We start from the raw sequence: 143420 nt of genomic DNA, 5'->3' as shown, positions 1-143420 counted from the left end.
TTTATTTAATATTGACATTTTTTATATGTAATGGTATTTATGATTGCATTAATGTTATGTTTTATTTGTATGATTCTGTTATTATTTGGTAAGTTTTTGATGTATTTAGCTTATATGTACATTGCTCTGAGACTGCAGGTTGGGTGATTAATCAAAATTTACTAAGGTTTCCTTCCAGTGTGCTCTACAGGGAGAATGTTTAGTATATTTGGCCCAAAAAAAGGGGGGGACGGACCCTTTAGTACATCTGGCCCTAAGAAAATTAACACCTTTTGGCAAATTAAGTGCTTCAGTTAGCACCAATGCTCAACATTTTGTGCTGGCACTAAGGACTGATGCCCCAGGAGCTGCTAAGGGCTTGTAAAATAGATATGCATTGAATTTGTCAGGTTATTTAAAAAAAAACAAAAAAAAACTTCTACTCTCAATTTGGCTTCATGGAATATTGAGGCTTGCAGGATTCAGCACAGTGGTAATTTTCTACGAAAAAGAGGTACTGGGTCAGCCCAGCAGCAGCTTCCACATCCCACTCCAGCTGCCTCGGGGAAAAAGGAAGCAAGTTCAAAAAGGAACCAGGTCAATGGCCAGGTGTGACCTGGCAGAAGATCACCGCTGGGATTCAAGCATTCTGCAAAGAGCTCCTGGAGCATCTCTGTAGATTTTCAAAGCACAAAAGCCTATAGCACAGTAGTGGTTTCACTGGTTCTTAACATTGAGGCTCAGAAACTTGCATAGGGCTCTTCGGGGTTTTCAGTGCACTCACGAAAAAGTCGCAGAACATTGTAGAATCACCTAGAAGGAGGCACTAGTTACAAGTCACAGTTTAAAAGGCAATATCAGAAAGTGACTTTCATGCTTGGCTCACTGCTAATTTGCTAACAGCTCCTCCATTCTATCCCATACATCTCAAAAGATTTCTAATACGTAAAATACTTCTCTATAAAATCCACCAGTCATCAAAGACAAATCCACACTTAGTTTGTGTGCTGGATTTTTAGATTTATTCATCAGTCCAAAGCAATCAGATAATTGGACAAAAATATTCTGAATTTATTTTTTTTAATTTCTCTTTGATATTTGCACAATAAAAGACAACTATGTCAAAATTCATTCCTCCAGGCACTACCTTTCATTCTGCGAATACCAAAATAATAATTTAAAAAAAAAGAATTATGAATAGTTTTGTGTGGTCATTTGATTGGTTTGGACCGATGAATAAAACTTGAAATCCAGCACATGGATTTATGTATGATGGTCCTTTAATTCATATAATAATATTTTACATTAAAAAAACATTTTGAGATCTATGGGATAGAAGAGGGTCGTGTGCTGGTGAATATATCATTCTTCTCAGCTGTGTGGACTGCTCTTGGGAGTTCACTGCTAACGTTATCGGTTAGAGCAGGGTTCAAATCCCACCAGCACTGCTTGCAACCTGTGGCAAGTCACTTCTCCCTCCATTACGTCAGGTACAAACTCGGGGGCTAGGGAAATATTTGCAGTAGCTGATTGCAATCCGCTCTGAAGTGGTGGAAAGCAAATAAATAAATAAAATAACGTGAGCGAAGGGCGAAGGGATTGCTTCACTGGAGACTCACAACCGTGTCGTGTTAAATGCACCCAGACAAAGAGTCTTGGATTTAGCAGCAAAGAACTGGGACATAATGTAAACATTTTTTTTGTTTATGCTGCTAGAATCATAAATTCCGAAAGCTCTAAACTTTAATGAGCGAAAAACGCTAATGTAGCCGAATTAGAAAAAATTGAGAACGAAAAGCAACAATATAAGGAAACGAGCCAAAATCATCCAGGACGCAGGGCACGGTGCAGCTTGGCATTTCTTGTGGACGTTTTGATTCCGATTTTCATTCCTGGAAGCTCCTCCTATTTCGCCCTACTTATTTACCCCCACCCCCACCTTTTGGGAAGCTTAAATCCGAGGCGGGAGCTCTGCTGTGCAGATCCTGCGCGGAACCCCAGGAATACAGCACTGACGGCTGAAAAGTGGACTTCGGGGAGGAGAGCGTTGAAAATAAGGGTGGGGGAGGAGCATTAAGAAGTAGACGCCTTGTATTCATTTGTTTCAAATGAATACAATAAGCGAAAGAAGAAAAGAAGGTAACATCAGAAATATCAAAAGATGAACCAAGAATTAAGTCAAGAAGCAGGCAAGCGGATACTGTGAGCAATGCAGCTGCTGCTGTTATTGCTTGTACTGTACTGCTGCTGGTACATGTTTGCCTGTATTTATTGGCATTTATTATGCTAAAGAGCTAGGCGGCTAACAATGCTACGTGCATCCAGCCACTTCCCGGCAATGCACACGTCCGAGGCCCCTGACCCCCAGCGAGGACCGAGCTCCTCACCCCGCTCCCTCCACCTGGGGCTTTTCCGCACAGGCGCACGAGAGGCTCGCGGGTCTCCCGCGGGGACCACCACAGCTCCGCACCTTTCAAAAGCGGCGCAGTGCCCGAGCAATAACACAAAATACTACCGCCTGGAAGGCAATAGTGCCCGCGCTATAACCCTGAGACCCAGTCCGGGTTTACGCTATAGTCCACCGTGCTTGTTGGATGTGTTGGGAGGGGGGGGATCCTTTACATTTTTACTTTACTGGAAAATAAGTAGGAATTGGGGAAAGTTGTGTCAAAAACCCGGCATTTTTAAGGCTCTTTGAAGATCTCAAAGGTCAGCATTACCTCCTATGGTCTACTGGCTTTTTGTGCTTTTTCACATCAGACATCGGCTTCTGAACTTCACGTAGAGCCTGGCAAGTTCCAAAAATTCAAAGGAGCCCTGGTCTGTGGGAAACTACAGCAATACTGAATCCGATCTTTGTGGCAAACTGTGATCTCCCGCAATAAGATGCAGTCACTTCATCTAAGGGTTTATTTAAGTACAGGCTCTGTGCCCCGTTTAAAAAAAAAAAATCCTTTCAGTATACTTTAATAGCTTACAATAGGAAAATATCATATTAAGCTGCTGAATAGTGATTGATGTAGCTTATTATTATTATTATGTATTTAAGAATTAGGTGCCCTTCTGAAATAAAAGCAGAAATTAATGAATAATTCAAGTTTAACTAGAAACACACCAATGGGGAGGCATAATGGAGTGTAGCTCTTGGTTTCAATTTCTTAATCCTCTTTTTCTTTGCACTGATTGATTTCCTGTATTGTATAGTCTGTGTACAGCTAGATGGATAAATAAAGTCATAATAATCTTTCTTAAATACGCAGCTTACACACAGTAATATATTTCAATTTGGTCAAATAGTGAAAAAGCAAAATTCAATAGTACACTAAAGCAAAATACTTTATTGAATACGTTGTGGTGATAATAAAAACTGCTAATATAGGTTTTTCAAAAGTCAGTAATCTGCTCTCCAAAGAACCTTGAATTATGTACCGCAATAATAAAAATTATCCTATGACTTTAACAATCAGCAGACAGTAGTGGGAAGATTTTTTTTTGGAAGGTGAGTGGACACTTTCACACCCTTTACCTGTGCATCTTCGGCATGTGCGATCCAAAGTGTTACAGATTTCATCCCTAGATACTAACTTTTGAATTTTTACAAAAAAATAAAAAGTGAATGTTAATGTTTTCAGTCTGGCATTCACTGAAAAAGGACATATAACGTAAGATGAAACAGCTGTAGTGACAGCAGAAGAGACACTACAGAATATCAAGCTACAATATAAACACAAGACATATTTAATAATCCACATATGTAAAGCAGCTGGAATTCTGTCCCTTGAAATAGTTTTATAGGCGAAGAGGAGGGCTCCAAACAGAGTGATCACCCGTCATTATTTATCACAGTGAACTAATCTTGTTTCTATCATTTACGCGACATTTTATTTAAATTATCCGGTTGTTTTTTCATGACCAGACACCAACGATAGAAGAGCAGAAAACGGGTACTGTAGGAAATTAAAACGGTATTTCTTTTACCATAATACCTTTTGTTACCTTTCTGATTATGAAATCTGAAAGAACTTTTATAAAAACACATGAGAGCCGTCTATTATTTTAAAAAGAGCTCTTATTACTGCAAGCAGATACAAAAAGGACCAGTCTGGGAAGCATCCAAAAACCCTGAATGAGGACAGATTGAACCCGTGTGATGTAAGATTTGTTTTTTGGGTTTTTTTTCCTGTAAAAAGCTTGTTACAGCCAAGTTGAGCATCAAAGTTGCAAAACGTACATATATCTCTCTATTTAAAGGTAAAGAGGGCTTCGGAGACGGGCACTGGGAAGTAAGAAATAAGCGGCACCCCGAGCTGATAGAATCGACCTTGAACCTGTGAGTCCAGCATGAGAGAAGCATTAAAGGTTGGGCAGATGTTGGCGTTGGGGAACAGGGGGTCGGGGTTGCACTCCCTTGGCAAGCTCTCCAGAGCCCTTTTGGAGGCAGGGTGGCACAGACTTTCTGCAGGCGAATAATTCTCTTTGGCTGGTTTCGGGATGCTCTTGGTAGACAGGATGCTGTCTATGCTAAAACTCGTGGACTTGTCCGCGCTCCTGGGCGCCGGCTGCCTTCGCTCCTTGGGGCCGGGCTTGGTGCTCGCCGCGGAGCCGCTGTGCTCCGCCCCCGAGGTTCCCGAGGCGGGTGCAGGCTTCTGGCGGGCGCTTCCGTCGGCCGGGGCAGCTTTCGGGGGTCTCTCCCGCCCCCCTACCTTGGCAAGGAGCTTGGGGGGAAACAGGGGGAGGGAGATGTCTGCAGGGGGGGCGGCGGAGGAGCGCCCCGCGGGCTGGGGATGGTCCCCCCCTGGGTTAGCGGGGCGAGCAGGAAGGGGGGAGCCGGAGGGAGCGCATCTGGCCGGCCGCTCTTCCTCTTCCGATGACCCCAGCTCCTCCGCGGAGTCCCGGCCACCCTCCGCCTCCAGGCGGATTTCTGCAGGTGGGGGCCTGATCTCCGGGTGGCCAACTGCCCCCCTCCCCTCCTCCTCCTCCTCCTCCTGGCTTTTGGGTCTCTTCGCCTCCTTCTGCTCCCGGACTGCGGACGCCTTGGGCTTTCTCTTCCGGCGCCTGAAGTTCCCATTTTCAAACATGTCCGTGCACCTGGGGTGCAGGGTCCAGTAGCTGCCCTTGCCGGGCCTGCCCTTCTCCCGGGGCACCTTGACGAAGCAGTCGTTGAGGGAGAGGTTGTGGCGGATGGAGTTCTGCCAGCCCTGCCTGTTGTCGTGGTAGAAGGGGAAGCGCCCCATGATGAACTGGTAGATGCCGTTCAGGGTCACCTTCTGCTCGGCGGCCTCCTGGATGGCCATGGCGATCAGGGCGATGTAGCTGTAGGGCGGCTTTTGCGCCGGCTCCTGCCGCGACATCGCGCCGCCGGCCGCGAAGCCCAGCGCCGGCAGCGCCGCGCGCTCGGCCCCGTACAGGTAGACCAGGGGCGAGCCGCTCAAAGGGCTACCGAGCCGGGGCAGGTGGCCGCCGCCGCCGCTGTAGATGTGGCTCATGGCTTAAGCGTTTAGGCTCCTCGACCCTTTTCTTTCCTCTGAAAATGAGGACGGCACCGGGGGTCCTTCTAAGCCTGCACCCGGCAATCGGGAAGGAGCAGCTCGGATCCCACCGCCGCCTTCCCCAGCTTCTTCTCGCTCTGTCTCTTCTTCATAGCTCAAAAATGTTAAATAATTGTTGTAAGTTTGCTATTTTATGTTGACTTAGCGCTGGAAAATAAATTGTCTATGATAAACAGTCCTTGTGTTCTCAGCCCACCCACATTAATTAAAATTTCGCTGCAAAAAAAAAAAAAAAACAAAACTCCAGGCTTTCTCCACGTGTCTTTTTTTTTTTTTTTTGGTACCAGCCAATGGCTTTCTGGGCTCTTCCTTCATTTGTTTATAGAATTAAGTCTGTTGATAAGTCTGCCCACCCAAGTTGAATCAAGCTGTGTTTATTTGGAAAAATTTCCGGGCACCCAATACATAAACGCACTGATCCGATGTTTGAAATATCACGTCCACCCCTCGACGCTGGGAGCAGCGCACGAGAGGCAGGAGCAGCCTGCGAAGTGCTGCAGTTTAAACAGCAGCTTGGAGGGAGAGGAGAAAAAAAAAAACAAAAATCCGCCCGAAGCCTGCCCTACGGTGATTAATCGAGGAAAGCCCCGGGAGAACCCGGAATGCCAGGCCGGTTTCATTCTGATTTCCTCGCATCGTCCCGCGTTAGCTGAGCGAAAAGCACCCTGCAGCCGGACAGAAAACAGAAAACACGTCGAGCTTATCCGACATGATCTTTGCCGAGGATGTTGCATGAGGCCTCTGCCCCCCGGGGTGCATAGGTTGTACATTAGCATCTTTAGGGGATGCTGCTAGGAAATAAAAAGAAAAAAAAAAAGAGAGAGCGAGAGAAAGGTGCTTTGCAGAACAGAGGATCACTTGCACGCCTAATGCAGAGCTGGAATGAGGAAGTGGGGCAGCCTTGCGCGGGCAGCAGCTCCTTTCCATTCCCTGTGCACAGGGTAGGTTACAAGGGGGGGGGGGGGGGCGACAAAAAAAAAATCGAAGCAAGTCAATGAGGGCTTAGGATGCAAGCAAGCAAAGGCTATAAAAGGGGGACTTGGCAGGCCCTAGAAGGAGTTTTATTATTTGTGAATGCGAGCCTGTTGCTTTATATTATGTACTTTCCTGTTTATAACAAGGAGGGGGATTATAACAACTTTACAAGTGCACACAGCTGGCCGCTGATTACATTAAGCATTTGCGATGCCTTTTTTTGTGTAAACTTTCAGTTTTCCTCGCTGATGTAAGGGTTTTAATCAAAGGTAAGAGGATGATCCGGATTCGTTTCGGGTGCCCGCCGGAAAGGTGCAGCCCCACATACCGTACAGCCTTGCCTTCCCAAGCCGCCCGTTGTAACGCCCTCTCGCCATACGGCTGATTGATGCAAAAAGCCCAACAACTAAAGTCTCCAAATCTGAGGCCGCTCCATAATTGCCCCGCGTTATAGGAATGTTTAATTTGGATTTCAATTGCTCTCTATCCACGTTCTGCGAGGCAAGATCCTGTAACAAAAAGCGTCCCCGTTATTATTTCGGGTCTGCCTCTGAAACTGTTCTGAGCCCTAATGGGCTTGCGTGGCCTGTGGCCTGGTAGTCCAAACGCCTGGGGTGGCAGACGCAGAACACGAGGCCTGGCCATTTATTTCTCGGACCTGCTGCATCAGCTGTGGGGGGGGGGGGGGGGGGATAGGACAGGAAAGCCAGGGGTGCGAGGTGAGGCGACAGAGTAAATCACATGTACGCCACGGCAAAACAAAACCCACGCGTGACACACGTGGGACACGGAACTGGCAACCCAGCTCCGGCCTGCAAAAGGCTGCACATCGGCTCCAGGCCATCCGAAACCTGTGTGTGGCGTAGGGCAAAGGAAGCCCGAGGTGCCACATTTATTTTATTTTATTTATTTAACACTTTTTTATACCGACCTTCATAGTAATAACCATATCGGATCGGTTTACATAGAACAAGGGAATAACTGAAGCAATAACTGGAGAAATTAACAATAGAGGTGAATAAGGCAAAGTTACATTTAACAAGGAGTAAAAAACTTGGAAGCTTAAATAGCTGGAAGAAAGGTAAAGGTAGGAGGTAATTATAACATAATACAATAAAGAATATGTGTTAAAGCTTAAGGTGCTTTAACCTAGAAGTGCCAGGGGACATGGGACATGGGACCTGGCACAGCAGATAAATAAATACATAATACGCTGCAACCGGATTGAGGCATGTGGGGGTCAAACCATGGCAAATAAACACACACACACACTCACACACACACACACACACACACACACACACTCACACACACTCTCACACACACACACACACACACACACACACACTCACACACACTCTCACGCACACTCACACACACACACACACACTCACACACACACACACACTCACACACACACAAACCAGGGTGTAAGGCCGGGACCGATCGTCCAGACTTCCCCTTCCCACAGAAAGCGCAGCCTCTCCCGTGTGCCCCAGCTGTGACCCGCCAGCCCTTTGTCACTAAAGAATGAAGCCAGTGCCCACTGCCCAGTGCCCACTGTGCCCAGCAATCATTCCGGCTGCCGCGGAACTCCAGCCAAGGTCAAGCATGCGAGTCGTGGGAATCTCTGTTATCGCGGCGCCGACTCGCACAGGAGCAGAGCCGCGGCGACAGCAGCCACCGAGCTCGCCAGTGCAATCCCAAAAGATCTCATCTGTCTACGTCTTATCCCGTTGATCTTAATTGCTACGGAATCCTTAACAAAATGGTATTCTTTTTAGCTAGTGGCCATGTTAGTAGTAGGCAAGTCTCTTGAGAAGAGACACGGAGATAGGTTACCCATGCTTTTGCCATTTTTATGCTATGAATTCGATCTGTTTTCAGTTTAAAAAGATAAGCTATTCAATGTTTAAAAACGTCGCCAGAAAAAAAAAAATAACATTTATGCATCCATTATTTAGACGATGAACGGCTATACAGGAGCAAGTGACTTTACTAGCAAAAGTAAATCTTACATGCAGCCTGCCAAAATACGACTTGATCCCGTTTTAAAAAGAAAAAGCCTAAGCGGTATGTGTTGGCTAAACATTATTTCAGATAAAACTTCTTAGAGAAAAAAAAAAACATATTCTGTGCATCATTACCCCAGCACAGCTGCTTTCACTCGCTTGACACCTTACCGCCATCCGCATTAATATTTAGCAGAAACTGGACGGAGCATCACGGTTTAAGTTGTTTTTCTTTAAAAAAAAAATTCTCACAGGCTCTGGTGCTTCTCCTTGAGAAAATCTAAGCAAAAAAAATAATTATTAAAATAATAAATAGGACTCAGCAGTTCGGCGTGCTGGATATATTAGCTACTGGGTCTCAACGTTTATTGCGTTTTCCACGCTTGTACAAGGGGGGGGGGGGGACCGGTATAAGGGGGAGAGGGTGAAGTCTGCCCCTAAACGGCAGATGTAGTCCCTGGATGCGCCTATTCCTCTGATTTTAGTTAAGCGTATTATGCATTCCTGGGTCTGGCTTTGGCTGAGCCATTGTTTGTAACCTGATATTCTCTAATGCCTTTGCCTTGACCACACTCGGGCTGCTGCGGCCAGATTATTGGGAAGCCCGGATGCGCCTCGCGACGTTTTATTGCTCGCATTTTCTATTATTTTCACTGGCATGAATTGTTGTCCAAATGATAATTGGGAAGGATGACACTGCTGGTACAGAGCACGGGGGTCAACCAAGCCTTGCCACAAGGAGGGTTTTGCCACATGGGAAGGTGACTGCTGCCCTTACCCTAGGACAGGGGTCCTCCAGAGCCACACACAGGCCAGGTTTTCAGGAGGTCCACAATGAATATGCATGAGACGGATTTGCATACAATGGAGGCAGTGCAGGCAGAACTCTCTCATGCATAATTCGTTGTGGGTCTCCTGAAAACCCGGCCTGTTTTGCGGCTCTCCAGGACCGGAGCTGACCACCCTTGCTTTTGAAAATTTGCTTTGGTGAGGAGGGGTCGTGTGACTTGTAATTTATAGCCAATAATTGCTGTAAACCGAAATATTTCAAAGAAGTATGTAAATATGCAGCGGAACTTGATAGCATGGCAATTTAGTACAGGGAATTTAAGGGTCACTTGGGCCTTGCATAACAGTTGGGTTACGGACACTGTGTGCTGTGTTTGCAAGTAAAAATACATCCAGTTACTCTTGAATAGTTTAACAAATAAGGTCCCTATTAGGTAGGTCCAGACCACAGAAACATTGAGTGCTGGCTTTCACAATGAAGAGAATTTTTTTTTCTGGAAAAGAAAGAAGGGGGGAAAGCTATATTCCTCAGCTTAAACACTGTTTACTGATTTTAAACCCTGTTTTCCCCACTGAAAATAATATCTGTTCAAAACAGTGCTGCCTGCAAATTCACGCCTAGGGCGCAGAATGATTGGATGATTATCTCTGAAGGCGAAAGCCGTTTGCGCCTTCCCCGACCACTGCCCCCTTCTGTAAGCCTTGATTTCGTTAAAGTTCACGGCTCATTCACAGCTGAGCACACGGCATCCTAGTGCAGCTTAACATATAATTTGCACTTGGGTTCACCTTGGGCATCTCTCACTTGCACAAATTCACCGAAGCAGTGCAAATGTCACCAAGCTAGAGCTGCGCTACGACAGCGCGGCAGTGAGATCGATGTATACGGTATGTAAGAAAGCTAACGCAGCCTTGGGCCCTGCTGTTCTAACTGGTACCGGGGCAGATGGACTAAGCACTTTTCCCCTAGAGGGGAAGGCGACCTTTCGGTACCTCGGCCCTCGGACTCCGAAGATCCTCACCTGGATTGTGTCTGAACCCAGGGGGGGGGGGGGGGGGCAAAGTTCAGTCACCTTTTGCTGGGATTAAGGTCGCCTGCCAGCCGAAGGAGAGAGAGGTTTTAGGGGTGGCCTTTTTTCTTGCTCAGGTTTTACAACTCTGAAAATGAATTTACCTGCCGCGCAGACTTCTCGACAGCGAAAAAAAAAAATCCCATGGGAGCACAGATGCCAGGGAACTCGAAAAAAATAAATAAAAAGCAAATTCCTACAAGGCAGGGAAAGAAGCAGCGAACTGTCTTCCGGGATGGCTGAATCCAAAGCTTTTCTACAGTACAGATAATGAATCGGGCTAACCGGGTCTGTCAGACTGCACATTACTGCTTCCCAGACTCTCAGGCTTCCGTTACCGCGGGGTCCTCGCCGTCCTGAAATACAGCAACCATTGCATTAGGAAGATTGCGCTCTAGGAACGGTGCACTCTCGGGCCTGGGAACAGAAATGATCCCCATTGTTTTACAGCGAGTAGCTTATGGGGGCGGACGGTCCGTCCTAAAATGATTGTAAGAAGATGGAAGCTGGGCTCCCTCCTCAGGTGTGCACAGGGCTCACCCAATGGGCCGGACCTAGCAAGGGGTGGTCTCACCACTGACAAATTAGGACACTCCCGTGGACAATGAGCCAACTGATGAAAAAATAAGGTTACAAATAGGTTTCCAAGTAATAATAAGGGCTCTGTTTTTGCCTTCTTATACAGAATGATTTTCAGAGAAAGCTTTAACCGTAAAGCACAGAAGACGCGCAGAAAGGCACTCAAAATAAATGCATGGCAAAAATTCAAAGGAGGCAAACCAGCGGAACACTGCATCTAGCAGAAAGTATAAAGTACTTACGAAAATGTGTAACTTCCCGAAATGCCTATGTCAAGTGAAATGCTTTCCACTGACCATTGCTTGGAGCCCCGGGTGTTTAATCCGGATAAAAGGAAACTCGCAGGCAGGTTCACCCGGACCACGGAAAGCGAAGATGTACCCGTGATTTCAAGTGATCACGTGAACGTGCACAATAAGAAACTTAAGATTGTAAAAATGTGACCACGATCGGCTGAAATGATTAGGATCTGATCTCTTTCTCATTGCCGGGCTTTGTCAACAGCTGGGGGGGGGGGGGGCCTTCTTTGTTTATAACTTAAGTCACAAGCCCTCCTTATTACAAAGTATTTCCAACACACCTGCTCGCCCACCCTCACACTTCCCTAAAAAAAAAAAAAAAAAAAAAATGTGGTCAGAATTTTGCAGATCCGATGTTAAAAAAAAAAACCCCCACCTTTTTTTTTTCCCCGACAGAAATATTCACGTTCCCTTGCCGGAATGTGACCAAGAAAACTAACTCAGTCGGAGAGTTATCCGCACGTCCTAAACTCAGGGTGAACTGATCTTGCCCGATATTATTAATATTCTGCGCCTGCCCTGGCCAGAGCCTTCAAATGCGTGGCCAAGTGGCGGGCGCTGCCCGGGAAGCTGTGCCTGAGGCCCGCTCGGCCCATCCCTTCACCCCGAGAAGCAGAGGGGCCAGCACCGGGTACGGAGCCTGGCTTATCCCCCCCCAGAAATCAGAGGCGCGGGGCTCTGTCGGGTGACTGCGTCCCTGTGCACATGGGGATAAAGGAAGGCAGAGAAGCCATCCCCCAGCACCAACAGGGGGAACTGGAAGGGTTCCCTTTATCTTAAAACTGTATCTTTGCCAGGTCAGGAAGCCAAATTATTAGGCCTCTTTCAGATGCAAAACAAAGGCTTAGAGCGCTGTTGAGGAGTTAAAAAGAAAAGTCGGAATTCCTAGGAAACTGAATTGATTAATCAGTGCAGAGATATTATTCTTTTCAATACCTCAAAGTTGAGAATATATGTATGTGTGTGTGTGTGTTTATATTTGTGTGTATAGAGAGAGTGAGAGATGTCATAACTTCAGTTGTTCAACCTATTGAAAGAGCATAGCAAGTTGTTACGGTCATACATAAACTGTACTATTAAAATGGGCTATTTATTAAAAAAAAAACTAGTGCATCATCTTCCGTGCAATCTCCCATTCAAAGCTATGGATCACATCTTAGAAAATACGTGTGCGACTATTCAAATAAACAGACCCGCAAATAAATAAAAATGCTCACAACGCGGCAATTGTATGTTTCTTAAATCTTAACCGAGGTTTTAATTCTCTGTTAGATTCGCACCACAGGTCCAACTTCTTCTCGTTGGGTCCCACTTGTATTCTATAAGAAATTCGTATGCCACAGCCAAGAGCTATGATAAATATTAGGATCTCACCAGAACGCAAACCTCTCTGGGCTGACTTTTTTTTTTTTGTCATTTGCTTTAATTTCGGGACCAGTTTGCTGGCTATCTAAGTAAGACTTACATAACAAAAGCACACAGCCCTGTTTCTCACTTTGGGTTTTCAGAATGGGGCTTCCTCTGACATACACCTGGGTCCAGTTCCGGGACCGATTAGACAGGTTGGGAGCTAAGAGGCACCGCCGATGCTGAAGGCTGTCACAGTAATCAGGGCCCCAGAGTGACCAACCACTGTAAAACTGGCCAGAAATGCTAAGTACCAGAATTTAAATTTAAAAAAAAAAAAATTGAAGATTAAACATCGAAATACGTTCCACAGAAGCTAACAAAAGTCTGAATAGGTCAAGCTTTTAAGGTTTTTTGTGTTTTTTTTTTTAATGAAAAATAATTAGCCATTTCCCTGATGAATAACAGAATCCCAGAATACATTTAAATTATTGCATTTATACAGTACCTGGGAGGATGTCGTTTTAATCTGTTAGAATATTTACATCTCTAGCATTATTATTTTTATGCTTCTAAACTAGCCTTGTAATTGCTGGTTGCAGCTTAACATGGTTTTTCAAGGATAATCCATTCATTACTAGAAATAAAACCGATGATTTCAAACTAGAAACATCAGAAATGTAAAAATAAAACAAAATAGGCACACAACCGCAAAGTTTTAAGCAGGAAAAACAACATCAATTTATTTTAAAGTAAGTACAATTACGACCACATAGACAAACAAACGTGAAAATAAAATATTTGAATGGCCAGGGCCAAGTCTTTTGTACAAAACAACACACTTTCGTAAATAATAATTAAAAAAGTATTAAATACTTGGCTTTTATCCAGCAACAAAAATAAATTATTTCCTTGTTTTGTTAAAAAAAAAAAAAAATAAAAGGAAAAGAACGAAAGGAAGGAATAGACAGAAATTCTATTGCTTGATTGTACAAAACCAGAATCCGATCCGTTTTTATTTAATTTGGCAGTCAGAAATTGTTGGGCATCGTTTAAGACAATCCAGTGAACGTAACTTTAAATATTTTTTATATTAAACGGCTCTGAGAATTAGCCCGATGAGAATCCCACACATTGTACAGCAAAGTAAGAGAATTGAAAAGTTTACCCAAGGACATACACTTTAATAAATCGTCTAGGTCTGCATTACAGGACTGGTCCATAGCACTTAATCCCCCAGGCCCCTACAGGTTGCCACTTTACCGGACGCTCTGGACTTCCTTTTTCTAGTACAATTTACTTGTCTGGCGCTCAAGGAGCCGCACGCTTTATCATCTATTTGCAAGGTGCAAAACCTTCAGCCGTCCACTCCGCGTTGGCCGTGCAGTCCCACACGTTTTTTTATGGCCCTTTTTTTTTTTTTTACCAGGCAGCACAGTAAAGCGGGTCGCTAATCAATATTTAGCGCAGTCATAGGAATAGGGGCTAGTGTGGCGGTATATGGAGGGCGCAGATCGATAGGGGATCTGACAGCTGGCGGTGCCGCTCACCTGGTGCTCGCCGAGGCCTGCGCTCTCCATCCCCAGCCGGTGGGCGCCGAACATCTCCCGGACATTGGGGAAAGTCTGCTGCGGATGCTGCTGCTGCTGCTGCTGCTGGGAGGCAAACGTGTGGCCGGGCAGGTGGTTAAGGTCTGCGCTGTGATTCAGATACCAGGAGGCCGTTTGGCCCGCGATGGCGCCCTGCTGCTGCTGCTGCTGCTGGCCAGAGGTGAGCGGCCCCTCCTGCCCCGAGGCCAGGCTCAAGCCCCCCAGCGGGGAAGAGGCGCCCGTGTGCTGCTGCTGCTCCTCCTCCAGCGCGGCGGGCACGCACATGTGGCCCGGCCTGTCCCCCGCGTACAGGCTCAGGGCCCGCATGCTGCACTGGTAGGCGCCGCCGCCGGTGTCCAGGCTCTGCGCGCAGGCCTGGCCGTAGAGGGAGGAGGAGGAGGGCTGCGCGGCGGGGTAGCCCAGGGGCCGGGGGCCCAGCTCGGCCTGCGGGGAAGTCCGTAGGGTCATGATGGTCTCCACGCTGAAGCCCGGCAGGCCGTTGCCGGCGGGGGCCTGCGGCTGGTGCCGCTGCTCGGGCCCGGAGCTGTCGGAGGGGGTGGAGGCCGCGCTGCCGCCGCCGCCCCCCGGGCTGAGGGTCTCCACCTTGGTGATGACGGGCAGCTCGGGGGACTCGCTCTTGATGACGACCTGCTGCTGCTGCTGCTTCTTCTTCTCGGGGGCCGCCTCCTTGGGCGGCTGGGGGCCCTGGCCCTCGGGGGCCCGCGCCCTCTCCTCCTTCTCGCGGCCCGCGTCCCTCTTCTTGAAGCGGCGGCGGCGGCGCAGGAAGCTGCCGTTCTCGAACATGTTGTAGGAGTCCGGGTCCAGGCTCCAGTAGCTGCCCTTGCCGGGCTTCTTGTCGTCGCGGGCCACCTTGACGAAGCACTCGTTGAGGGAGAGGTTGTGGCGGATGGAGTTCTGCCAGCCCTGCCTGTTCTCCCGGTAGAAGGGGAAGCGCTCCATGATGAACTGGTAGATGCCGTTCAGGGTCACCTTCTTCTCCGGCGCGTTCTGGATGGCCATGGTGATGAGGGCGATGTAGCTGTAGGGCGGCTTGACCAGGTCCTTGGGGGCCGCCTGCTGCTGCTGCTGCTGGTGGTGGTGGTGGTGATGGTGGTGCTGCTGCTGGTGGTGGTGGTGGTGGTAGGGCCCGTAGGAGCGGGCCAGGCCGGCCGCCGTGTACTGCTCGTGGCCCGGGTAGACGCTCATGGGGGCCGGCATGCCTCCGTAGGCGCCGGCCGCCGCCGCCGCCCGGTAGTAGTTCTGCTCGCTGAGGTAGGGCACCACCCCCAGGGCGCTGGGATCGGGCACCGAGTAGCGCGCCTGCATGCTGCGGGGGGGAAGGAGGAGTAGGAGGAGGCGGCGGCTGGGGCGGTGCAGGGAGCCTGGGCTGCTGCTGCAGCCGCCGCCACCACCGCCGCCGCCGCCGATCTCCGGCCCCCTGACTTTGCCCCGGCTTCTTTCGCGGAGCCGGACTTTTTTTTACTGCGGGCGCGACACGCCCCGCCCCCGCCGGGGCTCCCGACCAATGGGCGGAGGGCGAGGGGGGGGGGGGAGGCGCGGGCCAATCAGGCGTGGGGACGGGCCGCGAAGCGGGCGGGCGCTAGGACCCCCCCGCCGCCTCACGTCCTCTCACCGCCCTGCAAAAGACGAAACTTCTTGTATCCCAAGTCTACAGAGGTGAGGGACCGAGACCTAAGAAGAAATTAAATAAAAATCTCGCATGAAGAATGTGGGGTTTTTTTCCCCCCTCCCTTCTTTTTTTGAGCCAAACGGTAATCTTAAGCTACAAGAGGTGTTACTTACATCAATAAACTTCTTGGCTCTTCCGTTCTTTGCTTCGCTGCGAATTCCTGTCACTGTATTTTCAGCCACCGGCTCTCAGACGTTCATTTAATTTCTTCTGGTAGCACAGCACAGCACCACAACCCTGGGAAACTGGCTTTTTGATAAATGTTAAATCAGTTGATTTTATAATATAAAGTAATCTATTTCTTTTTTAAATGATTTTATCCATCCCTAAATTACTTTAAATCGAAGTATTACTACAGCAAATGGTCACTGTTTGCTTGCTCTAAACATTAAGTTGGTCTTTTAGAACATTTGAAAACTTATCTCGAGGTTTGTACTCTCAAATGCAGAATTATAAAAAAAAAATGTACGCGTAATCACCAGAATTCCCTAAATAGAATGAATTATTATCCCTGGTCTTTAATTTCTTTTGGTAAATGTTTCTGGCTCCCTCATTGAGTTTGCGTCATTCTGAAGTTATGAATTCGGTCCACGGTTTGTGCTTTTCAGAAAATCCGGGCAAGGAAGGGGCTGTTTTGTTTTGTTTTTGCTTCCCTGTGAGCCATGCAGGTCTCCGCTTCTGAAATGCTACCATTAAAGCTAATCAGCTTCGGTTAATTAGTGAAGCATGCTGACGGACTGGGTGTGAACTCGCTTATTTAGAGAGCTGCTGTTAACTGCCCAGCCTTGATTTGGTAAATAGCTTTTGCCAGACCAAACAAACATTTTAGAGGACCAACAGCTCGGCTCCCAGAGAAAAGTGTTTCAAATACCCCCACGCACGCTGTGTGCTGTCTATTATTTTGCATTCAAATAATAATCGTCCTTTTGAGGAGATTCATGCAACGCTGCTTTTGAAAGGATGTCATAATTTTGGGGTTCTTTATTTAGCTATTTATTTATTTTTTCTTTACATTGAGCGATTATAGTTAAACTTATGCTTCAAATCAAGATCGAAGGAAATGTCTTTAATTTTTTTAGATCAAGTCTTTTTGATTTAATCCGGCACGGTCTGGGTCTGGATTGTACACTAAACCCTGCAAGCCCCCATTCAGGAACCTCAGAGGCTAGGAAAGGTTATTTGAGAGCTTGATCTTTTGCTGTTGGTTGCCAGTGCATGTAGCACAATAAGCACCGTCAGAAGGTGCCCTTTGATGCTTGCATGGAAAAATAAATCTATGTACAAGAGAGGAAATACTTGATAACTGACATTAAAAAAAAAAAAGGAGCATTTTAATGATAATACGGAATCAATCCAGAGAGCATTGTGAAGAATGCCATTTGTTTTCCCGGCTCATTCGGCCAGCAATCAAAAAATACTCTAGACACTGCTTTAAAATATTTACATGTCAAAATAAAGTTTTGATTATAATTCGCGATGCAATTTCAGCTATAGTGATTCGGTCTAGTTTTGCACTGTAGAACAAAAGTCAGACAATATTGCAAATAATGTGATTAATAAAAATGTGTTTTCCCCTCCCCTTTTGTTACCGTTCCATCTGTATACATTTTGTTAGAAAACATTTGGTTTCTTCTAATATGATTTTGTTGCTTTGCTGTTTAAAAAAAAAAACGATTAACGGCTGTGAAGTCTTCTTTCCTCATCGGCTAATGTACTCATCAAATATCTACCGAATGTTTCTTTTTAAAATCCGGACAAATATCTTCTTTTCAGTTCCGGTCTTGGGTTTTTTTGGGGGGTTGTTTTTTTTTAAGCTTTTGAGAAGTTTAACCGAAATAAATATTCCAATAAAGGAAATGGTTTTAATTACAAAAAAAAAAAAAGTTTATTCCATAAGGGAGAATAAAAACACTTCAGTAACAAAGAGAAAGAAAGAAAGAAAGAAAATGTTTTTGTTTTTTTCCACGGGAATGATCCTTTCCTTTTCTCCTGCGTTTAAATAATAAATTCTTACATCGACTCTTCCCATAAGCGCAACGTGTTTTGTTTTGTTTTGTGTTTTTTTTTTACGTTATTTACCGCGGTCTAAACATTTCTAATAATCTCTTTGTCCTTAGCTGCTCCAAAATAATCACCTTGAACCTTTTGTCTCATAAATTCCCTCTTGCAGAACTTGTCTTAAGCAGGAAGGTTAATTTCTCCTTGCTTTGGACATTCTTTCACGTTTCATTCCTGCATAATCTGGGAAATGCTGTAGCCACCGTCTTTATTCAAACTGTCCTACGCGAAGTTTACTTTCTCCTGTCCCCACAGCAAATAAAATCCAAGTCACCTGAGTTGTCCTCCTCTGTAGGGTAATGCCTGCTGACCTGAGGGGGTTTGCTGCCCTCTATAGGACCTAAAGCTGAATAGATCTATTTTAACCTGAAATTTCTCCGAGTAGTCCATAATAACAGGGAAGGTGCTGACACCTCGTGTGTTTCTGGTGTCTCACTGCCTTTCAAACAAAAAGAATTTTTTTTTTTCTGCTTAGGTCTCAAACCCCCCCCCCCCCCCCCCAAAAAAAAAACAACCCACCTAACCTAAAGCAAAAACTAGTAAGGAGCAAGCGTCATACAGAAACTCTGAAAGAAGATCATGGCAAAAAAAACAAACCCCTGTGGGTCACCAAAAACATGCCCGCACCCCCGCCACGACCCTATTCGTGCTCCCCCTCTAATCTCTCGGTCAGCCACATTCCTGCTGCCTTTGGGGGGGCCATCAAATAACCGATTTCCTTTTCGTACGGTGCCCCACCGTCTTAATGATCTTATCGGTCGATGGAACACAATAAATCAATGATTCTCTCATGGGACACAAACACGGCAAGTTTCTAACTCACTTCGGTGGGTAGCAATGCTCAGCCTCTGTAACAGCGCATGCGCCTGCTGGGAGACGTGGGCAAGCTCCTCAGTCCTGCATCTGGTCTGGCTGCTGGGAGACGTGGGCAAGCTCCTCAGTCCTGCATCTGGTCTGGCTGCTGGGAGAAGTGGGCAAGCTCCTCAGTCCTGTATCTGGTCTGCCTGCTGGGAGAAGTGGGCAAGCTCCTCAGTCCTGTATCTGGTCTGGCTGCTGGGAGAAGTGGGCAAGCTCCTCAGTCCTGTATCTGGTCTGCCTGCTGGGAGAAGTGGGCAAGCTCCTCAGTCCTGTATCTGGTCTGGCTGCTGGGAGAAGTGGGCAAGCTCCTCAGTCCTGTATCTGGTCTGCCTGCTGGGAGAAGTGGGCAAGCTCCTCAGTCCTGCATCTGGTCTGGCTGCTGGGAGAAGTGGGCAAGCTCCTCAGTCCTGCATCTGGTCTGCCTGCTGGGAGAAGTGGGCAAGCTCCTCAGTCCTGCATCTGGTCTGCCTGCTGGGAGAAGTGGGCAAGCTCCTCAGTCCTGTATCTGGTCTGGCTGCTGGGAGACGTGGGCAAGCTCCTCAGTCCTGCATCTGGTCTGCCTGCTGGGAGAAGTGGGCAAGCTCCTCAGTCCTGCATCTGGTCTGCCTGCTGGGAGAAGTGGGCAAGCTCCTCAGTCCTGTATCTGGTCTGGCTGCTGGGAGACGTGGGCAAGCTCCTCAGTCCTGCATCTGGTCTGGCTGCTGGGAGAAGTGGGCAAGCTCCTCAGTCCTGTATCTGGTCTGCCTGCTGGGAGAAGTGGGCAAGCTCCTCAGTCCTGTATCTGGTCTGGCTGCTGGGAGAAGTGGGCAAGCTCCTCAGTCCTGTATCTGGTCTGGCTGCTGGGAGAAGTGGGCAAGCTCCTCAGTCCTGTATCTGGTCTGGCTGCTGGGAGACGTGGGCAAGCTCCTCAGTCCTGTATCTGGTCTGCCTGCTGGGAGAAGTGGGCAAGCTCCTCAGTCCTGTATCTGGTCTGCCTGCTGGGAGAAGTGGGCAAGCTCCTCAGTCCTGTATCTGGTCTGGCTGCTGGGAGAAGTGGGCAAGCTCCTCAGTCCTGTATCTGGTCTGGCTGCTGGGAGAAGTGGGCAAGCTCCTCAGTCCTGCATCTGGTCTGGCTGCTGGGAGAAGTGGGCAAGCTCCTCAGTCCTGCATCTGGTCTGGCTGCTGGGAGAAGTGGGCAAGCTCCTCAGTCCTGCATCTGGTCTGGCTGCTGGGAGAAGTGGGCAAGCTCCTCAGTCCTGTATCTGGTCTGCCTGCTGGGAGAAGTGGGCAAGCTCCTCAGTCCTGTATCTGGTCTGCCTGCTGGGAGAAGTGGGCAAGCTCCTCAGTCCTGTATCTGGTCTGGCTGCTGGGAGAAGTGGGCAAGCTCCTCAGTCCTGTATCTGGTCTGGCTGCTGGGAGAAGTGGGCAAGCTCCTCAGTCCTGCATCTGGTCTGCCTGCTGGGAGAAGTGGGCAAGCTCCTCAGTCCTGCATCTGGTCTGGCTGCTGGGAGAAGTGGGCAAGCTCCTCAGTCCTGCATCTGGTCTGGCTGCTGGGAGAAGTGGGCAAGCTCCTCAGTCCTGCATCTGGTCTGCCTGCTGGGAGAAGTGGGCAAGCTCCTCAGTCCTGTATCTGGTCTGGCTGCTGGGAGAAGTGGGCAAGCTCCTCAGTCCTGTATCTGGTCTGCCTGCTGGGAGAAGTGGGCAAGCTCCTCAGTCCTGTATCTGGTCTGGCTGCTGGGAGAAGTGGGCAAGCTCCTCAGTCCTGTATCTGGTCTGCCTGCTGGGAGAAGTGGGCAAGCTCCTCAGTCCTGTATCTGGTCTGGCTGCTGGGAGAAGTGGGCAAGCTCCTCAGTCCTGTATCTGGTCTGCCTGCTGGGAGAAGTGGGCAAGCTCCTCAGTCCTGCATCTGGTCTGGCTGCTGGGAGAAGTGGGCAAGCTCCTCAGTCCTGTATCTGGTCTGCCTGCTGGGAGAAGTGGGCAAGCTCCTCAGTCCTGTATCTGGTCTGCCTGCTGGGAGAAGTGGGCAAGCTCCTCAGTCCTGTATCTGGTCTGCCTGCTGGGAGAAGTGGGCAAGCTCCTCAGTCCTGCATCTGGTCTGCCTGCTGGGAGAAGTGGGCAAGCTCCTCAGTCCTGTATCTGGTCTGCCTGCTGGGAGAAGTGGGCAAGCTCCTCAGTCCTGTATCTGGTCTGGCTGCTGGGAGAAGTGGGCAAGCTCCTCAGTCCTGTATCTGGTCTGGCTGCTGGGAGAAGTGGGCAAGCTCCTCAGTCCTGCATCTGGTCTGCCTGCTGGGAGAAGTGGGCAAGCTCCTCAGTCCTGTATCTGGTCTGCCTGCTGGGAGAAGTGGGCAAGCTCCTCAGTCCTGTATCTGGTCTGCCTGCTGGGAGAAGTGGGCAAGCTCCTCAGTCCTGCATCTGGTCTGGCTGCTGGGAGAAGTGGGCAAGCTCCTCAGTCCTGCATCTGGTCTGGCTGCTGGGAGAAGTGGGCAAGCTCCTCAGTCCTGTATCTGGTCTGGCTGCTGGGAGAAGTGGGCAAGCTCCTCAGTCCTGTATCTGGTCTGCCTGCTGGGAGAAGTGGGCAAGCTCCTCAGTCCTGTATCTGGTCTGGCTGCTGGGAGAAGTGGGCAAGCTCCTCAGTCCTGTATCTGGTCTGCCTGCTGGGAGAAGTGGGCAAGCTCCTCAGTCCTGTATCTGGTCTGGCTGCTGGGAGAAGTGGGCAAGCTCCTCAGTCCTGTATCTGGTCTGCCTGCTGGGAGACGTGGGCAAGCTCCTCAGTCCTGTATCTGGTCTGGCTGCTGGGAGAAGTGGGCAAGCTCCTCAGTCCTGTATCTGGTCTGCCTGCTGGGAGAAGTGGGCAAGCTCCTCAGTCCTGTATCTGGTCTGCCTGCTGGGAGAAGTGGGCAAGCTCCTCAGTCCTGTATCTGGTCTGCCTGCTGGGAGAAGTGGGCAAGCTCCTCAGTCCTGCATCTGGTCTGGCTGCTGGGAGAAGTGGGCAAGCTCCTCAGTCCTGTATCTGGTCTGCCTGCTGGGAGAAGTGGGCAAGCTCCTCAGTCCTGTATCTGGTCTGCCTGCTGGGAGAAGTGGGCAAGCTCCTCAGTCCTGTATCTGGTCTGGCTGCTGGGAGAAGTGGGCAAGCTCCTCAGTCCTGCATCTGGTCTGCCTGCTGGGAGAAGTGGGCAAGCTCCTCAGTCCTGTATCTGGTCTGCCTGCTGGGAGAAGTGGGCAAGCTCCTCAGTCCTGTATCTGGTCTGGCTGCTGGGAGAAGTGGGCAAGCTCCTCAGTCCTGTATCTGGTCTGGCTGCTGGGAGAAGTGGGCAAGCTCCTCAGTCCTGCATCTGGTCTGCCTGCTGGGAGAAGTGGGCAAGCTCCTCAGTCCTGTATCTGGTCTGCCTGCTGGGAGAAGTGGGCAAGCTCCTCAGTCCTGTATCTGGTCTGCCTGCTGGGAGAAGTGGGCAAGCTCCTCAGTCCTGCATCTGGTCTGGCTGCTGGGAGAAGTGGGCAAGCTCCTCAGTCCTGCATCTGGTCTGCCTGCTGGGAGAAGTGGGCAAGCTCCTCAGTCCTGCATCTGGTCTGCCTGCTGGGAGAAGTGGGCAAGCTCCTCAGTCCTGTATCTGGTCTGGCTGCTGGGAGACGTGGGCAAGCTCCTCAGTCCTGCATCTGGTCTGCCTGCTGGGAGAAGTGGGCAAGCTCCTCAGTCCTGCATCTGGTCTGCCTGCTGGGAGAAGTGGGCAAGCTCCTCAGTCCTGTATCTGGTCTGCCTGCTGGGAGAAGTGGGCAAGCTCCTCAGTCCTGTATCTGGTCTGCCTGCTGGGAGAAGTGGGCAAGCTCCTCAGTCCTGTATCTGGTCTGCCTGCTGGGAGAAGTGGGCAAGCTCCTCAGTCCTGTATCTGGTCTGGCTGCTGGGAGACGTGGGCAAGCTCCTCAGTCCTGTATCTGGTCTGGCTGCTGGGAGACGTGGGCAAGCTCCTCAGTCCTGTATCTGGTCTGGCTGCTGGGAGACGTGGGCAAGCTCCTCAGTCCTGCATCTGGTCTGGCTGCTGGGAGAAGTGGGCAAGCTCCTCAGTCCTGTATCTGGTCTGCCTGCTGGGAGAAGTGGGCAAGCTCCTCAGTCCTGTATCTGGTCTGGCTGCTGGGAGAAGTGGGCAAGCTCCTCAGTCCTGCATCTGGTCTGGCTGCTGGGAGAAGTGGGCAAGCTCCTCAGTCCTGCATCTGGTCTGCCTGCTGGGAGAAGTGGGCAAGCTCCTCAGTCCTGCATCTGGTCTGGCTGCTGGGAGAAGTGGGCAAGCTCCTCAGTCCTGCATCTGGTCTGGCTGCTGGGAGAAGTGGGCAAGCTCCTCAGTCCTGCATCTGGTCTGCCTGCTGGGAGAAGTGGGCAAGCTCCTCAGTCCTGTATCTGGTCTGCCTGCTGGGAGAAGTGGGCAAGCTCCTCAGTCCTGTATCTGGTCTGCCTGCTGGGAGAAGTGGGCAAGCTCCTCAGTCCTGTATCTGGTCTGCCTGCTGGGAGAAGTGGGCAAGCTCCTCAGTCCTGTATCTGGTCTGCCTGCTGGGAGAAGTGGGCAAGCTCCTCAGTCCTGTATCTGGTCTGCCTGCTGGGGAAAGGAAGGGCAATGCATACTTTCAGCCCCTGCAGAAAGGGACAGGCCTCCCCTCCCCCTTTTTTGAGGGGAACCTTACACTAGTGTAATAATAATAATAATAATAATAATAGATATTATTCAGTGCCGAAAATGTGATGAGCAGCAATGCTGCACTGGCCACAAGCGAGCCGGGAGTTAAAAGACAAGAATAAACCCCCACACAGCATCAGGAAGAAGAGCAAGGTAACACCTCCGGGGTGCAACACAGTTCCGGAGCAGAGCGCTGCTGCATCAGGGGCATTTGCAGTTAAAATGAGCAAACACTTCAGAAGTCACAGAAAAGGACAGTGGGCTTTTGGAGTCCTTATCAGACGCGATAATTTTACTGTCTTCGTAACACTCTGCAAACCCATCAGCCCCCACCACCACCACCACTTCACACAGCCATTATAATGCAATCTGTGATTAATTAGTACGTTCCAGCAAGGTTATCTTCTCCTCTGACCTGCTGGGTTTGTCTCCATTCCATGAAGCAGGGAGGGAGGGTCAACTCCCGAAAGCTGATCAAGAAATGTATTAAAGTTAGTCCAATAAAAAGGTATCGCCTTATATTATTTTTTTTTGTTTATTGACCTTTACTTAAATGGACTGACAGGACAACTACACGACTATCTTAATGTACAAATGGTTAGGACAAGCACATTTATTAACATTTATTTACAATACATGACCGGCCTATTGTTCCAGTCCATATCTCAAAAGAATGTATTTCTTACAATGTTAAAATGTAAAATAGTTTCAAAGAACGAGCCAATTGGGTCTCTCATGCCTTGTTTAGAATTATCCCCCCCCCCCCCCCCCCCCCCCGATCCTTAGAATAAATTCAAGGATCAATGTTGCCGATATTGTACCCGTTTCAGGGTTTTGTTTTGTTTGCTACTGAAATCATTTCTTTAATGTAGAGCTGCATTTGTACACATTTCTGGGACTTGCGCGGAGAAAAATGGAAAGCATCTTATTTTCGGCCCGACTCACTGGGAGACTGTCAATTTGTACTAAAACTTCAGATGTCCTTTTTATTAGGGGGATGTACCGGGAAGAAAGCTGAACTTAGCGCCTTTTGATTCTTTTTGAAATAAGCTCTACACACCATTCTGATGATGGGGAGCAAATGAACCTGGTTTTTAAATTACTATTGTTTCTTATTTTAAATTTTAGGCAGTGTTCTTACAATACATTTAAGATGCAGTCGATATAATGGCCGATGATGTTTTTTTTCTGAAAAGAACTGGGGGTTAGTGTCGCCTTTCTTTATTGCAATGCTGAGCCTAGCCGACTTTCTTGCAGAAAAATGTAATTCACGTATCTCTGCAAACACCCCGGAAGCTATTAAAACTGGCTGCTGAACTGCACCCACTGAATTGCTATGCGTACAGACGTCATTTTGCTATTGAACTGGCTCTGTATTTTCCATTAAAACAACAGCAACAAATGAGGCAGAAGGAAGCTAATTAGACGGAATATTGCATTAGCCAAGTGTTCATTTTTTGTATTTCACCCCAAACCATTTTTCACTCTTGCTGTTCCTTCTTTAGCATACAGAATTCTTTACATCCTTCAAAGCTTTTCATTTGCTTTTTCTTTCTTTCTGTCTGTCTTTTTTTTTAAGAAGCAAAATAGAAGAGATTTTTGTTTCTCCTAGTCTGTAAATTTATAGCCAGAGAATTTAGGGGTTAAAGTCAGTAGAAGGTAACACGCAGCTCTTTTGGTGAAAGGAATTTAATGCAGAATGCTTTAGTCTCCAACATCTTGTTCCTCACAGATTTCTACCAGTGCTGAAACACTGTTCCCTTTTATAGCACTAAAACAACCACATCTTAAAATTAATACAAGTTTGATAGAAATAGTTGGAAAACTACCACATGTTTTGCTAAAGTTCAAGTTTATTTATTAGGGTTTAAATTATACAAAACAGTTAAACATATAAGAGGACAATGTCCCATGGGAATAACAATAGAGGATGCCATTATACAAATAAGAAACCAATATATACGTCAGCGCGGTTTACTACAAAGCTATATCTCTGCAGGTCTCCACATTTTACCACATGTTAATAATTTAGTAATTCAATACAGTACTCAGAATTCATTTTTGGTCAAGAAAGCATGGCCAAAATTGGATGGAAAGTTCTGATCACGCTATAGGAAGCAAGGACTATTTGTTGTGAATGCAGAACAGGAATGGGATTCTGATGTGTACACACAGAGAGAGAGAGAGAAATAAAAGTGTCCTGCATAAACATTCTGTGCAATACATGCTGCCTTCATTACACCAAAAAAAACTTCAGCCGACAATGAGCACGAGCAACAGCAATCACATAGCTAAGTGAGACCATACATATTATTTCATTATTTATTACATTAAATTCTTACAGCAAATGTCCCATGCTTTATTTTCCTCTCAAATAACTATTCTAAAAGAAAATTGTACCTCTGGGTAACATGGGTACTTCAAAAGTAAACCCAGCATATAGTGAGACTCAACTGTCTCAATTGTCAGCTTTACTGCTAAGTAAAAGGAGGCGACTAATGTGCAGAACTGCAAAAAGCCTTAACCCCTATCTGTTTCTTCAGTCTTAAAATGGATGTTGGCAGTGCCCCTCTAAGCAGGTTGTCCTGTTTCAGGCTGAGCATGGATATGCCTTTCAAACATGCATGATCATCCTTTTCATTACGATCTCATTAGGAGTTGTCCTTGAAATGCATTGCATTATTTATAATTTCATTAATTGGGGCACGAAATGACATCAGCTTGTGAGTCTATCAAGAAGTTTACTGTATAAGTCATAATGGAAGGTGAGATACCATTTTATGTGGTGAATATAAATATAATGCAAAACACTGTAGAGAGAAAGACATGCTTATGCTTATACATTCAATTTACAGTTTTTAATACAGCATGATTACATTTACATGTTCAACATATTTATTAAACAATACGTAACCAAATCGTTAGATATCTCTAACATATGCTCTTATTTCGTATTAAAATCCATCCAGGCGAGATATGGATTTTAATACGGGTATTTTTTAATTGGAGTATTAAGGATAAGGGCATATGTTAGAGGGATCTAACGATTTGGTTATATATTGTTTAATAAATATGTTGTACATGTAAATTTAATCATGCTGTATTAAAAAATTGTAAATTGAATATATAAGCATTTCTTTCTCTCTACACTGTTTTGTAATATAAATGTTTGACAGAAGTCAGTTCTTTTCCTTCTTGTATATGCATGCTTTATAAATATAAATCAACATCAATTAATTCCGATCGACAGCTAAACAAACAGAAAACCTGAACCGACTATAATAGGAAGAGCGAGTAGGCTACTCTTTTGGAAATAGAAAATGGACAAATATCTCATCCAAAAAATGTATATATATATATATTTTTTTTTTTTAATTTTACTGTGAGTCAGGCAAGAGGTTGTGGTCCCCATATTAACAATGTTTAAAGTTTCACCGGTTTCCCTTTCCACATTTTGGAAGTCGCAAAGTTTCAGTTTTCTCATATTGGAAGTATTCCTTCTGTTGGAAGCTAAGTAATGTTAATTTAGGAGGATTCGCATGTGAACGTGCGTGCAGAAGATGTAAGTAATTTAATATCTTGCACGGGCTCCTGCTGCGGAGAGTTTCCCCGATTCGGGGGATTAAATGGAGGGGGCGGAGCCGGAGCGCGTGCTTAGGACGGCATGGGCGGGGCAGCCGAGCCCAGATGCCTCTCCGCGCAGCCGCACATTTTTGTCTCCTGCGCGCCGCCGTCTCGGAGCCTGGTCACGTGATCCCTCGGCCAGCGGCAGCGACGCCAGGCCGGATGCGCAGCCCCCGGATCCCGTGACACGGCCTCCCCGTCCCCAGTGTGTTCCCGCTGGGGCCAGGACCGCCATGGAGCCTGCGGTCAAACTGAGCGCCGGTAATTCCCCCTCCAAACCGCGAGCCCTCTGGGAATCCATTGCCGGAGGGGAACCCTGAGTAGAATGAGACTGGAAACAAAGTGGCGTTGGGCTGTGAAAGAGGGAGTCGCCTGTTTTCTGCGTCATCACCCTTTATACCTGCCTTTCTCTCCGCTTATGGCCGAGCTGGCTCCAAGGGCTGACAGAGATTTCCTACTTATACTGGCACTGATTCAGCAAAGTTCCCGAGCCACAGATATAGCCAAGTGTTGTCAGTTTCCAAGAAGCTACCAAAAATAGAATTTGTGCATTTCGGAATTCGTATAGTTTCCAGATACAAAGACTTGTTCATGGCAAAGATGTCTTCTGAGTCGCAAGACCATATTCCTAGTTTTATTTGCAATAATAAGATCTCCACGAACAAACTTGACACCCTGTATTTGTCTAAACATTGTAGTGGGGTGGCTTTATCTAATTTAAGATTGTTACCGGGCTGCTCGGCTGACTTGCCTGAGAGTTGGGTTGGGTTGGGTTTTGGCTCTCCCCCCTCCATGGCTTTTGCCAGAAGTGTACAAAGGGTGCTTCAGATCTCCTCTAATAAAGCCTGCCACATCTGCAGAAATATTTAAATGTTATCACATATTCCTGAAATATGGGGGTACAGTTCAAAAAGCATTAGTTACTGGGTGTCCAATCTAGAACTGAAGCTGGCCACCTGGGCTCGTGGGAAGCTGCCATATTTTCAGGGCACTAAGAAATTGGTAATGCACTTTATTCATGCAACAACATTTTTATTGCTCGGTTTTGGAAAACAGTACCCAACATTAGTGTTTGCAAACAACGGTTCCAGCACTTCTTGTTTAAGATTTAAGTTGCAGAGCAGCAGGGGTGTTCTGCTTCAGCCCTTCCCCTCTAGGGAGCCTGCAGGGAAGAGGAGGAGAGGGGATAAACTGGAGCAGACAAAGCAAGGAGCAGCCACTCTGCTCCCTAATTCATGTCCTCTCCTGTTCTACAGGGAACAGGAAGGGGAGGGGATGTTACTGAAACCACACCTCAGAGCAAAGAACAGATACATAGAGGGGTTGAATTAGCACAAGTTTGATACTTATGAGCAATAGTGCCAGTCACCAAGACGTCACCCCCTGGCCTTGATGATTGGCACTACAGCAGCAGTTTCAAACTTAAGCTAATTTAGCCCCTCTTTGCGACTGTTACTCAGGACTTAATTTCTGGTGGAACACCCCAGACTGGCATTCTGCCACCTTTTTTTCTGAAACCAAGGAAGTGTAGTAGAGCCAGCAGTGTAAATCAGTTCAACTCTCCTGCAGAAACAGAGCAGAACACAGAGAAATAAGAGTGAGGAGGGCAGTCTGTGAGTGAGGTGATTGGAGGGGGCAGGGAAAGAATGAATGAAGGGAAGGAAAAAGAGAGGATGTACAGTGGGAGGCAGAAAAGAGTGAGCGAGGAGAGCATGTAGTGCTGTTCCCTGACTCCCCACTGTCTGAGGACAGCGGGTGGTGCATACTAGTCTGCCCCAACCCCAAGGCAGAGGATAGTCACCTAATCTTGGCTCGAAGGCCTATGGCTACCTTACCAGCCAAGGAGCGTGGAGAGCTCAAAGACCACCAGGGAGGGGGATGAGATTTAGGGACTATGACCTCTGGGAGAAGATGAGGAACACTGAAGAAATCATGGGGGGGGGGGCTTGGGATGGAGAACCAAGATCAGAGCAGAAAGGAGGAGGAGGAGGGAGGGTAGAGAGAAAGAGCCCTCTTTCTTACCTCTGTGACCCTCCATCCACATCCACAGCCCTCAACAACTCCCAGTTATCCTTCGACCATCAGTGCTCATTAAGCTGAACACTGGAGGAGGCTGGGGGTGAAGGCTGGCTGGGATAAGTAAGCAGAAACATCTTTTTGCATCTATGTGTGTGCGAGCGTGCACTTAAGTTGCACCCAGCCCTGGCCCGCTACCACCTCCATTTTCTTCCCCCATGTTCCCTCCAGTTCCTTTTTGTCTCCAAATTAAGCCCTGTAAATGATCTTCATAGCATTGCCTCTGTACACTTATACAGGCACAGTCACCCTATAGATGTCAAAAATGAAATATGAATCTGAGTGTAATTGCATAACTTCAGCAGCATTACATTTTCTAGCAGTCGCATTCTGTCGCCTCCATACCACTGTATCCATGTACCTGGAGTGGGGCTCCTAGACACCAACTGGCTAGCGATGTATGCAATTCATGGACAGCAGATGCTCACTTGTGATTTTCCATCTCTTCCAAGGGCTCTCTAAGTGGGACATCCGTCAGAAAGTATGGGACTACATTGAAGACCACAACCTGGCAGACTTTCCAAGACCCGTGCATCACCGGATCCCGAATTTTAAGGTGCGTTCCTTAGAGGTGTTTTCTGTTTCCCTTCGGCTTACTGTCCTGTGTTTAGGATGCTGGGGAATGGATGGAGAGGAGAAGGAATGGGAGGAAGGATTTGTCCCAGTCAAAAACCTTTTGGGCGGGCAATTGGATTTTGGTGCAGCTGCTTACTGATTATTTCCACAGGTGTTACTACTGGTAATTCAGGAGTGTTTGAAAGAAAAGCACTGTATCAGAACATATGTGCCAATGGAAGCAGAGCTTTTCAAGCATGCTGTGGACTCATTAGCTTTCCTGTAACTGTGCCAAGCTCTGGAGCCGTGGTGATGTGCTGCTATCTTGTAATAACAGGGTGCCGCTCAGGCCGCAGGACAGCTACCGTGCTTGCAGGAGTTCAGAAACGCCAAGAGCATTAAAGTAAACCCAGACACCCCCCAGAAGACTGCCCGCTTTCTGACCCTAGAAGTAAGTGTGTGTTCTGCTGTTCCCTTAATCCAGGCTTCTTACCAGGCCTGTCGCTCCATTAAAGAACTTGATATCTTCAACAGAGCGAGTGACGTGAAGGTGGACCCTGACAAGCCACTTGAAGGAGTTCGGCTAGAAACGCTACAGGTAACCAGAGTGTCCTGGAATTTATAACTCTGTTAATCATAAAAGGAATGCAGTGCCCGACTCGGACCGAGTTTCGCCCATTAACATGGGCTGTTTCAGGGGCTGTATTAACAATAAAATCAATGAATAATGTTAAATATTAAATTATAAAAACATTTAAATTAAAGACACATAGATTATTGTACATATACATTAAAAGAAGTACACACATATATGCTTAATATATACAGCATAAAAAGACATATAAAAACCACACATAGTTGACAAATAATAGTATATATTATTGAAAGATAGGATTACCTATAGTGTCCCAACTGACTATGGAACAAATAGCAGCTCAAATTGTGATTATAGACCACAGATCACTCTCAGAGGGTTACGGTCCAACTTCGATTTTGTTCTGTTGGGATCATGCAAGCTATTAATTAGTGGTTCAAAGGAAAAAAATTATCTAAAATAATTTCTGTGAAAAAGAATATCAAATCCAATCATCTATGTGTCTTACCCGAGATTGTGCAATAGCTGTGAACACCAAGTAGTCCACACGTTGAAATTACACACTTGGTATCAGAAAGACCTCACATAATTAATATTTAAAACTCTTTCACATTATTTATTTATTTATTTAAATCTTTTCTATACCGTCATTAAGGTGGGTACCATCACAACGGTTTACAGTAAGGCACAAAAATAATGTTATTAAAATTTATCCGTTTTCACAGGTGCCAATAGGTTCGGTAACATAAGTTTTAATCAAAGCTAGATGTTAAATGAGTGTGATCACTATTCTGTCCAGGTCAAATCTATAGCAGTTTGAGTTCATGACTCATTCTATAAATGTAACTATCCTTTAGTGATGAATTCTATTAAAAAATGAACACCCTTATTGGTTCCTGTTTGTGTGGGTGTTTTTTCCCTTGCACTTCCCTGCTTTGAACCTTGCAAGTCCTTGGAATCTATTCTCCCTTCTCTTTTTGAAAGGCTTGTTTAAATAGCCAAGTTTTTAGATTTTTTCTGAATGTTTTGTTTTCTCGTTGTAGTCTTAAATCCAAGGGCATGGAGTTCCATAGTGTGGGTCCCGCTAAGGATAACGCTCTTTCTCTTACCTGGGTTAGTCTTGCTGTTTTGACTGATGGAATAGTTAGAAGTGCTTTGTTGGCTGATCTTAGATTTCTGTTGGGGATGTGCACACGAAGGGCAGTGTTGAGCCAGTCTGCGTTTTCGTTGTGTATTAATTTGTGTATGGTACATAGTGTTTTGTATTGTATTCTTTGTTCAATGGGAAGCCAGTGTAACTCAGCCAGTGTTTCCGTAATGTGGTCTCTCTTCCTTTTTCCAGTTAATATTCTTGCAGCCGTGTTCTGTAATATTTGTAGTGGTCTTATGGAGGTGTATGGTAAGCCTAGTAGAAGGGTATTGCAATAATCAGTGCTTGCAAATATTAGCGCTTGCAGTACTAATCGAAAGTTGGCGGTTGTTAGAAGTGTTTTAAATATTGTTCTTTGTAAAGGCCTCGCCTATATATTCCTTGTTTATAAGTTACTTGTAAACCGGCACGATGTGCAAACGGTTGCCGGTATATAAAATAAAATAAATAATAATAATAAATAATAATAATAAGTGGTTTAAGTTTTCTGAGGACCATGAGTTTGGCGTATCCTTCCTTTACTTTTATGGATATGTGTTGTTTTAAGCTTAGTTCTGTGTCGATTATTACTCCTAGATTTCGTACTTTCTCTGCAAGTATTATTTGTTTGTTGTTAATGAGTGTGATTGGGTTGTGTGAGATCTCCATGTTTTTTTTCCTTTCTAAATGAAGGAATTCTGTCTTCTCTATGTTAATTACTAGCTCCATTTGATTTAATAGTTGTTTGATAATGTCTAGATACATGTTTGCTATGTTTAATGTTTTCTCCATTGTATCGTCAATGGGTAATATAAATTGGATATCATCTGCGTATATGTAGTGAGTGATTCCCAGTCCAGCTAGTAGGTGGCATAATGGGAGCAGGTAAATGTTGAAAAGTGTAGCAGAGAGGGCGGATCCCTGTGGTACACCTGTTTGAAGGTCTATTTTTTCTGTCATAGAATCTTTGACTTGAACTTGAAAATATCTGTTGCTTAGGTATGATCTAAACCATCTGAGTGTTTTGTTGCCTAGTCCTATTTCTTCTAGTCTATTTAAAAGTATGTTATGATTAACAGTATCAAAAGCTGCTGAGAGGTCTAGCATCACTAGAATGTATTGTTTACCGTTATCGAATCCCCTCATGATGTTGTCTGTCAGCGCCAGTAGGAGTGTCTCTGTGCTATAATGTTTTCGAAATCCATGTTGTGAGGGATATAGGATGTTATTGTTATCTAGGTGTTCCGCTAGTTGCTTTTGTATAGTTTTTTCTATTAATTTTGCAATTAGGGGTAAGTTTGATACAGATCTGTAGTTGCACAGGTTAAGTGGGTCGCTGTTTTTCTTTTTTAAAATGGGTTTTACGATTGCTCCTTTCAGTGTATCTGGCATGGATCCTTCCTCTAAGGATAGATTAACAATCCTTGCCAGTGTCGGTGATACAGTGTTGGCCACTTTTTTATATCTGTGGTTGTTATTGTGTCACATGTATGTGGGGCGGGATTTAGTTTTTTTAGCAAAAATTCGATTTCCAATTCTGATACTTCATAGAATGTTGACCATTGTTTAATTTCTCTTTTTTTCATTTTAATTTCTTGTTTCGTTGTATTTGGGATTTTAGTTATTAGGTTCTTAATTTTGTCATTAAAAAAGGTTGCAATTTCATTGCATCTGTTTTCTGGAAGGTTTTGTGGGGATTCGGATTTGTCGTTCGTGAGGTTTTTTCTGACAAGAAACTAGTGCAGTGATGCTCAATGCACTTTTCATTGAGAGAAACGGCATTTTATCAGTAATCAAGAATTTACCAGTTAATATTAAAACTCAAACTTTTAAACGGTGTTTGATTGGGATAAAATCTATACACCCTTTAAAGTAGTCATTTTATTGTACTCCGTTTGGAACATAACATAGGCGCTGGAAGAATTGATCGAGAGGAGTTAAATTATAGATATACTTTATTATGCACTATAACAGGCACCTCCTCGTGAAACATAACAACTGCGGCGTGAATTGCTATGTTGCACTCTGTCTACCCTTGCAGAGTCTACTCTTGCAGTATCTATACGGCACTAAGAACTATATATTGAGTTTTAATATTAGCTGGTGTAATTAATAGCTTGCATGATCCCAAAAGAACAAAATCGAAGTTGGACCTTAACCCTCTGAGAGTGATCTGCTGTCCATAATCACAATTTGAGCTGCTATTTGTTCCATAGTCAGTTTGGACACTATAGGTAATCCTACGTTTCAATAACATATGCTATTATTTGTCAACTATGTGTGGTTTTATATGTTTTTATGTCTTTTTATGCTGTATATATTAAGCATATATGTGTGTATATGTAGTCTTTTATATATATATATATATATATATATATATATATATATATATATATGTACATTAATCTATGTTTCCCTGTACGTACCTGGATCAGTCCAGACAGTGGGTTGAGCCTCCTGTCCAGCAGATGGAGACAGAGAAAAACTGAAAGGGTATCCTATATCAGGAGAGAGCCTACCCTGCATCCCTTCAGTATTTCTCTGTCTCCAGCAGATGCAGGCAGCTGAACCTGCAGCTCCCTTCCTTTTCTCAATTTGTTTCTCCCTGTGAGATTTTTCCTTCTTCTTCTTCTTGATTTTTCCAGGATCAAGCAAGTATTACTTTAATTCTAGATTAAATAAATGATTAAATTCAAGACTTCTGTTTTCAGGGAGCCAGCTCTGTCTCCCCACTCTTATGGGATCCTAGGGGGGCTTGCCCCTTGTTTCTATAGCCTAGGACTCCCGTCCCAGTGACCTGCTTGGGGCGATACTGGTGGTCCAGTCACTCCCCCTCTTTGCCTATGCTGCCCTCGAGTAATTAGCAGGGAAGCTCAATTCCCCTGCAATCACTCAAGTTTTCTAAAAAATCAATAAATAAATACATATTGGAAGGCAAAGACAAGTGAAATCAGCCCTGCTAGTGCAGCAGGGTTCGTTCGCCTGCTCCCGCTGCTCGGGCAGAGCCCATCTCAGCTGATTCTCTCTCCTGCGGCGTTTCTTACCTCCCGTCATGCCGCGTTCAAATGGCTGCCTGGCCTGCGGGGAGCCTGCGATTTGGCTCTCCCGCGATGGGCTGTGCTCTGATTGTTTGCCCGGCGGGGAGGGTCCCTCCGTGGCAGCGGCGGCGAGTTCGGCAGCCCGGGGTCGACCTCACAAAAAACCGTGGGAACGGCGGACATTTTGGGGGCAGGCTTTTCTTCAGACTCCGGACTGCAGAGCTCAGGAGAGCCTGATTTAACCATTTCTCCGCCAGATTTAAGCCCAGTCAGAGCCCCGGAGGGGGATTTTGATACTACTCCCTCCCCCCCCCCTCCCTCTTTACCCGGGAAATCCAGGCCTTGTTTTTCCACAGAATTTGTGCTTTTAATGCACAAATCATATCTGGCTAACCTGCAGGAAGAGGATGACCCCTCTCCAGGTGTCGTCCCCCCCCCCCCCCCCCCCCCCCCCCGCAGCTAAAATCGCTCGGGTGCCTGCTCCGCAGGGCTCCGACAGGGTCAGGGTGGTACTGGGAGCCCCAGCCCCCCCCCCCCAACCAGCTGCGATCCCTGATTCTGATCCGGACTCTGACTTGCTCCCAGGTCCTCCACTCGAGGGTGATGACCCACGTGTTGTCCGTTTGTTCTAAAGGGAAGAGCTGGACCCGCTCATTCCCCTTATTTTGGACGAGCTGGGTATTGAAGTGCCACCTGGGGATTCTGCTACGCCCTCTTTATCAGCTAACGTGGACCCAGTCCTGGCAGGACTTAGGGCTCCTCCACGTACGTTCCCATTTCACCCTATGCACAGGAAGCTGCTCTCCGGGAATGGGAGTCTTCAGAGGCGGGGCTCCCCGTGGGTAGGGCGATGGACAAGCTCTGTCCCCTCCCTGATCAATGCCTAGTGATGCTTAAAGTTCCCAAGGTGGTCGCTTCCGTCTCCGCGGTCACCAAACACACCACCATCCCAGTGGTGGGAGCGACGGCACTGAAAGATATTCAAGACCGCAAACTCGAGCTTTATCTCAAATCGATCTTTGAAGTCTTGGCCTTAGGGGTCCAGGCGACAATCTGCAGCAGTCTCATGCAGCGGGCAAGCCTTAGGTGGGTTCAACAATTGCTCAGCACCCAGGACCTCCCGTCTGCAGAGGCGGAGCAGGCAGAATGACTGGAGGCAGCAGTGGTATATGGGGCTGATGCCCTATACGATTTGCTCTGAGTGCAGGCCAGGGCTATGGTTTCAATTGGTCTGCGGATTCCTCCTCTAAGTCGCAGTTGGGCACTCTTCCCTTCAAGGGCAAGTTGCTTTTTGGTGAGGACCTTGAACAACTTATCAAATCCTTAGGAGAGAACATGGTTCATAAGCTGCCGGAGGACCGCCTGAAACAGTCTAAGTCCTTTTTTCCTTCACGTTCTCGTTTTAGAGGCCAGTGCCGCTTTAATAGCAGAGCGCGGGGATCCTTTCCAAGGGTACCTCCTCCAGATCCCAGTCCTGGTCTCATTCCTTTCATGGCCGATGTCCCTTCCGGGAGGGAAACCCGCAACACTCGGCCGCTATGTCCTCATCCCAGTGAAATATGGCCGACCCATTCCTCCGTTCCCGACTTAGGTGGATGTCTGTCCCTGTTTCTCGAGGAATGGGTCAAAATCACAAAGGATACGCTTTAGAATTTGCTCGAGATCTCCCAGACCTCCATATAATCTCTCCCTGCGGAAAGCGGAAGCGTCCAGCAGTCTGCCAGACTCTTGTCAGTTACAAGAGCTCGGAGCCATAGTCCCTGTCCCGGTGGAGGAACAAGGATCCGGCCAGTATTCCATCTACTTCGTCATGCCCAAAAAGGTTATCTTGGATCTCAAGAGAGTCAACCGGGCCCTCAAGGTTCCCCATTTTCGAATGGAGACCCTGAGGGCGGTGATAGCGGCGGTTCACTCAGGCGAATATCTGACCTCCCTCGACTTAACGGAGGGTTACCTGCACATACCGATATGCCACGACCATCAGAAGTATCTCCGGTTCAACATTCTGGGGCAACACTTCCAGTTCCGGGCGTTCCCGTTCGGCATCACCACCGCGCCATGCACTTTTACCAAGGTCATGGTAGTGGTGGTGGTGGTGGCCGCTCTCCGCCGAGACGGAGTCCTAGTCCATCCTTACCTGGACGATTGGCTCATTTGGGCCAAGTCGGAGACTCTCTGCAGGTTAGTGGTCGACAGGGTCTTGGCTTTCCTAACCTCCCTTGAGTGGATAGTCAACTTTTCCAAGAGCAATCTCCAGCCCTCCTAGGTCCTGGAATTCCTGGGAGCACGCTTCGACACCCGGGTCGGCAAGGTGTTCCTGCCAGATGCTCGGACGCTCAAACTTATGGGTGAAGTGCTTAAAGGCCTACTCTTTGCGTTCACAGGCTACTTCTTGGGCGGAGAGTCAGTCAGTCTCTCCGCAGGAAATCTGCAGAGCAGCTACTTGGAAGTCTCTGCGTACTTTTGCTCGTCATTATCGCCCCGATGTGCAGGCGCCAGTTTTTGGCTCCTTCGGAAGGCAGGGGCTTGGAGCAGGACTGTCTCGATCCCACCCTGGTTAGGGAAGCTTTGGTACATCCCACTGTCTGGACTGATCCGGGTACATACAGGGAAAGGAAAATTGGTTCTTACCTGCTAATTTTCGTTCCTGTAGTACCACGGATCAGTCCAGACTCCCTCCCGAGCACTGTCTACTTCATCCGCTCAAAGTTCTTTTCACTTGTTTCTTTACAGTTTCTTGGATCTCTGCTTCCTCTCAGAACTTTAAGGCACCAGAAGCATCTACTAGATGAATATGGATATATATGTAAGAGCGGTTCTTTAGAGTTTTGAATTGTTCAAATTATCAGTTACTCGTTGCTTGCTTGTTCTTATGCTGATTATCTTTATATTTATCTGCTTTGATAATGTTTATACTGAAGGGATGCAAGGTAGGCTCTCTCCTGATATAGGATACCCTTTCAGTTTTTCTCTGTCTCCATCTGCTGGACAGGAGGCTCAACCCACTGTCTGGACTGATGCCTGGTACTACAGGAACGAAAATTAGCAGGTAAGAACCAATTTTCCTGTCTTTAAATGTTTTTATAATTTAATATTTAACATTATTCATTGATTTTATTGAAGCAGCCCATGTTGATGGGTGAAACTCAGCCCGAGTGGGGCACCACATTCCTTTTATGATTAATAAAAATTCTCCGTGATACCGATGTACCTTTGTTCTATTTATATCTCTGTGACATGCTTTCCAGTGGAATCAGAACATCCATGGGAGCCTCACCTCAGAGCACCCTGTACAGCTGTGATTAAATGCATTAGAACTACAAAGCCCAACAGTGCACTAGAACAGAAGTGATAAAGCAAAAGTAAAGTGGCCACTTATTATGTCTGGTATAAATATTAGTCCTGTGGGATTTCTGTGCCGGGGCCTGCTTTGTTTTCTGCTCATGGCGAAGAAGGCGCAGGCCCCAGTGTGTCATGAGCGGAGGCCATCCTGCTCGCAGCAAAGTTGGAATAGGCCCCAGTGAGAGTGAGTCTATGTGCGTGCGTGTGTAAGACTGCGAGCCTAGGGGGGTGAAAGAGAGCATGTGTGAGGTACTTCTTTGTGAGAGAGGGAGTCTGTGTGAAGGTGTTTGTATGTGTAAGAAAGAGAGCCTGTGTGGAAGGATATGTGTGTGTGTGTGTGTGTGTGTGAGTGAGAGGGGAGCCTATATGTAGGGGGGTGAGCGAGAGGGAGCCAGAATCCAGGGGTGTGTGAGAGAGAGAAACATAGGTAGCCTGTGTGAGGGTGTATGTGTGAGAGAGAAAGGGAGCCTGTGTTTGGAGGTGTGCACGAGAGAGAGAAGGAACCTGTATGGGGGAAAGGGGGGGGTGAGAGGGGAGAGGAGTCTGTATAATGGATGTGTGTGTGTGTGCGCGCATGCATGAGAGAGAGGGAGCCTGTATGAGGGGATGTGTGTGTGTGTGTGTGTGTGTGTGTGTGTGTGTGCAAGAAAGAGAGGGCGGAGCCTGAATGAGGGAGTGTGTATATGTGCAGTAGAGAAAGAGAGCCTGTGTGTGTGTAAGAGAGAGAGGGACAGAAAGCCTGTTTGAGGGGCAGAGTGGAGATAGAGTGGAAGGGATTGAGCCTAGAGGGGGAGGGGAGAGATAGTGATAGGTGGAGGACTTGGGGCCTGAGAGGGCAAAGTGAAAGGAGACTGGCCAGGGAAGTAGGGAGAGAGGGTGGAAGGGACACTCTTACAGTGAACTTTTAGGGAAATTATGCTCAAAATAGTTAAAAGTCTGCATCTTTAGGTAATAACTTTTTTCTGTATTACATTTTAAATTAATTACTTAAAGACTGTAATGTAAATTGTGTTATTTTGACCCAATATAAAGTGCAGAATTTTGCAGAATTTTACATTTTTTGTGCAGAATTTCCCCAGGAGTAAAATATGTACTTCATACTGTGACTCTGTGGTCCACAAGGGTATTTAATATCATAGTTTCAAATGTGTGTTCATTTTTTTTTTGCATTTTCCTACTTCTCTGACTACTGTTTCTTACACCTACAGGCAAGAAAAACACTATTAGTTCCAACACCACGTCTAAGGTCTGGTTTATTTAATAAAATTATACCACCGCCAGGAGCAACAAAAGACATTCTGAGAGTGTGTGCCACCTCTCGCGTAAGTGTGATACTCTGCTAATGAAAGAAAATAAGACTGTACTAAAGCAATAGTACTCCCTATGCCATGGTGGGTCGGACCAAGGTCCACCGAGCCTAGTATCCTGTCTCCGACAGTGAGTCAAGAGCCAAAACATAGACTGATTTCTTGTTAGTCACTTCCAGGGATAAGCGATGGCTTCTCCCAGGGCTTGCCCGTAAGCTAGGGGAAGCCGAAAGGTCGCCCGGGGCTCCGTGAGGAAAGGGGGCATCCCGGCACCATCAGCATCGCTTGTTGAGCTGGACTTGATCTGCCTTTACCCCCACCCCCTCCATGCACCTGAGACCCAGGCGGAGCGGTGCCAAAGGCTGGCTCCAAGCAGCGGAGGAAGCACCGCTTGTCCTGCTGGCTGAGGGTCGGCCCAGAGGAGCTGGAGACGTGGCCGCAGCGAGGGTCCAAAAAGATTGGAAATCGGGGGGCGAAGGGTGCACCTGCATTTTATTTGACTTTTCTTTTAATATCTGACATTTAGGGGGTGCATGGGGTGGCGGGAGGAAGAGACCTCCCTGGGCTGCTGTGGAGGGGGAGACTACATGGAGTTAGGGATAGAAGAGGATGCAGGTAAAAGGAAGACCCCGGGATGGGATAGGGAAGGGGAGAAGGAGAGGAGGGAGGGAGGAGAAATGAAGAAACATTTTGTTTGTGGCTCGTGTTCTGTTGCTGATGAGACCTAAGTTTGTGTGGATTGGAAAAGTGTTTCCCTGTAGTACAGATCCAACATGTCTGCTGGGGTGCTACCTGTTCAAAGTGAGACTCCAAACGCACCCTTTTAACAGCTTGCGTAAGGCAAGTCCAAGTGCTGGCCTGAAGTAAAACGAAATGCTCTACTGCTCGGGGAAAAATCCACCTTCAACAATTACTGTAACTGGGAATGCACGCGAGTAAAGAGAGCTGTCACGGTGCTGCCGGGATCTGGCTGCCTTCTACCCAGGATAAAAGCATGCTTACCACTGGGACTTTCCCTGGTGAATGTGCAATTTCCTTTGCCTTGTGAAAATATGGCCCCAGTATTAACAGCCTCAGCATGGCCTTGTCAGAACCGGACAGAAGCTGTCACGGCTTCACGCTGATTGTTCCAAGAAAAATGTAAAACGAATCAGAGAAATTTGGTTTGAAAGGTAAACCAAAACTTAGCTGTATTCTAGAATGAAATAAAAGGGAAGTTATGCTTTTAGGATTAATTGGATAGTTAGGATAGTTTTCAGTAAACTGAAAGCACATCACATACACTGGGCTTTGTACAGACTGTGCAATCATTCTTTGCAGATTAAAGCTGTAAGGTAATAAATTTACAGATGCACACAGGATTTACAGGGCACTTGAGTGCTGGTCTTGAAATGCTTCTCCCTTGTTCACTTTGGGCCAGATGTGCTAAGCATTTTTCCCACGGATGCAAAATACAGGAACCCCTTGAGTACATCAGGCCATTTGTGAGCTAATGACGTGTCGGGAACGCATTCTGCAGCCAGGGGCAGGGGGTGGAAAGGCTTCAGCTCCTGCTCAGTACTGCTCGGTATGGTGATACCTTGGGAGGAAGGTCCACAAAGCTGGTGTTTTGGCGCTCTCTAGTGTTAAGAAATGGCACACACATCTGCTTTGGTTCTGTCTCCTTTTGTGCTGCTAGGAAATATCTTTCCTGGATCAGACCTTAGTACTGTTAGTATAAATAAGTTTGCTGTGTACCGCTCAGACATATGCTGTGATGCCCACAATTGAACCTTGCCCACTTTGTAATGAGTATGCAGCTTCTCAGCACAGAGAGAGAGAAATGTCTTCACTCTATTGCCATATCAATGTCATTTTAGTGTAAAACAGGGCGGAAGCATGGGAAGAGGCAAACATGTTTTAGAGACATAGCTAAACACATTCAACAGCCTAAATTAGCAATAATAGACAGATGAAATCTAAAGTTCATTATAGCGCTCTGTTATGTCATGCAGCACCCCATATGCTATGTGCCTTCATGAGCAGGGCCTGTACTGGTGGACCTGCATATATCTCTATGCCCAGGGGGAACAAGCTGAGACAGTTCTGTTTTTACCTTGTTACATGCAGGGGAGGCACTGTTCCTGCTTTTCTTCAGGAAATCAGAATTCCCTGTACGTACCCGGATCAGTCCAGACTCCTGGGTTTCGCCTCCCCTCCAGCAGATGGAGACGGAGAAGTTTTACCCTGTTTCCCCGAAAATAAGACAGTGTCTTATATTAATTTTTGCTACCAAAGATGCACGAGGCCTTATTTTCAGGGGATGTCTAATACCGTTGAGCTGCTGGCTGCCCCTGCATCAGCCATGCCTCACCAGTGTGCTGTCAGAGAGAGGTAGGAGTGTGCAGCATTCATGGTAGTCAGCTTGGGCTGACTCTGCTGCTTTTGAACCTCTGCACACTGCTTGGAAGGGGTCCCCCGACTGGTACTGCCACCATCCCCAGATGTCAGTAATCTTGATGCCACTGTCACTGCTGCCGCGTGGCTATTGGGGAGGCGCCGATTGCTGCTACTGACACTGAAGCCCATTCTGCTGCCTCCTCTGTGCAGGCCCTGTGGGCTTCCACTTTCTCCATGCGGATCTCGTACATTGTGAGATCCGCATAGAGAAAGCGCTATTCTTGCACATTCCCAAAGATTACATGTGCCAATCACTAAAAAGTAATTTATTTTTTTTTTACCTTTGCTGGCTGATGTTAGTTTTCTAATCGGTTGGTCACAGGCTTTTTTTTTTTCCACCTTCCCTTTTTATTTTTTTGCCAATTTCTTTTATATTGTCCTTTTTTCTTCCGTATTTCTTTTCTCTCCATCTTCTTCCCTCAGACACAGTCAGGTTCTCATTCTCACATGCATTTCTCTCTCTCACACACACACAGGCTCTCACTCTCACATGCTCTCTCTCAAACAATCATTCATACACACAGTCTCTCACTGGCACATGCTGTCTGAATCTCACACACACAGGCTCTCTCTTACTCCCACATGCTGTCTTGCTCAAGCATAGGCTCTCACCGTCACACGCTGTCTCTCTCACACACACAGAGGCTCTCACATGCTGCCTCTGCAAACATTCAGATCCTCACTCCCACACACAGTCTCTCAACTCATCTCATACACGCACGCACGCACACACACTCTACAGACCCTCAGCCTCTCTCTCACCTCTGGGCCTCCTCTTCGCGGGTCGCCGCAGGATGGGCTCTGCAGTGGCCCTGAACTTCTCGGGCCGCGGCAGCCATGCTACCGGGCCTCTTCCTCTTCTTAGGCCGCTGCGACTTGGGATTCGCAGCAGCCCGCGGCGGCTCCTTCTCTTCTGCACGCGCTGATGCTCTTCCTCCTTCCTGCCCACGCGGCTCCGGCAATGTTTACTTCCGGGGCGCACAGGCAGGAAGGAGGAAGAGCATCAGCGCGTTTGAACGCGATCTTTTTCTTTGGGCAAGGAGGCTCAGCGACCGCATGAGCCTCCTTGCGCCCGGGGGCCCGGGATACCACTGCTCGCGTCTGCCCCTAATACCTTGGAAACTTTATTTAAAAAAAAAAAAATATGACGTCACAGGATTGACCGGCCCACCGGGGGAAGCCCGATCCCCCGATAGGTCAATCCGCCCCTGTTTACAAGGGACGGCTTACTTTCGGGGGAGGTCTTATATTTAGGAATTCGGCAAAATCTCTACTAGGTTTTATTTTTGGGGGATGTCTTATTTTCGGGGAAACACAGTAACGGACTCCGTCCTATACCCCTGAGGTACCACCTAGAGTCTGTCAGTATTTCTCTGTCTCCAGCAGATGGTGGAGGTGCAAAACCTTTAGATTGGGTTTGGTGTTAGGTTTTTAGTTTGTTGGTATTCGTTCCTTCAGGAATCTTAAAAAGACAAGGATTTAGTAAAAAAAACCAGAGAGAAGATATCTCTTTAAGCCTCCCAGGGGGTTGCTAGGTCCTGATGGGACCATCCCCCCTGGTAGCAGAGGCTATGGAGCAGAGGGCTGGGAGCCCTGTAACTGCTTGCGGCTGAGGGTGATACTGGAGAGCCCGGTTCACTCACCCTTGAAGGTCACAGGAAAAAACAAAAAGCTGAGGTGATTTATTTAATTTCTGAGCCGGCCTAGCAGTCTTGGCCCTCCTTCCTTCTGACGCCGTTTTTGCCGTCCTTTTCAGTTCCTATGAGCTCCCGGAGGTTTGTCTTGGTCGCGCTGGTTCTTTTTTCGGGCTCCGATCCTAATTTAGCTCGGGGATCATGCCCCATGGTACAGCCTGCAGGCCAGAGTTTGTACCGGGTGCTTGTCGGGAGGGGAAGGCTCTTCGGGGAAGCCGATTCCAGCGAAATCACATCGCAGCAGCTCTAGAGCACGCAAGGACCCTGGGAGGGCAGAATTGCTGCGGCAGCCTCAGGACCCTTTTCTCCTCAGCGCAGGTACTGAAGAATTACTGCGAACGTTCAGGGAGCAGGAGAAGGCCTGCCCTGGGAGCTCCCCACCACATCTTTTGCCGCATCCTGCTGCCCCTGGGGGGGACAACTTGCAGGCAGCTCAGATCTCTTCCTCAGAGGAGGAACAGGGGAAAGACTCGGATGAGTCTTCTTCTTTGTTCTCCTCTGGTTTTGTTACTGCATAAAACCTTCAAAGCACGGAAAGCAGCAAAGAGCCAGGGTACTGAGGTATCCCGTGAGGTCCCCTGCATCGCTGGGGCTAGGACAGGAGCCTCATCACTCTACAAGCATACCAAGTCACAGTGGCATAGAAGCCCCCAAGGCCAAACGCCCTCTCTGGTCCCTTTCCAGTCCGGTGGACAGTTCAGATATGGAAGGTGCGGATGAAGGGTCCCTAGTGAGGGACCGGATGCGGATCAGGATTACCAGCTCCAGCCGTCCAAGCCAGTGGGCGCGCCTCTAGTGGAGGGCAATGATCCCAAAGTGGTCCACCCATTCAGAAGGGATGAACTAGGTCCACTTATCCCAGCCATTCTGGAGGAGCTGGGCATTGAGGTTCCTCCAGAGGACTCACAGTTTGGGGCTATGGATCCGGTGATGGTGGGGCTCAGCTCAGGGGTCCAGCTCGATCCTTTCTGTTTCATATGTCAGTTATGGATCTTTTGTTTAAGGAGTGGGACACTCCGGACCTTGGTTTAAAGGTAAGCCGGGTTATGGACAAGTTATACCCGCTTCCGGAGGAAGCGCTGGACCTCCTTAAGGTCCCTGAGGTGGACGCCGTGGTCTCGGCAGTGACCAAGAAAACCACCATCCCAGTAACAGGAGCCACTGCCCTGAAGGATTTGCAGGATTGCAATTTGGAGTTGCAACTTAAAAAGATTTTTGAGGTTTCCGCCCTAGGGGTCCGGGCCGCTATGTGCAGCAGTTTCGTGCTACGAGCCAGTCTCTGCTGGGTGCAGGATTTGCAAGCAGCAGCATCCCTTTCTGCGAGTGAGGCGGTGCAAGCGGGGCGCCTGAGGAGGCAGTAGCTTACAGTGCTAACGCGCTTTATGATCTGTTACGGACTTCTGGCAGGATTGTGGTCTTGGCCGTGTTCACCCACAGGCTCCTCTGGCTTAGACAATGGGCTGCAGATGTTTCGTCTAAGGCTCAACTGGATTCCTTACCCTTCAAGGGTAAGCTGCTTTTCGGGCAACAATTGGAGGACATGATAAAATCTCTGGGGGAGAATAAAGTCCATAGGTTGCCGGAGGATAGGCCCAGGATGAGAGGATCCTTTCCTCAACGGGCAATGTTTCGGGGAAATCGCCAGTTTCGCTCTTCACGGTCCACCAGTTCAACCTTTCGACAGGGTCCCAGCCACCAGTCTTCTTGGAATCTGTCCTTTCGGGGGCGCCGGCCTGCCAGAGATGGAGCCCCACAATCTCATGGGGGTCCCAAGTCGGCGCAATGAAGCGAGGCCGGTCCACTCTTCTGTCCCAAGAATAGGGGGAAGGTTATCCCTTTTTCTAGAAGAGTGGGCCAACTTAACCTCAGATCAGTATGTCCTCAGTATGGTAGAACACTATTACGCGTTTGATTTTGCTTGGCCGATCCACAAGCGGTATCTGGTTTCCCCATGTGGGTACCACCAAAAGCGCCGGGGGATACAAGACACTCTGCGGCGGTTACAGGACCTAGGCGCCATAGTTCCGGTACTCGCAGGAGAGCTCAGGCGAGGGCGCTACTCCATCTACTTTGTGGTGTCCAAGAAGGAAGGCACCTTCTGTCCCATCCTAGACTTAGAGAGTCAATCAGACTCTAAAGGTGCCTCGTTTTCGGATGGAAACTCTTCGCTCGGTGATAGTGTCTGTACACAAAGGGGAATTTCTAGCGTCTCTGGATTTGACAGAAGCTTACTTGCACATTCCTATAGGCCCGGATCATCAGAAATATTTGTGGTTTGTGATCCTGGGGCATCATTTTCAATTTTGCGTTTTACCATTTGGTCTGGCGACGGTGCCCAGAGTCTTCACCAAGGTGATGGTGGTTGTGGCAGCGGCCTCGCGAAAGGAGGGGATTTGGCTGATTCGAGCAAAGTCAGAACACCTTTGCAGAACAGCGGTGCAGAGGGTGCTACAGATGTTGAGCGTGTTGGGTTGGGTGGTCAACCCCGACGAGAGTCACCTGGTTTCCTCCCAGTCCTTGGAGCTTTTGGTTGCTCGGTTCGACACGATCTTGGGAAAGGTTTTTCTTACAGAGGAAAGATTGTCCAAGCTTCTCACTCAGGTGGAGTCCTTGCGATCCATGCCTCTTCCCAGGGTCTGGGATTATTTGCAGGTCCTTGGTTCAATGGCTTCCACTCTCGAACTGGTGCCTTAGGCCTTTGCGCATATGCATCCTTTTCAGTCAGCCTTGTTCTCCTGGTGGAATCCACTCTCCGAACAGTTTCATCTTCTCCTCCCACTGATGGATTCGGCATGGTCCAGTCTTCTTTGGTGGCTGTGTCCAGACAATTTACGGCGGGGGGTGGATTTGGAAATTCCCTCCTGGATAGTGGTAACCACCGATGCTAGCCTCTCCGAGTGGGGATCGGTTTGTTAAGGAACGGCAGTGCAAGGCCAATGGACAAGAACGGAATCCTCCTGGTCGATCAATCGGTTGGAAACCAAAGCAGTTCGGTTGGTGCTGCAGGCCCTTCTTCCTTTAGTAGAGGGACGATCAATGAGGGTACTCTCCGACAATGCGACGACGGTGGCTTACATCAATCATTCAGGGGGGAACCGGGAGTCGTCCAGTGGCGACAGAAGCTCAGCTTTTAATCAACTGGGCAGAGCAACACCTCTACAAGATTGTGGCCTCTCACATTGCCAGGGTGGACAATGTGCAAGCTGATTTTCTCAGCCACCACTAATTGGACCCGGGGGAGTGGGAACTCTCCGAAGAGGCCTTTCGTCTTTTGTGCACACGCTGGACCATGCCCTCCATGGATCTCATGGTGACGTGCCGCAATGCCAAGACTCCTCGATTTTTCAGTCGGCGATGGGAAACAGGAGGAGAGGGGGTAGATGCTTTAGTCCTTCCCTGGCCAAAGGACGTTCTGTTGTATGTCTTTCTGCTGTGGCCTTTGGTCGGAAAAGTTCTGCGCCGCATTGAAGCTCATCCGGGCAAGGTGATACTTGTGGCACCGGAGTGGCCAAGGTGTCCGTGGTTTGCCGACATTCTGAATCTAGCAGTGGACGGTCCGCTGAGATTTCGGCCATCTCCGAATCTCCTGCAACAAGTCCCTGTTTGTTTCGGAGAGGTAGATTGCTTTTGTCTAGCGGCATAGCTTTTGAAAGGCAGTGATTAAGGAGTAAGGGTTAACCGAATGCGGTTATTGCCACGCTCTTACATTCCTGTAAAACCTCTACCTCCATGGCGTGCGTTAGAGTTTGGGGAGTGTTTGAATCCTGGTGTCTAGACCATGAAGTGCAGCCATCCAGGGCTTCAGTTCCGGATGTTCTGGATTTTTTACAGGCTGGATTAGCCAAGGGGCTGGCGTTTAATTCCCTACGAGTTCAGGTGGTGGCCCTTGGTTATTTTCGTGGAAAGGTGCAGGGTGTTGCGCTAACATCTCATCCGGATGTGGCTCGTTTTCTGAGAGGGGCTAAGCATTTGCATCCTCCTGTCCGGAACCCATGTCCTTCGTGGAAGCTCAAGCTGGTTCTCCGCACCCTTTGTAATGCTCCTTTTGAGCCATTGAAACGAGGGACCCTGAAGGATCTGACATTGAAGGTCGTTTTTCTTGTGGCTATCTCCTCAGCAAGGCGTGTTTCCGAGCTTCAGGCCTTATCTTGCAGGGAGCCCTTCTTAAGGATTTCTGAAGCAGGAGTCTCCTTAAGAGCAGTTCCCTCCTTTCTCCCGAAAGTGGTGTCCTCCTTTCATTTGAATCAGTCAGTGGAGCTCCCCTCTTTCGTGGGTCTGGATTCTTCTACTCCAGAGTCTAGGGATTTAAGGAATTGTACATACAGAGGGTGTTGTTGCGTTACTTGGAGGTCACGAACAGTTTCTGTCTCTCGGACCATCTGTTCGTTCTGAGGAGTGGACCCAGGAGGGATCATAAAGCTTCAAGGGCCACTATTGCACGCTGGCTAAAGGAAGCTATTGTTTTGGCTTACCTTGTTCAGGGCCGTCCGATTCCGGTTGGTCTTAAGGCTCATTCTACTCGATCGCAAGCAGCCTCGTGGGCGGAATGTCAACAGGTGTCGCCGCAGGAAATTTGTAGGGCGGCTACCTGGAAATCTACACACACTTTTGCCAGGCATTACCGTCTAGATGTCTGGGCCCCTGAGCCCGGTTCCTTCAGTGTACTCCGAGCGGGACTCTGTCCCACCCTGGTTAGGGAAGCTTTGGTACATCCCAGGAGTCTGGACTGATCCGGGTACATACAGGGAAAGGAAAATTGGTTCTTACCTGCTAATTTTCATTCCTGTAGTACCACGGCTCAGCCCAGAGCCCCGCCCATGGGAAAACGGAGAGTCCGCTGGGTCGGTAGTTAGTCATATTTCTGCAAGTTTACCGAGCCCCCCTTTTCAGGGTAAGAGTATGGGCATGGTTTTCTTCATTAAATTGCAAGTTTTTCATTACCTCTGCTCTTCGGGGGGAGGTTGTTTATGTGGAAGTTATGCTTTAATCTTTCTGCTTGGGTGCAGTGTAATACTGACAGACTCTAGGTGGCACCTCAGGGATATAGGACGGAGTCCGTTAAAACTTCTCTGTCTCCATCTGCTGGAGGGGAGGCAAAACCCAGGAGCCTGGACTGAACCGTGGTACTACAGGAACGAAAATTAGCAGGTAAGAACCAATTTTCCTTTACTTCTCCCTACTTGCAGTCGGGTAAAACCTGAACTGGTGCAACTTGTCCCCCGAGACTTGAGGCTTTATAGTTGTCCTGTGTATGGGAGGCTCCACCAGTCGATTCCTGTATTATTTCTGAAGCTTTGCACTGAGGCGCACTAGCTGGCTGCTAGTCGGAGTGAAAGCTGCATGGGCAAGGAATAGGAAAGGAAAACCCAGAAGGGTTCTGTGTACTTGCCAACAGGAAACAAAGACTCCATTCACTCAGCAGTGAAGGCAGAAAAGTACCACAGATATCCTGGCTTGACCTCATCAGCGCACGTTGCTGGAGGCATCAAACTCTTACTTTCCAACCTTAGTTTTGGGGGGGTGACACTTACATGAAAGTAGTACAGATTTATATAACACCAGATGTGTAAATTAATCTTTTTTTTTTTAACAGAAGGAAGTTCAGACTATAAATATGTTTGATTTCTAACATTTAAGGTCCTATTCAGTACAGGATCTCCCCACAGGCCTCTGTGTCCAAAGGTCTTTCCTGAATAGGGCTCTTTTAGCTTGTGTTCACAAGTACATTCTTCATTTCTGGAACAAGAGTTCCTGTCAGTAACTAAGCAGGCGGGGCATTTACTGCCAAACTGACACCTTTTCTTATTCACTCATTTTAAATCAGTAAACAAAAGCAAGTGACGTTCATACAGGTTAATGTGACATTTTTATTTCTCATGCAGAATGTCATGCCTATGCATCTGAAATCTTGTTTCTTATTCCAGGGTGTAAAAGAGCACAGTGTGCCCATAGGCCTGGACGCCAAAGTCCAAGTTGACCTGGTTGTTGTGGGGTCCGTCGCTGTTTCTGAAAAAGGTAGGATGCAGGTAGCAATAGGTGCTGTCACCGTAAGTTGTAAGGGTCGTAATTATGGCATCAGCAAGAAGATAGGATAAACTACCCCAGATTAAGAGGTAAGCAAGGAGGGTAGGAAACAGATTTAAGAAGTACTCCTTGGGCTTTTTGCATGCCTTTTTATTCTTACTGCTTTTTCCATACTTTTAATTACATGGATCACCAGATCTCATCAAATGAGAGACATTGCTCCATGTTGTGATCTGATCGAATTGAAAGAAGATAAGAGGGTCACCACCAGCTCTGTTCCTAAAGACTGTTCTAACGGAAAATCCTAAGGATCAGAACATGTCACGTAAAGTACCATGGGAGTCTGTGAGGCAGTGCCCCGGTGTTCCTCTGTTTACCTGTGCAGGACCAGGCTAGACGCCTGGTCCACCTTAAATGCCTCAAGGAGAGTATGCTGTATGGGTGGATCCTGTGGGGCAGGTGGAGCTCAGAGGGCGTAACCAGAGACTGGGGAATAAGAGTTGGGATCCAGGTGGGGATAACCAGACTGTAAGCAAGTTTAGGGGTGCAGAGACCCGTCTGCTACAGGAAACTTTCAGTTGCCTCCCACCTTACTTCACTATCCTAAGCTCAGGAAAAAGACGTGTTTTCCTCAGAAACACACTTTTATTTATCAGATTTGGTAGGAAATGGCATTTAGAAAGTAACAACAATTCCTGTCTCTAACCTTCTGGCCACTAAGCACCAGTGTTCCCTAATAAAGTTCTGTATCATGAGTGGTAACAGACATGCCATAAACCTTAGGCTGCTTAATATATTAATACTTATGGCTAATTTACTTATCCCTGGTCCCAACTTCAGGCGATACCCCTCTGTTCACCTCTGAAGCAGTCGCTGGCTGGAGGTCTGGTGAATGTGTTCAGGGAAAGACTTGCTTCCTGGATTTGGAACTGGCAGAGCTGGTGATGGTCCAGGAAGGAGACTGGCTTCTGGCTCTGGTACTTGCCGGGCTGTTTGGGGCTTGCTCTCACCCCTCACCATCTCACTCTTCGTGTCATTCTCCACAATTGAGCAGGGTGCCTCCTCTCTCCAGTCTCCTGCCCCTGTCTCTTGGCCATACCTAGTCTTCTCCCTCCTCAATAGCAAGGAATGCTTGTCTGCTTAGGGCTCCCCTTTTGCTCTTCTGGTTCCTTTTCTTTCAAGGGTCTCGCTCTGGTTTCAGGGTTGCTCTCAGGGTCTCGCTCTCAGGGTCTCGCTCTCAGGGTCTCGCTCCCAGGGTCTCTTCTCCAGGGGATCCTCCGCTCCCAGTCTCTTATTTTACCCCCTCCCCCATCCAGCTGATAAATATGCATAAGCTCATGCATAGTCACATGGTGGGTGGAGGGTCTTTACCGCATTGCAGGTCTTTTCCTCCCTACCCATTCCTTTGGGGGGAGAACAGCAACATCTGTATGCCAAGCTGTTATGCCAGATGGTTTTTCTGTGTCTCAGGCTGTCCCCCTTTTCTTCCAAGAATGGGGGTCTCTCTGACCTCTGGACTTGTTGGCCATCCAGGACTCCTGCTTAGGGGCTTAGCTGCTTTATTGGCCTTCTGTCTTCTTTTTTTGTATTTAAACAGGCACTTACAAACAGGCAGATCTAGATAACATATCCTTCAGTGTAAAGTTCTCATCAGAGCGAGGTCTCTTATTTTCCACTGAGACAGTGTCTTGGCTTGTCAGTAGCTGGTCTGCATATTTCTTGGCTATTATGATTCATATTCCGTGCTTTCAGTGGTAAAACATGGGCTATCTCCTTACAAGACCAGCCCCAGTTCTCCAGGAGGAAGGCAGCTCCTGTGTGTAACACTGTCCAAACACTGAGCTGAGACAAAGCAGCACAACTGTGAGTAGAGAGAGAGAGAGTATACTGTCTGAAGGTAAAGACAGTCTATAGCTGTGTATATGATTGAAGCTGTGAATAAAGTTCATGTTTTAAGAAAGGCTGGAGTCAGAATGAATTTCTACCTCCAGGCCTGTGGAAATCACCGCTTGTTCCCACAGAGTCATACTTTTATACAGAGCACGTGCGTTCTTGTGAAATAGGTCACATTGTTTGCCCTCTATGGCCTAACCAATTAGGAGAGTGGCCCACACCCACTGGTCCCTCGGCAGGATGGCCAGCATTACCTGTGGCATAAGTGCACAGTGAATAGACTTTACATCACCTTTCAGGTTCTTTCCTGCATATGATGATCCCTTCCAGCCAAAAACAAGCACAGAGTTTAATTTCACAGCAACATACTAAAAGTAAAATCAGTTGGTATAAATTTTCATATGTTCTTTTGGCTCTGATCTTCCAGAGAGGCTGCTTTGTGCAGTGTTTAAAAGTACATTTCTATTGTTACGAGGACAAAATTTGTGCTTTGGAGAGCCTGTTACACCCTGAAGGATTTGTCTTCCCCTGTGGCTTTCTATAAGTGAAGTTAAAGATTTCTCATGCATAGTTCGAGTTTGCAATAGAAATATTTCCTGTTTCTTTCTCTCTAACCTAGCTCTCATAGCATTGCCTTCCAGTCCAGCAACAGGGGCCAGAAGTAGTTCCTAATAGCTTCATATTGTGCCTGTGCACATGTAAATTAAATCTGAAGTTTAATGTCTAAACAGTCTTGCTTTTTGTGTTGGCTCCCGAGTAAAACCCAGGTATCGGATTGAGCAGCAGGAATAAGAATACCGTAGCACTGTCTCTGCAGACTATGAATTTGGCTTACCCACATGCAGTTTATTTTTATAGGGCTTTTCAGTGTGTTGGATCTTTGCCCTAAGTTGAAAGGATGAAAGAAGAAAAAGTCCAGGACACCTTGGTTTGCTGAGCTCCTAAGAGTACAGCTTGTCCGCTGGAACCGAACGCAGAGCAGCCTGCAGTTTCTCTAGCTGCACTGCAGGTTAAGGAACTAGTAGGAGAATGCTGTTCTCAGCATGGTGCAGAGTTCGTGTTTTAAATCTGCAGGCTGGAGAATTGGGAAGGGCGAAGGTTTTGCTGACATGGAATATGCGATGATGGCAACGATGGGAGCCGTCGGTGAGAACACTGTGGTGGTAACCATCGTCCACGACTGCCAGGTAAGGTATTGCTAATTAGAACAACAGCACAAAAAAAATATTGCAAGCCCCCCTCCTCTGAAGAAGAGACCCCCGTGATCTCAAAGGCTCATGAAACACCGTCTTTGGTAGATCCGATAAATGGTGTCACGGCCCAGAGTCGGGGAGAGAAGCTGGAGGGATGGAAGAGGAGAGGCTGAATGGGGGGAAAGAAGCCAGAAGGTGAGAGCGGTTGAAGGAGATGAAGGGGGGGGAGTTGAAGGAAAGAGGAGAGAAGCTGGAGGATGGGAACAATCTGGGCAGTGAAGAGAGGGGAAGAAGCTGAGAAGAAAGCCAAAAGGGAAAAAGAGCAGCTGGAAAGTGAGAAGAATATGGGGGAGAAGACCGAAAGGGGAAGATTAGCTGGAGGGAGGGAGGGAAGAATTTGGGAGGAAGAAGCTGAGAGAGGCTGAAAGTGGGTGAGAGCTGGAGGTAGGGGGTGAAGCCAACTAAACAACATAAGAGTAGAGCAAAATAGCAACAAAAGAATAGTTAAGGAAAAATAGCCTCTCTCGGTTTCTTTCTCCCCTCCAGCTGCTCTTCCCCTGGCGCCTAAAAAGTCTTGCCTGGCATTCAAGTCTTTGTAATACATTTTCATCCCGGCTGATGAGGAATTTGAAACAAGCAACAAGTAACCAGAAAATGATTATTTAGACACGAAAGCCCCCAACGTAAGATGACACTGAGAGGATTTCCCGTCCCATTTGTTTTAGGTGGTTGACGTACCAGAAGAGTTGGTGGCTGACCACGATCTGACTGTGGATTATATCCTAACCCCGACTAGAACCATTAAAACCGGCTGCAAGCGGACTAAGCCGCAGGGAATCATTTGGTCCAAGGTATGCCATTCCCATTCTGGTATCCGACGCTCTACATGGAGGTCTTGCTTTGAATTTTCCTTCCATGAAGGATGGACTTTATTGTACAATATTTTCTTAAGATCGCTGATGAGCCATATGTTTCTGGTCTGCTTAGAAGGATGAGCCCATTCTTGTACAGTTTACGTGAGATGCATCCAGCAGTCAGTGACAGTAGTGGGGGTGCCTTATTGGTAAAGGGATCTTGAAGAACCCCTTCCTGTATTTAAGGCTGCTGATGGCTTTTCCCAGTTTCTTGGGCTGACTGGGTGGCATGGGCTCTGCTCTTCCAGTCCCTTAGTCAGGGAGGGAGTCACAGACGTTGGCAGCTGGATTTAGGGCCTAGCATTGCAGGTTCCCAGAAGGAGCCCTGGTAGATGGCCCTGACCGGGGACTGTCACTGCAAGGGCCGGACTAACGTAAGGAGAACATGCAGCCTCGTGACGCAGATGCCAGCCCTGGTTCTGACTGAGCCGGAAGCCAAAAGGAGCAAGCGGGACGCTGCCAGTTCCACAAGAGTAAGCTCCATTTTGGTTTTGCTCAGCTGCTTGCTCCTGCTCTTCGTGGCCCTTCCACATCAGTTAGAACCTTGTTCAGCAAGGATTGTGGTGTGACAGCTTCCTTAACAGCTACTTGGGAGAAAGGTTCCCCCATTTATTTCCTCTGCCCAGCTATTGCAGTGGTGATCTGTGGCCGAGCGACAAGGATCACTGTTCCCTCCAGAATGCAGTAGATGGGCACCTTTGAGCGATGGCCGGGATCCCCTCCCAGTGTCCCCAATCCTTCACCAGTATTCTTTCCCAGGGCTGTCTGTGCTCCTAACGCATGTTAGCTGCCTTATCTTTTTTGGGGTTGTTTCATTAGAGATTTAGGGGATAATTTTGTTGTAGCCCACATAAAAAAAAAAAAAGGCGGCTCAAACACAATTACACCTGCCGAAATGTGCACAGAAACTTTTAGGGACATTTAGGCACGTACTATTGAAAATCCAAAAGTGTGCACTGAACCGCAAACCCTTCTCCACCCCCACCCCCACCCCCATGATTGTCTCCATTTAGTACAGGTAAACTTTATAAAACCCATTTCAACCGCACTGTTTTTACCCATGGAAATGCCTTTGCAAATTATCCTCTTCTAGGAGGCTGGCGAGATCAGGGTTAAGGAAGTCTTTCTTTCACTAAAGGAAGTACTGTCCCCCGCTCCCGTCCTAGGCAGCAGAGAGCCCTTGAGCCCCAGCTGGCTCCTCAGTCAACTCCAGGGACAGGGTTTTCACTGGGTCATAGGGAGCATATGCCAGTTGCCCATACCTGGGATGATGGACCCTCTTTGCAAACTAGTGGCCCAGTATAACCTCGGATTTCTGGGTTCTGTCCATCATCCGTCAGGGGTACCAATTGAACCTGCCGGGTATCCAGCCAAATTGCCCTCTGTGCCCTTTTTGGTGGCCGGTAGTGCATCAGGAGGTACTACTAGCAGAGCTCTCCTCCCTCTTAACAGCCAGAGTGGTCAAGCCTGTGCTACCAGGGCAAAAAGGGTGGGGATTCTACTCCAGGTACTTCCTGATTCCAAAGAGAACAGAAGGACTCTGTCCCATCCTAGATCTAAGTCCCTTGAACAAGTTTCTAAGAAAATAAAAGTTCAAGATGGGTTCCATGGGCACCTTGATTCTCCTTTTTGCAAAAAGGGGACTGGCTGTGCTTCCTCGACCCAAAGGATGCATACACTCATACTGAGATCTTCCCTGGTCAGGGGAAATCCATTTCTTTCACCTACAACTGAGGTCTATATATCACACCAATATAAATGAATGTTCATTCCCCCTCTTCCCTTTCTTCCTACCCTGTCCTTCCTGAATAGATTTCAGCCCCGAATAATTATATCCCAGCCTCTTCCATAACTGCCTATAGATAAGGGACTTATTTCCCATACTATGATGGTAACTTTAATATGAGGGCACGTGTACACATATGACAGCTTGCGTCCAGCAGCGCAGCTGTTTTATAGCATACGTGTGCATATGCATGCATGGATGGTATAAAATAGGCTGATTGCATGTACATGTGCGCCCAATTTTATATGGATATGCACGTGTACGCAAATGCCACCTCTACCGCGTAAGTGGTGGGACTTTTCTAGAAACGCATACCAACGCAATTACCAGTTTAACCACTTCGTTTCCAGTTTGTCCAGGTAAGGGATAGGACTTCCCAACCCACCCTTAGTTAAATAGCCTCTCTTTTACCCTGTTTAACTCCGATCCTTAAAACCCTGCTGACATGCCTATATTCTTTTGTTTTTTGGATTTATACGCCATGCATAGCAGAAGTAAAGTTATGCGGCAATGCGTATGAGTTCATAAATCCAGGAATGCTCATGCCCTGACCCTTTTGGGACTTTTTTGTGCACGTACCAGGAGACGAGCGCGTGATCTGCTGGCTTTTAAAATCCTCTCGATACCTGACATATTTGCATATTAGAATATTAGTGTACATACTGAAACTTTGCAGATATTGCCCTTTTTTTCCCCCATTTCTGTATCTGTTTAACAATTTACTTACCTGAGTTAGTAGTTCATTCTACTACTTGTGCATCCTGCAACAATTAAGAAATGTTTTTGATAGGAAGGATCTTCAAATCCTGATGCTTGCATATATCACTAGTTATATTGATTACTGTAATTCTTTATATCAAGGAGGTACTTTGTCTGCTCAAAAGACTTCAGCTTGTTTAAAATACATTCCTGAACATGTCCAGAGCAGTGAGTTATGCATTCCTACCAGCAGATGGAGTCAGAGAACAAAACCTTTGGGCACTGCTACATAACCTCGAGTGCCACCTGCAGTCCCTCAGTATTTCTCTGACTCCAGCAGATAGTAGAGATGCAAACCTGCAGTCTGTTGGTTTAAAAAAAAAAAACAAACAGTATTAGGGAAGGTTTTTCCTAGGTTAGGCTAGTTAGTAGTTAGCTGTATAGCTTCCTGAGGTGTTAGGCACCTTCGTGGGCCATCCCTCAGTTGAAGCCGGGCGTACGGGGGGTTGAACACCCCTGCCTGAGTCTCGCCCGCAATGGTCCAGTGGCTTTGATAGCCAGGGGCTCCTGATTCCCTCGACCACAGAGGAGGCTCCCCTCACTCCTTTCCTCAGGCCCCAGGAGCTCCTGTTTAAAGTTTCTTGAAAAAAAAAAATGAACGGATCCTTTTCAAGGTAGGAGGAGTTTGTTCTGGGGACGGGCCATGCTGTTTCGTCAGCAGGCCAGATGGAGTGGGGAGCTCGATCCTGCGGGTCTCGACGACGGCCCGGGGCTCCGGGTAGGTCGGCGGGGGGAAGCCTTTGAGCGCGTGCTAGGCCGCATTTTTTCACGCTGGCAGCTCTCCACAGAGCAGTTTTTGCGTCTGCAGGGAGTTTGCTATTTTTAGCTCCTCCAACCGCGCAAAGGTTTCCCGGCTTGATTTTTTTTTTCTTTTTTACTGACGACAGCGTGGCTGCTCGGTCCGGATTATGGCACCTCGACCCAAAATGGGGCCCTGCCGCGCGTGTGGCATGCCAGGGCAGGCTCTAGATGCTAGTTCCCTCTGTTCTGCCTGTTCAACAGGGCATGAGGGAACTTCCTCGGGGGAGACATCAGGCAGACAAGGGCTCCGTTCCTCCGTGCTGTGGTCCTCCTCAGCAGGGTAGGGTGGCTCGCGGTGGGCGTCGCAGGAGGAGGATGCCCCTCCCATTCTATCCCCAGTGGAGTAGATTTCCATCTTTGGGGATGACCCTGGGCTATAGGACCCTCCTGCTGAGGGAGGTGCCAATTCGGGGGAGTTCTGTCCTGAGTTTGTGCTGCTGCTGCACCAGGCGTTCCTGGCTAGGAAACAGGTGATCCTGAAGAGAGCAGCACGGCCGGATGTTTCGGTGGAGCCTCCACCGAAGCAGGTATCCATGGGGCCCCCGGATCTCCAACAACCTTCAGGGGCCCGACAGGGGGTCCGAGTCGAGGATAGGTTGCCAGTTCCGCTCAGAGATCCCTCGGGCTTCGGAGTAGATCAGGATCCGGGACTCACCCATGATCTGGGTGATGGGAACCAGGGCGACCCGGACCCAGATGACCTCCCACCTTCGGAGGGTGATGATCCCAGCGTGGTGCATTTATTTCAGCGGGAGGAGCTCTGGCCTCTCATTCCCCAGATCTTGGAAGTCCTGGGGATCAAGGTTTCTCAGGAAGAGACTGACAGCGAAGGAGTTAACCCCGGTCCTGGATGGGATTCGGGGACCGACGACGTCCTTCCCATTGCCTAAGAAGATCTGCAAGCTGGTGACCCAGGAGTGGGACTCGCCAGATGCTGGTTTGAAAGTGGGTAGAGCCATAGTGAAACTTTACCCCCTGTCGCAAAATGTTTTGGATCTTCTGAAGGTACCGAAGGTGGACGTGGCAGTCTCTGCCGTGACTAAGACGACCACCATTCCTGTGGCCAGGGCTGCTGCACTGAAGGACATACAGGACTGCAAGCTGGAGATACACCTTAAGCGAGTCTTTGAGGTCTCTGCGCTGAGTCTTAGGGCAGCGATTTGTGCCAGCCTCATGCAGAGAGCCTGTCTTTGTTGGGTCCAGGAGGCATCCGCAGCTCCGAGTGCCGAAGGCGGGGGGCCCTTGCAAGCCGCACGATTGGAGACAAGTGTTGCCTATGTCGTAGATGAGCTGTATGACTTGGTTCGGACCTCGGCGCGTAGACTCCTTTGGTTGCGGAATTGGTCAGCAGATTTGTCTTCCAAGTCTCAACTCTGTAACATCCCCTTTGAGGGCAAGTTTCTCTTCGGGAAGGATCTGGACCAATTGGTAAAATTACTGGGGGAGTCCAAAGGCAGCCGACTTCCGGAGGATAGGAAACCACCTGGGAAGGTTTTTCCCCCTCGAGCTCGTTTTTGGGATTCTTGCAGATTTTGCACTGGTAGGTCTTCAGCTCCTTTGGGACCCAGGCCGGTCTTGGGGCGTCAGCAGTTCTTTCGTGGAGGTCGGCGCCCAGGCAGAGTCCACGGGCCAGGGTGCTGGACATGGAAAACCCTCCCAATGAAGCCAGGGGTTCCCATTCCATCGTAGAAGCTGTCAGAGGCAGATTGTCGAGCTTCTACCCGGAGTAGGAAAAGATTACCTTGGACCAATGGGTCTTGGAAGTGGTCCAAGACGGTTACGTGCTCAAGTTTTCGCACCCGGTGCAGGAGGCTTTGTGGAGTCTCGCGATGCTTCGCGGGCCAAGCGCAAGACAGTACAGGGGACCCTACAATGCTTCTCGATCTCCGGGCCATTGTTCCAGTCCCCCTTGCGGAACAGGGCAAGAGACGATATTCGGTGTACTTTGTGGTTCCCAAGAAAGAGGGCACCTTTCGTCCTATTCTGGATTTGCAGAAGGTGAACTGGTGTCTGCGAGTCCCCAGTTTTCGCATGGAGACCTTGAAGACTGTGGTGGCCGCTGTACGCAAGGGGGAGTTTCTCGCGTCATTAGACCTCACCGAGGCGTATCTCCACATCCCGATTCACCAGGATCACCAACGGTTCCTCTGATTGAAAGTGCTGGGTCAACATTTCCAGTTTCAAGCTCTTCCTTTCGGCCTGGCGATGGCCCCACATACTTTCACCAAGGTTGTGGTGGTGTTCCTGCACAAGGAGGGAGTCCTAGTTCACCCATATCTGGACGACTGGCTGATTCAAGCGAAGTCACAGGAGGTCTGTGTAAGATCGGTCCAGTGGGTGATCCTCACCTTGCGGTTGCTCGGCTGGGTCATAAATGTCCAGAAAAGTCACTTGGAACCCACACAGTCGCTGGTTTACTTGGGAGCGCTCTTCGATACCTTCCAAGGCAAGTTTTCCCTGGCATCGGACTGTGTAACGAAGTTGCAAGATCAGGTCAAGGCCCTCCTTCAGAGGAAGACTCCGAGGGTTTGGCATCACTTACGTCCTGGGATCCATGGCCTCCACCTTGGATTTGGTCCCGTGGTCGTTCGCTTATTTGTGTCCGTTGCAACGTGCACTGTTATTGAGGTGGAGCCCGGTGTTGGAACAGTTCCATGTGCCATTGCCTCTACTTCCAGAGTCAGTCTGTCGTGGTGGCTTTTACGCAGCAACCTGGTACAGGGAGTAGATTTGGATCCGCCGAATTGGGTGGTTATCTCCACAGATGCCAGTCTGCCAGGCTGGGGAGCAGTTTGCCTAAACAAATCCGTTCAAGGTCTTTGGTCCCCAACAGAAAGCTCCTGGTCCATCAACCGCCTCGAGACGAGGACTGTCTGACTGGCCCTGCGAGCATTTCTGCCCCTGATCGAGAACAGAATGGTTCGAGTGTTCTCAGACAACGCAATGACGGCAACTTACATCAACCGGCAGGGCGGGACACGGAGTCTCGCGTTGGCACTGGAAACAAGGCTACTGTTCGCTTGGGCGGAGCACCATCTCAAAGGAATTGCCATGTTGCAGGAGTGGAAAATGTTCAGGCGGACTTCCTCAGCAAGCAACAGCTTGATCCGGGGGAGTGGGAGTTAGCTCTCGAAGCTTGGAACCTCATTTGTGCCAGGTTGGATCTGATGGCAACTCAGGCCAATGCGAAGACAGAACGCTTTTTCAGTTGTTGTCGAGAGATGAGCTCAGTAGGCTTAGACGCCCACGGGCATTCTTCTCTATGCCTTCCCCTCTGACCTCTCATCAGTTGGCTTCTCCGACGCATAGAGCGACATCCAGGTAGCGTAGTGCTGGTGGCTCCAGAGTGGCCGCGTCATCCATGGTTCGCAGACCTGGTGCAAATAGCACTGGAAGGTCCCCTGCAGCTGGCTCATCTCCTGCATCTACTCCATCAGGGGCCCATATTTTTGGATCGGGAGGATCACTTCTCTCTCACGGCTTGGCTTTTGAGAGGCGACAATTGCGATTGAGGGGATATTCAGAGCAGGTAATTTCCACTCTTCTTCTTCAGGCGCGTCGACCGTCTGCTTCTATGGCCTATGTTAGGGTCTGGAAGTTGTTTGAGGCATGGTGCCGCCAGCGCTCCTTGGATCCTTTGTCAGTGGAGATTCCCCAGGTGTTGGATTTCCTTCAACAGGGGTTGGCTAAGGGTTTGGCTTTCAACTCCCTTCGGGTTCAGGTAGCAGCCTTAGGTGTCTTAAGGGGCAGGTTTCACGGTCGGTCACTGGCAGTGCACCCAGATATTTCATGGTTCCTCAAGGGAGTAAAACATTTACGACCTCCCGTACGCCCGTTATGTCCGGATTGGAGTTTGAATCTGGTGCTTTGTGGAACCCCCTTTGAGCCTTTACGTAGGGCTCCAATTAAGGATTTGACCTTGAAGACCGTTTTCCTGGTAGCCATTTGTTCTGCACGACGGATTTCACAGTTACAGGCTTTGTCGTGTTGGGATCCCTTCCTTAGGATTTACGATGATAGTTTCACTGTGCACGGTCCCTTCTTTTGTTCCCAAGGTGGTGTCTGCCTTTCATGTCAATCCAAAAAATCCACAAATGGGGGTAACTCACCAAAAGTTACAACAACCAATCCACATCAAATGTTTTTCTTTGTTTCTTTTTTTTCTTTTTTTATATCTCTTAAAACATGGAAAATACCCAAAACGAACAGGTAATTAATTCATTGATTCTAATTACGACCAAGAATCCCTTTTCACAAAAAATTTTTCATTAAAAATGTTTTCACATAAAATGTAATTAGGAGGGGGGTGGTTGTTTCCTAAACTTACTAAGGACCCATCCAGATAATCCTCATTATTATTTTTAATCATGAACAAACCGCCATCCCTCCACACCTAGTTTATTTATTTAGCACAAAAACAATTTTTTATTATTAAGTATTTTTGTTCTTTTTATAATTTTTGTAAAAAGTCCATCCTTGTCAAAAATGGAAACAGTTCGCCAACAGAAAACTCCAAAACTGAATGCGCTTCTTATACTATCATTAACCAACTGAAAAATACTTAGCTTGATTCGGACGCTGAGACCTCAATTCGCAATAGCATTTTTTTACCCAACAAGGCCGAGTTTCAAATCTATTCTTCATCAGGGGAAACCTCTTAACCACCACACATCTCAGCTCTCTCCAGTTGTTTCTTTGTAATCCTGTGCTCGCATTTTAGAAATTTCAAATCTGTTTGCAGCGCGCTGCCTATATCTTTCATGAAAAATGGCGAACCTAAGTTCCCATTCACGGCGTCCTCTTTTAAAGGGAAATTCTTGGTCATAATTAGAATCAATGAATTAATTACCTGTTCGTTTTGGGTATTTTCCATATTTTAAGAGATATAAAAAAAGAAACAAAGAAAAACATTTGATGTGGGTTGGTTGTTGTGACTTTTCATGTCAATCAGGCAGTGGATCTGCCAGGCTTTCTGCAGTGGTCCAGGGATTCCCCTCAGGAGAAGGAGCTTCATCTTTTTTGGATGTGCGTTGCGTGCTTTTGCACTATTTAAGAACATAAGAAATTGCCATGCTGGGTCAGACCAAGGGTCCATCAAGCCCAGCATCCTGTTTCCAACAGAGGCCAAACCAGGCCACAAGAACCTGGCAATTACCCAAACACTAAGAAGATCCCATGCTACTGATGCAATTAATAGCAGTGGCTATTCCCTAAGTAAACTTGATTAATAGCAGTTAATGGACTTCTCTTCCAAGAACTTATCCAAACCTTTTTTGAATCCAGCTACACTAACTGCACTAACCACATCCTCTGGCAACAAATTCCAGAGCTTAACCGTGCGTTGAGTGAAAGAATTTTCTCCGATTAGTCTTAAATGTGCTACTTGCTAACTTCATGGGATGCCCCCTAGTCCTTCTATTATTTGAAAGTGTAAATAACCGATTCACATTTGGAGGTTACTAATGACTTCTGGTGGTCAGACCATCTGTTTGTCTTGTTCAGGGGTCCTAAGAAGGGTGACAAGTCTTCCAAGGTGACTATTTCGCACTGGATTAAGGAGACTATCTCTTCGACCTATGTTGCCCTAGGGCGTCAGGTGCCCGTGAGTCTGCAAGCTCATTCCACTAGGGCCCAAGCTACCTCCTGGGCTGAGTGTTAGCTTCTGTCGCCATAGAACATCTGCAGAGCAGCGGTTTGGTCCTCCCTTCACACTTTCACCAAGCATTATCGTTTGGATGTTAGGGCGCATGATGAAGTGACCTTCAGTGATGGTGTTCTGCGCGCGCGGGTCTTTCGGGTTCCCGCCCAGTGTAGTGTGTCTTGGGTACATCCCACTGGTCTGGACTGATCTGGGTATGTTCAGGAAAGGAAAATTGGTTCTTACCTGCTAATTTTCGTTCCTGTAATACTACAGATCAGTCCAGAGGCCCACCCCCATTTCAGATTCTGAAAGACTACCTTGAGAAGTGATATTTTCATGCAGAAACAATTTGGTTCTATCGCAGATGCTCTTGAAGGAGCAGGTTCCAAGGTGGTCTAGTGGATTTTTGTTTTCTCTGTTGCGGGCGAAGGGTTAGCTGTTACGTTTTGAGTTCCAACACTCTTTGCCCTTTAGTAAGGTTAGTTGTTTGGGCTTGGGTACAGGCCCATAACTGAGAGTGCAAGTGGCCCTCTCAGTTATGTAGCAGTGCCCAAAGCTTTTGTTCTCTGACTCCATCTGCTGGTAGGAATGCATAAACCCACTTGTCTGGACTGATCTGTGGTATTACAGGAACGAAAATTAGCAGGTAAGAACCAGTTTTCCTATTGCAAAGTTGCTGTTTAATTGTAAGAAGTTGGAGCATAGAACAACTTTATTGAAAAACTTCACTGGCAACTAATTAGAATTTGGTTTAAGATTTTATGTATTGCATTCAAGTGTGTTCATCGGGGTCACCTTCTTTATTTAGTGGACCTGTTGATTCCTTACAATCTTTTTGTTCCCTGAGGTCATCCATATTAGTGCAGATGACTGTTCTATCACCAACAAAAATTAGATTAGAATGTATTTGCCAGTCTGCTTTCAAGTACCTGGCTCCATTTCTATGGAATAGTAAACCTTTGAAATTGAGAATAGAAAGTGACTATTTGAAATACAGAAAAACATTAAAAGCCTGTTATTTTTCCCCCAAGACCTGTGATACCTAAATTCTATACTTCTCTCTGCTCTCTTCTGCTGTCTCAGATGTGTTTTGACTCCATACTGTTTTTAATCAATTATTTACCATAGGGCTTTGATCATCCATCCCAGATGATCCTAGTTTAAATCCCTCCTCAGTAGGTTTGCCAGACTGTTCTGGAAGATGCTGCATCTTTTCTTCAACAGCTGGACTCCATCTCGTCTCAGCAGTCCTTGAAAATAATCCTACAGTCCAAAAAGTTTCATCAACACCATCTATGCAGTCACTCGTTCATCTGCAAAATGTGACTTTCCCTGTTTTGGCCTTTATCCTTAGCTGGGAAGTCGGAGGAGAATATCACTCCTGCAACTATCTTACCGTCTTGCCCAAAGCCATGAAGTCCGTTTTTGATAAGATGTATGACATAGCAAGCAGTATCATGCCAACATGAATGAGCAGCATTAGACAGAAGTCAGTAGGCTTGATTCTCAGATTTTGGCACCCGGCGGACAGCACACAACCCAGGAAAATATATCTGGTCAGCAGATGGATGCTTATGTGCCCCTTAGAAGCAAGTCATTAACCACCTCTATCCTCCAACTCTTAGTTGAGTCTGAAGCTTTGGTGTTTTCACGTTTCAGTTCCTTCTCATCATGAGATGGTTAGTTCCTCCTCCGCTTCCAGGCTGCATACCAGTTCATCATCTTAAAGGAAATCAAAGTTGGGGTGTGGGGTTTAGTGACTGTGGTAATCTGGATCCAGTAGTCATCTTGTAGTCGTTTCACCTTACCCTCTGTTTGAGTTTTTCATCTTTGATGTCTCAATAAGCATTTCATCGATGTAGTCCTCATTCTCTCGGATGCTTTTCAGCCTTGCCACCTGTTTCCTGCAAACAACTTTTATATTGAACTGATTGGTCAGTGTGGATCAGGATAACACTGGTGACAGCTTTGGCAATATGTTTTTTTCCCAGCCATACTTCAGCTGTTAGGAGCTTCTGGTACATGTTGAAAGAAATGACAAAGGCCTACCAAAGTCCCTAACTTTTGCTCAGCTGTTGTGCATGTAAAATTAGTAGCCTTCACACTCGGAATCCCTGTTTGTAGTCCTGTTTGCTCACTTGTTGCTCTCAAGCATGATGTGGTTTATCTTATCCTTTCAGACTACAATATGTATTTATGTATCTGAGGTGTGGTGTTTAGTCTGACTCCCTTTGTAGAATCTTGGTTTTTTTTTTAACGTATAAAAGTAAACCAAACCAACTAATAATTACCACAAAGCTCTAGTACGATGCAACCAATTAAGCTCTCTCATAAATGTAATTAATTTGTCTTCTGTTTGCAGATGATAAAACTTTGATCCAAATCACTTAATCTTGCACTTATTTGTGTAAGGCCATTAATTGATAACTGTTATGCACAATTCATTTCTCAAACCCTAAATGGACAGCACTACTTATACCAAGTTTGAGTGAGGGTTTATTTTGCACTCATTTGTTCAAAGTAGTAATTGGCTCCTTGGTTGTAAATTTTCCTCTTACCCCTTAATTGGGCAAGTAGGTTTCAGACAGAGGAGGATATTGATTTGGGCAAGAGACTCACACACTTCTACAGCGATACCTGCATAATCCAGTGAAAACATGATTTAGTTACTCCAGGATAGGAAAAGAACAGTTTTCCTGTTTGGCAGAATTAGCCTGGAGCTGAGATTTCTTATGGAATTCTCGACCACACACAACAAATGTTCCCATTCGTTGGCCAGGAAAAACAAAATCAGCTGCCTTGTAGATGCTGGTCTGATGTCACCGTGCCCGGTGAGGGAGATGCTGTCAACTCCAAACAATGGACCAGTTACGTGGCCCAGAAAACTGAGAAAAACAAAGTTCCAGTAGAGTTGGGTTCTGGAATTTAATGGGGACAGGCAGTGACAATCTCTGTTATCTGTGCTGGCTGTTGGCTATTGCGGGTCTTACAGTAGTAAGATAATGGCTGGAAAACTCATGAATAGGCAATTTGGGGAGCAGACTAGGCGATCTAGAACTCATTGCTTGCAAACTACTGGACTTGCATCAGTGCCCAGCTTACCTCTTTAATAGCTGGGTATACTGCTCCGAAGAGAGGAATTTGGGGATCAGCATCCAGCCAAGTCAGACAAACTCTTTACTTTGGATAGCAGGAAAAAGACAAGAGGACGCTCCAAAGAATGACATTTAATTTGCTTTACAGAGGCTATCTCACTGTGACTTTCTTTTTATGGAATGTTTTATCTATTGCAGGGGTTCTCAGTGAGGGTCACAAGTAGGGCAGCTTTTCAAGATATCCATAATGAATATTAATCAGATGTGTTTGTGTGCACATGGTCTAAGAACAAAGTTAATTTGCATAGCAGGATATACCTGTATGTGACACTTGAGATCTGGTGATCTGTTGGTGCCATTTTAGTTTCAGGTATATTAGTGACTCGCAGGAGTATATTAAAACATTGAATAAGTTAGTTTGCACAAGGCAAGCTGAAGACATAAGCTCTTATTTAGTCTATAGATAGGTTTCTTTTCTATAAAATTCTAGAGCAATGGAAATGACTGAATATCTGGAGATATTTGGTCCATGCTGAAAGACAAGGTACGTGGCCCTGCTCTGAGGATATTTGGCTGTGTCCTGTAAAGAATGACTCCTATGCCTACATTTTTGCAGACTCCTGAATTGCATTCCAGAAAGTGAAGTCTATCTCATCCAATAATGCACACTGAAAAAATTAGAGATAGCATCAGCACCCAAAAGAATTATGTATCCGAATGAGCAACATCATATTAGTATAACAAGGGATGTCAGCAAGCCGGGAACTTTTAAGTCCTGATCCCCTACCAGTTACGGGCTGATTTGGATGAGACAGAGACATCTGAAGATAGGCATATTATTTCAGATAGATTAATGTTGAATATACCCCCTGATGCTGGTCTGTTACCGAAACAGTTGATTTGGGGTTCATGGTTTGCAGGAATGGACATATGTTGGGATTGTGTTACAATTATAAGGGCATAAGGATGCAAAGAAAAATTCAAACAAAAAATTGTATCTACGTGGTCCTATGGCCACTCTGTTGAACGTTATATACTTGGGATGAATGATTGAGTAGCCCTCCATAATTCTTTTGTGTTGACGCTATCTCTAATTTTTTTAGTGTTGATTTTAAATAGAGTATATCAAACAAGGATCAATATAATACAGAAGCCTGCCTAGAACCACTTCTGGCATATGAAATCTGATGACCAGCTTGGTGCTTGAGCTGTACGACCATTCCCAAACAGGAGAAGGAATGTTTCTGTGTTATTCTAGCCCTCGAATTTGCAAGTCAGAAGCTCTACTGGTTTCTAAGTCACTTGATTAACCAATAGATCCCATATCCTGTGCGTCATTAAAGAGGATAGATTTTCTTTACAGTGTCCAAGAAATTTCTGAAGAGCAAAACACTCATTAACCAGGGCATAACATCAGAAATGTTTTTAAATGTTTGGTTTTTTGTTTTTTTATTTCAGGTCACCCAGGAGTTGATGCAGAGAATCCCCATCCTAAAGAATCTCCAATATATGGAGAAGCAGGCAGGGAAGGATGTCTCTCTCAAAGACGAACGACCACCAGAGGACAAGAAGAAACCAGCCTTGGTGGGAACTATCAGAAGAGATCCCAAGCCACCAAAATCTGATACTAGGTCTGCCCATGTTGGACAAGGAGGCATGAACAAGAAAGCAGAAGTGCAGGTGGACTGTGCTGTTACCACGGTTTATGTCTGTAATATTCCTCCAGGTGTGAGAGTGAGCGAACTGAAGTCTGTGCTCAGGGAGCGAGACGCCTCACCTTTACGGCTCAGCTGGCAGGGCTCACAGCACAGGGCTTTCCTGGATTACAGAGACGAGAGCACTGCCCAGAGGGTGGTGGCTTCCTTAAAAGGCCTGAGTATCGCTGGGAGCACTTTGTTTGTTGAGCTGTCCAAGAGTCAGAGAAGCAGGATGAGTGGAAATCCTTGTCCACAGCAACAACCCTGAGTGGAAAGGAAAAACATTTTCTTAGCAGTGCAGGATGTAGGTACAGGGCAAATGCACCTCGGCCCTGTTAAATTCTTGTTTTCAGGTGCAAGAGGAAGAAAGTGAGCAAACAATTTCAGTAAGGTTATTACATACAGTGCTGTGAGAAAGCAATTACTGTCTGGCCATTGCTGAAATCCACTGTACTAGTTGGCCAGATATGCTAGGGGCTGGTGTGTGCTGTCAGTACCTTTCCCACGGTTGCTGCGCTGCACTACACAACACACACATGATGCAGTACTGACCGTATGCAACAGGAAAGTTTGACTCTGCCGTATGCAACAGGAAAGTTTCCTTGTTAAGGGAGTACAGCTTTGAATAGTCTACGCTCAACTGAAAAAGAAAGAAAAAAAAAACCCAACTTTCTCCTCTGAATTGTTTTTCAGAAATTGGGAAGCCAGAAAACAAGTTGTCCTTTGACTGAGCGCCACTCTGAATGGGAGGGCACTTCTGCAGTTGATCCTTGGCATAAGAGTTAAGATGATCAGTTTTCCCTTCTTCAGAAATACATAAGAGAGGTTAAAATGTATTTTTCAGCTGTAGGGTTACCTTATTCTGCCTGGGGGCCATCTGTCTTTTTGCAGCATTAGGGAGAACATGTTAGGATTAAGAAAAGACACTGGAGCGTGGAGAATCTGAACCTGTTTTATCTGCGACGATGCATGTTTACAGAACTCTTGCAGTGAGCACAGAAGAGAGGACCTGTTTCTCTTTTCAAATAGCCCAATAGTCACTGTAGCCAAATCAGCTTCTGTTACTGCCCAAAATGAACTGTAAAACAAACACAAGTTCTCTTTGTTGCCATTAATAAAATTGGACAACTTGGTGAAATTAGTTGACTTTTTTTTTTTTGCTGCTATTAGGATCCATCCTTGAAGCTGTGACTCGGAGCGTCACTAGTTTTTGACTTATTGTTTTTAATTAAAAAAAAAAAAAAATTAGATCAAATTATAGGTCACTGCAAGAGTGGTCATGAATACTACTGGATTCAGAAGAGCACTGGCAGTGGGGTGATTTCAGGCCTATTTAAACCCAGTGTAGCCACTGCTTCTTCGCTGTTCTGAAGAAGAGAGTGCGGCTGTAGAAATCTCGCCACAAATATATTGATTAAGTCCAATAGAAAGGCGTCACCTACAGCTTGCTCATTGATCCCTATTTCTGCATACTCAAGTGGACTAGCATGGCAACCACACTACTTTGGTAAGATCTGGAAAGAATTACATAAGTTGCACAGAGGCATTGGTGTGAGTGCAACTCTGGTGTGTAAGAGGTACAAACAGGCCTTCTGTGTGGTGTGGCATAAATGCTACCAGTCGGGTAGATTTAAATGAAGAAACACCGGCATGCTATACATTGGGCCACCTTAACGCCTGATAAACATTCTATGTTGATTCCCTGAATAGAGGCTCAGGTGCCTTCTTTCCTTATCCATCTGTCAGAGTGAGGTCTCCTGTCCCAGGCAGATGTCTGTATTAGTAAGGATGTGGTCAGGCCATGTAACAAGGTCCTGAACATGCATGGGCATTTCTGCTTGGAGCAAGGCACAGAAGTGGCACTGACGTACCCAAAGGTTTCTAAATCATAGTACCTCAGTCTCAAGATATAGTTGTAACCAGGAATTGGTCCTTATACATACAGAATCATGGAATGTTTGTGTTCTACTATGCAATTTCATTTAATATCAATTTAGAGTAAATATACAAGAAGTTTAAGAAATCAAATTCTGCAAGCTGTGTCTTTTTAATGTATTAGCAGGTCGTGGCCTGAAGCTTGAGATACTTGTGCAGGCTCAATGATCACATTAGCAGGAGCCCAGATAGCCCTCATAGAAGAGAAACCAGCACACAATTTAGTCTTCCAACAGGCATTGTCTCTCAGAGCTGGCTGAAGCTCACATCTGATTAGCTACAATCAATGTTCAATGTTCCCAATTCTTTCAAGCCGATTCAGTAAACTCCGCGGGAGAGCCCGCACTCCGAGGCGAGCATCCGCTCTCCCAACGCGTGTCCAGGCACCTCTCCTGGGCGCGCAAATCTTTATTTAAATTAGGGCCCGCACTAATAAGGAGGCACTAGGGACACTAGCGCGTCTCTTGCGCCTCCTTAATTTTCCCGGCGTTGGTTGTCGAACCCGCTGACTGCCACAGGTTCAGAAAACGGATGCCAGCAAAATTGAGCATCTTTTTTCCGGGCCGCAGGTAGATTTTTTTTTTTTTTAAGAAGTTTTTTTGTTGTTTTTTTTTAATTTTTGGGGTCTCTGACTTAATATCGCTATGATATTAAATCGGAGGGTGTACAGAAAAGCAGTTTTTTCTGCTTTTCTGTACACTTGCTGGTGCCATCTGAAATTAACGCCTGGCGTTAATTTCTGAGAGTAAAATGTGCGACTTGGCTGCACATTTTACTTTCTGTATTTTGGGTGACTAATAAGCTCATCAACATGCATTTGCATAAAGGGTAATAATAGCATATCGAAAACGCTTGGCCAAATGGGGGCTAAATGGTGCGTTCAGCCGAGCGCACCATTCTGTATCGGCCTGTTTATAAACCCACAGGATCTGCCTCTTTCCATCTTCTGAGAAGATTCAACAATGCTCAATGCTGTGAAGAGTGCACACTCAAGGTTTTGTTTGGAAATGGATTTCTTGGTCAGCAGAAAAAGTATCTCTACCAGGACTGCACAACTAATCCAGTTCTGGATTTGCAGAGTAACCCACTTTTTAAAGCAAATGTATGCAAGTGTACCTCATGAATATGCATTGTAGCTATCCTGAAAACCAAATCTGTTTGCAACCCTTGAGGACTGGAGTTGGCCATCCCTGATCTCTGCCTTGTAAAGGTCCACAGGTTCTCAGCCATCTATTAGGTCAGGGGTAGGCAATTCCTGTCCTTGAGTGCCTCAAACAGATCTGGCTTTCAGGACCTTCACAATGAATATGCATTTGCATATGATGGAGGCAGTGCATGCAAGTATCTCATGCATATTCATTGTGAATATCCTGAAAGCCACTCTAAAAGTGGAGCTGCCTACCCCTGTGTTGGGTCTAAATCTTTGAAGGGCAATAAAAATCTCAAAATAAATTGTCCTTTTCTCACAGGACAAGCAGGATGGTAGTCCTCACACATGGGTGACATCACAGGATGGAGCCCAATCACGGAACACTTGTCAAAGTTTCTAGAACTTTGACTGGCCTCTACTGGGCATGCCCAGCATGGCACCAACCCTACATCCAGCCGGGACCCCCTTCAGTCCCTTTTTTTCCACGCAGCAGTAGCCACGCGGGTTAAGGAGCTCTCTAGAGATTCCTGACAAGAATTTTCCTCACGGAACTTATTTAAAATTTTTCAAAAATTCTACCCCATAGGGGTCCCCCTATCGATATCTGTACTCCGCGATCGAAAGGTAAGGCTTTACCCTCGTTTGCGGTCTATTCCCGTCGAGTTTTCCCTTCAGGGCCTACTGGCCATCAACCGCACCGCGGCTAAATTTTTGTCGAAGCCATGGCATCGGGTTTTCATCAGTGCCCCCATTGTCTTCAGATAATGTCCATCACAGACCCGCATAGAATTTGTATATTGTGCTTGGAATCTGGCCATGATACCCTAACTTGCACCAAATGTGCCCAAATGATGCCAAAGGGCCATAAAGCCCATTTAGAGAAGATGGAGTTTCTTTTTCATTCAAAACCCCCGACTCCATCGACCGCTTAGACTTCATCTGAACCGGTGCCATCGACTTCTTGCCAGCAGCGGGACACCGTTGCTGCCCGACCGGCATCGACTACTCCAAAGGTGTCGACTTCTTCCTCATCACCTCAGGAGAAGGACAGAGGAGAACATCGTGAAAAGCATCGACACTGGCAACAGAAGGCTCAGTCCGCTGATCCCGGCAAGCCCTTGGCATCAGTGTCGACAAAGCCACCGACAAAGAAATACCGTCCAGAGAAGGCCCCATCCTCCTCTGTGACCAGGTCACCGAGGCGTTCCCCACCTTCATTGGTGCAGGGAGCCGCAACTCCACTTTTACTAGTGGACCCTCCAGCTAAGCCTCTATTGCCTCCTACTCCAGAGCCAGGGTTACATGCCCCAAGCTTCCGTGAGGAATTGGATCGGATGATCCAAGAGGCCATCGGTAAAGCACTGCAGGGCTTCCAGCCTCCATCGATGCCAGTACCGGTGCCCGTGCCAGTCACCGATCCGATTCCCATGGCACTTGCACTGCTACTGGATAGACTGGATGCATTGATCGGTGCCCTTCCACCGCTGGAACCAAGGACACCAGTATATCATTGGAAGACGAAGAAACACAGATACCCATACCGCTGTCTGGAATTCTGCCACCGACTCATCCATCGATGTCCCCGGTTCCATCGGTTCCTCCATCGATGCCGTCGGTGCCTCCGTCAATGCCCAGGCCTGGCCCTTCAGGAATAACGCCATTTCTCCCCTCTGAAAATCTTCAGGGAGCTGGTGATCAACCTTATGATCCTTGGACTGATGATTCTTCCCAGGATACAGATAATCTGCCTGCAGAGCCCTCTCCTGAAGAGAGAAGGCATTCTCCTCCAGAGGATCTGTCCTTTATTAACTTCATTAAAGAAATGTCTGAGACAATTCCATTTCAGCTTCAGACAGAAGAGGATTCAAGGCACAAGATGCTGGAAGTACTCCAGTTTCTTGATGCTCCTAAGGAAATCATGTCTATTCCTATTCATGAAATCCTAATTGATTTTCTAAAGAGGAATTGGGAGCACCCAAATTCAGTTCCGCCTGTCAACCGTAAGACAGATGCCACCTATCTTGTACAGTCAGCTCCTGGATTTCAAAGATCACAACTGGATCATCTCTCTGTGGTTCTGGAATCAGCCCAGAAAAAAGCATGGTGTTCCAAACCTCATTCCTTCAGGGAAAGAGCAGAAATCCCTAGATGCTTTTGGCAGACGGTTCTTTCATGGCTCGATGCTTATATCTCGCATTGCTTCCTACCAGTTATACATGACCCAGTATAACAGAAATCTTTAAAGAAGATCCAGGATTTCTCTTAATCTTTACCTGACTAATTCCAGGATGAGTTTAATGCTCTGGCTCAAAAAGGCCTGGATGCGGGCAAGCACGAGGTCCGTGCTACGTACGACATATTTGACACTGCCTCTAGGGTGTCTGCAACGGGGATTAGTGCAAGAAGGTGGGCCTGGTTGAAATCCTCCGACCTAAGACCTGAGGTACAGGACAGGTTGGCTGACCTGCCCTATGCTGGTGATAATCTCTTCGGAGACAAAATCCAGGAGACTATGGTGCAGCTAAAGGACCACCATGAAACGCTGCATTAACTTTCTTCAGTGCCTGCTGATTTCTTGTCCACCTCCAAGAGGACATTCAGGCGAGACTAAGCGGCTGGTCTACAAATCAAGAAGGTATTATCCTCAGGCTTCCCAAGTTCGCCCTTCCAAGCCTTATCAAAAAGGTCAGTCCAGCAATCTCGACCTCAGAAAACCCAGCCAGCCCCTCAGCCGGGACCAGCGTCCGGGTTTTGACTCCTCCCTGGAGAGCATATGCCAACCTCCTCTTCCATCTGTACCGGTCGGTGGTCGATTGTGCCACTTCACCACCGATCAGTGGGTGCTTGCGGTAGTCACTCAGGATTACCACCTCAACTTCCTGACTGTACCAGTGGACTCCCCACCTTGGGTGATGTGGGGATCGTTTGACCACTCTCCCCTTCTAGAACAGGAGGTTTCAACCCTCCTCCAGTCCTGGGGCAGAGGTTTCATTCCCGGTATTTCCTCATTCCAAAAAAGTCAGGTGGCATTTGTCCAATCCTGGACCTTTGTGCCCTAAACAAGTATCTACAAAGGGAAAAGTTCAAGATGGTAACCTTGGGCTCTCTACTTCCTCTTCTACAAAAAGGAGATTGGCTGTGCTCTCTGGATCTCCAAGATGCATACACACACATCTCAATTATTCCATCTCATCGTAAATTCCTGAGATTCCTAGTCGGCCCTCACCACTTCCAGTACCGTGTACTACCATTCCACCTAGCATTCGCTCCACGAGTCTTTACCAAGTGCCTCATGGTGGTCGCAGCCTTCCTCAGGAGTCAGAGTGTCCATGTCTACCCTTATCTCGACGATTGGTTGATAAAGGCTCTGACTCAACAAGCCGCATTGGCGTCCTTGCATCTCACTCTCCATACCCTGATCTCTCTAAGATTTCTAATCAACTATCCCAAATCCAAGATAGTTCCTTCCCAAACCCTATCCTTTATAGGGGCCGACCTAAACACTATAAAGGCGAAAGCCTTCCTCCCTCAGGATCGGGCTTTCACTCTGGCCTCTCTGGCGCATTCTCAACTGCTCGTCACTTCCTCATACTGCTAGGTCACATGGCATCCGTGGTGCATGTCATTCCGATGGCCCGCCTAGCCATGAGAGTAATGCAGTGGACCCTAAAATCCCAGTGGGTTCAAGCTTGTCATCAAGTCCAGCATTGTTCACGTTACCACACAGCTCCGCTTGTCGCTGGCCCTGTGGATACAACACTCCAATCTACTTCAAGGCCTTCCATTTCAGGTTACAGAACCTCAAATTACCTTGACAACAGACGCCTCCAACCTAGGGTGGGGTGCTCACATCGGTGACCTACAGACTCAGGGAACCTGGTCTCCAGAGGAAGCCAAACATCAGATAAATTTCCTGGAGCTTAGGGCAATCAGATATGCCCTCAAGGTTTTTCAGGATTGCCTTTTGAACAAGGCCATCCTGATTCAAACTGACAATCAGGTGGCGATGTGGTACATCAACAAGCAAGGGGGAACGAGCTCCTACCTTCTGTGTCAGGAAGCTGTACAGATATAGGCGTGGGCCCTTTCCCACTCGATGTACCTCACAGCCACCTACTTGCTGGGCATGGACAATGTGTTGGCGGACAAGTTGAGTCGCACATTTCATCCGCATGAGTGGTTTCTCAACCCCACAGTAGCAGATGCAATATTCCAACGTTGGGGTTACTCTCACATAGACCTCTTTGTGTCAGTCCACAATCGCAAAGTAGAAAACTTCTGCTCTCTATCTCGCAGCCACCACTCGCCACCAAGGGACGCTTTTGCCCTCTCGTGGGCCAGCGGTCTCCTCGATGCATACCCTCCATTTCCACTCATATCGAAGACTCTCGTGAAGTTACGGAGGGACAAGGGTGTAATGATTCTGATAGCCCCTCACTAGCCACTCCAGGTGTGGTTCCCAATTCTCCAGGACCTATCAGTATGCCAGCACATTCCTCTGGGGAAGGATCTGCTTCTGATAACTCAGAACGACGGATACCTGCGCCACCCCAACCTCCAGGCCCTTTCTCTGACTGTCTGGATGTTGAAAGATTAATACTCCAACCTCTTAACCTTTCAGAGTCAGTGTCCCGAGTCCTGGTAGCTTCACGAAAGCCTTCCACGAGAAGGTCTTATCGTTCTAAATGGAAGAGGTTTACAGTCTGGTGCACTTCCATGTCCATAGACCCCTTCACTTATTCCACGGCAAAGTTTCTGGACTATCTCTGGCACTTGTCAGAGTCAGGGCTGAAAACTTCCTCCATCAGGGTGCATGTCAGCACGGTAGCCGCGTTTCATAGGGGCATGGGGGATGTCGCTATTTCAACACAACCCTTAGTAACACACTTCATGAGAGGCTTGCTCCACTTAAAACTTCCACTGCGCCCTCCGGCCCCTGCTTGGGACCTTAACGTGGTGTTGGGGCGGCTAATGAAACCTCCGTTTGAGCCTCTCGTGATTTCTGCTATCTCACCTCGAAAGTAGTTTTTCTTCTCGCCATCACCTCCGTTCACAGAGTTAGTGAGCTACAGGCTTTAGTTACCTACCCGCCTTACACTAAAATTCTGCATGACAGGGTAGTGCTCCGCACTCACCCTAACTTTTTACCAAAGGTAGTATCGGAATTTCATATTAATCAATCCATCATCCTACCTACCTTTTTTTCCCAGGCCCCATTCAAACCCAGGAGAACAGGCTCTGCATTCCTTGGACTGCAAACGTGCCCTAGCCTTCTATCTAGACCGCACGTCGGCCCACAGGAAATCCACTCAATTGTTTGTTTCTTTTGACACCATCAAAGTGGGAAGTCCTGTGGGAAAGCAAACCCTCTCCTCCTGGTTAGCGGACTGTATTTCTTTTTGCTACCAGCAAGCAGGCATTCCGCTGCAAGACCGTGTGAAAGCACACTCTATCAGGACCATGGCAACATCAGTAGCGCACCTCCGTTCGGTGCTGCTTGCTGATATTTGTAAGGCTGCTACCTGGAGTTCTCTCCATACCTTCGCAGCCCATTATTGCTTAGATAAGGCTGGCAGACAAGATTCCATCTTCGGCCAGTCTGTGCTACGCAACTTGTTTTCAGTTTAACTACCCAACATCCTTCCACCAACACATTCAGGGTTTCAGGATGCCCTCCTTACTAAATTCCACCCTGTTGTGCCTGATGCACGTCTTTTGGGTGCATTTGGTGCATTGCTCGGGCATCCTCAGCTCACCCATATGTGAGGTAGTACTCACCCATCTGTGAGGACTACCATCCTGCTTGTCCTGTGAGAAAGCAGAGTCGCTTACCTGTAACAGGTGTTCTCACAGGACAGCAGGATGGTAGCCCTCACGAAACCCGCCCGCCAGCCCACGGAGTAGGGTTTGCTTACGTTTTTCTTATTTTATTTTTTGCACGTACCTTTTACTATAAGACGAGACTGAAGGGGGTCCCCTGCTGGATGCAGGGTTGGTGCCACGCTGGGCATGCCCAGTAGGTGCCAGTCAAATTTCTAGAAACTTTGACAAAAGTGTTCTGTGATAGGGCTCCATCCTGATGATGTCACCCATACGTGAGGACTCACATCCTGCTGTCCTGGGAGAACACCTGTTACAGGTAAGCAACTCTGCTTACCAAAACCCCCTGCTGAAACCTCTAATGGTGTATTAATGGTAGACACAAAGAGGAATGCCTTCTTCCAACTGTTCATTTGCATGGAGGAAGTGGGTGAAGTATAAGAGAAGGAGCTTCAGAAGGCTGCAGTAGGTACAAACGGGCTCAATCCATATCCGTGTTCAGATTCTAATAACTGCGTTGCACAGTTGCGTGTTATGCAAGTCTTTCACTCCTGGAATGGTGGAGGTTTAGCTTTCTGGTAGGAAAGTGGATTTTGTGAAATTTTGCCAGGTATCATGGGTGCCATATGGGCTTCAAGACGACATAAAGGGAAAGGTTGAGCCCATCCTGGTTGGTCCCCTTGCATGGGCAAAAGTTCATTATGATGTGGGGTAGTGGGAGAAAATCAAGACCAGTCCAGGCTGTTCTGAAGTCTTCATCCAGCCCTACTTAAGAACATAAGAGCCTGTCATACTGGGTCAGACCAAGGGTCCATCAAGCCCAGCATCCTGTTTACAACAGTGGCCAATCCAGGCCATAATGAGGGAAGCTTGCTGGGCAGACTGGATGGGCCATTTGGTCTTCTTCTGCCGTCAATTCTATGTTTCTATAAGAACCTGGCAATTACCCAAACACTAAGTCTTTCAATGTTACCATTGCTAGTAATATGTAAACCGACATGATATGATTGTATCATGAATGCCGGTATAGAAAAGCACCAAATAAATAAATAGCGGTGGTTATTATCTAAGTCAACTTAATTAATAGCGGGTAATGGACTTCTCCTCCAAGAACTTATCCAATCCTTTTTTAAACACAGCTATACTAACTGCACTAACCACATCCTCTGGCAACAAATTCCAGAGTTTAATTGTGCGTTGAGTAAAAAAGAACTTTCTCCGATTAGTTTTAAATGTGCCCCATGCTAACTTCATGGAGTGCCCCCTAGTCTTTCTGCTATCCGAAAGAGTAAATAACTGATTCACATCTACCCGTTCTAGACCTCTCATGATTTTAAACACCTCTATCATATCCCCCCTCAGCCGTCTCTTCTCCAAGCTGAAAAGTCCTAACCTCTTTAGTCTTTCCTCATAGGGGAGTTGTTCCATTCCCCTTATCATTTTGGTAGCCCTTCTCTGTACCTTCTCCATCACAATTATATCTTTTTTGAGATGCGGCGACCAGAATTGTACACAATATTCAAGGTGCGGTCTCACCATGGAGCGATACAGAGGCATTATGACATTTACCGGGGACAGCCAGCGGCAACAGCGGGCGCTCCCCATTCTCTAAAAGGTAATGTGCACGCCATGACCTTGGACATCGCACGCCGTGACCTCGGACGTCACACACCGTGACCTCTGACGTCCAGCCGGGTGCTCAGGTCACGGCGTGTGACGTCCGAGGTCACGGTGTGCACTCATTACCTTTTAGAGAATAGGGAGCCATGGGGAGCGCCCGCTCTCACCGCTGGCTGTCCCCGGAAGGAGGGGAGAGAGGACTGGGGCTGCTCCGGAGCTGTCAGCACGGGAGATGGACGCAGCCAGGGCAGGTGAGTGGGGGCTGGCGGAAAGTTTGGGGTCAGTTAGGGGGTCATTAGGGGGTCAGTCAGCCCTTCTCCTGTATCCACTTCATTTCAAATGTCATTTGAAATGACAGGTACCAGCGCACCCAGGATACTGTATAGGCTCTGTATAGCGCCTATATAGTAAAATGGATTGCGCTTCATGGACGTGCGTTGGACGTGGCTTGCATTTGCATGCCATTTAAATACAGTATCGAGTGGTATGTGATCCAGAGTGTCCGTGCGGCAAACGCGGGTGCGCCCGGCACTAACGCACCTCTTTCTACCACACCTTGCTGTATCGGCCCGTTAGCTGGATAAGTAGCACTTTTTTTTTTTTTTTTTACTTATCCGGCCAAATTAAGAATCTATGTATTCAAACCAATAATGCAGGGAACATTTGTTCATATTTTAGAATCTGCATATATATGATACGCACAGGTTATAAAATACTAGGATAGATCTATGCGCACGTACATGGGGACGCGTAACATCTTTAAACGTTATCACAGTCCAGTATTCCCTACAATGAATGCTTCTGCAGTTTATTTATTATCTGCTGCTTTTGTAATGAAAGGAAGGTAAGTAAGCAGCTTACAATTAAGTTTAGGAGAAGAGTACAGGTTGTCAAATCGAATTTTAATTTAGAATATTTTGTTCATATATTCCTGGAAGAGGAATTGTACTCTTGTGTTAAATGGTGAACGTGGCATGTTTACCAGGCAAGTGAAGCAGATGGGATTTCACCATGTGTGTTTCAAATATCAAGTTGTCTTTAAATTAAAAAAAAAAAAAATAAATTCAGAGCAAGACGCGTCTGTGAAAATTGTGTTTAGGTCACCTATAGGTGGCGCAATTGCCCTTTTTTTTATTAGCTTACAAAAAAATAATCGTTATTAACCTGTATGAGGCTGTGCTGATAGATTTGGGGTTTTTATTATGCTCATGATACAAGGCAATTCGTAACAATACGGGATCTTTAATTCAAAGAAAGCAAAAAGGGTTGCGTGGTAACTTGAATTGTGCTAATACAGGCGTTATTTTAGATGAAGTGCTAGACGATTACAGCGGGCAGATTTTCAGTAAGATCGTGTCTTCGCTATACAGTACTTGGTGCTTTGTGGATGGCAGGTGAGGGGGGAAAGAGCGTCCCACAACTACTTAAATCACAGGAGAGAAGAAGCAGTGGCTGTAAGAGGTGGCCAAGAGGGACCAGTGAATAGTGAATGATGTCTCATAAAACTGATGCAACAGAGGTAGAGATTGTGTAAATCCACATATGGTTTTCCAGACCCTCCAGCTCTATCTGATTTTCCCTTTAAGTGAAACATGCAAATTAAGCTGTTTTCTAGACCAAATGTGGATAGGAAATATGTAGTCTGAATATTCATGGAAATCCCTGAAAGGCTGAGCCAGACTGAGCTTTGGATTCATTAGGACCAGAATAACTTTGCCTTAAACTGTATTAATGGGGCTCGTATGCTGATGCAGGAGCAAACACCTCGCAAGATGCTGAGCTCTGCATTTTCCCTTTTAGTGTTCTGTATTTAGAGAGAGAACAAGGCAATTTAAGGCAACACTTTCCATGGTTTTCCAGGCATGAAATCTTCAAACAATCTAATTTTAGTATGAAAAGTTAACAAATATGGATATGCGGTAATATCAGTCTTTATGAAATAGCCCCATCATTGAATTGATCCAGGTTCGGCCAGAATTCTGTACCCTCTAGTATTTCAGAACACGTAAGAAATAGAACTATTTTTATCCGGAGATGTTTCTTCAAGTCCAAGTTTCTTTATTAAGGTTTAAATGATATGAGAAACATTTAAACAAATAAAGCAACAACGTTCCATGAGATTTAGGAATAGAAGATACCATTATACAAATGCAACTCGATATCCACACTGCACCAATCGCGCCGGGTCTCCATATTCTCTTCATCCGACCCATCTGCAACCCTTTCATGTATATATTCTATATGCACACGTGAGCAGCAAGAGTACGGCCTTTCCAATACCACAAAATCATGTAAATTCAATGCAATACTCAACAACAGCTCTAGCCGTTTCTTTGAGGCTGTGATAAACAGAAATTGGGCGATACAAGATTTCAGGACGATTAGCTGCAATAGTGCATCGCAATCCATCGCCAATCATTTCCCATACCTTCTCCAAAATAAACACACATCTGGACACTAATAGAGCATGAGAGAGGGAAGCATTGGCTGCAGGCAAGATCAACACAATTACCGCCTTCAGTGGAGCCACGGACTGGGTTATACAGCCTGCCAAGGATACTCTGATAGCTGAATGCCAGAATCCATCCCAAGCGAGGGACCTTTAACATCTATGCATGCCCTGTCCAGGCCTATGTTGTTAGGAAAAGGACGTGTATAGAGAAGTTTATAATAATCGGATGCAATATGTCCAGAAGGGGGAATCCTAGAAAGAAGGTCCGGTTGAACACTGAGAAATTAACTTCGGTCACCTGTTCCTCCCTCTCTCTGCCCACCAAAGAATGCGAGAAGCGCACACACACACACACACACACACACTCACACTCTCTCACACACACACACCACACACACACCACACACACACACTCACACGCGCACACACACACACACCACACACACACACTCACACACACTCACACACACACACACACTCACACACACCACACACCACACACTCTCTCTCACACACACACACACACACACACACTCACACACACACACACACACACACACACCACACACCACACACTCTCTCTCACACACACACACACACACACCACACACACACTCACACACACACACACCACACACTCTCTCTCTCACACACACACACACACACACACACACACTCACACACACACACACACTCTCTCTAAGTAAATAAATAAAACAAAGGAATAACGTTTTCCACCCCTGGTCATTTCAGGCTTTAAATTCATGAAAAGCTTGACAATTGCGGAAGAGGAAAGCAGCCGTGAAGCTGTCAGCGAGGAAACCTTTGTGGCTGCTGAGCCCGGTAGCAGCAGTCCTGGTCCTGAAATCTCTAACCCCAGACACCATAAAACGCCTCCGTGTCTGCAGGAGCGGGGGTGAGGATCTGGGCCCTGAGGAGCACCCGGATCCCCAGCGCTGGGAAGGGGACTTTTAGCAGGATAATATTCTCTGCAAGCCGTGTGGTGAGGGAGCACCGGCCAAGTACCCAGGGAGCGCTAAGGAAGAGCGGAACCTTGCGCGCGAGCTCCGAATCAGCAGCACCGGGCTCCGGTCATTGCGCTCTCTCAGGCCCATTCAGCCCCCTTAGCCCCCGCGTGGGGCTGCGGTTCTGAAAGTGGGCTTTGCACGATGTGACCATGTCCCGGGGGAAGGGTTGGTTCGCGAGGGAAGCATTTCTGTTACTCCACAGATGCAGTAATGTGGCTGCCGTGGGAGTCCATTGAAATGCCCAGAAATAAAGGATAACAAACAAAAAAGGACTAATATAAAGTTGCTCGGTTTTCATTGGAGTAACCTGATATATTTCTTGGCTAGCTTTCGGGAGATTAGGCTCCTTTCCTCCAGTCCAGGGGGGGGGGGGGGGGGGTCCGGTCCGATCTGCCCCGCACACCCGGCCCGGCCCCCTCCTCCTACAAAATCTTCGGCTCGGGCTCTTCCCTGGGCTCAATGAATTCTTCTGTTCCCCCTGCACAGCTTTGCCTACGCTGAGCTCAGATTTTGCTAACCGTGTCCTGGCCAGGGCCTTTCCTGGTTTCCCAGTCGCACAAATCAGAGCTGAGACGCAGGGGAACCATATTCACATTTTTCCATTATTGTACCTTAAAAATGGGAACACTCTAGCTCTTCTGTTCTACAGAGAATCCCGAAAAGGCACAGGGAAAGGGGAAATTCGTTTCTCCTCAAACCCAGAGAAAGAGCAGGAGAGAAAACCCCCGGGGAACTAGAAGAAGGTGAGAGGACCCGGGCCTCACTGATCCCTTTCCCGGTTATTACACCTGCCATGATTTTCTAGGCTTGCAATTGGTAAATATTTCGCTAAATGTTTTCGGGCCTTCCGAATGGGAAATGTCGTCCCATGGGGGCCACTCTTTCGTTATCCCTCCCCCCCCCCCCCCCCAGGCCGAGTCCGCCTAGGCTTCTGCTTTAATGAAGGGCCTGAGCTGCTCCCCCTGACTCCCTCCGCCAGGGGCTGCAGACGGACAGAGATGATGAGCAGTGGGCGCGAGATTTCTGCCGCGGAGGAGTTCAGGTTAAGCCAGACCCAGGCACGAACCCGGGCCACACTGGGAGTCCTACAGGGTCCCCAGTCCCCGTCCCCCCCCCCAAGCCCCCAATCGGGCCCTACCAGCCTGTGCACTGAACTTCCACTAAAGACATTTCCCCCCTAAAAAAAAATATTGCCAGCAAGAAGCCTGACCGTGCTGCCCTGCTGTTGCGCTTCCTAAATCATGGTACATTTGAGTTGATTCAAAGACACAATAAGTTTGGTAATAAAGGTTTGTGCCTCTGTTTGTTCTGGTCTTTTTATTCACGTGTAAGAGCGTTTCTAGCGGGCCCCTACCCTCCAAGGACTAGGATGTGTCAAAGGACACTTTGGATGGCTGCAAGACAACAAATTCCGCGCAGGAAGTCGCGGGCATTTTGCGCACATGGGGGGGGGGGGTGCAGAGGCCGCGGCCAGCGGTGCCAGGAAGTGTTCCGGTTAGGGGTTTACAGCATCGCTCCCCCTCCTTTGGGAGGATGATTGTTAAGTCAAAAACGAAAAGAATTTACAAGCCATCTCCTCCTGTCCTGAAGAAAAGGCCATTTTTTTTTCATTCTGGCTACCTCGCCCTTCAGCTGCAGACTGGGTAATAACCCGGTAGCTTGCGGAGCAGTGGGAGGAAAAAAAAAATTAAACTCCAGGAAAAAAATCAGTATTCCTCGTTTTGCTCTATAAAACCCCGAGATTTCAAAGCTGCTGCTCCTCTGCTGAATTGCGCAGAATTTCCTCAGACTCAGAATGTGTTTGCGCTTTAAGGAGACTTGTTTTTTTTTTTTTTTCTAAATGCTAAACTCACGTTTGAAAAAGAATGCATTGGCAATATAGCACAAGATCTTTCTGGCATTCCGATTGTATTGGATAAAAACCTGAGACCTCCAGCTCTGCCATTGCTTTTTTGCAAGCTAAAGTTTCTTGTAAATGTGTTACCGCGGCACGGGGAGTCTCCGCGGGGCTTCCTTCTCTGTCTGCCTCACATCACCCAAATTCGGGATACAGACACATTTATGGCCAAGAGATATGCGGTGGCAAATAGAAATAGTGGCATCCCGCAATTAAAATGCACTATCCAAAGGCCCCGTTCTGCAACCCAGTATTAGAGGAGCATCGCGTTCACCAGCAGCACAGCCCTGCTCTCCAGGACTCTGCAGCTTCAGTCCTAACTTCAGGCCATCTTAACAGCTAAGCATGAACTATCCAGTCATGGTTTGGTAGTGCCGATATACGAAGTGATTTTGGCCGAAATTTCGGCAAAATTCGTATTTCATGTAAGTGCGCATTAACTGCGAGATATGCAGTGCGCACTAACGGAGCTACTATGCACTCCATATCTCTTAGTGCGCAGTAATACCAATTAGTGTGCACTGTTTTTCTAGCTAACGTACTCCTCTGAACTGATACTTTTAAATTTTTAAGTTGCATTTTTTAGTGCACACTAACATTAGTTACAGTGCACTACTACATACTTAGTGCGCTGTAAGTTCTGTTAGGGCACATTAACTAACCTGTTAGTGCGCACTAATGGGCCTTAATGCGCATTAACATCTAGCTAGTGCGCACTCATTTGGTGTAGTGCGCACTAATGCGGAGATAGTGCGTAGTAGCTGGTTGTTAGTGCTCAGTAAGGCCCATTAGTACGCACTTCATCTAAAATTGCCGGAAAAAAACCCCCAAACCTTGGGAAACCGAAATTTTCTGCAGAGCACCCGATCTGAAGCCCGGACCAATATGTTTAAATGAAGCACATCTCTAAGGAAGATCTGCCTTTTCCATTTTTATTGTATACTTCCCAGGAATTTATGAGCATTTCGTTTATTATTAAAAAAAAAAAAAAGCAAAAAAACCTGATATTTACCTGAATTTTTCCACTGATTTCTCTTGCCTTTGTTCTGCTTGTAATGAACACTGAATTCCCAGGGAAAATAAAAATAAAAATGGGAAAACGAAGGTCTCTAAATGTAGTACAGGAAGGGGTTAAGGGACAACAAAAGGAATGCTCCTCTGTCTCCCAACAGACTATATGCCACCCCATAACCCTAAAGAAGAGCCTGCATCCAAGTAGCAAAGAGTGTTTTATCTGAATATTTATTTTTCCTATAAATAAATCTATATTTTGTGAGTGTGTATGTATATGTATATGTATGTATGTGTGTGTATATATAGATATACTGATATTGATATATATACATACCCATAAACATATACACACACACACACACACACACACACATATATATATATATATATATATATATATATATATATATATATATATATATATATATATATACACATCAACAGAGCTTGATTTGTGGGGGAACTGCCTGGAACTGAGATCCACCACTTCTGTTCAGATTTTAGGGTAGAACAGCAGGGGTTCTAGACCCTCCCCTTCAGACAGCCAGCAGAGAAGAGTTTGGTGAGCCTGGAGTAGGCAGAGCAAAGAACCCAGTCTGCCACTTCGGCCTATAAATCCTCAAAACATCCAGCTTTCATATGTGGAGTCCCCAAGGCTTGGTCCTCTCCCTTATTCCTTTTAACATTTACATCTATCCGAAATGTGACCTCATTCACGCCTTCAACACTGAGTGCCATCATTTTGCGGATGACATTCAACTCTGCATCCAAATCAAAGTTGACCAATCATCCTCCATTTCAAATCTCAATAGCTCAGCAATCGGAAGCTCAAATTGAACTCCTCTAAATTGGAATTTATCCGGATTAGCCGCCAAGGTCATCCTTAAAGTCATCACCTTATTTGTTACATGAAGCTTAGGGGTTCTACTTGATCAAAACCTCAGTACGGAAACGCACATCTCCAAAGTAGTAAAAATCTCATTCATGCACTTACAGAACTAGATAAACACAATCTGGCCACAGTCATCCATGTACTAATCATCAGCAGAAGAGACTACTGCAAGTCTTTATTAAAGGCATCTCCTTACACAATTCAAAATGCCTCCAGCTCCTATATAATACAGCAGCAAGAATCCTAGTAAAAGCAAAAGCAGCTGACTATTCCACTTGACTACACTGCTACCAAGAGAGAGCAGGATCAAATTCAAAACACTCTGCTTTGTCTTCAAGAGCATGAACAAACAGGCCCCAGAATATCTCCCGCAACTTCTTCTCCCTTGCGCCCCCCAAGAGAGAACTTGGATGTTCCAACTGGCTGTACTTTCCACCCCGCCTCTGACCCACATGAGACTTCGGACCTTGAGCTGTTATGCACCAAAGATCTGGAACATGCTTCCCTTATCCCTAAGCTTGGGATCCAGCTACTTCACTTTCAGGAAGAAAGCTAAAGCATGACTGTTGTTTCGCCAAGCATTCCCAATGGAGACTTCCTGTCCATCAGAAGCATTCCTACTTCTCGAGCAACAGCAAAGTAGCCTAACTAGGATCTGTTTTTAAATACAGAGATGCCCAATCAATACAGTCGATTTAACACCACTGCAACCAACTTTAAATTTATCGTAATCCACTTTGAGACGATTCATGGTAAAAAGCGGAATATCAAATGCCAAAAAATAAATAAATAATAAATAGCCACTCTGCTTCCTAATTCAGCCCTTCCCTTCCTGTTGTTCACAGGACAGACCCTGCAGCCTAAAGAACAGACACAAAAAAGGGGTTGAATTAGCATAAATTTGAAACCTGTGAGAAGTAATGTCAAAAGTCAATGCTCCAGTCCTGGCTACTATCCTACTGCTCACAAGCTTGTGCTAATTCAATGCTTTTTTTTTTTATCTCTGTTACCCACAGCTTAATTTTTGAAAGAACAATCTAGAATGGTGTTCTGCCACTTTCTCCCAGGCCTCAAGGAAGTGGAGCAGAGCTGATGGGTGAAGCATTGGTGGGGGCTGAGGATGTAGGATCACTGGGGTAAAGAGGAGAAAGAGTGGGTACAAGTTTGTGTCTGTGTGCGTGCGTGCATGTGTGTGTGTGTGTGTGTGTGCGTGAGTGTGTGCATGTGTGTGTGTGTACATGCGTGCATGCATGTGGGTGTGGGTGCATGTGTGCACGTGTGTGTGCATGTGTGTGTGTGCATGTGTGCGTGCATGCGTGTGTGTGTGCATGTGTGGGTGTGTGCGTGCGTGCATGTGGGTGTGGGTGCATGCGTGCATGTGTGTGTGTGTGTGTGCATGCTTGTGTGTACATGTGTGTGTGTGTGCATGCGTGTGTGTGTGCATGTGTGCGTGTGTGTGTGTGTGTGTGTGTGCGTGCGTGCATGTGGGTGTGGGTGCATGTGTGCATGTGTGCATGTGAGTGTGTGTGCATGCGTGTGTGTGCGTGCGTGCATGTGTGTTTGGGAGAGTTTACAACTAGTCCTGGCCCTATCCCCCTTCCTCCTCCTCCAGCACCACAGTTCCACTTCCTTTTTATCTACAAATTAAGCCCAATATACGCACACATCAACCTTCAGACCATCACTTCTGTCTTTTCTGTCATACACAGCACTTCTGAGCACAAAAGGTAAAAACATCTTTGATACCTTTTGTGTGCCATGTGCTGGAAAGTGCTGTGTATGACAGAAAAGACAGGTGTGGTGATCTGTTCTGATCACCCTAGTGAAGGGAGCGGTATGTGTGCAAATGTGCTGACATGATATAAAATTAATTGCATAAGGTAGTGTTATGTAGTGCTAGAAGTCATTAGGGATGTGCATTCATTTGTAAACAAAATGAAAAACATAATGAAACATCCACGCTTCATTCTGTTTCACAACAAAATTAAATGACAGAAAGCCACCAAAACATCCCTTCCCCCACCCTGAGCCTCACCCATAAGCCCCCCCCCCTTCCCCCCCCCCCTTCCCCCAGGTCTCTTACCCCCTTCTTGGGGTGTGTGATCCCCAATCGCTCCTGCACCACCAGGACTCACTTCAAAATGGCAGCAGCTGGCCCTGAGGCTACCTGCTCACAAACCTCTGTTCAACCTTGGCACCACTCAAAGTTATCTTTGCTTCAGTCTGGAATAATTCAGGACATGTGCAACAAAATGGAGGCAGCCTAGCTGGCACCGTTTTAGAACTGGGTATCGTTTCTGCCTCTTTCTACCTTGTAGATCCCAGGAAGGGGGTAAGAGACCTTAGAGAGTGGTGGGCTTATGGTGAAACCCTCGGGGGGGGGGGGGGGGTTTAATTCTGCTGTATTGGTGCCAAGGGTGGGGACAGCTTTTCTTTTGCTTTTTTCTTTCAAGTTTTTTTTTTCTTTAATGTTTATTTCTCTTCAGTAAACAAAAAGGAACCAAAATAAACATTAAAAAAAAAAAAAAAAGTTCACCCTCCACCTTGAGAAGTCATCAGGGCGAATGTATGTGTTTGCTAATGTAGCATTGCCTTCTACCAATATTATGCATGGCTTCTGATCTCTCAACAGTCCTAGAAGTGTTTGCTGGGTAATAGACAGGAAGAAAGGTGTATATATATGTGAGAAAATGCTTGCAGGCATGTGGACAAGTGGAGTGTACCTGTGAGCCCATGGGGTGCAACAGAGAGGGAGGGCGCAAGACTGAAAGGTGAAAGGGTGGTAGAGAGCTGAGAGAGCTGGCCTGAGGCTGTACAGGGGAATGCAAGTACCCTGTACAGTAAGCCAAAGTGGTTTTTAAAAGGAGAGCATTGCCATGCCCTGCAGGAAAAACGATGCGGACTCTTTTAAAAGTGGCTCTGCAAAGGAAATATTAGACAGTGTTTAAACTATGGGAAGATTGTTAATATTTTTATGTGCTTTCCCAGAGAGTAATAAAAAGACGTTTCAATCCAGCAATCTTATTTTTCTAAAAGGGAAAAATCTGAGTCAGATCCGTTTGGATAGGAAGAGCAGGGAGCTCTAGAGCAGGAGTCCAGGCCTGAAATACTTCCGAGGCCAGCAATGATAAGGGGTCCCGGGGGGGGGGGGTGCACGAGTTTGCGGCAGGTTATTGGGAGGGTCTACGGCAGCTTCTTCTCCTGCACACCTGGAATAGCTTTTGAAGAGGGATATTTGCTCTTTTTTGCTAAATATCTTATTATGAATTTCCTTTTTTTTTTTTATAATAATTGCTATTCATCCACACCAAATATTTCCTGCTACCTGTTTTCCAGAGACTAAAACGAATTTGGGCATTCAAACCACACATGCAGATTTGTCCCTAAAGGGGAACGGAGTAAAAAAAAAAAAAAAAAGGATTGGGTGTACAGTAACTTCGAAAATAAACGATTTTAAAATTCACGGTCCAATCTTTTTTTTTTTTTTTTCAGAACCTTCTCCTATTCGATGGTGATATATAACAATGTTTAAAAAAAAAGAAATATACTTGGAAAAGGCATTGACTTTGCCCTACCGGTGGGGAAAGCTTCCCTATAAGACCCATATTATCGGGTAAAGAAGACGCCGACCCTAATCTTTTATAACGTCTTAGCGCTTTTCCTTTTATTGCGCTGGCAAACGACAATTCGGATGTACAGCCATCAGCCTACCAGTACGTCCCCTGAACTAAACGACAATTCGGATTTACAGCCATCAGCCTACCAGTACGTCCCCTGAACTAAACGACAATTCGGATTACAGCCATCAGCCTACCAGTACGTCCCCTGAACTAAACGACAATTCGGATTTACAGCCATCAGCCTACCAGTACGTCCCCTGAACTAAACGACAATTCGGATTTACAGCCATCAGCCTACCAGTACGTTCCCTGAACTAAACGACAATTCGGATGTACAGCCATCAGCCTACCAGTACGTCCCCTGAACTAAACGTGATAGCCAGGCATGCTCCTTCTGCTTTCACTTTACTGTACACCCTGGCTGCCCCCTCCCCTTCCCTCTGTCAGGCTCGTCCTGCCATCTCAGCCCTCCTTATATGGGTTGCCCTTTTTGCTCAGATATCCTTTGTTGATCATTTAGAAAGCTCCGAGTGCATGAGCGGCGAAGTCCAAAACGTCAGGTTTGACGAGAAGCAGCTTCAGGGCCGGAGACCTCGGGAGACCCCAGCAGTGCGGGCGGTCTCCTGCACGCCGCGTCAGCTGCTCTCGGGCAGGGGCTCCACCCTCGTTTTATTTCTCTGTTTCCAAATAAGCTTCTGCATACCTGGACAGCAATTTTCCCTAAACAACAAATACGTTTTTAAAAAATATATATCTATACCTCTTTAAATATTATGTGGTTTTCACTTTTTTCTTGTGCACCTACAAGTAAAGGGAGTTGTGCATGCCATTTTATTTCAGTTACTGCGCACTAAATGAAGCGCCAGAGAAAGCGACAAAAGTCGGTAACGAAATGGTAAAATATTTGAAGTATAATGAAATAATCCTTGTACACTTCAAAATGCGTATGCGTGGCTGGGTGGATGATGGTGTTGAGGGGGGGAAAGAAAGTTAATGCCAAAAAAAAAAAAAAAAGGTATCCAGTTTTGTATCGCCTTTAAGCCGAAGGTAAACTTCGATATAGTTGCATAAAATGTGTCAGAAGCAACAGCCAAGAACAGCAGGAATTTCTGGGATTCGTAGTTGCAGCCATGCAAAAGAGATTTTTTTTTAAAGGTTATTTCGGATTGTGAGTATGAAAGCAAAGGGGCGATTTGCCAAGAAAGCCTTGGGGGTGAATTTTGCTATTTTATTTCTCTCTTTGTATAACTCCGTGCAGACCATGTACAAAATAACATACAGGTTTTATTTATTTTTTTTTTTTATAAAGAAAATTTTAAAAAAAGTACACAAGGGAGCAAAACGTAGTTAATGATATTTTTATACAGTGCAGAAGGAAACTGAAAAAATAAATTCGGTGTCATGGTGCTGTTTTGCCAGCCAAAATACAAAACAAAAAGGGGGAGGGAAGGGGAACATAGTCCTCCATTTTATATATATATATTTGTTGTTTTTTTTTTATAAAACATATGAAAGATTTTTCTTTACACACAGGTCAGAATTTGCTTCCACTGTACATGGAATATCAAAAAATTATGTACAAGGCAAATGTTGCCGACAAGGTACTCCATTTAATACTGATAAATTGAGTGTATGTGTTGGTTCTCTGTTATTAAACAACAAGGAAAAAGGTAGAATAAATAACAGGACGCGTTTTGCTGTTAAAAGTGCCTTATGTCGCTGCAAACTGCCATCCTGAATCCACTTTCTAATTAGAAATCATTGCAGTCCTTCTATTAAAAAAAAAAAAAAAAAAAGGCTGCACTTTGAGGCTAGCCCAAGCCATCTGAAAGTGTGAAGCAAGCACTTCAATGGGGCATGAGAGAGAGAGAGGGTGCCTTGTGGGTACTCAAGGGCACAAATACAATTAGAGGGGGAAAAGATTATAGGGAAGTGAAAGGGATGACACTTGGCAGACAGATACATCAGCAAAAGGAAAGCGGTTCCCTTTGCTTTCTTAGGATGGGTGCATGACAGTAATTATGAATTAAATAACGCTGCAGGTAAAAGAGGCTAGAGACCTGGGGAGAGACGTTGCATTAAACCAAGCAGTTTTCAACCTCACCGATAAATACTAAAACAAATTATATATATATATATTTTTTTTTTTCTAATTCTTGACTAGTTATTTGTCAAACAAGTTTTCATGGTTCCGAAACTTTGAGGTGTTGTTTAAAAAAAAAAAAAAGGAAAAAAGAAAACATTACAGATAGACTTTTTTTTTTTTTGGTACGTGTTCCAATGCACAGCATCTCAGTCAGGGAAATAGGAACTGGTTTAATTCAGAATTGTTAAAAAAAAAAAAAGGAAAGAAAACTGCTTATTGGGGATTTGGAGTGGGGAGGGGTAACCCTTGCAGTCTGATTAATGTCACAACCAAGAATTTTTAAAAGAAAGACAGCACCCAGGGTTCTTCTTATTTGCCCGTCCCACGTAGGGATCCGGATCCTGATTCGGTTCGTTGGGAAGTCCCGGCCTCTTCCTTGCGGCCGAAGCCTATCTATACCTCTAGAATCGGACAGTTCGGGTCCCTTTCGTGTCGTTTGCTGGCCCCCTCCCGGCGCCTTCACATCACGCAGGGCTTGATGTCCTGATAAGTGACTTGTTGGTGGTAGTAGGACCCGTTGCCTGCCGAGTGCATGGAGGAGGAGGCCATGGCGTTGAAAGAAAAAACAAATTCCTTCCTGTCGCACATACTGGGGGACTGGGAGTGATACCGCGGGATTCCTGAAAGAAAAAGGAAGAGCGGTTAGCAAACTGTGCCCGGGGTTTCTCTTCAGGCATATTTAAGCTCTTCGGGGTAGGAGCGTTGCCGCCACGTGATGTGCCCTGTGCACCGAACGTGTGGGGAAAAGCGTTCCAATATTATTGAATAAAAGAGCATTGCAGGGGCGTAAGCGCAGAGGATGGACAGAGGATGGAAAGAAGACACCCGATTTTAACATTTCATATTTGTTGCTTGCCAGCCGTGCAGTAATGGCTTAAAAAAAAAAAAAGACGTTTGCCACATGCACAGAATGGGAGAAATCCTCTGTAAAGAAAGTCCACGGTCATAGTTTCATTTAAAAATTTTGCAGAAATAACAAATTGATCTCTAAGGAATTCAAGGTTAGATATAAGTTTTAGGCACAATTTGGGCAAAAAAAAAAAAAGTGCAAACAGCATTTCGGTTTGCTTTGCGCAATTTTGAAATATCTCAACCTAGTACTTTATTCCCTACAACATTTAAAACTGTGCAAAAAGCGCTGCTGGGGGTTTTTTTCCCCCCCAATTGTAAATTTAACATTTTCATGCAAAAAGCATTTTTTTGGGGGGGAAAGTATCATCTCCTGGCACAAATGTTATTCTGATCGCCCCTTCCCCGTTTCTGGATTTATAGGAAATCGCAGCCTGACACAGAAGCTTCACTTGCAGACAAACTTACTTGCAAGATTTTCACCTCCTCCCAAAAGAATGAAATCCTAGTTAGGTCAGGACACTAGTATCGTGTAGCAGAAGCCTTATCACGGCATAATAATATCCCCTGTAACGCTCAGACCAGTGTCTGATCTGACAGCTAATCATAAGTAAGAGTGCAACAGATCGATGGATGGAAACCTAAACTTGCTAGGCAGAATGGATTTCTTTGGTATTTTTCTGCCGACATTTACTATGTTGCGATATATAGATAAAAAGATATGCTGATTACATGAGAAATAATATCTTATATCATGGCTTTGCAGACTGGTTCATGTACTTATTCTCACAGCAAGAATATAATTTCAGGAAGATAAAGAATTCAAAGCGAATTTTCTACATCACCTGCAAAGCCACAGCACTAAGCATTTTCTCAATAGACACAAAATGGGAGAAATCCTTTAGGGGTTGTTAAATGCAATACTTGAAAAATGTGTTTTGGGGGGGTTTGTGCAGTAGGGAATCACTGGTTTGTATTTCCTCTCTAGGCAAAAAATAATGGTCTAATCTGTATCTGCATTTATATATTTCAAGGACATTTATATTAATATACAATTGTACTTGAATGTCCTATTCCCTTTCTCTACATAATTTGATACCAGTTAAAAACAGCAGTTAGGAAAAAAGAGAAATATATTGCTGGTTGCTTTCAATTGTCCAGTATAGACAAGCCTCCCATTCGGTAATACCGCTCTTCTCGTTTTGTTCTCCTATGCGTGATAAATACATGGTAAGAGAATATGTTTCCGTCTAATTTCTACAGATATAAAATCTGTATTCTTTCTCTGCCAGAGTGGAAGAACATCTGGAGAAGGACCCTGAAATTATCCCATAGCGATATACTATTTAAAGGTATAACGTTTTCGTGTTGGTCATGTATGTCAGACTCATCAAATTTCCTGGGATTAATACACAGCAACTATAGGGACATTTTCCACATAGGCACATACAGAGAGAAATGCCCATAGTGGCTCATCTTACAGATCCTTTCCACGGACACAGAGATAAAAAATAAAAAAGAATTAAAAAAAAAAAAAAAAGAACAGAACATCGTAGAAATGCCACTTCCAGACATGGAAATATTTTAGGCCTTCTAGGTCAACTCGAGACATAATGTTGGGAAAGAGAAGCCCAGATTTATATTATGTAAAATCTAAATTTCAGACTAGGATAACGCCACTGCGCCTATGCATTTTGCCCTATTTTAGTTAAAGTAATCTGTATCGTTGCTTGTTCTTAATCTATTTAATAGCGTTAAATACAGAACCAAAAAAACAACCAAAACTGATTTCTTTTGTTATTCATGGGCAGTTACGGTAAACTTAAAAGCTGATAATAAGGGGAGGGGGGGGGTGTGATTTCCCCCTTCACTTTTCCCAAACGTTCCTCCTCAAAGAATGTGGAAGCACATCTGGGCTGATGTGGGAACCTAAAAAGAGCCCGAGCGGTTGGGAAGCCCTTGTTAAAAGGCTCGACCCGTCGTCAGCCTGTGCTTTGCAGTTTTGAGAATTGCTGGGTCCTGGGAAAGAATGGTTTTCCCACCTCCGGTCCTGAGAGCGGAGGGAAATAATCTCCTGTGGGGCTGAGCGGGCTCTTACAATCCCCAGCGGGCCTGCAGCTCGCAGGCGGCCTCCAGACTACCTCTCCCCCATGCCCCCTCTGATTGCTCTGGCCGGCCCAGCGGCACCACACTAAATGCTCTCTCTCAAGATCTCAAGCAGGCACATATTTCCTTTAACTATCTCCAGAAATATGTGCCTGCAGAAAAGGAGCCCAGGATTCCCCCAACCCCACACACAGGAACTCACTGTTCAGGTTATTCCTTCTTCAAGAGGAAACTGCGGGCTTTTAAATCTAGAACTCTGTGTCTTCACCCCTTGAGCTATGCCTTCTATATTATTTCAAGAAAATAAGCGAAGCTTTTTCCAATTGACAGTTTGCTTCTTTTGCAAATAAGCATCCTCTTTAATTCTCTGCCATATGCAGAAATTCAGCCTCTCTCCTGGCATTGCATTCATGCCCTGTTTATGTCATAATGCTAGCGTTTCATGTCGCTTCCACACAGGATAAACCGCTTTTCTTAACATCTACCAAACTGGGAGCAGGCTGTGCTTAACTATGGCTACCCCCAAACCACCACCACCACTTCTAGGATAAGAGCTGACAGAAGTTATCCATTAAAATCTACGGACTATTTGCTTTCTTTCAAAATCTGCCCTCCTGGACTGTTCCCGGCCTCAGTCCTGCCTTCCTCGCGCTACAGCACTTTTCTGAGCGCTGGGCTACGGTCCACAGGGTCCCAAGATTTTTGCCTTCTGAAACAAAATGGGAGGCAATCTCCGAGAAAGAAAGATCCCTAGGGGGGGCCAGAACTGCTCTCCTGCTGTGTAGCGCTTTTTCCTCTTTGGTTTCTGAAAGTTGCAATTCCTTGCCGGGCATTTTAATCTAGAGGCCGTTTCTCAAGCTCCTACAAAAAGTGAACCTGATTCGTGACTCAACGTATGACTCGTGCCCATGCAGCTTGTACGACCTCCTGCTTGCCGGTCAGCGTTATAACGAGCGGGCAGCTGGTTTCACATCAGTTGCATGCACATTGCACAGTACCTTGTAAGTCTGCCGCCGTGTTGTGACTGTTCTGGTGCAGGTAAGACTGGTCTAAGGAATGAGTCGAGAGGTTGGAGGACAAGGCGTTGGCCGCGGGATTGCAGGGGGAAAGAGGCTGCTGTTTAATGTAGGGGGTGCCGCTAGACAAGGCCGCCGAGGCCGTAGGAGCCCAGGCGGAGGCCGAGCTGGAGTAGACGGAGTGGGGCTCCATCACCCCAGCCCCCGTCAGCAGCGGAGAGCCGGAGTCGTGGTGGGAGTAGTCTCCAGAAGACCCCGTGCAGCTCCCCATGAACGAATGGCCGTTGTTGGCGGCCAAGTGCGACACGGAGTGCCCTTGCAAGCCCATCCCGTCCACGTTACTTGGCAAATGTCCGTTCATCATGCCTATGCCGCCGTCCAAGGAGAGCGAGTTGGGCGGGCAGGAGCCCTGGAAGCTATAAGTCTCTGGAAGGTGGCTGTAGCCCAGGCCGTTCATCATGGTGTACATGGGCTTCAGCGCCTGACACTTCCTTCGGAAGCCCCTTGGTCTTCTCCGGAAGGAGCCTTCTTCGAACATGAACTCGCTGGCCGGGTCGATAGTCCAGTAGTGGCCCTTGCCGGGCCTCCCCAGGCCCTTGGGCAGCTTGATGAAGCACTCGTTCAGGGACAGGTTGTGGCGCACGGAGTTCTTCCAGCCCTGGTAGGAGCCCCGGAAGAAGGGGAAGCGGCTCTGCAGGAACTGGTAGATCTCGCTGAGGGTGAGGCGCTTGGTGGGCGAGCTCTGGATGGCCATGACGATCAGGGCGATGTAGGAGTAGGGCGGCTTCTCGGGCCGCCGGATGCCCGCGTTGGTCTTCTTGGTCTTGGTGGTGGTGGACGAGGCGGACTCCATGGCCGAGCCCTGACCACTGTGCTTGTCGGGGGCGGCGGACATGGGGCTGCTCTGCGCAGGCGGCTGAGACGAAGGCTGCTGGACCTCTGCCGTCATTGACAACGTTTCCGAGAGCTACCCCCCCCCTCCGCCGGCCGAGCTTATTCCCCCCTTCCCGGGATTGTCCAGCGCACGATCGGAAGACGTGCGGCCTTTCTGAAGAGGGGGGGTGGGGGAGGGGGGGTTGTCCAGATCCTTGAAGTCCTGCAGACGGTGCGCAAGGCCCGGTAAACTTCCCCCAGATGTGGGCTCAGAAGGCTGCTGCTGCGTCTGCCTCCTCCTTCTCCTCCTCCCCAGCTGCCCGCGGCTCCTCCTGCTTCCCTGCTCTGAGCTGCTGCTGGGGCCGCCAGTTGCTTTTCATGGCCGTGGGTCTGACTTCTGCCCCCCTCCGAGGAGGATCGCCTTGTACTTATCTCTTGTCGGCGGCGTCTGTAGGCTCCTGACAGTTAAGACGTAAGGAGCAGCCCTGCTCTCCGCCCCCTCCCCACTCCCTGCCCTGCCCTCCCCTTCGCTCGGATCACCACTGGTGGGCATTTTAAAGGGACCTCTGCACCACGCCTCTGCAACTCAATATATTTGTATTAAACCCATTTTTGTTGCAGAACTGCCTATTTTTACCTCTTTGAAGCAGAATCAATAAATGCAAGGGATCTGTATATTATTCCGCTCTACTATTAAGCGCTTTTACATTAACACTTGTATAATACATATTTCAAAAGGACACGTTGGACTTTTCAAACCACCTTTCTTTAGTTATAAGCGAAAGCAATTCTTCTTCTTCTTATTATTATTACTATTCAGATGTGTTTGTGTCTTCTCTTTGGGTTGGAACGAGCACTAATCGTCATGAAAAAAATGATAGGAGTTAAATGGGAGTGGGGATGTGTGGGGGGGAGGGGGAGAGGAGGTGGGTGCTAGCTCAAATGTGTGTTTCTTCTTCCTACATTTAAAAATAAGCCAGCGAAGTTAAAACGTTACAGTTTCTGCTGGATTTTTGTTTTATTATTATTATTATTATTATTCATCCCCACATGCATTGTGCAGCGGATATTACAGGAGCTGGATGTAACTGCGACTGATTGGATTATTCAGACCTAAGGATTAGAAATTTAAAAAAGAAAAAAAAGAAAGAAGTTAACGATAAACTGCAGCTCCTTTTCTAAACTTTCTGTTCAATAGAATTGAGGCTTACCCACTTAAAATCTAGTTTCTGATTTCTTTTCAAGATAGGAACATGGGCAGGATGTTTATACAGCTAAATGTAAACATGTTCTCTAGGTTTCTTTAAGACAAAAAAAAATTATATATATATATATATATATATATATATATATATATATATATAGATAGATAGATATATATATATATATATATATATATATATATATATATATATATATATATATATGGGGTCTATCTGCTGCTTGTTTAGATTTTTGTTTTGTTTTGTTTTATAAACACGTGCTGGGTGCCCAGGCTTTGATTCCTAACACTGGATGCCACACACACACACACACACACACACACACACACACATACACACTCACACACACACACACACATACACACTCACACACACAGGCAATTTCAAAAGTTGCACACTGCCACTCCTTGCAAAGCGAGACCCCGCCAGGTCGCCCTCTCCGCAGCAGAGATGCCACTCACCGCTCAAGGTAAGTCACTTTGCATTTGGGTCCGTCCTCTGGCCATGTGTTTTTCCCCCTTGCACAATGGGCCGAGGAGGAGCGGCGCAGACACAGAGCAGACCCGAGCCGTTCCCCGGCTCGCACAAGCAGCCGACGCTGCGGACCCGGGACGCCCCGAAGCCAGACCGCGGTTTTCTGAACAAAATCTGCAAAAAAAACCCCAAAAAAACTAAAAAAAAACCCATAGGTGAGAGCTATGGAAGGCTGGCCAAATGCTGTGCGTGTTCCCCATCCTCTTTTAAGGCTTTATGACCTTTGAAAAGAGAGCGAAAGTCGCCTATGGGATTTGCCCTGCTCGGGAGACGCTGCTCGCCTGCTCCATTCGGGGTAGGAAGAAGGGGACCTTGAAAGGTACGGGCGGGGGTCCCAGCAAGATAAACCTGGATCCCACCTGTCAGCATTAAACACGTCGGCCCTGTAATCCCAGCGCATTTTCAGCATTACCTCGGCATCCCCCCCCCCCCCCCCCCCCCCCCCCCCCAGCACCACACACACAGCAACCGCAGGAGAAAGGAGGTCACTGAAGCTCTCCCTAGCAAACCCTGTACTGTGCTTTATGCAACGCTTTCCGGACGGGCGAGCTCCCCGAAACCTTGTCGCCTGCCGGCTGCAGGGCCCGCGATGCCGAGCACAATCGTTCGCAAAATACTGGCGAGCGAATGCGCTTGCCCTTCCCTTTCTTGGCTACCTCAGGGCTCCGGCGATGCGCCGGGAAAGAGATCGTTCAAAAGCAGCCACTTCTCGGAGAACTTTCATAATTCTTCTTCTGCTATTTATTTCATTTACCTAATGAAATGTCCGTCTTTTCCCAAAGGAAAAACAAAAAAAAAAAAAAGCCTGCTTATTGGCTTTTGTGCCCCAATAGCAAAGGTTTTGAAATTCAGTGCGACATTATTTATGTAATAAATTATGTTTTATGCGTTTTAATTCTCTTGAGTAAGCCCAGGACTTCTTGCTTCTTCCTCGTCCTGCAGAAGTATTTACACACCCTGGTGTCCCTGCCTCTGTTTCTGATTTGACTGCTGTACGAAATCCAGTATTTAACTGCTTTACATGGAAAATCCCCTCTCAGATTTTCAGTATTTAAACCTGAATAAGTCAGACAAAAATGGCATCCTGAAAGGAAACGTTGGTATTCATAATAGGATCAGCCAGCCTCCAAAATAATGCCAGGGAGCCGCGTTATGAGGCAGAAAGCACGCCTTTTATTGGAGTTCTTTGGAGCTCTTGAAAAATATTTACAGCTAAGTTAAAAGTACCCCCGACACACACTCACACACACACACAAACTCACACACACACACACTCACACACACACTCACACACACACACACAAACTCACACACACACACACTCACACACACACTCACACACACACACTCACACACACACACAAACTCACACACACACAAACTCACATACACACACACACACACTCACACACACACTCACACACACACACACACAAATTCACACACACACACACACACACTCACACACACACTCACACACACACTCACACACACACACACACACCCCGGATTCATTAATTGGGAACCCAAAGCTCAGGTGTGAAAGAAATGTACATTTAAGTTAATTTATATGAGTTGCAATTTCTTTTGTGAAAAAGACTATCGGAAACTGGCTCAAAATGTCTCTTTAGTATATATATTGGCATCTTATTATGCACTGCTTTGTTTGTTTGTTTGTTTGTTTTTTCAGTGACTTTTGGCATTTGAAGATATTGTTGAGGAGGAATATTACGGTTCGCATTTCTATAACCTCTCGGACGCGAAAAATTCAAATTCTGATAATCATTTACTTTAGGAAAAACGGACGTGGGGACTAAAACAGAATCAGCAAGCAACATAATGCAAGGTTGCTTCCAAAACAAGAAGAAAACGTGTGCTCAGGCTGGCAAGTGTTGCTGCTCTTTGCGCTCGTTTTCCGTGATTTTCAGTGTTCAAAACAAATTAAAAAAAAAGAAAAAAGAATAGGATTTCCGTTCTTCTATTTGCAGTCCGCAGTTGGTGAAGCTGGCAGATGCTTAAAACCTGTTTTTAGACGAAAGACGAGCTGTAATAAGAAAATATAATCGGAAAGCAAGAGGGTTTCTGTCCTTTGATATTATTTGACCTGCCAGTACGGACAGGTCACGTAGAGTTTTAGGTTGAAATGAAAGCAAACAGATAAATAAATTAAGCATGATATGCAAGCCATTATTATTATTATTATTATTATTTTTAAATCTTTTTATCGAATGCGGTTGTTTGTCTTTCAGTACAGCTAGCGGTCTGTAAAAAGGGACAGGCTGGGGTCCTCTTCCTCTCGCTTAACTGGAGGTATTTTTCCTGGCTAATTGCTTAAGTGAAGCCGACTCTGCAGCGGGCCAGACTGTAATGGGAGCCGGGCCATGTGTCAAGGTGGGCATTGTTCCGAGCAGACGCTGCGCTGGGCGCTCTTCTGGCCGGGGTCCGCGTGTTTATCCCAGAGCAGACCACCCAGGGCGAGGGCAGAGACAGGCGCGCGCGCCCCTCTCCTCTCCCCCTGCTTTCAATTAACACGAGGGACTCCATTTGGAGACGACTCCCCCCCCCCCCCCTCCCCGCCACATCCCTCTGCCTGCACGATGAGGTCCTCTGCAAATTGATCCCTAAACGTTTACATAAGGTAGGAGGAGGCGGGAGAGACGCGACTGAGTCAGCCAGAGAGGGAGAGAGACTGGCGTTTCGTTCACTTGTAAATGTTCCAGTTTGAAGGTGTTGACAGGAAGGTGCCATATTTTAGGGTCCTTTCCACAGCTCATTGGCATTGCCCCCCTCCTCTGCACCGGGTCCTTAAAAAGTGCAGCGGTGTCCCTGGGAGAAAGAAGCAGGCTGTGAGGGTGTTCACGTGAATAATGGACCCCTCCTGATTTCCTACCTTTATTAATGAGGGCTGGCGGATCGGTGAATCCTCGTTGCTGTTATGCACGCGCACACAACCAGGGTGCACGGGTGGAACAGGAACACGACGGGCAAGGGAGCCAATTTTAAAGCAATGCCCACCCAGTGGGAGGCAGCTTCGTCCTGCAAGGGACGAGATTAGAGGAGGTTGCAGGGGGCTGCGGCGGATCCCAATGCTTGGGAGCACGGCGCGGAAATGTCCCAGTAAGGCTTTCACAATGACCATACGATATCTCCTATCATCTTCTCCGTCTGTAACGGACTGGGAGAAGGTTTGGCCCAGGAGAAACCCAAAGCGGGGGCCCATCGTCATTCCTGGCTGATTCCTGGTGTTGCTGGACTAGCAGGTCTGCCAAGAAACCAGTCGCTTCTGTTCACAGCCCTGGGCATGCACCAGTGCTTCGCGGAAGCTATCAATACCTGCCCCAGGCTTACTAGGCCTTTATGCACTTTGTGCAGTTTAAAAAAAAAATACACCTAATTTACTGTTGCCGTCAGACAGATGATTATGGTGAAAACTGCAATCAGTTGTAATGTAGTTCATGCACATCCTGATCCATATTCTTATCTATAATATGTCTCAAAACGGTATTTTGCTAAAATATGGATCCTTGATGTGCACGTTCTATCCCACCCTAAATGGGCTACACTAGGTCCACTGATTTAGTATTTTTGTCAATAAGCTGGAGGAAGGGATAAACATCGACATTGTGTCATTTCTGTAGGCGACACCAACCTGTGCCGCATTGTAAATGCATTGCAAGACTCGCTGACTTAACAGAAGGGTTATGCACGGAACTAACAAAAATTAAAAAAAAAAGTGATATCCTTTAATTAGATTAACCTAATACACATCTTGACCAGCTTTCTGGCATGAACACTCCCTTGGAAGGTTATAGATGTCCAAGAAAAAACAGGCAGTGACGTGGTGGATAAGACTAGTAAGGACCTTATCCCATCAATATTTTTCCATATGCACAGAACGGGAAAAGTCGTATAGATAGTATAGGATAATATGGGTGGTGAGTGGTATGACTAGGCAGGTGGAATTTATTTTGCAGACCTGGCACAGCAGCACAACTGCTTTTGCTTTTAGTGCTTGCTTTTTTTTTTTTTTGCCTTTCTCCTGAAGGCAGGTGTTATGTAGTTAGACTCATTGTACCTAGGATTTTCTTTCAGCCTAACCGACTACACAGCTATGAACTCTGCTAACATTGCATCACCTTCACTGGCATGCACAGTCGTACCGCACCATCCCATGCAACAAGCCGTGAATCGCACTATCTTATAGCGCACCATGCCATACCGAAAAGCAAGTAGTTTAGCTCCACTGTCAGTCCTATATTTCAATGGCGTTAGTTCTTGGTCAAAAGACAAGATCTCGACTGTTTCCAAAGCCTGCCACCCTCACCTCTCCAAATTGTCCCTTTCTGGCGTTCTTCAATGAAATACTTGACAGGTTTTTCGGAGTTTTCTGACTTTCGCGGGCCAGCAGCGCACACATGCAACCGTGAGGTTACATCTCACTATTCGCCATGGTTTGCTTGCTTCCCTCAGATGGGGTATTTAACAAATCTTATTTAGATCCCTGCTTAGGTTTCTTTCGGGTAAATAGCAGCAGCGGTGTAATACTCGTTGCCCGGCTCAGGGAATGCAAATCCCGCCGTCTCGGTCTTCAGTCCTTAGCTGGAGAGAGATGAAAGCCAATGCAAAGCTAAAGCTTGCTTTTCTCTAACCTATTTCCTCTTTTGTGATTTGTTTACAAAGTCTAGATAGAACAAGAAGAGAATCTTCTGCAGATATCCCAAACTAAACCGGTATAACTAAAAACAAAGCAAAACGATTATTTTTTCAAGAATTTTCAGGGAATACAGCTACAAATTTCACAGAACATTTTAGGATAAAGATACAGAGCAGCAAACTTTAATTAGTGTAAGGAATAAAGATGACTGCATAAGAGATTTTACTTCACTGGCCAAACATTTTGACCGATATACCAATGCTGAAGGTAGGCAGGATATTATTTTCCAGACAGATGTTGTTTTTTTGGGTTTTTTTAAATTGACCTTTCCATTTTATTTGTATTTTATTTCCTGAAAATAATCCTAGAATACACTTGGCTCTTTTTGAATATTGTTTTGCATTTTCATCAGTAAAAGTTTCCATTATATTTCTGTCTCATGTGCTTTAGCAGTGGATTATTTGGTGCTGCACTAAAGATCCTGGTAATTAAATTTTTTGTTTTGCTCTCCCAGATCTTCAGGCTTCCGCAAACATGGAAACCCTAACAGCAGCTGATCATTGCATATCTTAAGTACTGGCGTATCAAATAAATTCAAAGATTAAAGAAACAAAATGTTGTTTTGAGAGAGAGAGAGAGAGACATATAGATAAATAGAAAGATCGATAGATGATATATGTAGCTCTCTTTAAAACAATGTTTTGGGTTTTTTCCCTTCTTGCATCTTCCCTTGCTAACTACGGGTCAATACTTCAAATATACAATAAACAATTGCTTTCAGACTTATTGTGTTTGCCAATTCCTGAAGAGCCGAGAAGCATAGAAGAAATCGCAGGAGATTGTACTCCGCTGAATCACAGGAGGCTGAATTAGCAAATGGGTCATTTATTTGGCGCTGAGAGGTAACGAGTATTTTCACATCTCATTCAGCGAAGATGAATTTCCTTAAGCATTAATACCCCAAAGTTGGAATTTCAAATAGTACTTTATTGTATAGAATTAGAAACGGTTTTATAATAGATCGCCGACATAATCGCAGTTCCAATTATTAAACTAAACCAATATTTAGCAATCCCGCGTCTTTCACCAAGATTTCCAGGACCCCTCTCACAGATGGCATCGTCTCAGCAGAGTCAACAACAAATCAAATTATTGTTTTGGATTTAACTAAATGTGGCATCGAAGCACGACTCCTTGAAAATTATGAACAAAACAGATTATCCTCAGGGAAACTTGGGTTGCTATAATGGTACATGAGAAAACGATTTTAAACTAAATTAAAACAACAGCTCTCTTTATTCTGTTCCAAAGTGCTCTTTACATTCTTGATGGCAACTTTGTGCGTGGCCCCTGAGGCTAACCTGGTTAATACCACGCTATGCTGAGAGATGCCTAAAACGTACTAGCGCACGTACAGCCTGGAGTAGGCGCTATAGGAGTTAGCCTTATAAAAGGGATCCCAGAGCAGGCTGATGCACACGTTTGTAGCCGGGCGGCTTTACAGGGCAGTCCGGTGCTCGCCATGGTTTCTCTAGAGAGCAATCGAGTACCCACGTTACCGGAGAGCAGGGATTAGGCGTGTAGCCTACGTGAGTCCCGAGTTTCTGCGGATTTAATTCGGTGCAATATAACCCGACCATAAAAGGACCAAATGTAGAGGGTGAACCAGGCAGACATTTCAAAATGATGTATGTCTCTTAAAATACATACGGTTAAAAAAAAAAAAAAAAGTGTAATGTTTGTGAATAAAAACTCAGTTGCTGTGGATCATGACAATTATGGGATTGGGCTGAGGAAAACGAGAGAGATTGATTTCTCTGTCTTGTCCGTGATCAAGCAAAATTATTTAGCATACCATATGAAAAAAAAAAAAAGAATAAATATCATACTCATTATTATATTCGCTTGTGATGTTTCATAAAAATGTATATGAGGATCTCTACATCGGCTCAGCAGTAGATTAGTGAGAAAAAAAATTCCTGTGTGAATAGTCACAATAACTCTTTTACTCAATTCGAACAGAATAAATCAATCTGTATTGAATATGTTAAAAAGCCAACTAATATGAACGTCAATGTGCAGTGCCACTAAGGAGCTGCAATTGCACGGCTGAACACTAGAGGGTTGTAGAAGTTTTAAACCCTTAAACAACAGTGTAAAAACGTACATTTTACTGTAATAGAGACATTTTCTTAGATTGACCAGAACAATAACCTTTTTATTTAAAAAAAAAGGCTAAGAAGGAAAAATCTAAAATAGCAAGATCAAGCAGTTTGATAAAAGAGAGGGGAAAGCAGCTGCAAAGCGCTTCTCGTACGATCTTCATCCTGCCTGCAGTGCAAGGAGCTTGCAGTATACACTGAAGGAAGACATTTGTAACTGTTGAGTTTCCATTGTGTAACATGAACAAGAAGAGCGTTATATGTTAATGCAGTCTATTAATAGTAACTGGGCTGGAAGGATATAGCTGAGAACTATTACCCTGAAAATAACAATATCCCACACTGAAGACCGACACCTGATTCTTTTTCTGAGGGCCCTGTTCCCTTCTCAAGCATGATGGCTTACAACTCCAACCTATATTAAGAAGAACCTGCTAATGCATCATAGAACACTGATCCTTAAATATATATATTGTTTCTCTCTTTTTAGTGCCGATTTTGTTATTTTCAGAAGAGTTGGCAGGCTATCCCTCACATTTGAGTAACAGTATTTAAAATACAACTGTAGAATAATCTAGTTTTAGGGAAAAATGTGGTGCTATGGTGGTCCATAGTTCATAGACTATTGACTATTGTAGTATAAACAATGCAGGAATGACAACTCATTTGCTGAAAATAATGCAACGATTATTTGTTTGCTTGATTGTTATTATGGATTTCGAGACTGACTTAGTAACGTGCACATTTTTTTTTTTTTTTTGCAAAATGGATTTCTGCATGAAAAAGTTTGCACAACATCCAAAAATGCACAACTCGAGAGAAGCTGGGCATTTTGCATGACGTTTGTCGCAAAAATTCCTTTTGCAAAACATTTCACAAAAGTGGTCTTCATAAGTTTAGTGTGCAGCTAACTATGCCTAATGAGCTGCCGCAAGGCAAAATCGTGTAAAACAAGTCTAGACGGGGATTTTATGAAAACAGGCATGCGAAAAAGGCTTTACTGGCTTATTTTCACACACACACACTCACTCACTCACTCACACTCACTCACTCACTCACTCACACACACACACATACTGTCATATACACAGACACACACCACACACATTCACTCACACACACAGACACACACCATGCACACTCACACACACACACACACGCTCACACACTCACACATTCAGACACACACCACACACACAGACACTCACACCCAGACACATACCATGCACACTCACTCACACACACACACACACACACACACTCTTAAACACTGTCATACACACACACAAAACACACACACACACACCAGCTCGGGAGGAGTGGGGCTGTGCAGCCTTAAAGGGACTGCATGGCCCACGTGAGCCGCCCCCCCCCCCCCCCCAGCCCCCTTCCCTCCCTAAAAGTAAAGAGAAATTCCTGGTGGATTCATTCCTCATCCTTCACCCCCTGATGGAGACAAAATGTGAGTGCAGCGGTGATTTTACAAGCCCCGCCCCATGTCCCCCCGAACACATTTATTTATTTATTTATTTATGATAACCCCGCCGGGGTTCCCCTCTTCTGGTTCTTCCAGTTGGGGGGGAGGGATCTAGGGCCAGGACCGGTGGCCACGGGCTCCTGCAAGATATAGGAATTCACAATTCTGTTTTTCCTTTTTACCTACCTCAACCAAAACCCTTTTTTGCAAAAAGCTGAACTGTAATTCTACCCAGAATCTTCCCCACCCAGTCATATACTGGGAGCCTGCTAGGCTGAGGCACATGTCAGACATGTTTAATGGGAGTATAGAACTACACTTATCAGTGCTATAACCATTAACATTTTTTTCAAAACCGTAGAAGGCAAATATTAACTATTAGCAATCATATGTACATGAATTATGGTGAAACTCAATCCTGAAACCCTCTAATTGATTTTAAAGTTGAGTTCTCCGAAGATTCTTGTTTCCCGGTCCTATCCCGGCCAAATTAGATTGCTTGAAAAGGGATTCCTTTGTCTTAATTTCCCGTTTTGATATTTAAGCCTACAAACAAGTCTTCCGGGAGGTTAAGCACTTAAGGAAGGACCCTCAAATGATGGAAAATGAATCTGGAGTATTTGTGGGATTCTTATAAAGAGTCAGTCACCTGCTTCTGCTGGCCTGCCTGGAAACCTAAGGCCTGAAGGGAGCTCTGGAAATCAGCTGGGGTGAATGGCCCTGCAAAAGGCAGAAAGCAGGGCAACTCCATGGGCTCAGTGAGGGATTTAGGATTTTGCCACCATCATTCTCGCCCCCCCCCCCCCCCCTCCCGTGCCCCAGCTCTGACAAAGGACAATACAGCAGAGGGTCTAAGGCTCACCGGCTTCTTTGCTCTGCTCTATTTGCTCCGTGCTTACCTCCTCTCATCTCCCTAAATGACAAGAGGAGAGGGGGCGAGATTAAGGAATAGAGAGGCTCCCTGCTATCTACTCTGGCTTTATACCTCGCCTCTTCTGCTCCGTAGAGACCAGGATGGGAAGGGGTTGGAAGAGGGAACAGAGCAGCTTTTTCTTTTCTTTGCTCTTTCCTTTCCAGCCTCCCCCTCCCCTCCGGTTCTCTGCATTGGAGGGGGGGGGGGGAGGGAGGAGGGAGAGGATGGAGCAGGACGCAGAATGAATATTCTCTGCTGAGTGAGATTCAGGGCAGCTGGGAGGCAGCAAATCTTCAGCCGGCCTGCTGCCTCCCCCGATTTGTGCCGCCCTAGGCAGAGCCCTAGTGTGCCCCAGTGTGCCCTGGTGTGCCCTAGTGTGCCCTAGTGTGCCCCAGTGTGCCCCGGTGTGCCCTGGTGTGCCCTAGTGTGCCCTAGTGTGCCCCAGTGTGCCCCAGTGTGCCTGTTGGGAAATCCAGGCCTGCAAGGGCTACGCTGTCCTTTATCTCATCTTTTCCTATAGGTTGTAGGAACACGGCAGTTTTCAAGCGGTGAAAGCAAATGATAAAATGTATTGTACCTATAATACAAAATAGTTTGTGTGAGAACAACTCATTTAGGTGAAATGGAAACTAGCTGCTGATATTCTCAATCTTTTTATCTTCAGAAGCTGAAAGCTTCACAAAGGATCCTTCTCGTGCATAGAGAATTCTTTGCCTCATTAGACAAAGAAGTGCAAAAAAAACCCCAAAAAAACCCCAAAACCATCATACAGGTTCTCATTGCTATAATCACAGCTAAAAGAGAATGCTAGAAAGAGAGAGATGTGCCTATTCTCATTATAAATGATATTTATGTTGCTTTCAATATCATACAGTCTGTATTCCATATTGAAAAATATCCATTAGAAGACAAAAAATGATTCTCCTAAATTCCCTTTATTTACCCACTCACATAATTCCTTCACACATAAACTTTACAGCATGTGCCAAATCACTGGCTCTCTTATTTCAATAACTGTTTTTGGCTGTTTAATCATTAACGCTCAAAGATAAATATGCATCTTATGCAAATTAAGGTTTATAGTGGAGTAGCCTAGTGTTAGAGCAGTGGGGCTGTAAACCAGGGAACCAGGGCAATCCCACTGCTGCTCCTTGTGATCTTGTCAAGTCACTTTACCCTCTATTGCCTCAGGTACAAACTTAGGACCAGATTCATTAAGGCTTTTCTCCCATTTTGTGTCTATGGGAAAAAACCTTTAGTGAAGCAGGTACTTAAGCTTGTAAGTCCTCTTGGGACAGGGAAATACCTACAGCACTTGAATGTAATCCACTTTGAAAGTGCCTGAAAAGCAGAATAAAAAAAATAAAATATTTAGGGCCTGATTTTCAAAAGTATTTACTTGCTTAACACATTTAAATGCATTTTTACCTGTGTTAAGTGGGCTTTTGAAAATTGTACAATATTGAATTGTCCACAAGATTTACCCACGTAAGTACACATTATACACGGAAATGGCTTTTGAAAATTGCTACCGTAGTAGTTACATTTACAGTTACACACATAACTCCTTCGAAAATGTACCTGTAAGAGTTTTCTTTCAACCTTGTGATCAATAGGATCCCACCGCCATTTTCCATACTCAACGAAACCTGTTTTCTAAAGTTCTTAATGCAGTTTTCCGTGTCCAGTGGAAAACTGGGACCCTAACTGGTAATGGTTTGCGTTAGGAATGGGCTTGTGGGGAAATGGGTGGAGATGCAAAATGTTGTTCTTTTCTAAATTGTGTCTCTTCCCCCTCATCTGGGCTATTGTAGCTTGCTACTAATGAGTTAGTCATCCTGTCCTTTGAAGCAGCACCACATCACATCATGCCTCCTCTGTCACTCATCCCCCAAGTAGTCTGGGTATGCCGTCTGTTCCTTCAGTTACATCCTGATGCTGAGCCAAACGGGGCTGGGACAGAGCAAAAGCAAGGGATACAGGAACTGAATCTAACATATAACCTCATTTATCTCCCCTTGTTGCTTACCATTGAGAAGACATTTGCAGACCAAATTGTTCTCCCACTAACTCACTAATTTAGACATTTCTTTGCAAAGCCTTTGCTACTTTCACAGCTAGTCAATGGAAAGCTAGTCACAAGTGTATTGTTTATTCAATAAAAAGTCTCACGTGCAACTTATACAATTAGTCACAGACACTTATTATCAGCCACAGTAACTCCAGTCCTTAATAACCACCACAACAACAACAAAAACTCCACTATGGTTGAGGATGATGACAAAAAAAGTTCAGCCGGCTCATCCAGTCTGCCTACTTATTCACACTACTCAGGATGATTCCCCACTGCCAGCCATAAAGTGCAGCCACGTGTAAGGTATCTCTTCTTATCTAGGACAGTTTTTCTCATCTTCCTCATTTCTACTCTGTTTGAGCAGACAAGTATAGAAGATCTCCCTAGATCCTTAGTACCCCTGTCTTCCCCTGTCTAACCAGAAAGATTTGGATTGTACGTGCCTTTAGCTCCTTGGAAAGACAATCCAAAGTGAAAATAATCTAAATAGCTGTTGCCTGAACAACCGAGCTCCTAGGTCCTCTATGAAGCCCGTCAGACAGATCCAGTTATGTGAGAGCCTGCATTTCTGTTAAGACTGCTGGTTGTTGTTACTAATATTATGTTTCCAACCTGTAGACATACCCAGCCACTAGTTTGTTCTATCATAGCAACCTGGGTCTGCCTCAGATTCAGGGTTAGTCCCAGATCCAGCTGCATTTGCCGTAGGTTTCCACTAAGAACTACTTTTGGATTTTTTGGGTGGGCATAAGGTTAACATGGGTGGGCATGCATGACTGAGACCTACTAGTTGTATTCTTATTTTTAAATAATGCCATATACTGCACCCTACAATGGCTTTCTAAGTAGTTTGCAACAGCCATTATGGATCATGTGTGAAACTTTAAAACATTTTACCTCAATTATTTCAAGCACTTACCAGAATTAAAAATTACTTATTAAGATGTAATAAATTCATTCTATATTTATTGCAGTTTATAAATGCATACCATGTAAAAAGCAAAGAAAACAAAAAGATCCAATCAATCATGTAATAAAACAAAAATTAAAGCATTCTTTGATTTTTTTTTTTCATGAATTCTCTTTGCAAAAAGCCAGAAATCACCATAACTACAATAAAATAGCATTAATCATCAGAACAGGTGCAGAGCAGAAACATTTAAGCTCTCATTCTCACCCCCTCACACCACATTCACACCCAGGTTCTCATTCTCAACCACATACACACATTCAAGCTCCCATTCTCACCCATACACTCACACACATTCAAGCTCCCATTCTCACCCACACATTCTCACCCACACACATGCTGGGCTTTTCCATTAGACCCAGCTACAGACCTACTTCCGCCACCATAGGGATGGGATCCCATGATGGCCTTGCTGCTCTGGCCCTCCTCGTCACCATTGCGGGGATGGGATCCCGTGGTGGCCTTACTTCTTCTGAGGCCCTCCTCTTTGCCATCATGGAGATGGGACCTGTGATGGCATTAATGCAACAGTCTTGGTTGGTGGGCCTGAGCCCAAAGTGGCTGACCCAGGCCCACCCATGGCTATGCCACTGCCTGGATTTTAAAAAAAGCACCCTTCCCAATGAACTAATTCGAACTGCCCCGCAGAGGACCTGGATTTGATTCCTGTGCTAGGACTCTTGCTGGGATGCATCTGAGGTAGCTTTCACAGGCTCTAGGGGAAGGAGTATCTGCCATGGCTCAAGAGGGAAACTTAGTGGGCCGGACTCAGGGTCTACCTCAGGTTGAGGCCTCCTCTGCCAGGGACTGTGACTGTGACTGCCATGGCTGAGCTGAGTAGGGAAGGGATCTAAAATGGGGGAAAATCCCAGTTAGTTCTCACTGTGGGTCTTGGCACAGTAGCTCCACAGAGGCTGGCTCTGGTTGAACTGAAACCCCAAAAGGAGCAAGAGGAAACTGACAGGCTGAAAACAACAGAGGAAGAGATGAGACTAATTACACTAAACACTGTCATGATATTAAGGTGAAACCACATTTGTTGTCGTTAATGGAAAGTTAAATCTGCCTTCTAAAATAAAAAAGGAAACCAGAATAAATGTAGCATGCTCTAAATCATGTACTTGCCCTCATGTAGACTCACTTATGACATAAAACCCAATGCCAGCAGAAAAAAAATAATAATTGGGCAATCACCATGCTGTATTAATATATAGTAACATCTTACATGCCTCTAAAAAGTCATGGGATAGGAGGCGATGTCCTTTTGTGGATTACAAACTGGTTAAAAGACAGGAAACAGAGAGTAGGATTAAATGGTCAATTTTCTCAGTGGAAAAGGGTAAACAGTGGAGTGCCTCAGGGATCTGTATGTGGACTGGTGCATTTCAATGATCTGGAAAGGAATGGTGCATTTCATTTATAAATGATCTGGAAAGGAATATGACAAGTGAGGTTATCGAATTTGTGGAAGATACCAAATTATTCAGAGTAGTTAAATCACAAGCAGATTGTGATATATTACAGGAGGAACTTGCGAGACTGGAAAATTGGGCACCCAAAAGGCAAATAAAATTTAATGTGGACAAGTACAAGGTGTTGCATATAGGGAAAAATAACCCTTGCATGATGTTAGGTTCCATATTAGGAGCTACCACCCAGGAAAGAGATTGCGGCATCATAGTGGATAATACTTTGAAATCGTCGGCTCAGTGTGCTGCAGCAGTCAAAAAAGCAAACAGAATGTTAGGAATTATTAGGAAGGGAATGGTTAATAAAACGGAAAATGTCATAATGCCTCTGTATCGCTCCATGGTGAGATCGCACCTTGAATACTGTGTACAATTCTGGTCACCGCATCTCAAAAAAGATATAATTGCGATGGAGAAGGTACAGAGAAGGGTAACCAAAATGATAAAGGGGAACAAACAGTTCCCCTATGAGGAAAGACTAAAGAGGTTAGGACTTTTCAGCTTGGAGAAGGGACAGCTGATACCTGATATGATAGAGGTCCTTAAAATAATGAGAGGTCTTGAATGAGTAGATGTGACTCGGTTATTTACATTTTCAGATAATAGAAGGACTAGGGGGCAAACCATAAAGTTAGCAAGTAGTCCATTTAAAACTAATCAGAGAAAATTCTTTTTCACTCAATGCACAATTAAGCTCTGGAATTTGTTGCCAGAGGATGTGGTTAGTGCAGTTAGTGTAGCTGGGTTTAAAAAAGGTTTGGATAAGTTCTTGGAGGAGAAGTCCATTAACTGCTATTAATCAAGTTTACTTAGGGAATAGCCACTGCTATTAATTGCATCAGTAGCATGGGATCTTCTTGGTGTTTGGGTAATTGCCAGGTTCTTGTGGCCTGGTTTTGGCCTCTGTTGGAAACAGGATGCTGGGCTTGATGGACCCTTGGTCTGACCCAGTTTGGTAATTTCTTATGTTCTTATGTAATGTGTTATAGTTTCATAAATCGCAAATGTATTTATTAGCCATAGCATTGCATTACATATCTTTTACAAGTTTTAGTGAAATAGTTGGTTTTATTTCATATTGCAGAAAAAAATACATATTGCATAATTTTTTTAAAAAAGTGCAGCAGTTCTGCTTACTTGCACATTCTTTTATGGAATGCAGGTCCAGCACAGTTCTTTATTTTAACCCTGACACCATTCTCTCTCTGTCTCTCTCTCCCTCTCTCTCTCTCTCTCTCTCTCTCTCTCTGTCTCCCCTCCCTCTCCTCTTGCTTTTCTCTCTTTTGCAGTCCCACCCCAAACACACACAAGTCTCATGCCAAGGAGTTGTTCATTCACAACACTAAAACAAAACATATAAAATCTTTTGCAACCTGTGTTTTCCAATTGTTTCATTCCTGGCATAGTGACAGAGTGTGGCTTGGAGGTAAGTGGGGCCCTTCTGAGCCTTTGAAACTTAAATCCGATCACAATTGCAGAAAAAAAAAATAATCTTTATAAGCAGACTCATGTAAACACCCTCCATCAGTCAGTTTAAAACAAGCAGTTGAATCTTGGCAGCTGCCAGCAGAATCTGAAAACTGCAGATTTTAAAAGTGAAAGGGGTTTTATTACCTGAGAGCTAACGAAATATCTGCAGCACTGTCACCCAATTAGCCAGCGCAGCCTCTCTTGTTTGTATATCGGAGCAGTATCATGCTAGAAATGCATATTTATTTATATGTCGAATGAATGGTTGCTGAAAGCAAAGACGCAACGCATTAATGAAAAAAGTGTGCGAGATCAATGCTTGGAATTGACGAGTCGATAGGTTTCCCGGGAGCTGCACATTGAAGCCCGCGCTGGCACATCCTCTCGACCCGCCAAACGCCTTCAACATTCTCTGTAGAACATTTCGCGCAAAGAAGCGCTGTCTGTCGTAACGCACGGGAATGTGGAAATACTGCTGGAGCAAATTAGTTTCTAGCGCTGGCTTTTTTTTTTTTTTTTTTTACTCCGGTGAGCGTTTATTAGAGGATCTCTTTCCCTCCCCCGCAGCTCTCCTTCTTTATGTAATGGATCATCATTTTAAGCATCTTTATTCTGCAGTCTCTTACTATCGCAATTGTTACCGTAGCCATAGCTGCTCGGCAACCAACCCCTCCCCCCGTATTCGTCATTACAGAGAGTAACTGTTAACATTTTGGTGATCACCTTCCCCCCCCCCCCCAAAAAAAGAATCTTATAAATGGTTCAAAGTGCAATGTCTGTCTGTCTGTCTGTCTGTCTAATTCTTGCTGAATCCGAGGTAGATTCTGATCGTTAGACACACGAAAAGTTGCGAAGAGCCACAGAATGACGAAGAATGAGAGTGGGATAATCGGCAGAATCGGGGTTGAAAAACAAATGCTTAGCTCTGTATAAAAATAATAATAATAATAATAATAATAAACATGGGAGTTTGGCTAGGAGATCCTTTTTCCCTTTAAGGTTTTGTGCGCACTAATTAAAACGAAAATAATTTAATTAAAACCAAACAAATAACCCCCCCTCCCCCCCATCTTTAGGGATTTTTTGATGGGAAAGCGAAGCACCGCGGCTGCCGAGGGCCACGACGGGAGATCACATGGACGCGCCTCGTCGCCCCTGTTATCCGAAAAGCTGCCCTGGCTGTAAATGAGGACGCCCCGGCGCAGCGCTATCCACTCGTGCCCCTCAAAGCAAATCCCCCCCCCAGTGAGCTCTGCCGAGGGAAACAGCGTCCTCTCCAGGCAGGGCTGCTCGCGGCTAAAGTCTAGAGATAGACGGACAGCGTTAAAAACGCGCGCGCGCGCAGGTTCCGGCTCCGCCAGCAGGGACGGGGCTCCCTCGGCTCGCTTTCGCACTCAGCTCCGTGTAACGCAAGGAACGTATTTTTTAAGCGACTCTTAAAACGTTTGCAGCACTCAAGCTATTTCTTTTTTTTTTTTTCTTTACTGCAGCAGCAGTGAAGCAAAACAAACAAACCAAAAAACCCCAAAACAACGTTTTCTCTGGATGTTCAAATTTGCTTCACATTGGGTCTTCTTAAAAAGATGGGCCTTTCTTCACGAGGCGGGCCAGCTTGCTGCAGATTTATTTCGTGCAGTTCCTCCCCCCCCCCCGCCTGTACTGGTACCAGGGCACCAGCTCTCCTGCGGGCACTCAGCCACGAGCTGCAACCAACTCAACCCCGGGGCTGGACCTGGCTGCTCCTGCTCTTACTTATTTACTCCTTCTTGCAGCCCGCTGCCTGATTTGGGGCTGCGGTTTCCTTCATTTTTTTAGTTTTATCCTTCATTTATTTCTTTGAATTGGAAATACGATTCCGATTTTCATGTTCGGTCATAATAATTCAGTATTTTAAACGACACAGCATGGACTGTTTCAGCTTGAAACGAGTAGGCGAGAAATGCGACGCCCAGCGTCAATGTTTTCTCCAATAGCAAAGTAAAATGTACAACAGCTTTGCAATGAATGCCAGTGTAGTGTCCTCTCCCCCTTTCAAGTAATAATAAAATTAGTTTTAGAATAGGAAAAGCTACACATGTTAATGCAATCTCTCCCTTTCTCTCCCCCCTGCTCCTCTCCCTTCATTCTTGAAAAATACCGGTGGCATATCAAGCATGCCTCGCAATCTTGACACTATAAATGCTCATCGTTACCAAAATGTTAGTGTCGTTTTTATAGTGATAAATTATCACGATTGATTATTAAGTCCAAGGATTTAGCGTTGTTTGTTTGTTTTTTTATTTCGCTTTGAATGAGCATTAAAGATCATATGGTGGCTTTCAGTCGGCAAAGCGTTAATACAAAGGTTAGCAAAGCTGCAAAACTTTCTCCCAGCTCTGGTCAAACCACTTTCCGAGTGCTGAATGGGTTCAGGGTTCCAGGGGGGTTCAGGATCATTGTTTCTATGTGTATTTTTCGCCCCAATTTCCCAATCGTGAAGTGAAATGCACGAAGACTTCTGAGCTCGTGCGTTGTACAGTAAAAACATTTCCAAGCAAAATGATAAAACAGGTCAAAAGAAAGCAGCCCTGGCACCCCGAAATTCAGCTTTTAACCCGATTCTGCTTCCCCCGTGCTCCTGCACTGGGGGAACTCGACTCGGCAGCACGAGACGACCAACTTCCAGCTAAAAGCAGGACGAGGTGAAATGGCGTTTCTGTCAGATTTGTGCATCAATTATCCGTTGTCACCGAAAGCTGCATTCATTTTTACTGGCATGGTAGGTGGCCCGTGTATATTTTTGTTCACGTGTTGTTTATGTACATGTAAAAGAGGGAGATTACAAACAGACCACTGAATGCACTGATTTTTTTTTTTTCTTTTTACTGTTGAGTTAATTTAGATTGCACTTAGGACAGGAGCCACCCTTTCGCATAATCCAAGTTTATATCAGTAAATATGATGTCCTTTTTTTTGTGTACGTTTAGCAAAACCACATTTTAATTGTTCAGACTTAAAGAGCTTTCCTCTCCATCCTGCCTAGAAAAAAAAAATAATCAAATTCGGTTTCCTGTCCTATGAAGCTTTGTTTTTACCTTTCGTTCCACTTAACATCTGTTGAAGTCACTTTAAAAGGTTACGTCGGAATAATTTATGTTGGGATCCATAGAAAAGTTATAGGTTAAAAGCTAGTTGAGAGCTGTTATCTGTTACTTTTTATACTAAATAATTACTTTTTTTCCCTTGGGTTTCCGAATCAGTGCCTTTTATGTCGATTTCTGTCGATAAGGTAATCCTTACTCAGGCCACATGTTTAAGGGGAAAAAAAAATCCAAAGAATATAGTTTGCTGTTTTGCATTTTCCGAAAGTTTGACGGAATTGTACACATTACTTTCTCATTCTGTTAAAGAAAACATGAGGCTTCCTCTGCTACATTCCTTGTTTCTTTAAAGCTGTTCTGATATACTTTGTCACAGACAAAACTCCCTCCCCTAATATGTTATCCCAGATTTTCTCCTCCTGGATAATTAACCAATCCTTTCCCCATCATATAGGTGTCCAATAAGTTTGGCAAAAAACAAACCAAACCAAAAAGTACAAAAATCTTTCGGTGTCCCCCTGTACATTCTACCCTATTTAATATATAAATATCCATGATGTTTGTTATTTAACATAGAAATGTCTATGATGTTTGTTATTTAACATAGAAATATCTATGATGTTTATAGAAATGTCTATGATGTTTGTTATTGTCCTCTTCCCGAAGGAGAGACAAAATCTTGCTCTGAACATTAAGACTTCAGAAAGACTGTCTTGTGTGTGGTTTTTTTAAAATATATAGTTAGGTTGTCCGTTTTCTCTCCATTTAGCTAACAATAAAGAAAACCACTGTAAACAAGTCCCTTTTTGAAGAAAACAAGAAAAAATTGGATAATTCTAACGAAACTTGGCGGCAAAGAGACTACACTAAGAGAAGAAAGTTAAATTACTTGTGTGTATATATATTGTACCATTCTTGTGGGGGGAAAAATGAAAGAAATGGCTCAGTACAATTCCGCAATTACATTAAAACAAAAAAAAAAAAAACCCAAAACAAAAACCCCGTATGTTTCCTTTTACTTATCAACCAAGTTTGCTAGGAATTGAAATCAAGTCTGCCTGATTGCGGCTGAATATTGTGGGCAGATTTCTGAGCGCATTCAATCGTTTCTCCGTCATTCACATTTTACACCTGCCAAGCTTCCTAAAATGTATTTATGCAAAGGTGACTCAGGCACTGGTCATAAATACGATCGGGTGTGCGGTTTATTATTTGTTCCTTTCGTTTATCTACATGGTTAAGAAAAGATTTTCCAGCACTAAATATATATATAGAGATCGATCTGATCAGCATTAAGCAGCCTTTCACCTTTATTATTTATTGGAAAGCATATATGAGTTAGCCGGATAACAATTCTTTGCAGGATCAGACCCTGAGCCCTGGAGGAGGGCGGGGGGGGGGGGGGGGGGTCACAGCTGTATGAGGCGAAAAGGGGATCAAAGTGAAGTCACATTTCGGTCAAGCAACAGCTTCGGCCCGCACTGCTCCGCTGGCTCCTAGCAACCTGGTGGTCAATCTGTCTGTCAGCAGCCGCCTAATCTTTAAACAGCCCCCTTTAAGCAGGTGGTGTCTTGCCTGGGCCAGTTCCCTACACGGTGACAATGACTTTCTCCTGCTGAACGGGGACTTTCGAAGTTCAGAATATTCATTGTTTAGTCGGACAGCGAGGCTTGCTTTTTTTTTCCCCCTCTGTATGGTTTCTCCAGAGGTTTCTCCAGAGGTTTCTCCAGAGGAAAGCCACAGCTGGATGAAAAAAAAAAAAAAAAGATAGCCCCGGGGGGGCGGCTGCATTCAGCTCTTTGGAAATGTTTGCAAACAGGTTGGACATCGGGTTTCTCTGGAAGCCCGCTCAGAAAACCAAAAGGCGAAAGGAAGCGAGGATGAGGATCCATTTCATCCCGAGCCACAGCCGGTGCAGAGGAGAGCAGATGTGCACCTCTGCCCAGCTGCGCCGAGACGTGCAGCTGGGCAGAGGCGCCCCCAGTTCACGGAATACACGTCCGTCCCCCCCCGTCTCCCTCTCTATAACCTCAGGCAAGTCACTTGCCTTCACTGCTTTCCCCTGTTCCTCGTTGGAAACAGTTGGGGGCAAGGAGTGGCCGACCTGAAGTAGCCACCTGCCTTCCTCGCTCTGAACGCTTTCCCGCTTCTGCCCACAGTCCAGGGTTTCTGTCTGAGGGCTCCCTGCTCTCCTAATTCTCCTGCCACCCTTTCCCAGATCCCGGGACCGAAGGAGCCAGCCAAGTCTGGATGCCTCATCCTGCAATTAAGGCCAGGGTCAAAGGTTTCCTTAACTACCGTGCTGTATGGAAAACGCCACCGGATGATTATTACCGCTGTATATTTAGCCGTAAAGTGGCGGTTGTTGCGCCGAGAAGGTTCAAAATGATTGCCTTTCAGAGCTGGAGATGCCAGGCCACTGTCATTTGGCACTCAAGGCTGAAGGGCAGCTCTCGGCAGCGGTGGCTGCAGCTGCACCACCTCTTTCATTTCAGGACTTAGATGCCATGGGCAATTTTAAAGGTTGGCATCGACGCGTAAAACACGTTCCGCAATACCCATGGTAAAAGCTAAGAAATCCGGTATTCACAGTAAAGAAACAATGAACTTTTTTATTTCTTTATTTATTTTTACAAGCATTGCCTTTAGCAATTAGAACAGTTAAACCTCATTAAGACCCCCCCTGCCCCTCTAATCATTTGGAATCTTAGCTGCCCTTCAAAATCATGCAAAAGGCAGCTCACAGCATTACTGCATTTCAGGTATAAGACGTCTTTGCTCCAATCCGCCCCATGTCTTTTATCATTTCATTTCCAGAGATGGCATTTTTTAACGCTCTCCTATTTATCTGGCCTCAGTCAGAAGGGGCACAAGGGCATGTGAGCTCGGCTTCCACCTAAGGAATGGACAAGCGGCAACAATTTAAAAAGGAAACACAAAAATCCTAGCCAGGGCCACCATAAAAGGTACAGATCTTTTCTGGGAAAGTACAGGCTAAAATCTGAAAACGGCCTCCGAGAGGAGATCTATACCCGAGGACAAGCCAAGTGGGGATATCTGGGGGCTCTGAAGTGAATTGGTCTTTTGAAGGAGTTTTGTATTTTATCCTCTGTATGAAGGATTAGCGAAAACTGCTCGGCCTTGCTCGGGTTGTCTGCTCCCTAACAGCTTTACATTTTTAAAATTGTATAAAAGTGGAAAGGATAGCTATTTTTTTTAACTTTATTACGTAATTAAATAGCAAGCATTAGGGAACCTCTCTATAAACTAGACGGGCAGTATATTAGAAATCTCTTGCTATCCAACTCTAGAGAATGCTACCCAGCGACTGTTTCAGAAGACTGAAAAGCACTGGTTCCAGTGCACATCCCCGGGGCACTGCACTATTTACCATCCTCCACTCAGAGAACCCACCAGCTTGTCTCACTCCCCGCTTCCTGTTCACAATCCACAGCAATGGCGTAGCCACAGGTAGGCCTGGGTAGGCCACGGCCCCCAGTCCCTTAGGGCTCAGGCCCAACACCAGAAGGAGAGGCCTGCAGGATGGCCGTGCCCAGCGGTGGAAGGAGAGGACCGCCACGGACAGCGCTGAGCTTCAGTGGCTTAGTGCTGCATATGAGGGCATTCCCACCCTGCTGAATCAAAATCAAGCCAGAGCAGCACAATGCTACTGACCCCAAACCCTGGGCAACATTCCTGCTCTTAATGAGGCACGAAGGGCGGAGCAGAAAGTACCCCAGCCTGGGGGTGCTCTGTGCGGGAGGGCGCGGCTTTAAATGTAGCCCCTAAGCAATTTCCAGGGAAGAAGGAAAATGCAATTGTATGAACTAAGCATTTTTTTCCCCATAGACACCAAATGAAAAAGAAAACCCTTAGGGCACCACCTTCACTGCATGCAAATGAACCTCATGAATATTCATTGTGGATATCCTGAAACCCCAAATGGCTTGTGCTATCTGAGGACCGGAGTTGCCTCTCTCTGCCATAGTGCACCAGATCTGATTCATACAGGGAGCAACTGTGGCACCACTCATTAATACCCCATGTAATTTACCCCCTCCCCCCCCCTGCTATTAATAGCACTGGAATGGCCTCAGATCACTGGAAAGACAGGGGGCTTCCAACCAAAATGTGAAACCTTAAGAAGCAGACAAAACTGAGCCCCATGGGGACAGACTTGTAGGGCACCCATCAGACTTAAGAGAAAAAGAAACGTTTCCTTTCAGAACTGAGGATCTTTTCGTAACTTTTTTTCCTCCTGCCACTCTTGTCCGGCTTTTGCAGCGGTGCTCAGGAAGGGCTTGGCCAGCCTCATTTTTTTTCTTAGCAAGTCCTGGTGCACCTTGCTTTCAGTTTTAAAATCAAGGTCCTCTAGAAAGCTCTGCTGTCGAGCAGCAAATCATGACCCCTGTTAAACAGCTCCCTTTATTCCTAGCACGAAGAACATATTGACAAAATGAGTGCCGGGTTGTAGGTTGGGTTTCTTCATTAGCACTGGTATTAATGAGTTCTAAATGAGCCCCACTACGTTTATGTGGTGGCTATCCAAGCACAGGATTGATTGTAAAGAGATCCTTTGGGCCAGAGTTTTCATTCATTCCCATGAAAAAATTGTGCTAAATATCCCATTTTTTTCCAATAGGAGAAATGCTGCATTTAAATCCAAAGTTGTTTTGCACCGGACAAGTGGAATAAAACTAATGCAAGTGTTGGATCATTCTGCCCTTCGGGGAGCACTGTTTCCTATTTCCCTTGTATCCATGAGTAATTAACCACTAGGGATGGGTGAGTATCCTAATATTGTCTTTCCTGAACTCTTTTGCAGGCATTCCCCCAACACAGAGAGAGAATCTGAAGGCTGGAATAGGTGGACTCGGTCAATCAGATTGGCCTTATGTCAGGCTTCCACCTGTCCTCCCCTACAACAGGTAGCAAGCATCCTCTTCATGGCCTCAGACCATGGTTTGAACGAGCCCTTTCTTGCTATAATATGAAGACGCCAGAGACTCATCTCTCCCCCTATCTCTCACACACATAAATAACTCTATATAAACACAAGTTTGGGGGGTCAAAGGCCACAGCTTTAATACAATCAAGTACCCGAGCCAAACAATATAATCACCATATATAATCTGCAGAGAGCATTCCAACACACCGGGCCTGGTGGGTCAGCCACCGCAGCCCAGCAAATTAACACTACCCCCCCCCCCCCCCCGCTCACTTGACCTGTAGTGTAGGCCATGTGACCTCAGGCCCCTGAGCCCAGGCCCTACAGCACAGTACGACACCAAGAAACCCCCAAGTCATGCAAAGTCTACATTTCCTGCTCAGGTACCCTGCTTGCTGTGACAAAATAGCATGCAGACTGAAAGAAACATCAAAATACAACCAGCAATATTCCATCACCCACCACCAAAAGACAAGAGAGGGAAGGGTGAGAGTGTGGAAGAAGTTCTACACTACAGGGAGGAAGGTCAGTACAGGGGACGTCCGAATATAAATAGGAGCCAGGGAGGAGCCGAAATGGAAAAGGTGTCCTTGTGTGCCGTGGCCAGCCAGGATCGCTATTGATCCATTGTCCTAGTGATGCACGAGGAGTCGCAGGAAGGGAGATTATTTATTTTTTTACATTTAAATTGAGAAACGGCCAATTAAAAGAAAAGATGGGGGGAGGGGATCACGTTCCCAGCTCACCTGGGACCCATATTATTTTTGGCAGCCCAGGACGAACCAGAGCTGCCTTCCAAACTATCCAAAAAAATCTGATAAGGAAATATTTATGAACACCAGTTCAATATACCAAAAAAAAAGGCATTGCCAGTTTCTGCAGAATTCACCAAAAAACAATATCAGGTTTGCAAAACAGGAGCAACACATTTCACCCCTGATTAGCACAATTATCAGTAGCCAATGGATTAAGTTTAGACACATCTGGTATATAACATTAAGCAAATCCTAGAATAGTGGTGGACTGGAAATATCATTTAAGGTTTGATGTTCTTTATCTGCTGCAAAAAAAGTGATGAAACAGCATGTCAGGATTTGGCTAACTCAGCCCTCCAAGTGATGACAATATTTTGATAAACAAAATACAGAGATCCTTGCCTATATATTTACAGAAATAAAGGTTAACGAGCAAAAAATAATAATATGAGTTGATACCTTTTTTTTTTAAATTGGATTAACATGTAAGAAATGAATTGTTAGACCAGTTTCATCTGATTTTGTAAATGTATTAATCTTTATTTCTGTGCATTCAACAAACAACAACCACACGATTTTAACTAAATATTTACTAAGCTCCCTTCATCTGAGTGGCATTTATTGCAGTAAAAACTAATCCCTGGCCTCTACAGATCACACTTGCAGTTATCGGCAGGTGCACCTTCCTTCCAGCACAAACACACACACACACACACACACACACACACACACTTTTCCTTCCACTGGCTTGTCTAGTAAACAGAGTTGAAGCCTCTGATGCCCCTGCTTAGGGCGACAGTGATAAACACCCCCCTGCTGCGAAAACACCATTGATGCTGCAGTTTGTTTGTTTTTCTTTCTTTGGGCTGCACTAGATAGAAAGTTTGTCTTCTGAAGACCTCGCGCCTACAACCAATTACAGTGCACTTGCCATGGACCACAAAGACTGTCCAGTGAAAACTGTTTGGCTGGAAAGTAAGCCCTGTACCCAGCGACGACACATACGCTTTCATTTTTCTAAATCTATATATTTTTAATGCTAGAAAAGTGACTACTTCAGGCTTTTATCTGTCAGTGAATAATGTTCAAGTTTCTTTCTTTTGTAGTGTGGTGGTTGCCATGTTTTCCCAGGGAGATACTTGAAGGAAGACTTTCATACCTATTCACGTGATTGGATCTGCACAGTTTATAAAATGCAGCATAGTTCACCTCAGTACGCATGACTATTTGCAATGCATTGAAAGCGCTTACCTTCTCCATTTTATAACTATATGCACATATATTTTATGCGCAGAAAACCACAATTTATGCAGGGAAGTAGGTACATTTTGAAATATGTGCACATGCTTGACATCACCAGTTTGTCAATACCTCTGCCAGTTCACCAAGTCTATTACCAGCTCATTGAGACCCTCCTAGTATTTTACCCTTAATTCCCCCAGTTCACTCAGACCTCCCACCCAAAAACAGCAGACAACAGATGAGTTTGATGTCAATTGCACGAGCTCATTAGCAGGTGTACAATTGCTGGAATAAGTTGCCACATGTTCTCCAGTAAATCTCTTATAAATTAGCAACTTGCGTAAGTACCTCTTGGCCCTAAGTTGGAACAACCTAGACCACCCTTTTTTTGCACAGGCAAATGTGTACGTGAAACTGAAAACATGTGCATACTTTTCCATACATAACCCTTTACAATTTTACTCAGTAAAGTTTTATTTTTACAGTTGGATAAAGTTGCTTTAAATTACCCTCTTCTGGGCATGCTGCGATGTTTTGCTGTAATCATTGCTGACCACCTGAGCAGAGGGCTCCTGGTCCTGGAGGTTTCATATAATCATACCCTTTGTTTACTGCGCAACTTCTGGTATAGTAGTGTATTCTGCTGCTTTTTTTTTTTTTTAAAGCTAGGCTTCATGACCTTTCATCTCTATGATTAAGAGAGCCGAAGCAAGCAGTAGGATCTCAAAGACATCTGAGCAAGATGGAGAGCCAGTGAAGATGGACATTATTACAGTTGTTACTGTTGTTACTTATGGCACTTCTGTTTTATCAGAACTGTACCTATCTGCTGGCTTACAGAATTGTAAACAAGCAGTAGTAAACGATCACCATCACCAGTAAGAATCTTCCATCTTAAAAAGAATTATACAAAATCTTACTCTTAGAAAATAATATTTCAAATTAGTTTGAGGGGAAAATGTTTAATATTGTAGTGTTGATATTAGCTGTTGCTTTTCCTGTAAAATTGCTTCCTCAGGTACAGAGCTGTGCAGAACATTGTCCTCTTGACTAAGAGTATAATTATAGTATGTTGACGTTGTATCTCTGTCCATGGATGGGTGTTCCAAACTCAATGTGAGAGAACCTATCTCCGGTATAATATATATAAAATGAGTACCTTTTTGCAAACTGGATCATCAGCCAAGTCTCTGGACCACTGATCAGCACACCAACCTGCTAAGAGTCATGAAAAAGACATTTAGAACCTTCCTCACAACTGTGGACATTGTGGTCTCGTGCGAGGCAGCAGTGTTGGCCAGAGAGCACCTCTCAGAGACTACAAAAACTGCAAGCCAGGGAGAGCGGAAAGCCTTTGCTGGAACCTCTGTGTGGAGACACAATGAGATTGTTTGGATTAGCCAAACCACAGACTGACTTGGCCGTAGAGAGACTGGGCTCATCCAAGCCCCAAACCACGTAAGATGGCCATGATTTGGTGAAATACCACAGAAATGTGTGGTCTAGGATGAGCAATTATCCTGGTTAATTTAAAGAGAGGAAGGAAATACTGATCTTTCCTATAGTTCCTGCTTGGGTTGCCCCAAATCTGGGAATACCAGTAGAATAAAAGTGGCAACACCTATTCCAGGCTTTCTGGAGTCTGCCGTGGTAGTTCAGGTGATTCTCTCTCACACACACACACACACACACACACATACACCCACACCCACACACACACACATACACCCACCCACACACACACACACACAGCCACACCCACACACACACATACACCCACACACACACACCCCCACCCACACCCCCACACACACATACATGCACACACACATACATGCACACACACACACACACACACACACACTCTAAACAAAATCAAAGTTTTTTGGACTAACACAGTAACTGCAGTTCTTTGCACTTTTGGGAATCTTTTGAATCTCTTAGATAAGGTCCATTGTGCTCAATACTCAAACATTCCTTTCCAGCACAGGGACCCTCCTTCAGAGGCAACTTAGTCCCTGTACAGGATTCGGTCGCCACTTCTCTTTAACCCTTTGAAGTAGGTTTCAACCATTTGAGGCTGTTTCTTAGTTGTTGTTGTTGGTTACTTTTCATGCTGTACACCTTTTCCATTCCTACATTTCCCAGTTAGCTCCTGGTCCCTAAACAGTTACAGGAGTGCTCTGTAAAAAGTAAGTATTATTTGTATAATTTTGTTACAGCCCAGGGATTAGTTTGGTGGGTCATTATCATTACGGCAGGAGGAAAAATGCTAGCCTAGAAGTTCAGGGAGGAGCATAATGTAGGAAGAAGGACAGAACAATGCACACTAATTAATATCCTGTGCACAAATTTCTGAGAGCTTATTCAGAAAGGAAGTATGTGCAAGTTAGATCAGCCAGGAGGGGCTGTCTCATTTTTCCAGGCAGCACTCATGCTTCAGATGAGCCAAGCGCTCACTGACCTTGGAAGTGTTAGAGGGTAATATGTTCTCAAGGATGAATTGTTCTTGAACAATTTCTCCACTGTACTAAACTCAAACATGGTTTTTGTCAAAATCAGGCATGCATGCCATTTTTCCAACTTTTTTTTTTTTTGTTAACATATTTATTGTGGGCCAATGTAAATACCATTCTGCTTTCTACTTAGGTTTGCGTTCCCTTCAGTCTTCTCTTACATTACGCTGATGAAGCACAGATTAAGAATCTCCTGAAAAGCCACATGTGCTTCTTTGGATCCCCGTAAACATATACTACTGCTGTGGGATGACTGGCAGGGCTTACCCATCTATGGGGCGTGCAGCTTTATCCTACGCTTAGGGACATCCTCCTTCTCTGTCCTGGAATATGAAGATTCAAGGGATGCCCTCAGACTCTCACCTGACTGAATGGTGTTCTCCCTGAGACATCAAAAGCAGAAAATGTTCACTCTATCTATCTGTCTATATGCTCATTGGGGCTCAAAATACCTAATTGCCCATGGCTGAAAATGGTGGATCAATTTACCTCATAGGACATCAAAGATTTGTTAGATTTCCTCTAGATGGAGATCAGCAAGCTGTGTCAATATAGTTATCTGTTGTTCTGACACCAGCTCAAACTACTTTGGACATATATTTCTTTCCTATCGCTGCTTTAAAATATTCTATATTCTGAAAAGTCGATCAGCTTTTTTCCAAATAATGGTGTGTTTAGATTTGTGGAGTTAATAAAAAAAAATAGTCCCTCTGCCCATATTTTAAATGCACAATGTTATACATGGGAAATTTGCCTCCCATGGCAAGAACTGTTTCCCTTGGATAACATTCCTTTACCCAATAAATAGCCAGCCCACAAAATTGAAATATAATTTACTGTATGCCATCAGCATAGCTGTACCACTATAGAAAGCGATTAATTCAATATGGAAGTATTCTTACCCAGATCATTGCTTCCAAATATGAAGTAAGCACAAAACAGCTCCTCATGGATGTTGATGGTCAAGTCCAGGTATAAGAGTCATTTTGACAAATTTCATGAAGGTTATTTCTAACCCATAAGGGGTGGAACTCAAATAATTTTAATCAAGTTCAAGCATATACATAAATCTAACTTACTTGTTCAGTTGCTATGATACATCACTAATTATGATCCTCCTATAAAAATAAAATACTTGCCAAAGTCTGAATTCTTGTAAGATATGATAACTTTTATTGAACCCACATAAAAATTATGTCCCATCTTCAGATGTCCACAATATGTCGACAAGATAAAATGAATCAGAACTTGCAAATAATCCAGGTTTTTAAGAGTCCAACATGGCTACCAGAACTCTGCAGGACTTGCTGAGGATTGAGCTGCATACCTGAGAGGTCTTATGGAACGTACAGGTAACTTAGGAGCTTCTATCACACGCCAAGGAAACCGCCTAGGAATTGCTGCTTTCTTCCATCAATAACTTAGACCAGGGTTGTTGACTTAGTCGGGGGGGGGGGGGGGAGGGGAGGGTGGTGGTGATGGAGGGGGGGGGCTGGCTGGAAAGGAAATCAGTTTGAATTCGGTTTATCTCCTCCCCTTTCTACAAAAGGTTCTATTGACGTGGGGTCATTTAGAAAGAAGGGGAAGAGGATGACCAAGCGTCAGAATCAATCTGCTCATATTTATAAGGCAGATTTGTTTGATCTTGTCCTCCATGGGAAAACAAAGTTTTGCTTTATGACCTCAGTGCAAAGAAGGGACAGCTCCCTGCTAAGTGCATTTTTTTCTTTAGAATTAAGAGAAGAGAAAACTTGTTTTTCTATGACTGAATTTTGAAATCTAGAAAGCCGGTCTTATTTCTCCTAGACCAACAAAAAAAAAAAAATCCCTCAGAAGAAAAGCTGCAGAGTGTAAGTGATCACTTACTCCTTTTACAGACAGTCTTCCTGAACGCTAATGGACATTGCCTGTGTGTGGGAAGATCTACAGCGTAATTGCTTTCAGCAGAATATTACTGCACTATCTAATTAAAGAAATAGGGGGAGAGGCTGCCAGTCAGATCCTAGGTTTTAAGTGATTCAATCTGGATTTCTCCTACTGTGTCCCCTGGAGTTGTTTTCTATAAAAAGCTGCTGTTATTTATTCTCAGTGTAAAAAAAAAACTGTTCCCAGACAAAAATAAAACAGCAAGCCCACCGTAACCCCATTCTGCTCTCCACTCTTACACAGCTCTCTTCTTCGGTGGAGTCAGCCTGCTGGGTGAAGGCAGCTCAGGATGACTCAAGGCCAGAAGGAACGGGTGCGTCACCCCTCGTTTCAAAGCCTTCTGCCAGTTTTTCGGGTGTTGAAAAAACTAGGACCTGATTTATAACCTGGAGCCATGGGGGGTCACCCTAGTCTTAACAGAGAAACCAGAACACGGTGGGCGATGCCTCCACTCTCCAAGAGAGCCAGCTTCATCCCAGCCCTTACTGGGGCAGCAGAGAACTGAGTAGGCTTGAACATGATTATGCCAACAAGGCCTTCGAACCTCAGGGATTACATTTAAGAATCAGAACACAAACCTAAGAGTAGTGTGTGGAATTTAAGGTCTAGGTTTTAATTTTTAAAGCTCTGAAACAAAGATGCTCCATCCTACCTCTCCGGTTTGCTCAGATTTTACATAACGCCCCCATACTTTAAGCTCACAGGGAAGAGTTTTACATGAGGTTCCCACGGTTAAGGGATGCTCATTTTTATGAAACTCGTCACCGAGCTTTCCCTGCAGCACGCCCTTCTTTATGGATCACTTTGCTGGTCTCTTTATGGGCTGTTGAGGATATTAAAGAATTTCGCAAGCAGGTGAAGGCCCTCCTGTCTCAAATAGTATATGAAGGGTCACGAGTTCTGTAATTGAGCTGTTGGTCTGACAGTACTTTAGCAATAATGTCCTGGTGGATTGTGTCTATCAATGTTTGTTTATATGGGTGTTTTAATGTAATTTTATATTTTTTATTCTTTGCATTTTATGATATAATGTGTTTATGTTTTGCTATGTTTTTAAAATCTCAACTACAAGCCACAGCACGGATCTCATTCTAAGCGAAATATGTAATTTCATACAGCAATTACTTGGTAACTGGAGGTGTTTTTTAAAATGTTGATGCAGCTAATTGGTAATCTGCCATGTATTCAACTTCTTACTGTTACTGTTTTTATTATATTATGGTTTTATAAAATGTTTTAATTATGTTTGTTTTACTTATTATGACTATTTTATTATAAGCCACTTGGTAATTGATAAGTAGTATATAAATAAATAATAAAGTATACATATTTTAAAACTAAATAAATAAATAAAATGGAAAAAAATAAAACCATGACCTCATGATGAAGCTGATTAAAAGTCGTCCAAAGAACACATAGGAGGTAATTTTCAAAAGGAGTTCTGCACGTAAATGTTAACTACCATTGTAGCAATTTTCAAAAGCCATTGAGTAAAGTACACTGCCTCATGTAAAGCTCAGTTTTACATGAGTAAATGCTTTTTAAAATCAGGCCCAAAAGTAGCAAACTATAGATATAGGTATATAGATATCTTTACTTCATACTCAAACTTGGACCAAAAAAAAAAAGAAAGTGTTAGCATAATCATTTAACTTGTTCACAGGGCCTAAGTTGAAGCATCCTGTCTTTATTAAACAGTTCTGGCACTTTTTATTGGACCTGCAGAAACGATGACAATGCGTGAGCTTCTGAGACCACCGTACAGGTCACGTCTACAGAGGCAATGTCTGTGTGATCTGTACGGCTAATAGAACTTTACGCCATTAATAGGATTCTCCGTCAGCTAATCTCTGTGAGATCCATAAACATCAACTAACAGGGCCAGTGCAAGATTATTTAGTGCCCTGGGTGAACCTTGGGTCATGCATCCCCTTCTCCCAACTTGCCTATTGGCGGCAGCTGCAGCACAACATTCCCTCCTTCTAGTGGCACTAGCTCCAGCACAGCGCTGCCTTTGGGGATTGATTGATTTATTTGTTTATTTATTTAACATTTTTTTATACCGGGATTCCTGTAAAATTTTACATATCGTCTCAGTTTACATTGTAACTGAAAAACAGGCATGTGAGAATGCAATTACATAGAACAGGGCATAAAACTTGGATCAGAATACATGGGTAAAACTTGGAACACAATAAAGGGGGAAAAACTCATATTTGTATTATTAGGTGCATATATTTAATATGGTGTTATTGGTTCTGGCACAGCACCCCCTCTGGGCATCATGCTGGCAGGATTTTGCCCCCCCCCCCCCCCCCAAATGTTGGTGATCTAGGACAGCGGTGCTCAACCTTAAAATGCTGATAGCCCGGGTGAAACGAAGCAGGAGAGCTGGAGTCAGCGGCACCAGCATGGTCTCTTCTTCCCGCCGCCCCATGGCCCGGAAGAGGAAGTGGCGTGCAGCAGCCACGCGCGCAAGAAGAGACCATGCTATGGCGGGCAGCACAGGCCCGAAGAAGAGCAGCGCAGCGCGGAGCAAAAGAGGAGCCACATCAGCCCCCGCGGCAGATGGGACTCCTTTCTAGAGGTCCGTTTTCCTAACAGGAAGTGTATTGGTGCCTTAAGGCCTGGTGTAACACTTTCAACGTTGCCTTTTCCTAGGTAAGGTGGTTACTGTTTGAGTGCTGGAAGTTGGGATTTTGGTATGGGAGGTTTACTATTTATGCAATTTCTGTTCAGACAGAGTCCTCGTGTCATTCTTGACAATAACAATAATGCTGGATCTTTATTTTTTATTTCCGCCGTGAATTGCAATGAGCAGTGCGTCACACATGTCAGCGTGCTCTGTCAGGTGTGTCACGATGGGGGAAAGGTTGAGCACCATGGCTCTAGGAAATCGCCTAGTTTGCCTGATGGAAGCGCCCGCCCTGCCCTCTCTTTCGAGCACTTATATGCCACGAGCAGGTTTAAATCTTGCCAGAATTAGAAGCAGCGGTTCTCATGGCTGCACTAATGAAGATATAACAAACATCATTATCCCTCAGAAATGTAACCAATACATCCCTTACGTGCCCTGTATTAGTTGGTATAAACTGAGTGCAAATCGGACCAAGCAAGAGTCAGTGAAAGTAAATCAGTAGAAAGAAGACCTAGCACTGGTGTCCTGGACTTATTATATCATCAGATACGTCTCAATATATCCAACATTTCAAAGATAATTTAAAATGAAGTTACTGTAAATATATATCTGCCCACGATGAGAAATGGAAGAGCCGGGCTATCTCTGATACTTAAATGGATGACTTACACTTTTCAGTTTCATCACATACGATGAAATAGAGGTACCGATCCCCTTTTTTAAACAAAAATATGCAATTGGTGAAAAATGTAAGGGAGATGCAAGCTCAAATATAGTAAAATCAAATGTATGTTTGTGTATCTTATGCTATTGGAAGAAAGTTTACTGCTAGTCTACATTTACCCATTGTCTTTCACAGTCTCATTGTTATAATTGTAATGAGTCACAAATGCTATTTTGATGGTTTTCTTTGAAAAGAATCCGCTGAACGACTTTAATTAGAGATCGCCGAGTCTTTTTAATCAGGCCAGCCGCAGATGATGGCCCAGCCCTTTTATGTGGCAGCAGGCATACAAAACTCAACTCGAATTCCCATAAAAAAACAAGACAACAGGCGTTTCCAGTTTGATTCGTAATAAAACCCGAGATACACGAGGCAAAAAGTACATTGCAAGAGAATAAACATGTAACATTATTCGGTTGCAGGCAAGCTTGGAAGAGATTTCTTAGTTCACAAAGAGGCCTTTCAGCAACTGAATTTGCTTTAGTGTGGATACCTGGCAGACCTTTGTTTCAACACGAGGCAAAAGCTTGTAGATAGTGCTATTCCAATCAGGATGAGTCGAGTTCGTGCACTTTCGTACGTACCGATCTAATCAAGGGAGTATAGTACAGCTAGCAGCTGGTTGCAAATGTAATGAATTAGTCCATTAAACAGGTCTGGCCTACAGCTTGTTGGTTGACCCTTGTTTCTATGAACCTGTACAATGCTCTTCCCTTGCATCAAGATAAGGGAGGGTGCAAGCCATACCTAACACTTTCTTTTAAAAGAGTTTGGAAACCAGTTTTAAAATGCAAGTGGAGCTGTCTTCCATTACTTAGAACACATTTAAAACTGGTTTAAAATGGATTGCAAGAACATGAAATGGAAACCGTAATATCTGTTATTTCATTTAGCTCGATTAACTTTTATTTTATTTAAAACACAACATCTTTCAACCTCCCCCCAAAAAACGTTTTCTCTTGCATCCATACCAAATGTAGCAGTCTCTTTACTAATGTGTGGTACACGACAATGTATACTAATGCAGATTATTTATTGTAGTTCCTATTTTTTCTATTGATGCCCATTCACTAATGTGTGTCCACACCTTAGTAAAAAGACCTTATAGATTCTTACATATTAAACACAACTATTCAAAAGTGGCTTTGATAAAGAAAATTCATTTAGGACACTTCAATCTGAAGGAAATAGAAACATACAATATGATGGCAGATAACGACCATAACAACTCAATCTGGCCATCCATACCAACTATTCAGCTTTACTATGCTTATCACTCCTTCAGAGAACCTCTGTGCTTGTCCTGTGCTTCCTTGAATTCAGATACTATCCTTGGTCTTCTCCACCTCCGTAGAGAAGCTGTTCCATGCATCTACCACCCTGTGAAGACCTGTTAAAATAATTATTTCTTCACTTAGTGGGACCATCAAATTGTTATTTGCAGGAATCAGCCCAATGACTTGGTAGTGGCATTGCTGCGGACAGCCATGTGGAAGACCTGGGTGTGATCCCGAGATCTGGATTCTGTTCGCCAGGCCAGCTAGCCAGAACTGGAGCTACTGCTGAGGCAGTGCTCCCAGCTCCCAGGGGGATCGGGATCCCAGCCCCTGCACCACAGTGATGCAGGTGTAATTCAGGGTGCCTCTGCATTGCCTTCTCAAAGAAGCTACAGTTGGTGGCCTCCTGTGGAGGACTATAACTGCAATGGCTGAGGTTAGAATGGGGACGCAAGTTACTTTTCTTGACACACAAAAAAGAGAGCTGGACATGCAACTGGTAAACTGGAGATAATTCCTAAAGCAAGGTTCGTTTTACTAAAATATCCTTGATGTGTAGAGTCAGGTTGCTGCTGCTGTTACAAGGCAGCAGTCTACATTTAACAGCACGCTGCATCTTTATTCCATAGAAGGGAGAAAGGACAGCCAGGCCTATTGAATGCATTAGCAGTGCAGCATAGAAAGAGAAGGGAAGAGGGCATCTTCTCGGCTGTGCAGTGTAGGCCTGCATACAAAGACATGGGACGTAGATATCTTTTCTCACCACATCCACCCGAAGTGCGCTCCCACCCTGAACCCAGCCCCCACAGTGATTCTCTTCATGGCGGAAGCTGGCAAAATCAGTAAAGTTCTAAAAGGAGAAAGCTAATCAATTTGGCTGCTATTCATGCACAATCTTTTGGTAATCCAGAGCACCAAAGCTCAAGGTTTGCTGAATAGCATCTGCCATGCAAGGAGATGAGATATGTCAGAATAAAAAAAAGAATACTCATCACAGCAATCTGAACAAGGGTGGACTTGATGGATCTTAGGTCTTGTTTCAACCCAACCAACTATGCAATGGTGTGAGAAAGGAGAAGTTCTGGGGTGTGTATGATGATCTCTGCACATTAAGGCACGGAACATATGTGATCAGGATGTTTCCAATGGAGTTCTGCTGGACAAGTGTGATGAAGTGTGACGTGAATACTGTAAGGGATGCTGAGGCATTCTAGTTGGGTATTTGAAGGTATCCCTTCCTGCAACAACTGTTAGCTCAATTCCAATATACATCTGCTGGCTCAGAAGACCGCTATGGTAGTACCCGCTTGCTCCCCATTACAGTTATTAAGCACGTTTGGCTGTATAAAAACCCACTTTTGTTATGCGGTGACCAATTGGGATCACCACTAAATGGTCTTAGTTCCTGAATCCTGAGTTAGCAGAAAGTGATAGGTAGTTGAGGGAGGGTGCATCATTCTCAGAACAGCATCTCCACCGAGGTTGCTGAAGCACACTGAATTTACTTGTCTTTCTCTCTCAGAGGAAGATTCATCTATCTCTGAGAGAGTGCCAGGTGATGAGGGGAGTGCTTGGAATGTTGTGCCCTACAGCGTCCGTAGCCTGTAATCCTGCCTCTAGGCAGCCAACATCTATTGAGAAGGCGGGTTGGGTGTTACTGTCATTGGCCGTGCCAGGACTCCAGATTGTGAGCACCTTGGAGCGGATGGTTTTTAAGTGCAAGAAGAGGACCATCTTCTCCCTTGGGATTTGGAGGGACAGGAGCTGGAAACAGATTTCAACCCCAACGCAGAGCCAGAGGAGGAGAAGTAAGAAGGAAAGACATCATGTGAACCGAGTCTTGTTGCAAGGAACTCACTCACTGCCTCCTGCATCATTGCTGCTATTGCTGCATTGTATTCCTTGTTCCAGTTGAATCCAGTTACCCCAGCTGAAGAACTGAGAAGAGAACTGTAAAAAGACTCTGTCTTTTTCTGTGTGTGCAATCTGTCATGTTGCTGTTTTTGTTTTGGGGGGTTTTTGGCACGTGCCTAGGATATTCTGCTTCCATGGGACCAACTTGGAACTTTGCTTGGACTTTGTTCTAAAAAGACTTTGTTCCAACCCTACCAATTGGGTAAGAAGACCATGCTGGTCGTTTCCTCAACAAAGCTAAGGACTTTGAGTTTTGAAGCTACATTTTGAAAAAAATTGAAAAAAGCTACAAAATAAAATAGCAAAAATGTTTGAAAAAAAGTGTGTTCCTTGGTTTCATTTCAAGAGACATTGCAAAGAATAACTTTTCCCTTTTATAGGGTGGGTCTTTGGCAGTCTGGACTTGTATCTCATGTTTATCTTATTTTCCTGCATCTTTTGCAGTGAAGATCTTGTCATCCAGTTCTGATTTTAAGGGTTGCAATCTTAACTTTTGCTTCCTCAGGTTATGGGAGATGTGTGTATGAAAGAGGGCTTGACCCCTTATCAAAAAGCCATTCAGTCAGCCAGAAGTTGAAGAATGGGCCATCATCAGGAGTGTTGTCCTAAGGATAAGAGTGGTGGCGTAGCTATGCTGTTTGTCATCAGGATGTAACGGACTGGCAGGCTGAAATCAGGGAGCACCCTGGCAGAAGCAGTACAGGACTGCAGAACAGGATCGGAGATGGTCTTCTGTCTAACCAGCCCCCTCCCCCCATAGTTTGAACCCTTGGGTCCTTGGGGCCAGTAGGACTTGTTTTCTGCATAACATCATGGCTAGAGCAGGCTGTGTACAGGCTGGAGTTGGAATCAGGTACTGGATGGGAGCAGAATGTAGGCACTGGCTAAGAGCTGAGTCCAGGTACTGGTTGGGAGCTGGATTCAAACACAGGCTGGGAGCTGGACTCAGGTACTGAATGGGAGCTGGATTCAGGCACTGACAGTAAGGCTGGTACTGAGAATAGGCAACGGCTGTATATAGGCAGGACTGAATGCAAGACGGGTACTGAGGATAGGCAGGGGCTGGATACAGGCAGGGCTTGAACCAAGTCAAGGCTTAGGAAACAGACAATGGACTGAACTGGACTGATAGGACAGGACTGAACAGGGACAGGGCAAGGACAGGACCGGACAAGGACTAGACATGGACAGGACTAAGACACAACAGTAAATAAGAAAGCTCTACAGAGCATGAGATAGGGCAAGGTAACCCTAGTAAGCCTGAAGGCCACAAGCAGGATAGGTAGGCTCAGGAGAGCCTAGAAGGCCACAGAGCAAGGCAAGGAAGCCTGGAAGGCCACAGAGCACAGCAGGAAGCCAAGGTAGGCTACAGAGCAAGGCAGGAGGTCAAGACAGGATGCAAGGCAAGGTAGAAGACAAAGACAGGTGACAAGGCAAGGCAGGAGACTTGGGTAGGCCACAAGGCAAAGTAAAATAACAAGGCAAAGCTAGCCAGGTCAAGGAGCTGAGGTGACTACATGAAGAGGCACTGAGGGACTGGACTGACTGGGTTAAGTAGGCCTGGGCCTAAGGCATCAGGTGATCAATGAGAAGGTAACTTGCGCAGCTGTGAGCATGCTTCACCAGGGGAATGGAGGGGGAGGCTGCACAGCAGGTGGAACCATAACACAGGACATGTAGGTACAGTACATGCTGGCTAGGACCCTGCTGCCTCCACAGTAATTTGGGTCACTTCAGTGTGTGGAAAATATTATCTGCTTTCCAAACACCAAGAGAGAAAAGACGGAGGATTATAAGTTAGGACATATGTGTTTTGTATTTATCTACCTCAAATGTAATTAAATGGTTCAAATTGCATTTACAGGATGGTGAGAGAGTTCTGCTGCACCAGGATTGTGAGAACGTCCACCATTACCTAGCAGTGAGTGTTTTGTATTTGGGAATTTCATTCTATATTTCATTCTAATGTTGCTTTGTGTTTGACTTTAGGAACTGCAACTTGAAGACATGGCATGGTGACACCACGAATGATGGGTGCATGGACAAGAAGAGGTGTTCTTTAGAGTGTAAAGTCCTCTTTGTAGGAAAGTAGTAGAGCACTAGGTGTCATGCTCAATATTTGGCTTCTTGCTCTTGGAGCCTGCGCTAGACATATTAAGTAGAATGGTTTCAAATGTTTTCCATTGGTGCATGTTCCGCAAAGAATATTCTGCATATCCAGCATGTGTTGTGTGGGTGTTTAATTGTTCTTTTCTTCAGGATGGAGCTTTATTCCTTGAATATTAGCTCCCACACCTGGTGCAGAATCTGTCCAGGTTTGGGCCCAGCCCAGACAGAAATGAATAATATGATCTCCTAATCATTACATTCTTTGTGTGTTGTGGAGTTTCATAGTGTGAAGTCATTGGAATGCATTTCTGTACATATGACCATATTACCCCCATCTTGAGCAACCTCCACTGGCTACCCATCAAACAGAGAATCCTATATAAAACCTTAACCATCATTCACAAAGCAATTCATAACGTCGCACCTATATCTCTACAAACTCAACTTCGCCCACACTTATCTTCCAGACCCATCAGAAGCGCCTACAAAGGCACATTAGTCGCAGCGCCTGCCAAATCAACACTAAGAAAAAGAGCGCTCTCCACTGCAGGACCACACCAATGGAATGCACTCCCACCAGACCTACGACTCGAACCCAATCTACCAGAGTTCAAAAAAAGGTTAAAAACTTGGCTCTTCAGGCAAGCGTTCCAATTCCCAGAGTGTAACTAGGCACCTACTCCTGACCTTCAGACCCAACCATTGCAGGATGTCACTAACACCTTAACACTTAATTTCATTCCCGTACTTGCTTATTCGGATGTCTATTTAACAGTCTTTATTCACCTTTATATAACCGCTTACTGTAGACCATATACGCTACTAAAGTTGCTTGAAAAAAGGTGAACACACACATACTTTTCAATACACGAATAAGGTTATTTGTTATTTGTTATTTGGTTAAATATTATTATTACTTTCTATGCTCCTTGTAATAATGTTCAATGGTTGATTGTTATTGTTTCAATGTTCTATGTAAAAAAAAACCCCGGTCTAACCTCCCAGACCAGGGCAACCTTCTCGTTACATGTAAACCGGATTGATTTGTATTGCATACAGGAATTCCGGTATATAAAAATTAAAAATAAATAAATATGATGGGGTATAATTGTAAAATTTGTGTGCATGTCCCATCCTCAAATTTTAAAACAAACTGCAGGGGGGGGGGGGGGAGTGTGATGACCCTTTGGGATCACCAATATATATGGCCCTACTTCCTGAACCCTTTTCAGCTAGAAGTAAGAGATAGGTAGTGGAGGTAGGGTGCACCACTCTCAGAATAGCATCTCTCCAGAAGCTGCCGCCTACTGGTATAAAACCATTTTGCATTACTGCAAAATGTGGCAGTGCAGTTTTGGTTTAGAGTTGAGATGAAGCAGGAGCATTTTTCTTGTTTGAGGTTTGGGCCTACCCCAGGGACCAGGCCTCACAGTCTGGAATCCAAGGGAAGTGGAAAACGAATCCTTTCCAGTATACTCCCTGTCTGGTTGGGTTGTCCCCAGAAGTGCTTCTTTGATTTTGCTGATTTTTGGAGTTTTTTGTGAGACCCCAGGATCTTGGCCTGGGAAGGGATTATGGGGAAGCCTCACTCTGGAGTACCCAGGACTCTGCCTGCTCCAGCCCACGAACCAAGGTTGGTAGCAAGAGAATTCCAGAGTTTTGGGACTTATGAGTGAAAACTTTGTTTTGGGGATTTGGGGGTAAGAGCTTTGCTGACACCTGCATGCTCTGAAGTGGGGAAAACCAAGAGAGCAGTTTCGTTCCCTGCTGCCTGGACCTTTCCTCTGAAAGATCCTGTGTGTCATCTGGAGAGAGAGAACTGTGAATAAGAACTTTTTATTACATGTGGAGACCCCTATCTGGAGTCTTCACTATGTCTGACAGTGCTTTTTGGAAGGGGATTTTGCCACCCAGCTAGGATACCTCTGTCCATCTGGGAAACCTTGCTTTTCCATGCCCTGGAAGGCGAGTTTTTCCCTGCCCCAACTACTGAGAGACCCTTGCTCAGGTAAAGAAAGTTGGAGGACTATGAAGCTGTTTGTGCCAACAACTGATATGTAAAGTGCTTTTGAACACCCAATTTGAGTAACCAGAGTATTTTGTTGGCATTTACATCCCTCCCACGGAAAGTGAGGTAAGACCTCTCCAGATAAAAGTGAAAAAGTCACTCCACACACTTTGGGCCCTGTCGGTAAGAACCCATCATCAGGGGGCTGCGGGATTATGAAGAAAAGATAAGAGTTGGCCTCTGGACCCATGTACCCTTACCTTCTAGGCTTAAGCACCGGAACAGAGGCACTGCATGTTTCTTCTGCCGACTGCCTCCACAGTATGTTTTTATTTTCTGACTTCAACTCACTAACGCCTGCACAATATGTTTTCTTTCTTTATATAAATGTAAAAGTCTTTATTGCACAAAAAAAAAAGAAAATTCACTATTTTCCATCTATTAATCATTGCTTCCTCATTGATGACTATGGAGTAGGGTGACGTTAGCACTTTTAAGACTATTTAAATGGGGCTGTATAATGATTAAAGGGTGATGAAGGGATCGTTGGCTTCTTGTCCTCACTTTGAGTTGAGTTGATGTGAGCATGCTCAGTGCAGTTCCTCCGTCCAACTCCAGATAATGGCAACGTCAGGAGAATAGTTTTGCAGGCTGGGAAAGAGGGTCATACTGTAATGAAACTGATAATGCATTACTAACATGTCATGGGTTAAGAAATGGAAGAAAGGCAGGGCCGGTGCAAGCCTATTGATACCTTAGGCGAACCTTTGGTGATTCACCCCTCCTTCTCGTCCTAACTCCCTCCTACCCCCAGCAGTGGCTCCACTACTGCACCCCCTTCTTTGCCAATATTGGCTTTGGCACAGCTCCCCTTTGGACCTCACACTGCCAAGACTTTGCCACCCCAAAAATCTTGGCACTCTAGGCGACCGCCTAGTTTGACTAATGGAAACACCGGCCCTTAATAAAAGGATATATTGTGTTTTCCCCATATATACCCAGGGCCTCTCTGCATTGGATTTGATTAGTTTCATTCATCGGGGTTGACAAATATCTTTCGGGAAGGCAAATTTGGGTGGCTCAACCCTTACCCCTTGGCACTCCTTTCCCCCAGTGCTGATCTCACCTTGGTGACTGGGACTGTTAAAAATAAACCAACATTTTCCCCCCACATCTGCTCTAAGTTTGCATTTCAGAAATTAGAGAAGTTAGTTAAGCAGAATTGCATAGCAACTGCGCCGGGGCTGCCTGGAACTGATTGGGTACTCAAACCAAATAAGAAGAGGTTAACGATCTTTCCAGGAAATTGAGTGGAACACCCAAACTGACATTCAGCATTAAATACTCTGTTTGTATAGTTGTTCTTCATAGCTCTTTGGCAGCAGGAACAACTTAGAAGGGAAACGTAAAACGTAGAAACTAAATACCTGCTTGGGATTATGTTCATCAGAACCTAGAAATTAAAATATTGCAGTACATTCTCCAAGTCAGTTATTTTATCAAGGTGCAGCTATTAAAATATGATTTGTTAGCCAGCTCCACTCTCAGAAATGTCATAGAGCATTAAAGCTGAAAAGCCTTCCCTTCCAAAGACCACTGGCCATACTCACTGCTGGATCACAGCAATGGGAACAGAAATCTGCTTGGGTCTAAATCTTTTGAAGTCAGTTCCTCAGCCAACAAATATATGGGTGATAGATGGATCACAATCAGGTGTGTCAGCCGACTCGGCACAGGTTCAGTGCATCCCTGAACCATGACCAAGGGAAAGGGGAAGAGTCTGGTGTGGATGGACAACTCTATCCAAGCCACTGTTTCTTACCGACGTCGTCTAACCACCTGCTGCTTGCTGCTGTTAGGGAAGGCATACCGGCTTAGAGGGAATTTTTGGTTTGGCTCAGCAAGGCACCTCTTGCATTCTTGCTCTCACCATCTGAGAACTTCCATGAGAAAGTATTCAATTATTTTCACTTTCCCATCCACTCAGATATACCCATGCAATTCTTCAGGGCTCATATTGTCTCTTTTTTTTTTTTTCTGTTTTCACTACCCCTTAGGTCATAACAGCCATAGCTGTTAACAAGTACACAGGCGGCTATTTCACTGACCTCATGAGGGGAGCAAGTCAAAAAATGTGTTGTTAGTCTAAAAAAGAAGGTATAATCTACAACATATTTACCGACTTATTACTAAGCGCACACACATCAGGAAAATTCTGGCAGTACAGAACTCATGGGTCCCGATTTTTTATTTATTTTTTTTAAATCTTTCTGCACTAGCATGCAATGGAATGCACCTTTTGAAGACAGGATGCAGAGAATTTTTCTGCAGAAATGAACACAAGTAAAATATCTTATTCCCCAACATTCAGCGCAGCCTTTCTGCAGTTTTTATAGGCTCTTGAAACTCGTGTGTCAAGTTTCTAACCCCTTGCTGAGCTCCATGGGTGGCCATGATTTGTTTTCAATTGCTGACCAAAAGCTGTAGAGAATGGGACCAAACCTAGGTTATGATGCCAATTATCCAAATGGTGACAAAAATAGAAATATCTGATTGTACCCTAATGAGACTGATTGACCTAATCAGGTGGAATGGCGCAGCGTTAAGCACTGTAAACATTTTGTGATAAAAATTGTAAGAGCAAATTATTCCATCAGCAGTAATGCACAGATAGTCATGTCTTTGTATGTCTTTAATTATAAGCTGCTGTATTTAGGAAACCACAAACTGACTGTAGTACTTGGGGGGCTTTGAAGTCCTTGTAGAGTTACCAGCTGGCCAGGAGCTGTGACTCAGGTTCCCAGTGCATGAGAACATTTCTTGGTGAGATGTGACAGAATGAAACATGAAGAATGTACAGTAACCACGCCACTAAGCTTTCCGTTAAGGATGGCAACCCACGTCTAATCAAGGCTTACCCTCACTGCATTCTTGAGATGAAAGGCACCATCAAAAAATAAAAATCCTAGTCCTACAACTTATTTACCTTTAAGAGACATGAAAATGTATTTGAGAAAACAGAAAACCAGAAACAGGCTATTCTTGCTTTCAGACACACATTTAACCATGTGTTACGAAATCATAAGAAGTGCCATTCTGGGTCAGACCAAGGGTTCATCAAGCCCCGTATCCTGACAGTGGCCAGTCCAGATCACAGGTATCCAGCAGGATCCCAACGAATACATTCACTCCCTCTTGCTTATAAATAAGGATAAGCAGCGGCTTTCCCAAGTCTACATGACTAATAATGGTTTATGGACTTTTCCTCCAGGAACTTGACTGAACCCTTTTAAAACTCAGCTATGCCCTCTGTTTTCACCGCAATCTCTGCAACAAATTCTACACTTTAATTGTATGCTGAGTGAAAAGGTACCTGCTCCAATTTGTTTTAAATGTGCTACATATTAGGGATGTGCATTTGTTTTAAAATGAATGGTAATCTGAACCAAAATCTGAACCATGCCTTTTAACTTTCAGAAAAAGACTTAAAACCTGGCTCTTTCAACAAGCCTTCCCTGAACCACCAGACAATCACTAGTTGGTCTTCATTCCTACCCGGTCTGGCACTCCGTTTCTCAAAGAAAAAATAAATGGACTCTGAGACATTCAGGTTAAAGCACCGTCCTTAAGTTTTTAACTTGTACACTCTATGGTAAAATTTCTTTTACCGGCCTATCTTCTTTCCAGCTTGTTGCAAGCTTCCAAGTTCTCTCCCCCTGTTGATTGTAACTTTGACTTATTCCTACTTATTGTTATCTTTCGTTTACGTGAATTTGTTACTCTAGTTTTTTTTCCCTTTTGTTAAAATGTAAACCGATCCGATATAGTAATTTACTATGAAGGTCGGTATAAAAAACTGTTAAATAAAATAAAAAATAAAATGGGCATTTTCATTTTGACTCATTTTAACCCAAAATGAATGCACAGTCTTCCCAAAAATCTCAAACATTTTTGAGTTCATTTGTTGCAGAAAATAGTTTACACTAGTTGCAGAAAATGAATAAAAATGAAAAAAAAAAGCCCACAAAATAACAAAATGAATAAAAAACGACCCAAAAACAAATAAAAAACTGAAATGAAAAAAATGTCCTTGCACATCATGGAGTGTGCCCTAGTTCTAGTACTGTAAATTGTACTTCATTATTAATTGACTACAATCTGCCTAAAAAACAGAGCATTGGCCAGTTTTGGGAGACAGATGACTTGGGCAGTGAAGGATGGTGGATTTCTACTGTTGCCTATATAGACTGCCACTGAGACCTTTAGTGAGTGATATTAATTATCAAAAGAAAATAGGGGTTGACAGGATTATGTGATGCCAAGTGGAAAATTGAGCAGCCACCGAAAATTGGATTTCAGCCTCAGCCTGTATTTGATGAAACCATTCTGAAAATGTTGTTTGAAGATAGTGCAATAACTATTAGCCTCTTTAATGTGAACTATTGCTTCTTGACAGAAATAGCCCTTTCTACCACATATTTGACCATGTTGCCTCAGATAAACCATCAGAGAACTAGCAAATACACAACTTCATAAATTCACATCAGTGTCAAAAAACCTCATAAAAGGCAGGTCTGGAAAATAAGCAGTGAGGTACTGCAGAGGTTCCCAAACCTGTCCTGGAGGCCCCCAGCCAGTTGGGTTTCATGCTATTCACAAAGAATAATTAAAGATGAACTGTATAAGTAATGATGTATATATTGACACTTAGCTCAAAAGGAACATCATCAATGTAACTGTGTTGTTAGGATGTGACACCTCATATTTTGTGTGGAGCCTCTCGATACTTTTCAGAGGGTGCTCTCGTCAAGTCGTTTTTCAAGCGTTAACCATGATATGTGGACTCGGTTATACGCTGTATGGACTTGTTGATTTTATAATCACTGGTGTCAGCAATCCCTGATCTTAAAGCAATGGATTTGCAAACATGAAACAGAAAAATTTTTTAGAGAATTTTTTAAGGTAAATTATGCGATGGAAAGCGTTCACTTATCGTATTCTGCTGAGCGTGCATGGGTGACAGCTTTTTTTCACAAACACCGGTCTAAGCTGTCACCCATGCACGCTCAGCAGAATACGATAAGTGAACGCTTTCCATCGCATAATTTACCTTAAAAAATTCTCTAAAAAATTTTTCTGTTTCATGTTTGCAAATCCATTGCTTTAAGATCAGGGATTGCTGACACCAGTGATTATAAAATCAACAAGTCCATACAGCGTATAACCGAGTCCACATATCATGGTTAACGCTTGAAAAACGACTTGACGAGAGCACCCTCTGAAAAGTATCGAGAGGCTCCACACAAAATATGAGGTGTCACATCCTAACAACACAGTTACATTGATGATGTTTTATTCACAAAGAATATGCATGAGATAAAAGTGCATGCTATGGACATGTCGGAGTTTCTGAAAAATACCTGAGCTTAGCTGATTTGCACCTGTCCTGAAGTTTTGGGATGTTGTGTAAGCAACAAGAAATGATACAAATTGAAAATTGCATTGTACTCGGGTTGCAACTTTTATAAGTTATTAGCATTAATTAATTAACTCATCAACACACAAAGTATATCGGTGGTACAACCACTCAATGCCCCTCTTAAAATCAACTGGAATTCTACAAGGCATCTTCCAGTAAAAAAAAAATCTCTCTAGATCTGGTGATCCCACCAAGGATGGCCCACTCTTTTACCTTTCGGAGTTAAAATGAGCATAAGCTGCTAGTTTAAGAATTCTCTTAATATGGCTTCTTTAATAGGGCAGCCAAACACTGTGCATCTTGGGTGTAGAGAACTCCTTTCCATCGGCCGAAGAGCTATCATGGAATAGAGAAATGAACTCTTGGAATTCCAAAATATCTGCCTCTTCTAGCAAGTTGAT

At 45.5% G+C, this 143420-nt stretch overlaps 4 protein-coding genes and 1 long non-coding RNA gene across 11 annotated transcripts; 2 read left to right on the top strand and 3 right to left on the bottom strand.

The window, feature by feature from the left end:
- Positions 1-3340: 3340 nt before the first annotated feature.
- FOXL1 (forkhead box L1) lies at positions 3341-5598 on the bottom strand. Its single transcript, XM_029608080.1, has one exon. It carries the CDS (start codon positions 5463-5465, stop codon positions 4221-4223), a length of 1245 nt encoding a protein of 414 aa, XP_029463940.1. The 5' UTR covers positions 5466-5598; the 3' UTR covers positions 3341-4220.
- Positions 5599-13521: 7923 nt separating this feature from the next.
- On the bottom strand, positions 13522-15643 carry FOXC2 (forkhead box C2). Its single transcript, XM_029608079.1, has one exon. It carries the CDS (start codon positions 15512-15514, stop codon positions 14054-14056), a length of 1461 nt encoding a protein of 486 aa, XP_029463939.1. The 5' UTR covers positions 15515-15643; the 3' UTR covers positions 13522-14053.
- An 11504-nt stretch (positions 15644-27147) lies between these two features.
- On the top strand, positions 27148-68177 carry MTHFSD (methenyltetrahydrofolate synthetase domain containing). 2 transcript variants are annotated; one of them, XM_029608077.1, is made up of 8 exons: positions 27148-27322; positions 29590-29693; positions 30177-30290; positions 39005-39118; positions 49161-49251; positions 52228-52340; positions 53072-53197; positions 66801-68177. In XM_029608077.1, exons 1-8 carry the CDS (start codon positions 27295-27297, stop codon positions 67305-67307), a joined length of 1197 nt encoding a protein of 398 aa, XP_029463937.1. In that variant the 5' UTR covers positions 27148-27294; the 3' UTR covers positions 67308-68177. The 2 variants fall into 2 exon arrangements, with proteins under 2 accessions (XP_029463937.1, XP_029463938.1); XM_029608078.1 differs by lacking the exon at positions 30177-30290 and adding an exon at positions 30030-30143.
- A 21633-nt stretch (positions 68178-89810) lies between these two features.
- On the bottom strand, positions 89811-95889 carry FOXF1 (forkhead box F1). Its single transcript, XM_029608076.1, has 2 exons — positions 94567-95889; positions 89811-91233 (listed from the first exon to the last, which is right to left on the bottom strand). The coding sequence occupies exons 1-2, from the start codon at positions 95531-95533 to the stop codon at positions 91073-91075; spliced, it is 1128 nt and encodes a 375-aa protein (XP_029463936.1). The 5' UTR covers positions 95534-95889; the 3' UTR covers positions 89811-91072.
- Positions 95890-97050: 1161 nt separating this feature from the next.
- On the top strand, positions 97051-136053 carry LOC115094958. Of its 6 annotated transcripts, XR_003857652.1 has the most exons (5): positions 97051-97149; positions 120126-120268; positions 122062-122161; positions 122293-126296; positions 127114-128113. It is a non-coding gene; the product is annotated as an uncharacterized LOC115094958 (long non-coding RNA). The 6 variants fall into 6 exon arrangements; XR_003857651.1 differs by lacking the exon at positions 127114-128113 and adding exons at positions 135288-135344; positions 136000-136053 and having other exon boundaries at positions 120126-126296; XR_003857653.1 differs by having other exon boundaries at positions 122066-126296.
- The last annotated feature ends 7367 nt before the right edge of the window (positions 136054-143420 follow it).

This window comes from Rhinatrema bivittatum, chromosome 7, assembly GCF_901001135.1.
Source record: "Rhinatrema bivittatum chromosome 7, aRhiBiv1.1, whole genome shotgun sequence".
Taxonomy (NCBI): domain Eukaryota; kingdom Metazoa; phylum Chordata; class Amphibia; order Gymnophiona; family Rhinatrematidae; genus Rhinatrema; species Rhinatrema bivittatum.
This window is presented reverse-complemented; position numbering and strand designations above follow the sequence as displayed.

Coding starts and splice junctions, on each gene's coding strand:
- FOXF1 (XM_029608076.1), bottom strand. CDS start 95,533: ATGACGGCAGAGGTCCAGCAGCCTTCGTCTCAGCCGCCTGCGCAGAGC. Junction 91,234..94,566: donor CACGGCGGCAGACTTACAAG/GTACTGTGCAAT, acceptor TTTTTCTTTCAG/GAATCCCGCGGTATCACTCC.
- FOXL1 (XM_029608080.1), bottom strand. CDS start 5,465: ATGAGCCACATCTACAGCGGCGGCGGCGGCCACCTGCCCCGGCTCGGT.
- FOXC2 (XM_029608079.1), bottom strand. CDS start 15,514: ATGCAGGCGCGCTACTCGGTGCCCGATCCCAGCGCCCTGGGGGTGGTG.
- MTHFSD (XM_029608077.1), top strand. CDS start 27,295: ATGGAGCCTGCGGTCAAACTGAGCGCCG. Junction 27,323..29,589: donor TGCGGTCAAACTGAGCGCCG/GTAATTCCCCCT, acceptor ATCTCTTCCAAG/GGCTCTCTAAGTGGGACATC. Junction 52,341..53,071: donor CCATCGTCCACGACTGCCAG/GTAAGGTATTGC, acceptor CATTTGTTTTAG/GTGGTTGACGTACCAGAAGA.